The sequence below is a fragment of the Xyrauchen texanus genome, chromosome 41 (genome assembly GCF_025860055.1).
Source record: "Xyrauchen texanus isolate HMW12.3.18 chromosome 41, RBS_HiC_50CHRs, whole genome shotgun sequence".
Classification (NCBI taxonomy): Eukaryota; Metazoa; Chordata; class Actinopteri; order Cypriniformes; family Catostomidae; genus Xyrauchen; species Xyrauchen texanus.
In genome coordinates this window covers 29,958,837-30,103,015 of record NC_068316.1, presented here as the reverse complement: position 1 = coordinate 30,103,015, position 144,179 = coordinate 29,958,837, and the positions used below count along the sequence as shown (strand labels likewise).

The 144,179-nt window shown below is 39.6% G+C and overlaps 2 protein-coding genes across 4 annotated transcripts; both read left to right on the top strand.

Annotated features, from left to right (window-relative positions):
• The first annotated feature begins 6,645 nt into the window (after window positions 1-6,645).
• Window positions 6,646-24,586, top strand: LOC127634441 (phospholipid scramblase 1-like). Of its 2 annotated transcripts, XM_052114010.1 has the most exons (8): window positions 6,646-6,713; window positions 7,601-7,689; window positions 8,373-8,415; window positions 8,561-8,781; window positions 10,248-10,409; window positions 11,128-11,286; window positions 22,651-22,805; window positions 24,178-24,586. In XM_052114010.1, exons 2-7 carry the CDS (start codon window positions 7,612-7,614, stop codon window positions 22,777-22,779), a joined length of 792 nt encoding a protein of 263 aa, XP_051969970.1. In that variant the 5' UTR covers window positions 6,646-6,713; window positions 7,601-7,611; the 3' UTR covers window positions 22,780-22,805; window positions 24,178-24,586. The 2 variants fall into 2 exon arrangements, with proteins under 2 accessions (XP_051969970.1, XP_051969971.1); XM_052114011.1 differs by lacking the exons at window positions 22,651-22,805; window positions 24,178-24,586 and adding an exon at window positions 11,601-14,254.
• A 20,466-nt stretch (window positions 24,587-45,052) lies between these two features.
• On the top strand, window positions 45,053-142,116 carry LOC127634286 (procollagen-lysine,2-oxoglutarate 5-dioxygenase 2-like). Of its 2 annotated transcripts, XM_052113774.1 has the most exons (20): window positions 45,054-45,425; window positions 91,208-91,299; window positions 91,523-91,659; window positions 94,174-94,337; window positions 101,365-101,477; window positions 101,701-101,764; window positions 102,743-102,840; window positions 108,415-108,516; window positions 114,316-114,441; window positions 114,537-114,658; window positions 120,555-120,659; window positions 122,284-122,409; window positions 122,945-123,086; window positions 126,393-126,455; window positions 129,820-129,933; window positions 130,143-130,208; window positions 135,801-135,905; window positions 136,215-136,361; window positions 139,061-139,186; window positions 139,601-142,110. In XM_052113774.1, the coding sequence occupies exons 1-20, from the start codon at window positions 45,329-45,331 to the stop codon at window positions 139,754-139,756; spliced, it is 2,265 nt and encodes a 754-aa protein (XP_051969734.1). In that variant the 5' UTR covers window positions 45,054-45,328; the 3' UTR covers window positions 139,757-142,110. The 2 variants fall into 2 exon arrangements, with proteins under 2 accessions (XP_051969736.1, XP_051969734.1); XM_052113776.1 differs by lacking the exon at window positions 126,393-126,455 and having other exon boundaries at window positions 45,053-45,425; window positions 139,601-142,116.
• Window positions 142,117-144,179: the final 2,063 nt, after the last annotated feature.

Below are 144,179 nucleotides of genomic sequence, written 5' to 3'. Positions count from 1 at the left end.
AGACTAGGTGCAGATGACTAACTAAAATAATGTGAAATATTGTTATGCTTTTTTTATTATGTAACATACAGGAAATGTATTATCCAAAATACATATATATATATATATATATATATATATATATATATATATATATATATATATATATATTAAAGTTAGACAACTTGCAAACTCAAATAAAGGAATCTTTGGTTAATCTATTGATGTATAGCAATTGGTTGAAGAAATTTTATATATATATATTTTTTTTTTATGACCACGCAATGCATAGCACTACGTGCAACACACCTGCGCTGTGTCCTATCCAATTTTTATGAGATCGTTAATTTTAAGTGCAATTTTTGAACCAGTGCAACATGCAAGTGGCCTTGGAATGAGATTGTTTGTGATATCTGTGAGTGTATGCACGCAAACTGTCGGTGCATTGTATGTTAACGAAGTGCCGCAAATTGCAATTAGCTATTTTCCATGCATATATAAGAAGCTTGTTACTGTCATAGAAATATGCAAAGACGTGGGAAAGAGGATGCTGCGGGTGATGAAGCACCCCCTAGTATATGATCATAAGATTGAAGAGGGCCCTGACAGCCTTATCCTTGGTACACTACCTAAATGACCGAATTTACCTGGCGGAGAACCTCACCTGCAGAGTGCGAATTACCCCACCATAATTGGGGGGTACTGCTCCTTCCAGCCAGGTTTCTTAAGCAACCAAATTGGTCCGGTTGCTAGGGAGGGTACAGCCACATGGGGTAATCTCCTCGTGGTCACGATTAGTGGATCTCACTCTTTTGGGGCGAGTGGTAAATTGTGCATGGATCGCGGAGAATAGCATGAGCCTCCACATGCTGTGAGTCTCCGTGGTGTCATGCGCCTCACGGATTGAGGTGAGTAGCCTCGCCAACACGAGGACCTACTAAGTAGTGGGAACTGGGTATTCCAAATTGGTAGAAAAAGGGATAAAAAAAAAGTTATATAATAGGTGTGGGTGAGAGACAGATCAACATTTAAGCCCTTTTTTTACTATAAATCTCCACTTTCACTTTTTTCTTCTTTTGTTTTTGCCGATTCAAATTCTTCATGCATAATGACACCTACTGGCCAGGGAGGATATTTATAGTAAAAAGCAACTGCAATATTGATCTGTTTCTCACGTACACCTTTCATATCGTATGGATTACTATTATGCTACCTTTTTTGCTTTATTGAGCTTCAACTTTTTGGTACCAATTCATTTGCATTGTATGGACCTACAGAGCTGTGCATGTACATGACTTTCTTCTGTTGAGCTCAAATGAAGATTTTCCTTCAAAGTGAGTGAGTAAATGATGTGAGAATTGTAATTTTTGGGTGAACTATTCCTTTAAGCACATTTATATTTGCTCAGTCAACACATGGAGGTTATTCTTTACATGTTCTGTTTTAATATGGACAATGACCGAGGGTCTTATTCACGGTAACATTGTTATGAGTTTACCTCAATATGCCAGCCCTTACATTCCAACTGTTTTGTTATGTGCGCTTTGAGCATAAAAAAGGTCAAGAGAAATTTTTTTTGAGTGGAAACATACCTGAAGAGAGAAAACCACAACATAGTTCTCCACAATCAGATGATGCAAGCAGAAATATGGGCGATGACTCGTTTTGTTGTTGGGTGAGCAAAGTAAACTGTTGTTGTTTCCAGTAAGCTGTGTCACTAAAGGTTAAAAGCAGGGCATGTCAACAAGGCCGACGTGTAACCATATGTAGTCAATACATTTTATAGTGGTTTATAGTGAAACCGGTAATCGTCCCATCCCTACAGGTAAGTAGCCGGTAATTCAATGTATGAAGACGTGACATGAGCTATGAAAGAACAAAACACGTTAATAAATGAAGGTTGTAAAATCAACAAGCTAGACGTCAGCTAGCAACTTACAATTATCCATGCACGTCAGCAGCAAACCGTTCTCTATCTCCATTGCTTCTAGCCGCCACGGTGGTTAAAAATGGTACGGTCCACTATAGGGGTGTCTGAAATCGCTTTACATTAAAATGTTCCTACAGTGAAAATAGGAGTTGACTTATATTGTAACCGTAAATATATTTTTTCACAATATCAGAAAAATTATCTGACCCCCACAAAACTGATATTTCTGTCCCTTTGGGGGGTACTGGGTCTTCATTGGGGGGTATAGTACCCCCCAGTACCCCCTGTAATTCGAACTATGCTCACCTGGTCCCTCAACACCAGCTCTATCACCAAGAAAGCCCAGCAGCGTCTCTACTTTCTTCGAAGGCTGAGGAAAGCACATCTCCCAACCCCCATCCTCACTACATTCTATAGAGGGACTATTGAGAGCATCCTGAGCAGCTGCATCACTGCCTGGTTTGGGACTTGCACCGTTTCGGACCGCAAAGCCCTGCAGAGTATAGTGAGGACAGCTGAGAAGATCATTGGGGTCTCTCTTCCCTCCATCAAAGACGTTTACAAAAAACACTGTATCCGCAAAGCAACCAGCATTGTGGACGACCCCACACACCCCTCACACAAACTCTTTACCCTCCTCCCGTCTGGCAAGAGGTACCGAAGCATTCGGGCCCTCACGGCCAGACTGTGTAACAGCTTCTTCCCCCAAGCCATCAGACTTCTCAATACTCAGAGACTGGTTTGACACACATGTGTCCTGAGTTGCACTTTAATTACTGTCACTTTATAACTGTCTGCTACCTCAATAACTGCTATGTGCATAGAACATTATCTCATAGTATGTTATGTTTACATTTTTAGAAACTGTCATCTTTTTGCACTACTGTGTACTGGTCGGCGCTGCACTGTCTATTGTCCTGTTCATTGTCAGTAATTTGTTGTACTGTCCTGTACTTTTTGCACATGTTTGCACGTGCACTTTATATAGGTATATATAGGTAGTTTATATAGGTATTTTATTTCGTTGTGTAGTCTCATGTGGTCCTATGTTGGTCCTTTGTTGTTTTTATGTAGCACCATGATCCTGGAGGAACGTTGTCTCGTTTTGCTGTGTACTGTACTAACTGTATATGGTTGAAACGACAATAAAAACCACTTGACTTGACTTGACTAAGAAATAAAATACAGCAAATCACATTCAGAGTAATTAGAATTACATTCTTAAAGCAAAGACAAATCGGAGTCTCCATGAATGCAAGGATGGAGTGGAGAGAACTATATTAGATGTGATCATGGGGAGATCAATAACAAAAAGATTAAGAACCTAAAATATGAACATAGATGGGAACTGCTGAAAGATATAATGATATAATATTAAATTATATATTTTTTTCTCATTGATTTTTCAGGTTAATTGTTTAAATGGAAAAGTAATTAGCAATTATACTGGCCTACAAAGGCAAAATTGATTTGAATAAAATAAGGTCTTGAGTAAGGCTCATATGCTAAAATTTAGAGAAAACTTGATTTGAAAATGCAGTCACAACAAAATCGAAATAATTAACAGTTTCAGTGTTAACTGCATTTGGTCATTGTAGGATAGCATTTTAACCATTGAAACGAAACATGTGTAAAGTAATTTAGGTCATTATACTGGAATTTAGTTGGATGGATGGATTCAAAGTAATGCCATGTCAGCACCACGGGTTAAAACAGTAGTTTAAAGTGCAATGAAAAACAACAAACTACCACTGCACTGTAAAAAGGTAATTAAAAAAAGACGTGAGGTGAAGGCAGCATCTCTTAGTGACAGAGGCATTCCGCAAAACTATATTCAAGCCATGATCGCGAATGGTACCATCAGCTAATATTGGCTGGGATGGTGCTTTACAATTCAGGTCCACTATTTCGCTAACAACCGCACCGCAATTCTTGGCAGCTAAGGTGAGGGAGCTATTTAGTGAGCGACACTTAAAACCTATGCCTTGCACAAAAATATCTCTTACCTCACATGGCCGTCTTTGGTCCGTAGCAGAGGGAAGCCAGTTGCCTCTTAAATGCAAAAGTGACGGACAATAGAGAACTTTCTATTCTCCCTTTTTTCCTTTTATTTGCACAAAAGCAAAACAAAAAAGTGATCGTTAACAACGAAATTGTAATCTGACAATATATTACAATTAAATTGTGTTATTGTATCATTACTGCTGTTTAATGATACATATTGTAATGCGTGGACTAACGCATATTACCGTTTATATGAATAAAAACAAATGAATCAATCTTCAATATTAAGTTTTTTTTTCTTCAGGAGAATATTGTGCTCTACTCATGTGTAAGCTCATCCTTTGAAATTTTAATCATTTAGAGAGGAAAAAAAAACAGTACAGGTTAGCGCTTTAATGTTCTTGTGATCCGTCTCTCTGCGGAAGGTGCTAAAACCTCATCTTCTGGTGTTTGTTTGTGTTAAACATAAATTGCTTAGCTATTGAAAATCTCATGGAGACTTTTATTAGCAACACCCCTGAGCGCAAGGCCACATTTGAGGTCTTCAAGTAACAGTTAGGAGATATCTTAATATCTTAAAATGTTTGTAAATGCTTAAATATGTGGCCCCACAGCTTATACAAGGGCCTCTCAACAGGTCTTTTTGAATATTAGGCCCCCCCAGCCCTCTTATAGGATCCTGTTGCCTTCCTGTTTGTAATACAATTTTTCGAGCCACTCTTTAATCTTATAAAGCCACTCTAAAGGGATCAATGGAAAGGAGGAGGCGAGAACCTGCTTGATGATATAAATAATATTTTAATGAAAAACTTAAAAGACACAAAAACACACACATGACGGACATGTCCGTAAACAATCTCTCTCTCTCCCGCACGATCCTCTGCAGTCGACCTTTATCCCTCTCGGAGGCTTGATTAGCCTAATACGGGACCGGGTGTGCCACATTCCTCCCTCGTTCTCTCAGGCTGGGGAGCCCCCGGCCTGACGTACACACCCCCTTTCCCTGTGGGAGGGTGTGCTTTAAGCCTAGTCTGCCGGCAGGTCATCCCCATCTAACTGGACAAGGGAGGGAAACAGAAATAATTAAAATGGGGGGGGGGTAATTCCTGTAACAGTGTAGGAGCCCCCCCAAAAAAACTGTAACATTTAAACGAGAGGAAAAAGGCCAACGCAGAGCGGCAGTGAGAGAGGGAGAGGAGAGAGATTTGAAAAAAAAAAAAAACGGTTCTCCGATACACCGTCGCATGGTCCTCGAGCACTCCTCCACCCTCTCAGGCGGACGACAGCTGCTTCTCCCCGAGCGGACCGGAGTCAGACTCACGACCCCCGACGGTCAGAACGCCCCTCCGCGTTCTCAGCGACTCGTGGGGACACTCCTCCACATCTGGCAGCGGCCCTACCGCTCCAGGCGGTCGGGGAACACTTCCCTCCTCTCCTCGCAGACGGAGGTCTTGCTCTGACCCCTCCGCGTTTCTGGGGGATGGCAGGGCTCTCCTCTGCCCCTGGTAGCGGCTCCATCGCTCCAGGCGGTTGGGGAGTCCAGTCCCCACTCGCCTCGCAGACGGCGGCCGTTCACCGCGTCCGGGCGGTCGGTCTACTCCCTCCCCTGGTGGATGGCAGCTGCTATATATATATATATATATATATATATAGAACTTGAGTTCAAGCATGTACAAAATAGCTTTTTGTGCACTCAAACCAGAGCCGGCCCAAGGCATAAGCGAACTAAGCGGCTGCTTAGGGCCCCGTGGCCACTAGGAGGCCCACCAAGAGCATATGAAATGACAAATTGATTTTTTTATTTTGTGATATATCATATATATATATTATGTCAATGAACAATGGTAATTATACAAAAATGCAATATTAAACGCGATAGTAGGCCTATGTTAACGGCTGCAGGATGCAAGCATAGTTAGACAGTTAGTTGATTGAAAAGGCAGCAGCATTGCAGCCATTTCACAAAAAAGGACATATCCCGCTGGTGCAGAGAAAAGGAAAAAGAAGAAAACTGAGCAAGAGGAAAAAACAGCAAGCCTAGTCCGCCGGCAGGTCATCCACATCTACCTTTATGTGAAGTAGCTAGACTATATGTTGCAAGCTAATGTTAAAAATAAATATAAATGTACAAAACGGACAACACTAAAATACTTAAATAATGACATAAAGATCAGATGGATCTGTAACAGGATAACAAAAATATGTCTAAAACTAGCTAAGTAATATGCTGTATCATAATATATTAAGATGTCAAGGCTATTTACGGATGTTTAATCAAACGTGATCTTTCCTAATACAAGAAGATATTCTACTTAGGCTATGTTCTTGTTTTAGGAAAGATCACGTTTGATTAAACATCCGTAAATAGCCTTGACATCTTAATATATTATGATACAGCATATTACTTAGCTAGTTTTAGACATATTTTTGTTATCCTGTTACAGATCCATCTGATCTTTATGTCATTATTTAAGTATTTTAGTGTTGTCCGTTTTGTACATTTATATTTATTTTTTATATAAGAAGATACTGTTTATTTTAAGTTATTTTATTTGTATAAATATTCATTAGCCACGCCTTTACCAGCGTCTACTTAGGATTACAGGGCCAACGCAACGTTTTGAATATTAATTAGCCAAGATTTGTTCATTCGCTTCCGGGAAATCTTGACAAAAGCGTGATGACGTAAAAGCAGTCTTGGACCATGTGAGTAGCTTTTCAGCCAATGAGATGTGTTGTTTAGAATGGTGCCAAGACTCTGAAGTCAACCCGTTATACTCCTTATCATAACAAGACGCAGGTGAGTTTTTATCTTGTAAACAGATTTAGTGAGCTCGCGCCTGTTAAGCGTCATTATGTTTTTACACATGTGTTGGTCTTTATCTGTTTAGATGTTAAATCGATTGTTATTATGGACCGATCAGCTTTAAGCCCACTTGCTGGAAGAAATAAGCTGTTGTCTCTCTTCTGGTTCTGTTCAGTTTATCCTCTTAAAACGAGAACCGATTTATATCCAGATTTTTAGTTCCAATCTATTCATAACATTAATACATGAACTGCATATTGAGGTTTTTACAGTTTTATGTGTAAGCATAGTTCAGACTTCTATCATTCTCTGTGTATGAAGTACTGTAATAGCCTACAGTAATTCAGATCTGGTCAATAATACTCACCTGTGATTAAACATAAATAACCATATGATCATTGATGTTTGTTGAATAATTCATTTATTCAGGTTGTGCATTTAATCAATGATCTTTTATTAAACTGTAGGTCTGCGAGGGCAGTTTTAATCTCTATTATACAGACTCGGCACACATAAAAACACAACTTGAGTTCATTCAGAAAGACCAGTCTTGGTTTGATATTTTTGGACCTGGTGGTTTGACGTGGCTTGTCAAGCAGTGACAGCAGTCATAATTATAATACATGAAGGTTTAAATAAGCTCATATTAGATAAGAGAATGCATGTATTATTTATTTGTTACACCACTATTTAAGTGAACTGCAAAAAAGTAAAAATAAAAAACTTAAATGAAACAAGGATCACTTCCAGCATCTAAAATACAGCTTAAAATCTTACACCTAAAAAAGTCAATATCCATGTTATTTGTTAAAACCCCCCTGTAGTTGATGATAAAATCTCATTGACTCACATACACATAACTGTTCTCTTTCCCTCCACAGATAAGGTGAGCATGCAACATATGAATATGTATATGGTTCCCAATCAAGGTATACCAGGCTGTCCGCCTGGATTAGAGTACCTGACACAGGTGAGATGACCGCATCAATTTCGTGTTAAAGAAGTGAATTGTATGTACTGTATGGGTGTTTCTTCAACTTCAGGCAATTTCATGTTCCAGCGGTTGATTTTTATTAACCCTCCTATTGTTTTAAGAAACGGCAGTCTTCTTTTGTCCTTCGGGTCATTTTTGACCCATTTTAAATACCATTAAAAATGCATACATTATTGATTACAGTACAACGCCCCTAAAGACCCCCTTTAAATAAAATGTTTGTTTTGCCAAATTAATTTTGCCAAATTATGCAAAAAAATTAAAGTGTGAAAATATTATTTTGTGTGTATTTAGGATACATAAAATGTTAGCTATGAATTTACCCTTGGCAAGATAAAGGATTTGGCCATTTTATTTCAAAACCGTAAACAATATAACTTCCATCAGCGTCATTTCCACCACAGAATTCTATTAAACACAATGCAGAATATGAGATGTGCTGAAAATGACAATCTAGTGGGAATTTTCATGACTTAAATCTCCTGTGATGCATGTACATACACTGTTTTTTTAACAAGACTTTAATTTCAAGTTCACAATGCTAAAAATGGCTGAAGTTGAAGAAACACCCTCATGCAGTTTATCAGTAAACAATATCTTCGAATACCTCCATCCAAACAAATAGTTTATATTTTATTTATATATTTCTACTCTCGCAGATAGATCAACTTCTCATAAAACAGAAAGTTGAGATCATAGAAGGTATGTTACATAGACATGGACATATATTTGTCTGAATATTATGAATTAGGTCATTTAATAAAAAATAAAATAATTCATAATTAACTATAACTAATGAATAATTAAACAGTCCTGTGCCTGACCTTTTTTTTATGATTTTGTAAAGCCCTGGCAGGCTTTGAGAGCAACAACAAATATGAGATCCGTAACACGATCGGTCAGAATGTGTACTACGCAGTGGAGGAGAACGACTGTCTGACGCGCCAGTGCTGTGGCCCACTGCGATCTTTCACCATCCGCGTCCTCGATAACTTTGGACAGGAAATCATCACAGTCAACCGTCCACTCAAATGCATGTCCTGTTTCTTCCCATGTTGTCTGCAAGAGGTGATCTGCTTGGAGTTGTTTCTTGTTTCCTTTTTGTTGTAAAAGAGAACATTTACTTACACTATTGTGTATCAAAGAGCCACACTTTAATGAAGAACTTTTGCCAAAAATATTTATTTTTCCCTTATTTTTTTCTGATTTTTTATATCTCTCTGGGTGTAAATAAGGTGGCTTTGAAAAAAACTGCTTTTTTGTTCCCAATCATGTCACCTGTTACTGTTATTTTGTGTTGATACGACAAAGCAATCAAAAGTTATAGCATTACAAAAACAATTTATCCAAGTGTCCAAAAGCCTCTCCAAGCAAATAAAACCTAATAATTGGACTGATTACACATGCAAACACATAAATGACTAAAGGTTTGTAGAGCATGCAGACATGATTTTAGACATTTTACAGAATGAGTTTCATTCTGTGCCATTTGAGTCATCATTGAGTCTGTCATGTACTTGGTGCCATCTCTCTGACCAAATATGGATGATTTTTGCACCGATCTGAACCCAATCCGATCGGTTTTGCGTTCTATGATTCAACATAATTTCCGATGACGTCATCTAATCCAGGAAAGCTAACGTGTTTTCAGCCAGATTGCAAGATGCCAGATGGTGTGTGCACATTGTGCTCCGTGTGGATTATCTAATGATATATGCATCTGATTACCTTAAGTGTGGGCCTGTTTGAAAGACAATCACCTCATCTAAGTAATGGTATGTGATATTTTATGATATAAGTGAAAACATGGCATATAAGTAACCTGTTCACTTGAAACAAATGTTAAAGACATATGCTTGGCTATTACTCGCTATACATTCATCTGTGAGTAAAACAAGATGTTTTCTACTTCTAGAGCTTTCCAACAATAATATGCACAGTTCAAAACTTCTGATAAATTATCAAAACCAAACACTTCTGATTTGTTGGCAAATTTCAAAGAACTTGTTAAGTTTTGGTCATAATGCCTGCATACTTTGGAAAATAGAGCTTATAAGCTTTCAAATGATGCCTATTTTGTGTTGGACAAGTCTGTAGTTATTAATATTTTGACAATAAATTTTTCTTGCAGGTCAATCCACGCTTAAAGGGTTAAAGACCCCATAAAATGACTTGACGAGTGCAGTTTTATTTCTTGTGATGATGTATTTATTGAATCTGGATGTTGTGGCTACTCTTTTCAAATAGCCTTGGTCCTTCTCCAGAAACAGAAAGACTGTACGTTGGATGCAGTATGCATATATGTTCTTAAAGTTAATTTCGTTAACTTTTATGAGTTCACTAGCAAATACTGTAAATGGCTTCAAAGCTTACAGGACTAAAAGCCAAAAAACTAAATTTTGATTTCATGAGGTCTTTAAACCAAAAGTAACCGCATTGCTTTCTCTTGATGTTTCATGTTCAAACAAGACCTCATGTTTATTAGGATGTTTCTGAACCACATTTCTCCTTCTCATCCTCTCCTCCTGCTTCAGTTGGAGGTCCAGGCTCCTCCAGGGAACACAGTGGGATATATTCTACAGCAGTGGCACCCTTTCTTCCCCAAGTTCACCATTCAGAATGAACACAGACAGCCAGTTCTCAAGCTCCATGGCCCTTTCTGTGGCTGGAGCTGCCTGCCAGATGTGGATTTTGAGGTATCTTTGCCCAAACACCCTGTGATCAAACTTTATAAACGTAATGGGACATTAAACGAATGGTTCATCCAAAAATAAAGAATTCTATCATCAGTTACTCACCTCATATTGTTCCAAGTCTGAATGACTTTCTAATTAAATGGAACACAAAAGCAGATGTTGAACATAATGCTCACACAGCTCTTTCCCATGGATTTTGGATTGCTTTTATGCTGCCTTTATGAGTTTTTGGGGGTCTCAAAGTTTTGAATACCATTCACTTGCATTATATAGAACTACAGAGCTGAGATATTCTTCTAAAAATCTTAATTTGTGTTCTGCAGAAGAAAGAAAGTCATGCTCATCTCGAATGGCAGGAGGGTGAGTAAATCATGAGAGAATTTTCTTTTTGGGTGAACTATCTCATTAAATAAAAAAATGCAATAAAAGAGCATTTTCACTAGTGCTGTTAGCCTTTTGGACTCCACTGTAAATGTTCAAAAATATCTATATTACAGTATGTTACATTGCCGCTGCTATCTGTTTAGGCCTTGTCTATGAATGTCCTCTAGAGGGAAGTGTTATTCAGATTATGCAATATTCCAAGTACATGTGCATGCATATGGGTTATTATTTTAGCATTGGGAGATTTCAGTGATCTAGCAATGATTTTAAACTTGACATTTTTAAACATGATTTATCTGTTTTATCTTTTATCTGTGTGTATGTCTGTTGAAAGATTTTAACAATGGATGAAGTCCGTATCGGGAAGATCAGCAAGCAGTGGACCGGACTTCTCCGGGAGGCGTTCACTGATGCGGACAACTTTGGAATTCAGTTCCCAATGGATCTTGATGTGAGAATGAAGGCTGTGATGATCGGAGCCTGCTTTCTTATTGTGAGTATAAGAATACAACTATTTAAAACATCATTCTTAAAGGGATAGTTTACCCAAAAAGGACGATTTGGTCATCATTTACGCACCATCTTGCTGTTTCACGCCCATATATCTTTCTTTTCATGTTAAGCAATTAAGCAGAAAGTTAGCTTTAGTCACAATTCACTTTTAGTCCATGAAAAAAGTAATGAAAGTGAATGTGACTGAGACTAAACATCTGCCTAACATTGCTTTTGTACTCCACAGAAGAAAGTATGTGATACAGGTTTGGAGCAACCCTTTAAGTCTTTGTAATTATTTACCCCCCCCCACAGGATTTCATGTTTTTTGAAACGAATAACTAACTGCTATGCAGAGGCACGTGAGGTTGGCTCTGTGAAAACAGTTGAAAAAGAAGACTCGACATTTACCTTTGCACAACATACATCTGTGAATGCAAAATGAATGCTTGTGAATATGAATAGAAGAAGAAGAAGAATGAGCTTTTATAAATTTTGTGAAGTCGCTTCAGGTGTGTGATATAACTGCTTGTACTAACTAAAGTGTATTGTTTTATTTTTTTTTATACACAACAGATTATTGTGAATATTTGCTGCCATAGATAGCTTTTTAAAGATATAGTTCACACACAAAGGAAAATTCGGGCATCATTTACTCACCCACATGTCATTTCAAAACCGTATAACTTTTTTTCTTTCATGGAACACAAAAGGACCTGTTTAAAATATGTCCTTGCTGCTCTTTTCCATACTATGAAAGTGAATTGGGGACTGGGGTCTGTGGAGTTCCAAAAAATTATTAAAAATGGTTAATTGAAATAATGAACTATTATTCCAAAAAATTTAACTTAACATATAGTTAAATTTTTGTGTCCTGAACCAACAAAATATATACTATTATTAACATAAAAGTTGTTTTACTCTGTTTGAACTCTTCGTTTACTGATTAATAACCCAAAATATATATTTGCATGCAAACATGTATGGCAGGCTGTTGCAAGTGGTCAAAAACATCATTTTGTTGTGTCAATGAGTAGCAATTTCTTATTTATTGTATGATTTACTTAGTGTATATCCTTTTTGTTTTGTGTCAACATAAGCTATATTATAATTTGTGAAATGAAGGTAATTTTTAGAGGTACCCAGTGTTTCCACTAGATGGCAATGCTGATCTTTAAGCAAACATAACTACTTTGTTTTATGTTTAAGTTTTCTTGTCATTCAGTTAATGTGTATTTGCAAATGAAATGAAATATTATTAATGTTTGATATGACTCAGGTATGCTAACCATCAATGCTTTGTGAATCCCTATTAATGTATAGTTCACATTGTACTGTAACAGAATGTATTCTAAGCGAGGTACTGTTCTAGTTTGTGTAAACTACTTATTTTGGCACATTACTAATGTTGGAGTTTCAATAGTTCATCCAGTGGTAAACATCATTTTATAAATTACTGTCTTATTTAAGAATTTTGTGGTCTATTAACTTATTTCTGTCACTTTTAGTTGACACATTTCATTATATTTGTCTTGAAGGAAACTTTGTCTTTGAATGTTTAGTCAGACAAACACTTTGTCGAATGAAACTTTTAGGCATCAGCGTAATGAAAATCACATGAGGCGTTAAAGTCTGATCTGAGTTGCAATAAATGGTGAATTGTTTAGTAGAGGATGCAACTCTCATGGGCAATGCTATTCTGTCCGATCATTCGGTTTCATCTGTCCGGCAGATTTGCTATTATTAATACTTTGACTATCTTTAGTATTAAATTAGCCTTAATCCAGATTCACACACACTTAGTGAGCGAAGTGTGAGTGACGCATTGCATTTGGGCTTTCACATCGGCAAAGTCTCTATTCTAGGTTTCTACAGCAATGGCGAGCAGTCGCTTGCACATTTTTATCAGCGTACTTGGGCGTAATTGGTTAATATATCAAAACTCTTTCAAGACAAGTCAGTCCACTCTGGACTGACACATCTTTGGAACACTCTTGGGCAGGATGGACAGCTATTTTCTTTATAAGCAAGTGACATAAATGTACAGCTCTCATCTACTTGAATGGGGAAAGACTGACATTTCCAAAAAGGTTGGTCAAGATACAGACCTATACATTGTAGTGTATAGTAGGTTCGGTTTAAATATTGTTTATTTGCCGTTGCGTCTTTTCTATAATTTCCTGATTTTTTACCCAAAAATAGTGTAATTTTTTCACCCTGATCCGCTTAGTTCAACGTAAGCTGCATGGCAAAAATAGGCTCAATGCTGAAACTATCCACTCACTGGTATGTCTGGGATGCTTCACCTCACGACTCACACTTGCAATGTGAAGGGTGTAATCTGTTAATATGGGCGTTGAAACGAAAACACGCTGCTCGTGCGCCGCTCACAGAGGATATGTGAAACCAGAGTTACTGTCTCTTAGATGTTGGAAACTAAAAGGAATAAGGACTCTAAAGGAGCAAGCAAGCCAAGCATCAGAATAGAGCACAACACAAAAAAATAAAATAAGTTCCTCCATAGCTAGAATTGATTATTAACAAGCATTTATAAACCTTCAAAGAAAGACCGACAGAGGGAGCTCTGATGTTGTTAATTAACGAAATATGCTTCTGTTGAAGCCATCAGTCCATGTTATTTCAACTTCAATAAATAAAAAAAAAGTAATTCAATAAAAAAATGGTGAATAACTACACTACCCACGATCCAGCAGAGAACTTTCCATTATTCAACAAACAAGGCAAACAAAGGGCGGCAAAAGAGCTCTGCAGCGACCACCTGCTCACATATTACACTGTGAATGACGCAATCAAGTCTCCCTACACTCTTAACACTACTTATATATGTTTATACAGTATATCAAAGTGTTTTGCAATATGCTTTATTGATTTAAAGTTGTTGATTATAAGTGTAGAATCATTGTATTTAGTTTAAAATAGTTCAATAGTATAAAAATAAATAAAAAATGTTTCCCAATGTTTTTAATTCAATTTCATTATTTGCAGTGCTTCATAGGATTTCAGCTTATTCCCTCATTAAAGACGGTACAGTAAGTACACAGTCTTGTACTGTAATGGGTAAAGTGTCTGCTTAAGGAAGAGGCGGGAACCAGCTGAGCAGTCAACATAAACTTTTAATGGTATAGAAAACTGAAACAGAACATAAAACACAAAGACACATGCACACACACAGCAGCTGAGTGTATGTCTATCCCTCTGGCATCACCGGCTCTTCCTTTATCCCTCTCCCGCTGATTCAGTGACTCGGCGCAGGCCTTGCAACCTCACGGCCCCAGCCATGCCCTCCTCCTCGTCACATCACACTCCTCCACCGCCCGATTCATGCTGGGGAAACCTCTGGCTTGACATACTCCCCTCCCTTCCTGGAGGGGAGGTGTTGCCCTTCCGGTTGTCCTTCTGCCGCCAGGTCTTCCCCGACTCATTGGACCCTGAGAGAGACGAGGGGAGGGAGAGAGGAGAGGGAAAGAACGAGTTGGAGAGACAGAGAGTGGAGAGAGAGAGAAAAGCTGGCTTGCTGGTTGCGGACACGCCGTCCACTGGTCCTGAGCCGCTCCGTCCCCTGGTAGATGACAGCGGGTCATCCGCCCACTGGTGGACTGCAGCGGTTCCTCCACTTCCTGACAGACGGCAGCAGCTCCTCCGTCCCCTGGCGGACGGTAATGGCTCCTCCGCCCTCTGGCAGATGGCAGCGGCTCCTCCGTCTCCTGGTGGACAGCAGCAGCAAGTTCTTCCAGACAGCGTGCGCTTCCTCCTTCCTGGGTTTCGAAACCAATGTAACGGGCAAAGTCTCTGCTTAAGGGAAAGTAGGAAGGGGGAACCGGCTGAGCAGTCAACGTAAACTTTTAATGGTATAAAGAAACTGAAACATAACATAAAACACACAGAAATGCCAGCACACACATAGCGGCCGTGTGCGTCTCTCTCTCTCGCTCTGGCATCCCCGGCTCTTCCAGTATCCCTCTTCCACTGATTCGGTGACTCGTCGCCGGACGTGCAATCTCACGGTCCTGCCACGCCCTCCTCCTCTTCACATGTACTTTAGTCTTTTTGTCTGATTTTCCTATGTTAATTGAAATCAGATGAATTAAAATTAAAATTTTGAATGTTGTGATTCATATCAGAGCTGGTTGGTTTGGTATATGGCTTTTAGATCCCTTTATGAGGGATTTTATGAAATCCCTAGATAAGAACAAAATTTTTTCAGATTCAAGAAGCACCGTTGTGCTCTATTGGGCTTAGTATTGTTCATACTTAATGTTAGGCATCTGAATAAGCCCCTTACTTTATAAACTACTTTACTAAGCAATCAGACATTATATGTGGAAGAAGACAAAATAGTTTTATTAAAGAGATAGTTCACCCAAAAATTAAAATTCTCTTGTCATTTACTCACCCTCATGCCATCCCGTATGTGTAGGACCTTCGTCTGCTGAACACAAACAACACGGCACGATCATGATTTTAAGCTTGATTAACTTCGTAGTGCTTGACGTATGTGCAGAGTGCTACATGGTGCTAGGAAGTGTAATCAAGCTTGAAATCAAGATCACCAAGTAGACTGCTGATGTCAAGATTTATTGTGGAAAAGGAGTTATATTATGGCCTATTTTGATCTAACACCTATTGTATTGCTACAGAAGAAATGGATTAAACCATGGAGTCTTACTGTTTAATTTTTGTGCTTTTAAGTATTGGTCACCATTCACGAAATTCAAACATATAATTCCCGATGACTGTTCGATGCACAGGACATTGGGAGTTTATATCAATTTGCATGAACCACCAACAGAATGTGAGCAAAAAAAGAAAAAGACAAATTCAGCTGCCAAGCAGAATGCTGATTTGCTCTTGGATGCCCTGTGAATTATGGACAAAGCTCGGATTGTGTGCAGTCTATCTGGTTGCAAGGTTTGCAAAGAACAAATAATTCTTGAGGCCTCTAAATTGTATTTGAATCATTCAGGTGACATTACAGAACAGTTTTGCATTGCTTTACAACAAACTGCTATGACTAACAGAAAAGCTGAGGAGAGATTGATGCACACTATGTACTGTTTTAAGAGTCAGCCTTTCTTTCTGTAATGGGGCATTTACTTACTGGCTAAAGCATACGCAAAATAAAATGTCATGACCGGTATGTAATCATGTGCAATGACCCAGATTTCATGGTTTGAACATTTCTCTTTTTGTAATTATGAGTGTACTTGACTATGCTTCTGAAATTACAAAAATGTCCTTTTCAGGCCTGCAATGAACCTAAATGGTATATTCATTTCAAAGTACAATTGAAAACATTAGATTTTTCTGAAGAACCTCTCACCAAAATGTTAGGGTGTTCTGGATGGTTATCAGAGCATTGCTATGATTACTAGTGGGGTTGTGCGATGTGGCTACAAAAAATAAATTTTTCAGCTTATTGATGATATTCTATATATGTCTCGATAATTATATATTAGTTCTGAAATGCCATTACTAGTGTTTAAATCAGAGGAATCATAATTTCAACCAAACAGCCATTGTAACCAAGTATACTCAAAATGTTTAATGCATGAAATAAAAATCTAAAAATAATCAAGGCATGTTTTCCACAGTTTTTTCACTCAATTAACACAAGGAATAACAATTTCTTATAATTTTAATTAGATGCACCAATAAAAATATGGTATATATATTTATTTAAGGATTAAATTTGTTTTGTACAACATTAATATATTTTTGTCATATTTACTTCAATTAGAGCTTTTATTTTGGCAGAAATCTGAAAGTAGTTATTTACTTCAACTACAGTTTTTAGTTTGGCGGAAATCTGAAAGTACTTATTTACTTCACCTAGACCTTTTATTTTGGCAGAAATCTGAAAGTACTTATTTACTTCACCTAGAGCTTTTATTTTGGCAGAAATCTGAAAGTACTTATTTACTTCACCTAGAGCTTTTATTTTGGCAGAAATCTGAAAGTACTTATTTACTTCACCTAGAGCTTTTATTTTGGCAGAAATCTGAAAGTACTTATTTACTTCACCTAGAGCTTTTATTTTGGCAGAAATCTGAAAGTACTTATTTACTTCACCTAGAGCTTTATTTTGGCAGAAATCTGAAAGTACTTATTTACTTCACCTAGAGCTTTTATTTTGGCAGAAATCTGAAAGTACTTATTTACTTCACCTAGAGTTTTTATTTTGGCGGAAATCTGAAAGTACTTATTTACTTCACCTAGAGCTTTTATTTTGGCAGAAATCTGAAAGTACTTATTTACTTCACCTAGAGTTTTATTTTGGCGGAAATCTGAAAGTACTTATTTACTTCACCTAGAGCTTTTATTTTGGCAGAAATCTGAAAGTACTTATTTACTTCACCTAGAGCTTTTATTTTGGCAGAAATCTGAAAGTACTTATTTACTTCACCTAGAGCTTTTATTTTGGCAGAAAACTGAAAGTACTTATTTACTTCACCTAGAGCTTTTATTTTGGCAGAAATCTGAAAGTACTTATTTACTTCACCTAGAGCTTTTATTTTGGCAGAAATCTGAAAGTACTTATTTACTTCACCTAGAGCTTTTATTTTGGCGGAAATCTGAAAGTACTTTTTTACTTCACCTAGAGCTTTTATTTTGGCAGAAATCTGAAAGTACTTATTTTTACTTCACCTAGAGCTTTTATTTTGGCAGAAATCTGAAAGTACTTATTTACTTCACCTAGAGCTTTTATTTTGGCAGAAATCTGAAAGTACTTATTTACTTCACCTAGAGCTTTTATTTTGGCGGAAATCTGAAAGTACTCATTTACTTCACCTAGAGCTTTTATTTTGGCAGAAATCTGAAAGTACTTATTTACTTCACCTAGAGCTTTTATTTTGGCGGAAATCTGAAAGTACTTATTTACTTCACCTAGAGCTTTTATTTTGGCAAAAATAAGTGCATTGTGTATTTAACAGTTTGCAGTGTTGCTCGCTACGAATTTGGTGAAACAATGTAACATTTTCTGTGAAAATGTGCTCCATTTTTATATTTGTACAAAAACTTGTAGCAGTTAAAAATATTTGGAATTTTGTGAATGTGTGAACTTGCAGCACTTTGTTTCACAATATGCAAACTGCTCTATGACCGCTTAAAAAGTGTATCATGATCCCCATTCTCGCATAAACAGCCTGTTACCACACAGACCATGTATTCAATAATTAAAATCTCAGCCTTTGTGGCTTAATAATCACAAATAAAATACTGAGATTTTGATGTTATTTTATAATTGTGCAGCCCTGAAGAAATTAGTCTAATGACACGCTCTTTAGGAAATATTGTGGCCAAATAATAAGCACACTACAGTCATGATGATATATTTAACATTTTGCTTAATTTTAAATCGGCAACAAATAATCGCAATAATAGTGTGCATATTCAATAGGGGAAGTGACCCAATTGAGCCCACGTATCATATAAGCCCACATTTTATTTAGAAAAATAAAAAAGACAGAAAGCAAGAGAAAAAAAAATTGTTGCAGGGGAAATGCACACATTTGTTGGTATCGTTTGACTTTTTATTTGTAGCCAATCAAATGTTTAATTTGGTAACATGCTAGCACTGTTTGGTGGCCATTTTGGAATTGTTCCAAAACTACACTGTTTTAGATGACCTAAAAAAAAAAAAGCAATTCTTCTGGAGTCAGATGATCAAACCAGGCGGAATGATAAACAATTTGAAATTAAGAGATTAATAAATCAAATGGTACTTGATATTATTTATTTTCTTTGTATTTATCTGTAATACTTTGTATTTGAACAGATGGATTTCATGAGTTTCTGGAGCTAGTGCAGGACACTGCCTGAGTGATTCTTACATAGATGCAGTAAAAGAAAATAAATCACTAAAAACTGCTGATAAACACATTAAATTTTAATATTTAAGAAGCTTCTTATGCTCAAACTTATTGCTCTGTCTGTAATTATAATCCAGAAATATAACTTTGGTTTCAAGCAGGCTTATAAGGAACAGGGCCTTTGAAAACATGTTTCCTCAAAGCTTAAAAGCTGAATAATGGGGGATGGGTAGCTCAGCAAGTAAATATGCTGACTACCACCCCTGGAGTCCTGAGTTTGAATCCAGGGTGTGCTGAGTGACTCTAGCCAGGTCTCCTAAGCAACCAAATTGGCCCAGTTGCTGAGGAGGGTAGAGTCACATGGGGTAACATCCTCTTGGTTGCTATAATGTTGTTCGCTCTCAGTGGGGAGTGTGGTGAGTTGTGCGTGGATGCTATGTGTCCACAGTAACATGCTCTATGTTGTAAAATATAATGTTTTTTATTCATGAAAAAAATACTCAAAATGATTTAAGTTTATTTTCCACTGACCTCTATTGTTCCTTATAAGCCCACTGAGCAAATAACCTATTGAACCTCATATTAAACTGAATTCATTGTCATTTTTAAAAGCATTGTGTGCTTATTAAGAACACATTTAGGCTTAAATGGTACACATGTTCCTTATAAGCCCCACTCTGGACTTTTCACATTTGCAATAAAATAAAGTAAATTAATTTTGTCAGTTTATCACAAAACATAACATGAGTGTTTAGAAAAGCGATACTCTTAGATTTTTATTGATTCATTTTATTGGAAGGCTGTTAACATTTATTTAAGAAAACATGTAAAACTTAGATTTGGGTGGGCATAATTGGGTCACTTCCCCCTATATCTTCCAGCCCTAGTTGCTAGGGTGTTCTGGGTGGTTGCTAGGTGAAAGGTACTGGCTCAAGTCAAAAGAGCCAACCTCCAATTCCCTATGATATTCTGGTCTCTATATAGTTTTTATAGCTCAACTGGTAGAGCATGGTGCTAGCTACACCAAGGCCAGGGTTTGAACAGGAAGTCAACTTGCTACCAAATGTTCCTGTACCCCAAATCAACCCCATTTGCCTACTGCCAAGTACTATCTCCCCTAAGAAATTCTTGCATCAATTTAAATATGTTTAATTTCTCCTGTGGTGCTAATAGTGCATTGCGCTGGAACAGTCACATTTACTATTGCATGATGAAAGTCAGCAAGCGAAATACAGTCATCTCAGTGGGAATCTATGCGATCATATATCTTGCACAATGGACTTCCGGTGGTGAAGAGTTTCCTGATGGGAGAATGGTGTAAACAAACCATTCACAGAACAGGTCAAACTGAAATCAGGGATGGGTTGAAGCTGCTAAATGTTTATTTAAGCTGCTATCAGTGTGAGTAGAAGACTAGGACTGAACAGCTGGCTTGTGTCTCCATTTTTGTTTAATGACAGAAAAGGGGAATGTTTTTATTTATTTTTTTAAGTGTCAGAGCCTACATATACATTTACTCTCACCTAAAACAATTCAGTTCAAGAAATAGTTCAACCAAAAATTGTAATTCTTTCATGTCATTCCAAACCTGTTGTGATTTCCATTCTTCCGTGGAACACAATAAAGAGAAGTTTAGCACAATCTTCAAGAAAGTAATGAAATTATCTTAAAAGTAGCACATTCATGGTGGTCTGGGAAGCTGAGCAAGTATTGACGCTGACTACCTCCCCTGGAGTCGCGAGTTTGAATCCAGGGTGTGCTGAGGGACTCCAGCCAGGTCTCCTAATCAACCAAATTGGCCCGGTTGCTAGGGAGGGTAGAGTCACATGGGGTAAACTCCTTGTGGTCGCAATAATGTGAGGTTCTCACTCTTGGTGGGGCAATCTCCTAGTTACAGTAAGAATGTGCTTTATAGTATTAATAATTAATACTATTTAATAAAAGGCATGCTGTCTTTGTATTTCTTAACAGATCTGTTGATAATCCTTTGTCCCCAGTAAAGCAGAAGTAAATGTCCTCCCTTGCCTTGAACAGAGACAACAGAAAGCCTGGAGAAGAAAAGGACTGCTGTCTTGACTGAAGTGAAAAGAACCGTGAAAATGTAGTGAAAAAGTGGGAAAAGCATATTACCTATATAAGTGGTGATCCAGGACTCGCCAATGGTTTCAGAATTTCAAAACAGGTGGCTTGCCCTGTTCACAGTAAGTAAAGTAAAGGCCGAAATATACTTCATGCAAGTACGCAGACGCGAGCACTTCGCCAATGCGTGGACCCGGTGTACATACATTATGCTCTGGCATTGCGGTTACAAACCTCTGACCACAAGAGGGCAATAGATTTTCTAGGCGTGACCACAAAACCAGTACTGTGCCAGAAACCAGGACAATGCTGCCTTCGGAGGCTGTGTATATGGAGACAGGATGAAAATAAGGTGCTTTTCAAACTGCGGAGACTAGTTTCCTTAAGCGTACCATTCATTCAAAACAGCTGTCAGTTAAGCCATTAACTGATTAGGCAGCAAGCCAGCTGCTTACGTTTTCAGATGCAGCTCAGACGTGGTAGATGAGTCGATAGTTGAGGAGTGGGGAGAGACAGAGAAAAAGGTTTGTTTGAATGAACTAGGTCAACTCAAATTGCTGGCTGAGTCCGCCATGACAGTTGTTGATTAAAAGTTGAAAATCAGCACTAGCACCTCTTGCGGCAAAGCTGAGAATGCAGTGTGTACTTGTGTTGTGTTATGAATTGTGCATGGACACATTTCACAATGCAACGACATGTGAAATCGAGTTTCTTGCGGAACATAAAGGGATGTATTTCGTATACAGGGGGATTTATAAAGAATGATGCTATCACTGATTTCTAAGCAAGAGGAATAGCAACTTGCTTGGAATCTTAAATTAAATGAGCACCAAAAAGTGTCAAATGTAGTCCATAGGACTCTTGTGCCATATCACAAGTCTTCTTCCAGCATACGATCACTTTGTGTGATGAACAAAACAAAATTAGAGTTATCCACAAAATTAATTGATCAACTCGTGGACACAGAGCTCAAATCAAATACTGCAACAGGTCAACACCAATCCTCATTGGTTCTCGGGCATCTCATGACCAAACGTCATTACTTCCAAATAGGTTTGATGTAATTGACTGATTGCTGTACTTTTAAGTTATAAAGTGAGTCAATGTCATCTGCTATTTTATGTAAATCGGTAATCGTGACATTCTTCAAAACATCTCCTTTTAGTATTTTGTAGAATGGGTGTGTCAAATGGGTTTGAAAAAGTGTCAAATCGGATTGGAAAGACATGAAGTGGAGTAAATAATGGCGTGAGTTTTGGTCGGGACTGTATGATTAATTAATGGCAGACCGGGACAGTATTTGGGCAAGCCTTTTGAAAACAATGTTTATTTTTTCAATGTAATTTTGTAGCACAGAAATTACACATACAAAGATTTCAGTTTTAAGAACACCTGACAGAACAGTGTTGCATCTCTAACTCTAAAGCTTCCTTTTCTTGTTCTTTTCTTCTCAGATGCCTCCAAAATTCAAGTGGATAACGACTTTGCCCCTACAGTCTAAATTCTTGGTACAGCTGGACAGACAAACTGATAATCTAATAAAGGTTTCAAAAACAAAGGAGGTGCTACTGGACAGAATATAGCATGCATAATGGTGCATGTTGCCAAAGTGTGTGCTAATTTCTTTAGTATTGATTCTAATCTTTAACTAAAATCTAAGAGCTATAATGTAATTCTGACTCATAAACTGCAGAGAGAAAACATCAAGTGGGCCAAAGAGTACCAGATACCGTAATTTCCGGACTATAAGCCGCAACTTTTTTCCCACGCTTTGAACCTCGCGGCTTAAACAACGATGCGGCTAATATATGGATTTTTCCCGCTTTCAAATTTTATTTAAAAAAAAAATAAACATTCTGTGACGTGCTCAGTTTTTTGGCAGCGTGAAGCTTTCATTAGACCAATGAAATTGCCGAACGGGTTAAGGTCAAACAACTTTTTTGTTTACTGATTAGATTAATTCGAGCGCGCTCAAACTTCCCATCATTCTGATTACGGTAGTCATTTTGTCACCCTCAAGACACGGAGAAATGCATATGATGCAGCTTTCAAGTTGAAGGCGATTGAGCTGGCTGTTGGAAAAGGAAATAGAGCTGCTGCACGGGAGACATTGGAAACAGCAGCGTGATGAATTGACTCAGTGCAAAAAGACAACTAAAGCTGAGGCTATTCAACTCCGACACCGAAGGAGATGACTTCAGCGCTTTCATGTGCACAAGAGGAGGAAGATAGTGACCAATGACTTTCTTGCTAGGCTACTGTTTACTGCAAATTTTTTTATTTTTTGTTACAAGCCGTGTGTGGCAGCGGGGGCGTGGTAAGGGCGCTTACACCTGAGCTAATGTCTAACACCTGTCTCTAATTTCAGTAAGCGTGGGGAGAGCGGCATAAAAAGGCAGCAGAGAGAGAGAGTGAGTGAGTGAGTGAGTGACAGAGAGACACACACACGTCAGTCTAGTGTTTTCGCATAGAAGTCCAAGAATTGAGAAACTTTATAAAATTGATTGTAAACATTGCTGTGGCCATTAAAAGCCTTACCTGGAACGTCAAGTGCCCTGCTTCACGTGTCCTTCTTGGGAAAACTGTCACACTGGCACCAGTGTGACAGTTTTCAGCACTTGATGTAAGCGCCCTTACCGCTTTTCTCTCCCGGACGGGCGCTTGACCACGCCCCCGCTGCCACACCGTGTTTCGTTAAAGCCTATTTATTTTTGTTACAAGCCGTGTTTCGTTAAAGCCTGTGTAAAGGTCATTTGTTTCAATGTACCGGTAGGTATAGACAGGTGCGGCTTATTTATGTTCAAAATAATATTTTTTTTAAAATGTAGTGGGTGCGGCTTATATTCAGGTGCGCTCAATAGTCCGGAAATTACGGTAGTATCAATTTATAAGTATCATTTTAGTACTGACCTTTATGTTGCACATATTTCAGAAAACTTGGTAAAGGGTAATTTTTTGTTGTTGTTGTTTCTTGGCCTTAGAACTGCAACCATGGACAAGCTGAGAGGGAGATGGGCCAGACCACCTTGGGGCAATCCACAAAGAGCCGGAGGACTTTTAAGGGATGACTGATACTGTGGACTAAATAGCAACCTGTCTAGCATTTCCTTGGATGAGTACTGACTGATTTATACTCAACTCGAACTACCCTTGGAGTTTAAATTTTAAGGTACTGATGAACACAAATGAGCAGGATGTTCATTGTTCACGTATATTTACTGCTACTCATTGAATCTGTGTTGAAGATGTGGACCTCCTCTGTAAAAACGTATTTTTCCTGAGTGATAATAAGCTGGTAAAATATTTTTTGAGTGCATGTCAGGAAAGACAATATTGTGTTTTAGCTCTGGACAGTGCAGAAAATTAAGAAATAATAAAGGTTGGGTGCAATTTCCCTCCAATAACCAGGGTAAATGATGGCTTTGTGTGAAAGATGGTTTAAATTGTGCTGGTTTGCTTACAAACCAAACAATGATGTTATTGGCTACATATACAAGCTGTGAGAACTCCTGGAATCAACAAATGGAATTTCCTGTATGTGTGAAGACCACACATTTAAACAGAGGTCCTGCAAACATCTGTGCACACACTGCTGGGAGATACAGTCTACAGTGGGATGGGACATTGAGAACTGGCTCAGGAGACAGTGCGGCTGACAGTGCAGCTAACCATGCAATGCATGACTTGACCTTCCATTTCCTGTGTAACAAATTCAACCAGAATATGACACAATTTCAGACTCTTCTCTCACTGTGAATTCAGCTACAGGCCAGTGAAATGTGAAATTGAAAGTGAAATGTCCCCAGTTGTGCCAAAAGTGAGTTCTATTTTTAGTTGTAAATGCATAGATTCAAAAGGAATGCACATTTTATTAAATCTACCTAACCCAAACCTTAAACTTAACCATCATGTAATTTTAGAGCAAATATGCAACCTCCGAATCGTGCTCACCATCATTTATGTGAATGCGGCTACTTCCTCATTTCCATGGGATGAGAATGCACATCCCAGAGGCTGCTCGTGCAACATTCAATCAGTAGTGTTTAGCAGATAATGTTATGTTTAGCATATTACATTTGTAAAAAAATGGCAAAGAAAAAAAAAAAAAACACTCCATAGTGCCAATTCATGAATGCAGTTGTAAGCCTTACTTTGTGTTAATGTTTGCTTTAAGATGGCCCATCCTTCTCTGGCTTTGCAGCATGAACATATGCATATACTTTATTATTTATCTATGGTAGGCCTGTGTGTAAGCCATGTATTTAAAGTGATAGTTCACCCAAAAATGAATTTACTGACCCTCATGCCACCCAGATGTGTATGACTTTCTTTATTCTGCTGAACATAAATGGTTTTTAGAAGCATATTTCAGCTCTGTTGTTCCATACAACATAAAGGCAGCATAAAAGTAATCCATTAAACTCCAGTGGTTAAATCTATATCTTCAGAAGCGATATGATGGGGTGGGGTGGGTGAGAAACAGATAAATTATTAAGTAATTTGTACTATAAATTCTCCTCCCTGCTCAGAAGATGGTGATATGCACGAAGAATGTGAATCACCAAAAATGAAAGAAAAAGAATGTGAAAGTGAAGATATTGGCTGCATCTGGAACCAAAGGTGCCTTGTTGCCTCACTGACCTATCAGTCAATTATTTAACAGACAGCGTTTGTGTACGAAGGTACCTCTGGAAACTGGTTTCAGACAGGCTTCCTTTGCAGTGCTACATCACAGTTCAACTGAACCACAAAGGTCTAATAATCTAGACTTAATAAAAGAGTTGTGGTGATAACCAAGCATATATTTAATAACAATAATTAGGGGTGTAATGGTATTAAATGTTTATGGTGTGGTAACCTTCACAAAAAATACCACGGTATTCAGGTGCCTTGCTAAAATTATAAGCAGTTTAATATTTATTTATGAAATACTGTATTTTCCGGAGATAATGCTGCTCCTGGTCAAAATTGCATTGTTCAGAGAAAAAAAAAAACAGATAAGCCGCACTGACAGAAATTGTATAAGGCAGGCACAAGGACCCGAGTGCAGCCGCCTGTGTCCCGACTTCCATTTATCTGCTCAAAAGTCAGATGCGCTCCGTAATGAAGATTAAATTACCGTAGTAAATAAAGATCTCTATGCTTTGCAACTCTATGCTGAATACAAATAAACAGCTTTTAGTTTGTGACCTAAACAGTATGCCTGTTATATTCTATTAATTCATTAACGTTAGAGACTGTCTATCTGTGGATATTTCTGATATTTGAACCCTCTATGCTGTGCATTAATTATCCGGTTCAATGACTGAATGTTTAACTATGAGTGTAATGAAACATAGAGTTTGTTAGAAAAATAATGTTATGATGGACAGAATATTTAAACTGGTTGCATAAAGTACTTTGTAAAGGCAAAATATATTAAATTGGCCACTTTAAAACACATCTACCATCTATATTACTGATGTTTACAACCGTTTGAGTGTATGTACTTTGGTGGCCGTGTGTTTGAACGTCTGTGCAGTTCACGCATATGACTTTTAAAATTAAGTGATGGTTGAGTGAAGCATGAGGATGTCGCAAGAGATTTGCTTGATCAAGTTTATATGATGCTGTGTAAATGTAGCTGATTCTCTCTTAATTTAACGAATATTTACAATGGAAACTTTCATTCCTTTACTTGGATTTTAGAAAAAAAAAACAAGTAATACATGAATGCAACACCGTGAATTATAAATGTCAATGGTTTGATAACCGTCTCTTTTTTAAAACCCAGACATACGGGTATAAAAGGAGCTGGAATGCCCACTCCATTCAGGTTTTGTGGTGAGGAGCTGAGACAAGGTTCGGCCATTTAAGCGGCAAGTACAGTGTTGTGGCAAGAGGGACACAGCGTCTCATTCCCTCCATCGGGGAACGGAGGTTACGACAGTAACCATGACATTCCCCTTCTGTCACTCACTCAGCGTTGTGTCGATGTAGTGACACTAGGAGTCCCTATAGAAAAATGCCACAACAGCTGGTGCAGGTGCAAGTAAGCTGCAGCGTGCATAATAGCAGGAGCATCAGTCTGCACATAACCTCCCCCAATGCCCCAAAAGACGCCATGTAGTTCCCCACATCCCTGAGGGGGGGAAATTACATAACTAGAATGGGAGCAGGCCGCAGAAGGCCTTTTTCTCTCAATGTTTTTCTCTCCACAGAGTATTAGATTCAGATGGGGAATTCTAATGCTATCATACACATTGGGGAAGGTGTTATTTTCCTTTCCTATTCTTTCAGGGGGAAAATACCCAGCGTAGGTCCCGCCACGAAAGAGAGGGGAACTCTAGAAATACAGCAACCAAGGGTGTTCGCTGACAGGGAGACCGTACGCGGAATATTTATCACAGGGGTTACCGGAGTAATCGGCACCTGTGGAGCACCTATCCCAGTACAGGGCATATTAGACCCCATAGTGGGGCTGGCTGCGAACTCCTCCGCTGAATTTGCAAACCATAGGGCTAGGAATGACATCCAGGTCCACAACTTCGGAAGTGAGACAACCTGCCAGCTGTTCCGTATTACTGAACTCTACCTATTCTTACCTGAAAGAACATGGGATGAAACCGGCTCAACGCGGAGATCTCGCGAAGGTATTGGGTGTTGCCCAGCCTGCTGCTCTGCAGATGTCTGCAAAAGAGGTGCCATTGGCCAGTGCCCACGAGGACGCCACACTCCTTGTAGAGTGTACTCAAACCCGCAAGGGGGCGGGCACAGCCTGGGTCTGGTAGGCCAATGCAATGGCATCCACGTTCCAGTGGGCAAGCCTCTGTTTGGAGACAGCGTTCCCTTTCCGTTGTCCCCCAAAGCAGACAAAGAGCTGCTCAGAGAGTCAAAAGCTCTGCATGCGATCCAAATAGCTGCACAAAGCATGCACCGGACACAGCAACGACAGGGCTGGGTCTGCCTCCTCCCAGGGCAGCGCTTGCAGGCTCATCACCTGATTCCTGAAGGGGGTCGTGGGAACCTTGGGCACATAGCCCAGGATGGACATCTTCAAGGAGAGGGCTTTCAGCTCGTCTGACTCTAGTGGCTCAAAGGGGGCTCTCCAACGGCCCAGGAGGACTCTGTAGAGATCTCATGAGGGGAAGCTCAGGATTCAGCCTGATGATCAGGTCATGTTTCCCTAGGGACTTACTGTACACTGCGTCATGGTGGGCCACTAAAGTGGCTAAATATACCTTCAAGGAGGAGGGGACAACCGCCCCTCCAGCAGGAAGGAAAGCACTGACCCAACTGCGCATTTCTGGGGGTCTTCAGCTCAGGAAGAACACCAATTCACGAACAAACACCACTTCAGGGTATAAAGCTGCCTGGTAGAGAGAGCTCTGGCTGGAGTGATCGTGTCCACAGCTGCTGGTGGTAGCCCAATTAGATCTTCCACGTACCGTCCAAGGGCCAGACGTGGAGGTTCCAGAGATATGGGCATGGATGCCAGATGGTGCCCCATCCCTGAGAAAGAAGGTCTTTCCTCAGGGGAATCTGCCAGGGAGGTGCTGTCGCGAGGAGCGTGAGGTCTGAGAACCAACTCTGGGTGGGCCAATATGTGGTCCCGAGGGTGACTCGTTCCTCGTCCTCCCTGACTTTGCACAGGGTCTGTGCAAGTAGGCTCACTGGGGGTAATGCATATTTGTGCAGCCCTCGGGGCCGGCTTTGTGCCAGCGCACCTTTCCCAAGGTGGGCTCCCATCAGGGAATACCGGCGCAGGCAGTGGGATGATTCCCGGGAAGGGAAAGCGAACAGGTTTACCTTTGGTTTGCCGAATCGACTCCAAATCTCTCTCTTAGCTTAGCATTGCCTGCCTGGCATTGAGGCTGCCCGGGATATGTGTGACCCTCAGCGACCTAAGCAGCTGCTTACTCCAAAGTAGGAGATGGAGGGTGTGTTGCGACTTGCAACGAGAGCGTACGCCGACTTGCCGATTTATATATGCTCGCTGTGTTGTCGCACTGGACCAATACATGCTTGCCCTGGATCAACGGCAATAACCTCCGCAGGGTGAGTAGTACAGCCAGCAACTCTAGCCAGTTGATGTGCCAACCCAGTCACAGTCCTGACAAGGAACCTGTGGCTGCATGCCTGTTGACCCGTGACACATCTGGACACTTGCTGTAAGTTAACTCCTAGAAACTCAAGGTCTGTCCAAGGGTTGAATAAGTGGCAGCAGAGCAGCATCATAGCTACGGGATGTGTGCCGAAGCGCCATGCCCATCTTGGGACTCAAGTCTGAAGCCAGTGCTGAAGCTGTCTCATATGCATCAACCCGAGCAGCATGACTGCCGCTGAGGAAACTATATGCCCCAGGAGCCTCTGAAAGTGTTTCAGTGGAATCGCTGTCCTCCGCCTGAATGATAGCAACTGAGGAGAAGGACCTCTTGGGTCGGCCTCGAGACTCGATACAACCGGCTGGCCGTAGGTATGGTGCAGCCGAGCATGCGAAGACGGAAACGCTGGGCCCTGGCGGTGTGTGCTCGGTGTTTGGTCGATGTGACAATGGTGGTTGTGAACACCAATTATGTGACCCAAGAAGTGAGGAAACTGTTCTCTTTTTGACAATGTGGGTACCGCAACCCGTTCAGGGGTCATGAAAAAAAGAGAAAATTAAACAAAGGATTTACCTCCCAGCCCTCCTTCGAGGGATGGAGTGGTCTGTATACCAGCTAAGTAGCGGACATCTCGCTCCCTGGGTCGTCCATCTCAGGGGTGCTTAGGAGCCATCTGGGTCCTCGTATCAGCGTGAGATACGGGGGGCGTCAGCTTCCAGCGGTGGGCTCTGCGCTGGAGCCGAGAACTGGGCTCGAGTTGAGGCGGAGCCTCCTCGGCTTTCACCACCTCAGGGGGACGCCCTCGGCATGCATACAGGGTGCGGGATCTTGAGCCGCGCCAGGGCAAGATGTCCTACATGGCCTCCGTCTGCTTCTTCACCACCAAGAACTGCTGGGCGAAGTCCTCATCGGTGTCACCAAAAAGTCAGATTTGGGAGATGGTCATGTTGAGAATGCGGGCTTTGTCGGTGTCCCTCATCTCTAACAGATTCAGCCACAGGTGGCGCTCCTGGACCACCAAGGTGGACATCGCCTGGCCAAGTGCCTGTGACCTTCGTCACCTGGAGGGCGAGGTTGGTCGCCGAGTACAGCTCCTGCAGCACGTCGGGATCAGGACTACTTACGTGCAGTTCTTTGAGTGCCTTGGCCTGGTGTACCTGCAGGATGGCCATGGCATGCAGGGCAGAGGCGGCCTGTCCAGCGGCACTGTAGGCTTTGGTCACCAGTGACGACGTAGTCCTACAGGCTCTGGAGGGCACAGGTGCATCGCAACATCCTTATCCCCCTGAGGGACCTCTGTGTACCTGTGGACCGCCCCGCTGTTGAGGGTATGTAATCTGTTTCGAGCAGCAAAAGGCAAACTCCACAACCTCGTCAGTTTGTCGTGCACCTCCGGGAAGAAAGTGGCCGTGAGCGGCGCTCCGAACCCAGGAACCAATCATCAAGCCATGAGCGCTCAGTGGGTGGGTGGAGGGTTGCAGTCCAACCCGATGCTTGAACAGAAGGGCAAGACACTGCTACATCCCTAACTATGGGTACAATAATCCTTTCCTGCTAGAAATGGAATCAAAAGTTGGAAAAAGTGGGAGAAAAACGTTAATTTATACACAAACTGGCTATCAACTGCCTCTTTGGTAGCCATTTTCTTTCTTCAGTTCAACCACAATGGATCCGCACGCACAGGATTGTGGTATTTGATAGGCAGCGAAAAATACATCTATGCTGCTTCAAAAATCTATAATTTAATGGTATCTCAGTAGACAAGATGTGATGCGAACATTGGATTCAGACATGCCTTGGTCCCTTCCTACCTCCATATCCAGCCTCTGGTTTCGGATACAGTCCTTATCATATTGCTTCTGAAGACATAGATTAAAACACTGGAGTATTATGGATTACTTTTAAGCTGCATTTATGTGCTTTTTGGACCTTCAAAATGTATGTACCCATTCACTGTAGAAGTTGACCTGAACACATTTTTAAATGCTTGTTTTTTTGAGTTTGGAACGCTCGTATTGGTAGTTTTAACATTCCTTTTTTGGAGACCGGAAATAGAGAACAGTTAGTTAGAAAGCTGTGGATAGAATACCATTATGAAACTTTCCTCTTGGGTTTCATCCACAATCTCCCATGCTCCCTTGAGATTTCCCCAAATGTCCAGAGAGCTGACCATTAAAATCTTGCCTATAATGCACATTCCATGTGAGGTTGGCTCTTGCTCGTCTTCTTTTTTTTCTCCTGAAATTGGTGATGGTCAGGGTGTATCCGAGAATCTTATTTCAGGCAGGCATCTCTAATGATCATGTTTGGTATTACTCTAATGAGAGACTACTCATGAAACTCATCCTGTATAATTAAACTGAGAATGAAGAAATCTACCAAGAGGACAACTAAAGTGGCCACTGGAGCCCTACCTTTGAGCCACCTAAAATCTCATTGCATTATAGCTATCTCACTGGCTAAGCTTATGTGCTCTGTGGCAATGTCATCTACAGCAAGTGTCTTAAACAAATACCCAAATTCACCCAAAAACTCATTACCCATTTACTCACCCTCACGTCCCAAGGGTCAACAACTTTGGGGGTGTGTTGAAGCGGGTTTCGCCCTGGGCGCCAAACAAGATTGAACCGTTACTGGCTTTTTGTGTGGAAAATTTAAGTTGTTCTTTCTGGAAAATCTTTTCCCCAGACATCAAATCTCATTCACCATCTATGTACAGTACAGATATTCTGCATGAAGATTTTAATAGAGATTTTAATAGAACAATTTATCTAATAGAGATACATGTAATTAATGTAATTTTTGTCGATCAGTCTCGCTGCAATGTCTGTGACCAAATCTGTTATTCACCCTTTTTTCAGAGTTGCAATGGCACCTTTGCGGATGCATGGATTGCATGCTTTATTACCAATGAATATGATCTTGATAGATGTTTAGTGGAAGATGACAAATGTGTTTCTCCTAGTTGTCAAGTGCTCTTTGTGATTTTGTCTTAAGTTTAGGATTCTGCAATTCTCTGTCCTCCAAACCCATAATCTCACTCAAAACAAGGCACAGATGTGGAAATGAGTTGGTCTAGTCGAAAGCGGATAGTTTATCCTAGAGCCACTGGACCTCCTTAGATGCTAGCTTGTGATTAAAGCAAAGTGGCACGATCAAAGACAGGCATTAAACATTTTAAAAAGAAAGCTATTATTGGAAGTAATTACTGAAAAGACATCATCAGGTCTATGAGACCAATGCGTCTTTGACGAGTGACTCATCATTGTGAGCGAGAAACCATTTATCAGGCCTGCCTGTACCACAAGATGTCAAATATGGTATGTATTCTGGGTTTACTCCCTGTACTTTTGGAAAAACTAGGTGAGCTACATATTTAGATTGTCTTACTTTGTGATTCAAGACCAAATGTCCCAAGGCCTGTTAAAATGTTTAGTCTGGATCCATTTTTGGTTCTACCACTGCCCTGCTCTTTCCTCATCATCAAAATTCACTGTATTTAACATTTAAGATGAATGGAAATAAAAGGAGAGTTGGAAATGAAAGATGACTGGCTTTATTGCCTGCAGACATCCCAGTCTGTGTCCATACAGTAATGCGATTTCTTACAGATCGTATTAATGCATTGCTATGGGAGGGCAAGGGTGGGCACTTTCCACCTAAAATGGTCATCTTCCCACCCAACAGAAAGTTAGTTTAATTAAAGTTAAAGCTTGTTTAGATTTTTATGTTTTTCCCAAATTTAGTATTGGCTATTTAAGTGTCAAAAGTAGGGCTGACACGACAATTACATTATCGACTTTGTACGATACAAAATACTCCTATTTCACTGTAATTTAACGTTGGCGTAATGTCAAATGTTCTTGGTCGTTGTGAGTTCATACACGCAGTGTAAATCGAACACAGTTACAAAGTGGAGGAGATGACCACTTCATTTCTGTGGAGATTATTGTGGTGTTCATAGTTAACCACAAGGTGGCAGTGTAATGCTTAAGTGTTGAAGTTCAACTGAGAAAGAATAAGAATCAGTGGATGGAGTGTAATAAGACTTGTTGGATAAGTGTTGTTGAATAAAAGCCTCGAAGGAATTACCCTGGTTCTGTGCCTCATACTACAAAACACTACAAATTGGCGACGATGGTTTCTGTGCCTATGCCTGCATCTTTTCTGCCATGCAGTGGAGAGCCTGCGATTCCTTTTGCTACCTGGCGGAAAATGTTCGAAAATTACTTGCTTGCTATTAATGCTACAGGAGATGCATGGCCGGATGCTAGGAAACGTGCTATTCTACTACACAGCTTGGGTACTGAAGGCCAGAGGCTGTTTTACACGTTGCCTAATACTGGAACTACATTTGCAGAGGCTATGACAGCATTGGAGGATCATTTTGTTCCGAAGGTGAATGTTGTGGTCGCTCGACATCGCTTTCGCCAGCGTTCTCAATGTGCTGACGAGACCATTTCACAGTTACTGTCTGCTTTGCGGGAATTATCTTCATCATGTGCTTATGGTGATCTGGAGAGTGAAATGTTGCGCGATCAGCTGGTCGAACGATCGTATGCCCCAGCAGTGCGAGACAGACTCCTGCTGGAACCAACACTGACCCTGGACACAGCTATTGTTATTGCGTGTCAGGTGGAACAAGCGCTCTCGAATTCTCACATGCTCACGGCGCAAAGTTCAGTTCAGGCCGTGGCTTCTAAACCCTTTCATCGGAAGAAACGTGCTGAACTTTCTAACAGAGCAAAACCTGTGGCTGGTACTACACGGTGGGTGAGTCACGCGTGTTACCGTTGCGGAGCTACAAATCATCTTGCTAATGCTGCCGATTGCCCAGCCGCTCGAGCCAAATGCCGCACTTGTGGTAAGACCGGACATTTCTCTAAAGTTTGCCGTTCTTCTAAGGATGTTCGGGAAGTGGTCCCTGAAGTGGTCGTTCTTTTGACCGACACCGTGAATACTTCTACAGACAAACTTTTATGCAGTGTTCATGTTACGACGCCAAATGGTGCTTCCGTTCAGACTGAATTAGTCGTGGACATGGGCTCTTCGGTGACAGTCCTGCCTGCGGTCGTGTACAAACGACACTTTTCGGATTGTTCTCTTACTGCTCCTAACGTGAATCTGGTCACGTACTTGAAAGAAGACATTCCTGTGCTAGGATGCTTACATGCGGACGTCTCACTGAATAAAAAAGTAACCACTGCTTGTTTTTACGTTGTGAAAGGTGGCTCTGCTTTGATGGGCATGGACTTAATTCGGGCTTTGAACTGTTCATTTCATTTTGGTACTGTTACTGCGCCTGACGAACTACATGCAGTTGTTGGTGAAACTATTCCTGCTCCAGTTACTTCTGTGGGGAGCGTGAAAGAGTTTGTTCATAAGCCTACAGTTAAACCTGACGCTACTCCAGTTCGACAGAAGCTTCGTCGACTTCCATTCTCTGTGCGACAAGCTGTTTCTGCAGAACTGGACTCGTTATTGCAAAATGGCATAATTGAGAAAATCGATTCTTCCCCGTGGATTTCACCTATTGTTGTCACCACGAAGAAAGGGGGTAAAATACGTCTCTGTGTTGATCTGCGTGAGCCAAACAAGGCCCTGATTGTTGACAGCCATCCTCTGCCGCATATAGATGAACTGTTGAGTGAACTAAGCGGCTCATCAGTGTTCACTACAATTGATTTAGCGGCTGCTTACCATCAGCTTACCTTACATGAGGACTGCCGGGACATCACAGCTTTTATTACGCATGATGGTCTCTTCAGGTACTGCCGGGTTCCTTACGGCCTTGCTTCCGCGCCATCGGCGTTTCAAAAGATGATGGAAACTGTCCTGAAAGGCATTCATGGAGTAAGGAACTACCTGGATGATATCATAGTGTATGGTGCCACCCAGGAAAGCCACGATAGGACGCTGCGCTCAGTCATGCAGCGCTTGTCAGACGCAGGACTACAACTGAACCGGGACAAGTGTACGTTCAGCCAGTCATCCTTAAAGTTCCTTGGACACGTTGTTTCCAAACATGGAATTTTCCCAGATGAGGAACACAAGTCTGCGATCATTGAGGCTCCTGCGCTGCATGATGTTGCGTCCTTGCGCTCATTTCTGGGACTGATTTCATGGTACAGCAAGTTTTTGCCGAACTTTGCTTCTGTTGCTGAGCCGTTGCGTGCGCTACTGAGAGATACGTCAGATATTAAGTTTGCCTGGACTGTGTCTGCTGAACGCAGCTTCAAAGAGCTGAAAGACCTGCTTTCTGGAAGTCAAGTGCTTGCGTTGTTTGACCCGTCCCTTTCCACTATAGTGTCGACTGACGCTTCTGACTATGGCCTGGGTGGGGTTTTGACACAAATACACCCGGACCGTGTTGAAAGGACTGTAACGTTTGCTTCCAGAACCCTTACTGCAGCCGAAAGGAAATATTCTACGGTCGAGAAGGAGGCGTTGGCTTGTGTCTGGGCCGTAGAAAAGTGGCGGCCGTATCTGTGGGGTCGACACTTTACGCTTAGGACTGACCATTCTGCGCTCACTACACTGTTGGCAACCAAGGGAATTGGCCGGGCCGGGATGCGGGTCGCCTGGTGGTCGGCACGGTTGCTTTGTTACACATATGATGTCATCTACCGACCTGGACATCTTAATTGTGCTGCAGATTGTCTGTCCAGGCTGCCACTACCGACAGGGAATGATAGTGCTGTGGAACCAGAAATGGTTGCTTTCGTTACTGGGGTGCCTACATTGTCTACTGAGGATTTCGTAGCTGCTTCGGGAGCCTGTCCAGAGTTAACCCAGCTGTGTTTGCGAATCGGGCAGGGCTGGCCGAAGAAATCCTGTGACCTGGATCCTGTTCTGGTGCCCTTCTTTCGTATTCGTGATGAACTTTGTGTGGATGGTGTGCTAGTGAGGAGAGGCGAACATCGTGTTCTTGTTCCTTCTACATTGCGCTGTAAATTGATTAGCCTGGCACATGAGACACACCAAGGAATTGTTCAAACGAAACAGCGGTTGCGTGAATTATTCTGGTGGCCGCAGATGGATGCTCACGTGCAGTCGGCTGTTTCTTCCTGCTTAACATGCCAACTGAATGACAAATCAGCTAAAACAGCTCCGGCTCCTCTTCAGCCTGTCAGTCTGCCGTCTGGGCCATGGCAGAAACTAGCGATCAATACCGTTGGACCGTTTGAGAGAGGGCCTTCCGACTGTCGTTTTGCCATTTGTCTCGTGGACTATCATAGTAAGTGGCCTGAGGTAGCATTTTCTCCAAATGTCACTGCTGAGGTGGTCACATCATTCCTCCAATCAGTGTTCAGTAGAGAGGGAAATCCCCAGTGTGTTGTGACTGACAACGGGGGCCTCAATTCACCTCCAGTGTGTTTGCAGCTTTCTTAGAGGAGAGAGGAATAAGTCACATGTGTAGTAGCGTGTATTATCCACAAGGGAATGGTGCTGTGGAAAGGTGGAATAGAGTCCTGAAAGAATGCATCCTTTCTGCGGAACAGATGGGGAAACCATGGAAACATGCAGTGACTGAGTTCTTGCAAAGCTACAGAGCTACCCCACACTGTACTACAGCCGTTTCACCTTCTGAGCTTCTTCATCATCGCAAAATGCGTACAAAGCTGAATGTTTTTCCTGTTGGCCCCAAAAGTGACAAATGTGCTCAAGTGAAAGAGACTGTGAGTAACAAACAGCTCAAGACTAAAGAGTACACTGACAAAAGACGTGGTGCCAAGTACCACGCTTTCAAACCAGGAGACCAGGTGAGAGTGAAACAACCTGGGCATGTGAAAAAGGGTGTTTCTCAGTTTTCACCACCCCTGAGCATTGAGCAGCAAATCGGAAAGAGTACCTTTGTTTTGAGTGACAAAAAGAAATGGAATGTTTCTAAATTAACTCGCTTTACAGGTCCTGTTACCACTCAGAATGAGAGCTTGCAATCACCAGTGACATTTAATCTTAGGAAGAGTAGTAGAGTGTGTAGAATGCCAGCGTGGTTGAAGGAATATGACTTACAGTGAAGTGAAATTGTACATGTATAAAAGAACATGCATCTTGTTGTGGATATGTTGTGAACAGTTATAGTTACGTAAATACATAAAACTGTGCATTAGAATTAGTAAAACAATGTCAATTACATTGTTTAAGTTGATGTAAAGTTAATAACAGTACACAGTAAGGTTAGGTGATTTTGTTACTTAAACAAAAGATTTGGTTCTGAACACTCATCTGTCACATGAAGAATCTTTCAAGTAAGAGGGGAATGTGGTGTTCATAGTTAACCACAAGGTGGCAGTGTAATGCTTAAGTGTTGAAGTGCGACTGAGAAAGAATAAGAATCAGTGGATGGAGTGTAATAAGACTTGTTGGATAAGTGTTGTTGAATAAAAGCCTCGAAGGAATTACCCTGGTTCTGTGCCTCATACTACAAAACACTACAATTATAGAATGATAAAACAGATTTCTAACACAGAGGTGTGGATTCACTAAGAAAGAATTGCGCTATAAGCGCCCGTTTTTTGCACGCACTAACTGCGCTCATTTAGCACCCGATTCACGGTCTTGTCTAGAAGGGATCCCTCTCTCGTCAAGTTCTTGCTTGTGCGCATTCTGTTATGATGCTTTTGTCTGTGATTTTTACCAGACATGGGGACTTGTGACTTGGTGACTTGGACTCGAGTCGACTCGAGTCGCTATTTTTATGACTTGTGACTTGACTTGACAAAAAATAAAATACTTGAGACTTGACTCGGACTTGGAAGTTAAAGACTCGGGACTTGACTTGAGACACGAAGACTTGAATGACTTGAGTGTTAATCACATCATGTTTTCAGTTTGAATATAAAATATATAAATTATTTAAAAAAATAAAATTGATCCAGCTGGAGCGCAGGCTGAGAATAGTTTTGTCATGACTGGATCACGACACTATAGGCTATCATCAGCCATGCCCTCTCCTACCTTACGCACACCACGCCCACTTAGATCAGATAACACATCAGCATGTCAGCCGGAGGGGTAACGTTACCGAGGGTCATCGCTTTCGGCTTCAAAAATTATTATCAAGATGGCAAAAGACGAACAGCGCTTTGCAAGACATGCAACGTTAAGATCGCGGACAGCCAGACGACAACCTCCAATTTCGTCCGCCATTTGAAGAGCCATTCTGCCCAGTAAGTGCTTGTCAATTTTTTAATTTTATCTGGTTAGTTGGTAGTTAGCTAATGTAATAATAGCAGGGTTCCCACGGGTCCTTGAAATCCTTGAAAGTTTGTGAATCTGAAAAATAAAATTCAAGGCCCTGGAAAGTTCTTGAAAATAAACATACATACTGTAGATACAGGTCCTTGAAAGTGCTTGAATTTATTTTGTGCAAGAAGTTTTCTTGAAAAAAAAAATCTGTCCATTAATTTTTTATTTCGCCAACACTTCGTGGCTTATGCTGCATACTAGCCTGCTTGATTTACGTTAGTTACGCGCATTTACGTTAAGTGTTTCCCGCGTGAGGTACTTTGTTTTGTACGTTGCCATGACGTTCACGCGCGCTGGTACCTCAACGTTTCCCACTCACAGACATTGCAAAAATAGGCTTATGGATCTGTGTGAGTGAGTGAGTGAGTGTGGGTGTGGGAGTGTGAGAGCGCGAGAGTGAGTGTGTGTGTGTGAGCGCGAGAGTGAGTGAGTGAGTGAGTGAGTGAGTGTGGGAGAGAGAGTGTGTGTGTGAGAGAGAGTGTGTGTTAGAGAGAGTGTGTGAGAGAGAGAGTGTGTGTGTGAGAGAGTGTGTGTGAGAGAGAGAGGAGAAATGTAACAAAGTTTAATGTACGTAACTGTGTTTGAGAGAGTCTGTTGGATGTTAAGCTGTTATTTGTTTTATGGACTCAATGTTGAAAATTTAAAACATTTCAAACACTGTTGACAGAAGTGAAAAATAAATAATTTTATGAAGTTACAATTTTGTTTGATTCCATGATGTATTTTACTGAACATGAGTATTGTAATTTACTGACAGTTACTTATATCTTGTCTTTTCACTTTATTATGATCAGATTCTGCAGGTAAAATTACAATAATAAGGTGACTTGACTTGGACTTGACATAGCCTGTGACTTGACTTGACTTGACTTGCCCAAGAAAAAAATACTTGGGACTTACTTGAGACTTGAAGGTTAAGACTTGAGACTTACTTGAGACTTGCACATGTGTGACTTGGTCCCATCTCTGATTTTTACGCACACATATCATCATATTAATGATGGAGTATATTAAAAATGTCATTCATATCAATAAAATAACATTATTATTATCATGGAGTGTCTATTTGCACTAAGTGTAAATACCTGCCACACAGTGCGGCTACTAGCACTCCTTGAGTGTTTCTCTAGTGGCTTAGTGTGATAAGCATAGTTCTAAGTGTGGTTTTTCTATGCAGATGACCTGGGTTCTAATCCTCCTTTTGACCCAGATTTCCTCATCCTGTTTCGTGTAATATTTTTCTTTAATACTACTTATAATAAGAAATAAAATGAATGTAAAGGTTGATTTCCTCACAGTGATAGGTTGGTGTCTTTGGGACTCTAAATAAACCCTGCAGTGAAGCCCTGTTAGTATTTAATTAGGGGTGCAACTAATATCTGTCTAACACTATTTACACTTAGAGCAAATTGCCTCTGTCTTATTATTATTATTATTATTATTAATAATAAAAATATGTTGTCTTCTTGAAATCTCATGTAGTGTCTCATGTTTCTAGGATTCAGTAATATTTTGGCAGAAGTTAATGTTATTAAGGCACATATTACTTTAAATCTTAGATTCTGTTATCAGAAATTATTTATTTGACATAATAGTAATTTATGAACTAAAAGGTGTTTGTGTTGGAAAAATAAAGCAAACAAATGTGTTTCCACTTCAGATACTGTATACTTCCACTGAGGTGCGGATTCAATATTTGTTTATTAAAATATAAAGTTGCATTAGAACCTGGGACTTCTTATACAAGTTGCAAATTAATTACCACTAAAACACACAGTCAGACTCTTTATATTTGAGCTGATTGGAGATAATTATGATGGGATTTGTGGACAGGTGATAGCCTGGTTTATATCCTTCCTGTAAACTGCTATAACTTTGTTTGTGTAAATGAAGATCTGTCAAAATGACTCATGTGAATTATGGAGTCCCACAAGGCCCTGTATTAGGTCCTCTGTCATTCTTCTACGTGTTCCCTGGTAATTAGCTTAATTATATTATACCGATACTCAGCTTTACAGTTCTCTCTGAAATATTTTATTCTGATTGGTCAGTTGTGACATATACAGTAAGACATTTTTATATAATGACTGCTAAATTATTTATTTGACCATTGTTCTTTCCAGTTTCCTACACTATGTTAGTCCATGCCTCTTAAAGTACTCCATAGTCTCTTTATTCTCACATTAAAATGATTTAAAAACAAATCAATATTTCATGTCCATTAATGTATTTATTTCTTTATTTGGTAGGCATGTAAACAGCTAGATAATGTGCAGACTGTCTGTCATTATTACAAAATAAATGCCTTATCACCATGTCTAGTACATTCTTCCTAACTTAAATATCATTTCAATGTTTCCTTCCTCATCTGCCTAAACATCATTGGACGTTTCTTCCTTGCCACTGTCTTTCTTGGCTTGCTAATTGGAAGGATTTGTAAGGCACTGTAAGGCACTCTATTCTGTTAAGCTGCTTTAAATCAATATATTGAGAAAAGCGCAATCCAAATACAATTGGTATGACTTTACTTAATAATTGTAAATTGACTTGTTCATTTTCATTTTTCAAAGGAGCACAGTGTTATTTTTTTCTGATTTATTAACAGTATGTTCTGCTGCTTCAAGCAATCAATATTTGTAAACCAACTCTGCTTCTTCACTCTAAAGTCTTTGATCTCTTAATAATGCTGTAAACCACTCTCATATATTTCACTGCCCACAGACAATGCCTGCAATTTGCACATGCATGCTCACATCTATACTGTCTCTCACCTGACTAACCAAGAACAGATGTACCAGATGAATGCAAGGCTAATTGTCTCACAGTATAATACACAAGTGATTTCAGCTGTCAGCCTCTGAAAGTTTCCATCCCCCACAACACAACAAACAAAGCTGACTGTCTAACAAAGTTGTGACATGTAATTGGATGTATTGAGAAGACATTTCTACCATAATTTATCATTTAGACCATTATTTATCTTTAAGACTGAAACATTTTCCATCTGTGACAAAGTATGTAATGATACATAGTTAATGGCCCACTGAGAACTGTGAACCTTTGTTGACCCTGTGTTTTGAGGGTTAGTATTGCTCATAACTATATGCATGAGTGAGACTTAGAATCTTGTAAAAAAGAATGAATGGGAATAAGTTGTCCACAGTGACATCAAACAGTGGCTATTAAGAGTTATGGATTTAAACCAAATTACCTCATTATAAAGCTGGGTGAAATAACACCATATGCCACAATACAATGCATATAGAATGGTTAAGGTCCAACTATACAGGTTTATGAGTTTATGTATGGCACAGGATGATTACTATTTTTCATGTATTGTAAAGTTTTGTGCTAAATCCTTGTGGTGTAGTAAACGAAGCTCAGTTTATGTGTTTGAAGGGTGAAGAATGAAATTATTAAGTATAGCAATAATTAAGTGGTTAATGCATGTGTATGCCAGTGCAAATTAAGATAATTAGTATTTCTATAGACTTATCATAACCATAAACTACAACTTTACAATAAATTACAATAAAAAAATGGAAATGAGGAGGCGAGAACTGGCCTTTATCCCTCACTCGCCTCATCAGGCCGATTGGGTTCCAAGCATTCCGCCCGGCCCCACCCTCCTCCGTGCTACATATATATATATATATATATATATATATATATATATATATATATATATATATATATACCGTAATGACCCTACTACTAACAAAACCCAACCTAAACCCTAGACATAAAATCTCTTTATCGATTATCTGTCAAGCTTAGCAGTTATTTCTAACTGTGGGTGTAAATGAATATAATATAAGATAATATGGTAAAAAAAGTCCTAAATTCTCCACTTTTAAACGTCAGTTTAAGGATCTCTAATTAAAACCAGTTGCGCCACTTTTGCAAATGTATTTCATTGTAAATTCTAGCGTCTTACTAACCATCCACAATCACATATCTGTTCATGAGTCTACTATATGGAAAAAATGAAACAGGCATGGTGTCCATGGCAGGACACCACGAAGGAAGCCACTGCTTCCCAACAAAAAAATTCTGCATGCCTGAAGTTTGCCAAAGACCACCATAACACTCCATGGCAGCACTACGTACAGTAAATAAAAAAATAAATTGATCAATTGTCACACATTATACATACATTTCTGCATATACATGGTGAAATTATTTATTTTTCACATATCCCAGGTAAGCTGGGGTCAGAGTGCAGGGTCAGCCATGATACAGTGCCCCTGGAGCAGATAGGTTCTGCTGCTTTGGGGCCTGGACCTCTTGCCCATCATTGAGGGTAAAATTAATTCCAAAGTTTCTCAAGATATCCTACAGGATAATGTCAGAGTGGCTGTGTGCCAGCTGAAGCTCAGTAGAAGTTGGGTGATGCAGCAAGACAATTACCCAAAATTTTGAAGTAAACCCACTACAGAACGGCTTCAAAAAAGAAAATTCTTCTTTTGGAGTGGCCCAGTCAGAGCCCAGACCTTAACCCAATAGAGATGTTGTGGAGTGACCTCACATAACACGTCACATTCACACCAGACATCCTAAGAGTATGGCTAAGCTGAAGGAAGAATGGTCCAAAATTCCTTCTGAACATTGTGCAGGTCTAATCTGCAGCTACCAGAAATGCTTGGTTGAGGTGATTGCTGCCAAAGGAGGATCGGCCAGTTATTAAATCCAAGGGTTCACATACTTTTTCTAAAGCACAGTGAATGTTTATTGAGATGTGTTCAATAAACACATGAAAGATTATAACTGTTTGTGTGTTGTTAGCTTAAGCACATTGTGTTTGTCTATTCATTGTGTTTGGCTTCTTGGTTCAGTGTCCTGTCAACAGAGATGGACAGTAACAAAATACATTTACTTGAGTACTGTACTTAAGAACACTTTTTGATTATCTGTACTTTACTTGAGTATTATTTTTTTTGGAAACTTGTGACTTTAACTTCACTACATTTGAAAGCCAAATATCGTACTTTTCACTCCAATACATTTCTATCAAGGTCCTCGAGGAGAGAGTCGTTACTATGTAGCAGCTTTGAAAATCAGTGGAAGATTTTTTTTCTTCTCTAAAATGTGATTGTTTTTTTGCAGGTGACAATAATCACTCTTGTAGGGTCACGTGTAGTAAAGTTCAATGATTTCCCAACATTTTTTGAACACTGATCAGTTGGCAAAATGGAAGATGGCAGTTCCTTGGCGCAGTGTGCACACCCATGGCCATTCTTAGAAAATATGTTCTAGTTTTCTGAAAATGTTAAAGATTTGTTTTGTTTGAAATGTTTGCATTGTTCGCCTAAAACAAACCATATCACAGCCTTCAAAAACTCGCTGTCCAAACTGTGGAAGCATATTGAGGTATGTAAACGTTTAATTTCTTGTGAAAGCTTGAAATTATCTGTGCTTTAGAGCTAAAGTTTCAGTATGAAGTATGGTTGGACAAATAATTTTTTATGGATTTGCCTGCGAAGTTGCCATAGCCTTGTGGATACACCGCTAACGCATAAGGTTCGACAATGACATTAGTTAGCATGCAAAAGCGTGAATTCAAATGTAAATTAGCTTAAGAGTTAAATAAGTTAATATCTTTTAACTTTTATCATTTTTTAGTTGTTTGTTTGTTTGTTTTTGTTACCTTGCATAATTACTATAGTTACAAACACCCACACGGTCTAAATGATAACGATTTGCCTATCTATTAAACCTTTAACAAAATCATAACGGAACATTAACATCTGCATTGGTGCTGCCGCTGAGCCAGAGAGAGCCGTTATCATGAGGTATGAAACGCTTCATAAACAGTCTTTTCTAGTCCTAGTGGTCATGGCTGTATTTACAGCAATGTCACTGTCCACTTGATTCAAATGTGGATGAATGTACACACATAGATGTGCACACTGCCATATCTGTGTAAGAACACTACCATGCTGCTTTTGTGGGGGTTGGTAGGAGTGTTAAATGAAAAATTAAGATGCTTATTGTCTTTTTTGCCAATTCAGTTGTTTCATTTCTGTAGGTTTTGTAACAATTCCTAAAGCTGTAGGTAGCTTCAGAGGCATAAGTTATTGTATTACATACAACAATGCATCAATAATTAAACAATGTGTTGACATAAGTATCAAAAGTAAATTGTGAGGGAGTAATATTCGACCAGAAGTATCTGTACTTTCTCTAAAGTAATGGATTTGTGGACTTTGTCAACCTTTGCCTGTCAATGTAGATTTTTAGGGTTTTACTATCTTTGTGTTGAGACTTTTGTTTAGTGCATTATTCCACAATTTGTTAATTTGGAACATTAGAAACACAATTATATTCATATTTTTTTTTCTTAATGGCAAGCTGAGCAATTAGTTTCTATGGGTGTAAATGTACAGGGTACATTATTTGAGCTCATATACATCTGGAGAAAAGACAGCTGAGGGGTGCGCTCAAACACAGCTGCACTTGTTAAATCACACGTGTGACACACACACACACACACACACACGCACGCACGCACACACACGCGTACGCACGCACACACACACGCACGCACACTTACTTATGTTACTCCTGTCTGGGGTAGATCGAGGGCACCATCAGCAGTCAGCTTGTTCTTGGGGGAATACCGACCACGTCACAACTAATATCTAGGAGACCTTACCTAATTGATCCACGACTTTCTACCGTGTGTATTTTTTGTTTGTTTTTTTAATAACGGACTCACCGCGCGCTGACCAGTAGAGCTACAAAAACTTCGAATTCTTGGTTCACGCGGTCTCAAAGGATTTCAGCGGGAGCAGCGATGGAGCGCCCGCAGTGCTGTTATTTTCTCTCTTTGATGCTGATGTTCATTGTTCATTATTCCCAGAGCATGGAGAGAAAAAAGGATATTCTAGCAGGTAAAGAATCCGTTAGACTGGAAATGTGCGCTCTGCTGTCTAGCATTTACATTGATCTGGCATTATTGCAAGTTGAACACTTGTAATAATCCAAACTCTCTAAGCGCGCGAATGTAATGACATCACAAAATATTTTCCTCACACTATAGATGTGAGTCAGTAGACGGAAAGTCTATACAGTCTTCCAAAATTATGTTTTGAGAGCTGTGAACTCGTGTGATCTAACATTAATAAAAAGTATTGAAAAGCTATTTTTTCCTTGGATCTTGTGCATTGAAATATCTATAGCCTATTTATGAAATATTATAAGTGAATGTTCATGATATTTCTATATGAATGAACATCAGTTATGATAATGAAAGTCATTCATTAAATCAAGTGTTTCCATATGGTGAATTAAAATACCTTGCTTTTTGCTGGGATGTGAGGGACGGCAGGTAGACCTTTTTTCCCACCCAGACGTGTTATGTGGGAATATTTGTCTTTGGAATACAGTGAGGACCAAAAGTCAGAGCACAGAGAATATTAGGGATGCTTTTCCTGTTTAAGCCTGGCAACAGATTTAGGATAAAGTTGTAGAATTTAAACAAAACGATACTAAATGTTTAAATTTCTGCACTATTCTCTAGGTCACTAAAATCCATACAGACACTGGATATGGAAATATAGGCAGAACACATATATGAAATATACTGTATGTTCATTCTCGTGCCACCAAAACAGCGCCATCCCGCCTCTCAGAACAGCATTCTGAATATGTTATTCTGCTCATTACAATTGTACAGAGCAGTGATCTGACTTTGTCAGTCATTCTGGCCATTCTCTGTTGTCCTCTCTCATCAACAAGGCATTTCCATCCACAGAACTGCCCCTCACTTTTTGTTTTTGGCACCATTCTGAGTAAATTCTAGAGACTGTTGTGTGTGAAAATCCCAGGAGATCAGCTGTTACAGAAATACTCAAACCAGCCCGTTTGACCTCAACAAGCATGCCATGGTCCAAATCACTGAGATAATTTTTTTTCCCCATTTTGATGGTTGATGTGAACATTAACTGAAGCTCTTGACCCGTATCTGCATGATTTTATGCAATGCACTGCTCAGAATGGTGCGAAAAACAAAAAACATAGAGTGAGTGGCAGTTCTGCAGATGGAAATGTCTTGTTGATGAGAGAGATCAACAGAGAATGGCCAGACTCGTTTGAACTGTCAAAGTCTACAGTAACTCAGATAACCACTCTTTACAATTGTGGTGAGAAGAATGCTTTTCTGAGATGAAGGCTGGTGCTGTTTGCATGGCATGAGGGGGACCTACTCAATATTAGGCAGGTGGTTTTAAAGTTTGCTGTTATTTTCTGAGTTCCATTTGGTCATGCTATAATTAGATTGTGATGGTAAACATTTAAATTCATTCAAATATTTTGCAAACAGTTGACTGTGCCCATTTTTGTTACTGTACAGCAATATAGCCTACAGTTACTCTGTTAAGTGCTCAAGAAGCCTATTCAGAGGGAAAAAATATGACCCTAACAGTTTCATTTCCAAGCAACATGACTGCGGCAATCTTTATTCTTGACAGTTGTAGAGCTACATTTACATATACAAGGCAACTAAACAAAGGCATTTATCAACCCAGTTCTGGGACAGAGTGATGCAATTTATTCCTTGGAAAAATGTAAAGTATTTTAAAAACAATCCTGTGTAACGTGGATCATCTGGGAAAAAAGTTAAGCAATCTTAATTTTGTCTGTAGATAAAATCCAAGGACATTCTGTGAGAATATAGAATTAAATTTGGTTCCAACTGCAGAAAAAAATACTCACAAAACTTTATAAGTTTCACTAAATAGAATTCTCATCTAAAAAGGATCTTCTTAGAAAGGTCACTGGTTAAAACATGTCAAACCCAAAACCTCTAAGTGCAGCCATATGCCACATGAGTATTCTTCGACTGCTACTTCACACAAATGTATGGCAAAGGTGCACATTTCGTGTGAATATGTATATCTCCCGAGGTAGTAATGTTTATAACATCTGGAGTTCTGTATAAACACAGCTGAAGTGGTGTTTTTTAAGGAGTCAATCTACTGTTTCACACTTAAAGACTTTGTAAAGAGTTTCAGTTATGTGAAGCAATGAGCCTTGTCACCTTCCAAAAGTGATCTTTCCTTATACCTTGTCATTGTACAAAAAAAAAAGAGTAGCCAGGGATGTTCTTCTTTTCCCTACTCTTGCTTTCTAGCAAAACGTTTTGCCGCCTTCAGTACTTTCTTGATTTGAACTATTCCTCTGTTACTAAATGTTCCTGTTCTTTTGGTATTTCACTGTTCTGTCATCCTTTACTCAACTTTATGTTATTTGAAACCCATATGACTTTCTTTCTTCTGGGGAAAAACATATTTTGAAGAATGTTTACCATGCTACTTCCCATACAATGAAATAATTCAGTGACCAAGGGCTGTCAACTTCAATAAAGGCCAACAAAGCACTATAAAAGTAGTCCATAAGATTTGTGGAACGCTTAAGTGCTTTGACGTCAAACCATGTGGTCCCCCTCAAACCTTGGAGCTGGGTGGTGTCCCCCTTGAGCATTTTGCAGCTTCAATATAAGACATGATGCCTTAAATACAGGATGTTTCTCTGTCCAACCGCTTAAATACAGGATAATAGGCGTCCCTTACGGAATGTCTTCATTTTAGCCAAAATAAGGAGTGTCAAGGCTAATACAGGACAGCTGGCAACCCTAATTTTGGTTGAAATATTCCTTTTAAGATCTTTGATAATCAAGTAGTGGGTGACCTGGCATAAGACCTATTTTATAAATACAGACTTTGCATTATTCAGTTGTGGACAAAGCGCACACATCCTGGGTGCTGACTAGGGCGATGACGTCGACGCAAAAAATACGTCGACGCAAAATATGCGCGTCGATTCGTCGGACCCAAAACAAAGATGGCGGCGCCGGCGAGTAGTAGTAACACGAGTGGCTCCTCAGAGTATCAGAAGTGCAAGGCGGCATGCACTCGTTCCTCTAAAGTATGGGAATTCTTTAATTTAAAAGGAAACAATTCCGTGATATGTCGTCTTTGCAAAATGGAGATGGCCTTCCATTCTAGCACCACGACAGTGCACCAGCAGCTGCAGATGACAGAGCACCGTAAGTTTTTTTTCAACTCCCCACTTTGCACTCGATGTTGGAGTAGGCTATAATACGCTGTCGACACCTAAAGTTTTCGCTTATAGCTATTAATAATGCGCTTATAGCTATGAATGTCGTGAAAAATACATAGAGGTCACTGACAACGCGCTGACAGACAGGACCAAGCAGGTAACATTTAATAAAGTCTCAACTTTCAAATTTGGTCATTCAAAGAAAATGAAACCATAAATAGGCCTACTATTTTGTGGCTCTTTAATGTGTCGTGACAGATTGCCTCAGTTCAAGCTGCTCGTGAACCGATCATCTTTTCCTTGGTTAATTTATAGCATCAAATATGCTAAACATGAATGTAGCCTACATCAGAAGGACTGTTGTTTTAACCGCAGAAAGATGTCAGTACAGTAGCCTACAATCCATTATTCAAATTCAAATCCACCGACGTTAATCTTCTCTCTCCTGACTACTTTGTCGGACAAAAATGGCGTATTATGATTGATTGATCAGATCGCCAGTCAATCAAACTCCCGGCAATTTTTTTTAAACATTTTATACACCCCCACCCCCGATGAAACCGGTATTACCGGTGTTGTCACAAGTCGATTAATCGAATCGAAATCGAATCGGACTGGAAAAAATTAATCGTTAGATTAATCGATGCATCGAAAAAATAAATCGCTAGATTAATCATTTAAAAAATAATCGTTTATCCCAGCCCTAGTGCTGACACCATAAAACAGATTATTTGCTGCCTGATAATTCAACACAAAATGCCATTTGCAACCCATTTACTTCTATAATGTATAGATTAGAGCGAAATAGGATATTAAACGAGACTTGATTTTAACAATTGGAAATTGATTAGATCATAAAAAGTGGATGTTTCTTACTGGAATGGAGCTAGGTGGTTGGATGGGTATATACTTTGCAACGCAAGCCGAAAAGGAAGGTTGGTTCAGAAGCGTAACCAGGGATGCACCGATCCGATACCTGGATCGGTATCGGCTCCGATACTGAAGCTTTTAGCCAGATGGGGTATAGGTCCGATGAGCACCAACCAAATCCGATACTGTGTGTTAGTCATGTTCGTTACTGTCAAGCTCCAAAAATGACAATAAATAACCATTAAGACACAATTAAAGTAGTTCATATGACTCGTGCATTTCAAAGCCGCTTGAAGACGTGCAATAGCTCTGTGAATCGCAAAAGGCTGTGTTTAATAAGTAAATAATAAAATGCACACACAGCTCAGGCGTGTCAGTGAATGGCGCTGCACTGTTTACACACACACCCACAGCTATTTTTAGCCTTCACGCGGTGCGCAATATTTGAGCGCTACTCACGAACAACACCTCAGATGTAGATGCTCAATAGTTCGGTTCACTTATAATATGCATTTAGAACGGCACTGGAGGTGCATTTTAACAGAATTTGAATAAGAAGTGAATTAAACTACTGTGAACTTTCCTACAAACAGACACATGCAGGATGATTGAGATATATTACTATTATAGTATATTATTATCATTTGTTTACAAATGATAATAATATTTAAGTTGAATGGGTTCAAAAAAATAACTGTGTGAATGAAAAGTGAGCCGATATCTTACAACTAAAATGAACAAAAAAGAGATCTGAATCCTTTAAAGTCCAGTTACAATGTTTTGATTATTGTAACGGTAGCATTGCAGCATCCTATCAGTTTGTTTGCCATGAGACGTCTCTGATAATCAATGTACCCCTCAAAGACACAATTTAATCAAACTCAAAATTAAAAATAAGCTCCCTCTTTGACACGTTTGTGTTTAGTTATCAGGTATTTGTGACTGAATTTCGAATTAAGTGAAAAGTCACATCATTTGTGATCACTATCGATCAGCGTTTTCATGGTCGATCATTGCTGCCATGTCTTGAGTACCCGAGTCCTTGAGTTCTTTTGCCCATCCCTAACAGTAAGTCGATCGTAGAAACCATTGGCGCCAGTGCTCTCTATGATCAACTTAAGCTTGCGATGCTTTTGAGAAACGCAGCATCCATCTATTGATGGACTACACTCTTATAATGGAATACATAGACTATCAAATGCCAACAAAAGTCTTCATCAGCCAATTAACATGGACAATTGCATCTATGTGAACTTCTGCTGTTAATCCAGGATAGAATTCAAAGATATTGGTCATTAATCTTTGTTATGAACAATTAACGAGGCAGACAAGGAGATGCGGATCCAAACGCAGTTTGAGTTTATTAGAGCAGAAAACAACAAATGAACAACCCACGATGGGGAAAAGAAACATAAACCAAGTAAGCTGACCAGGGTAGACACGAACAGGGCACAAGGAAGAGAAGCACACGCCAGGACAACATCAAACAACGATCGACAAGGACTGAACAAAAAACCAGGGTTTAAATACACAAACATGGGAAAAGGGGCCAATGAAAGAACAGAACTCAAACAAGATAACAAGGTGATTAACAGAAACCAAAGGCAAATTAACAAGGGAATGAGGGACGCCTGGAAGAAATAATCAAGGGAACACCAATCATAATAACAAACTACAAAGGACTACCAAAAACCAAACAGGAAACAGGAACCAGGAAACAGGGGCTAAACTAAACTTCAACATAAGAGCACAACAACAAAGGAAACCAATGAACATGACAGAAACCAAACAGGAAACAAGGACTAAACTGAACTTCAAAATAAGAGCACGAAGACAAAAGACACCAATGAACATGACAGAACCCCCCCTCAAAGGATCGGATTCCAGACGATCCAAAACAAAAAAAACAGGAAGAACAACTGACAAATGACAGGGGGCACAAAGGGCAGACAGGCAGTCCAGGGGGCAACGAGAGGCAGACCGGCAGTCCGGGGGGCGACGAGGGGCAGGCAGGCAGTCCAGGGAGCAACGAGGGGCGGACAGGCAGGCCAAGGGGGGCACAAGGGACACGGAGAGAGACAAAGGAGGGCGAGAGGGCAGATTAGCAGTCTCTGGGGGTGTGTGCTGGGAACCAGGTCGGGTGGCCTGGGAAGCTTCCACCGGGTAGGGGCGGGTTTAGGTGGACTGGGAGATGGCTGCAGAGCAGGGGCCGGTTCGGGGGGCCTGGGAGGTGGCCACAGGACAGAGGCCGGTTTGGATGGCCTGGGAGCTGGCCACAAGGCAAGGGCCGGTTCAGGGGACCTGGGAGGTGGCCATCGGACAGGGACAGGTCCAGGAGGCCTGGGAGGCAACCTCAGGACAGGGGCAGGTCCCGGAGGCGGAGCTGAGAGGGGCTCTGGAGACGAAGCTGTGGGAGGTTCTGGAGGCTCAGGAGGCGGAGCCAAGGGGGGCGGACCCATGGAAAGCTCTGGAGGAGCAGGAGGCAGAGCTGGGGGAGGCTCTGGGAGCTCAGGAGGCGGAGCTGAGGGAGGCTCTGGGGGCTCAGGAGGCGGAGCTGAGGGAGGCTCAGGAGGCGGGGCTGAGGGAGGCTCTGGAGGCGGAGCTGAGGGAGGCCTAGGAGGTGGAGCCGAGGGCGGTGGCGCCGTAGGCAGTTCTAGAGGCGGAGGCCTGGAAGGCTCCGGGGACGGAGCTGAGGAAGGCTCAGGAGGCGGAGCCGCAGGAGGCTTTGGAGGCGGAGCCGCAGGGAGGCTCGGGAGAAGAGCCCTAGGAGGCTCGGGAAGCTCTGAGGGCGGAGCCGTCGAAGGCTTGAGTGGATCGAGAGGCGGAGCAATAGGAGGCTCTGGAGGCGGAGCCGTAGGAGGCTCTGGGGGCGGAGCCACAGGAGGCCCCGTAGGCGGAGCTGAAGGAGGCCCCGTAGGCGGAGCTGCAGGAGGCTCGAGAGGCTCTGGGGGCGGAGCCGTAGGAGACTCGGGGGGCGGAGTCCTGGAAGGCTCGAGAGGCGGAGCCCTGGAAGGCTCGAGAGGTTCGAGAGGCGGAGCCCTGGGAGGCTCGAGAGGCGGAGCCCTGGCAGGCTCGAGAGGCTTGAGGGGCAGAGCCCTGGCAGGCTTGAGGGGCGGAGCCCTGGAAGGCTTGAGAGGCGGAGCTCTGGGAAGCTCAGGGGCGGAGCTCTGGAAAGCTTGGGAGGTTTGAGAGACGGAGCCCTGGAAGACTCGAGAGACTTGAGGGGCGGAGCCCTGGAAGACTCGAGAGACTTGAGGGGCGGAGCCCTGGAAGACTCGAGAGACTTGAGGGGCGGAGCCCTGGAAGACTCGAGAGACTTGAGGGGCGGAGCCCTGGAAGACTCGAGAGACTTGAGGGGCGGAGCCCTGGAAGGCTCGAGGGTCTTGGGAGGCGGAGCTCTGGGAGGTTCGAGAGGCTTGAGAGGCGGAGCCCTGGGAGGCTTGAGAGGCTTGAGAGGCGGAGCTCTGGGAAGCTCGGAGGGCGGAGCTCTGGAAAGCTCGGGAGGCTTGAGAGACGGAGCCCTGGAAGACTCGAGAGACTTGAGAGGCGGAGCCCTGGGAGGCTCGAGAGGCTTGAGGGGCGGAGCCCTAGGAGGCTCGAGAGGCTTGAGGGGCGGAGCCCTAGGAGGCTCGGAGGGCGGAGCTCTGGAAAGCTCGGGAGGCGGAGCTCTGGAAAGCTCGGGAGGCGGAGCTCTGGAAAGCTCGGGAGGCGGAGCTCTGGAAAGCTCGGGAAACTCGGAAGGCGGAGCTCTGGAAAGCTCGGGAAACTCGGAAGGCGGAGCTCTGGAAAGCTCGGGAAACTCGGAAGGCGGAGCTCTGGAAAGCTCGGGAGGAGGAGCCCTAGAAGGCTCGAGAGACTTGGGAGGCGGAGCCCTGGAAGACTCGGGAGGAGGAGCCCTGGAAGGCTCGAGAGGTGCTGGCTCTAGGATGGGCACGACCACTGGCGCTGGCTCTTGGACGGTCACGGCTACTGGCGCTGGCTCTTGGACGGTCACGGCCACTGGCGCTGGCTCTTGGACGGTCACGGCTACTGGCGCTGGCTCTTGGACGGTCACGGCTACTGGCGCTGGCTCTTGGACGGTCGAGGCTTCAGGCGCTGGCTCAGGGACGGTCGAGGCTACAGGCGCTGGCTCAGGGACGGTCGAGGCTACAGGCGCTGGCTCAGGGACGGTCGAGGCTACAGGCGCTGGCTCAGGGACGGTCGAGGCTACAGGCGCTGGCTCAGGGACGGTCGAGGCTACAGGCGCTGGCTCAGGGACGGTCGAGGCTACAGGCGCTGGCTCAGGGACGGTCGAGGCTACAGGCGCTGGCTCATTGACGCTTGAGGCTACAGGCCCTGGCTCATTGACGCTTGAGGCTAACGGCACTGGCTCACTGACGCCTGAGGCTACAGGCACTGGCTCGGGGACGGTCGAGGGCTCAGGCTCGCTCACAGTGACATGCGTGGGCTTTAGCTCGCTCACCGTGATATGCGTGGGCTCTGGCTCGCGAGACCGGGCTGGCGCGGGCCGGGAGGCGGAAGCCCGTCTTCTCTCCCTCCTCCGGGCAGACGCAGTGGGCCGCGCTGGCTCTTGGAAGGCGACTGGCGTGGGGACGGGCTCGCTGACAGGTGGGGCTGGCGCGACAGGAAGCGCCAAGGACGACTGGGGAGTAACCACAGTGGGAGGAGAGGTGGAATCCTCCTCGGTGAAGACCACGGTGTAGGGTGAGCCGCAGACCAGTAAGGTCGCCTCCAGGAAGTCGTGGAGAGTCCAACCAAGCGTTGCCGGCGGCAAACGCTCCCTGAGCGAACCGTGTAAAGTGTCCCTGAAGAAGACCACCAGGGCTGAGTCCGGGAAGTCTGTGAATTTCGCCAGCGCGAGGAAGTCGCTGATGTGGTCTTCAACAGGGCGGCCCTCTTGTTTGAGGTTGAGCAACCGGCAGTTGGCCCGTATAACTGCTGGATCCATAGTTGGTCGATCGTTCTGTTATGAACAATTAACAAGGCAGACAAGGAGATGCGGATCCAAACGCAGTTTGAGTTTATTAGAGCACGAAAACAACAAATGAACAACCCACGATGGGGAAAAGAAACATAAACTAAGTAAGCTGACCAGGGTAGACACGAACAGGGCACAAGGAAGAGAAGCACACGCCAGGACAACATCAAACAACGATCGACAAGGACTGAACAAAAAACCAGGGTTTAAATACACAAACATGGGAAAAGGGGCCAATGAAAGAACAGAACTCAAACAAGATAACAAGGTGATTAACAGAAACCAAAGGCAAATTAACAAGGGAATGAGGGACGCCTGGAAGAAATAATCAAGGGAACACCAATCATAATAACGAACTACAAAGGACTACCAAAAACCAAACAGGAAACAGGAACCAGGAAACAGGGGCTAAAGTAAACTTCAACATAAGAGCACAACAACAAAGGAAACCAATGAACATGACAGAAACCAAACAGGAAACAGGAAACAAGGACTAAACTGAACTTCAAAATAAGAGCACGAAGACAAAAGACACCAATGAACATGACAATCTTACAGTTCATACAAAATATTTGTTTAATCACTGTCCCTTAACACATACTTGGTTTAATAATTTTAAACCATGACTTGAACTATACATAAGTAATATTGACATTATATTCCTGATGTTAGCCAGAGGGGAACTGGCCCCCACAGTGAGTCTGGTTTCTCCCAAGGTTATTTTTCTCCATTAATCAACATCTTATGGAGTTTTGTGTTCCTTGCCACAGTCGCCTTCAGCTTGCTCACTGGGTTATAAATACAATTATTATTTAATTACTTATTTTTAAACACAAATCACAATCTTATTTTATCTAATTACACTATGATGACTCATAGACATTATAGATTTATGTTCTGTTAATATCTGATCTTAAAGCTTCTTTGAAACGATGTGTTGTGAAAGGCGCTATACAAATAAAATTGACTTTATTTGACTGGCAGCCCAGGACAGTCTATTTGGAAAAAAATTGTGTCAAGTTTTGACTTTAAACTACCGACACATACCGTTCTCAAAAATTCCAAATTTAAGGAGTGCAGCATATTAGAATAGCTCTAAATGGATTTCTCAATCGCCAAATGCTGATTTAAGGTTTTGTGTACCTTTACACACAGTAAGTAAGCTACTGTCATTAACAGTTACTGGCAACTGATGACGCAGGCAACGGTTTCTGCTACATTTAACACAAGGGACAAAATATAAAGAAAAAAGAAAGAGAGACAGAAAGGCAAAGAGCAGCACAGGAAACTTCTGGCAGTTGTGGCATGACATCACCACAGTCTGTAAACCCGTCCTCCAGCCTGTGTATCCTAGAATGTTTTAAGACTGAATGTTCCAGACTGTGACTCTTTATGTCATCTCTACTGGAATGCCTGTGGGGGAACAATCACAATTCTCAATATCCACCCACGCTAGACCTCTAGTCCCATTCATGATGAAATATATAGGCTGGATGGCAGCATAAGATATATAACTTCCGAATCCAAGTAAATCATACATTATAAAACAGAACATACACTGGCGGCCAAAAGTTTGGAATAATGTACAGATTTTGCTCTTATGAAAAGAAGCTACTTTTATTCACCAAAGTTGCATTAAACTGAGCACAATGTATAGTCAGGACATTAATAACATGACAAACTACTATTACAATTTGGAAAAGAAATGTTCAGAACTTCTTAAACTACTTCAAAGAGTTCCCATCAAAAAATCCTCCACTGCAGCAATGACAGCTTTGCAGATCTTTGGCATTCTAGCTGTCAAGTTTGTCCAGATACTCAGGTGACATTTCACCCCACACTTCCTGTAGCACTTGCCATACTGCCGACTGTCTTGTCGGGCACTTCTCACGCACCTTACAGTCTAGCTGATCCCACAAAAGATCAATGGGATTAAGATCCATAACACTCTTTTCCTGTTATCTGTTGTCCAAAGTCTGTGTTTCTCTGCCCACTCTTTTCTATTTTTTTCTCTTTCAAAAGTGTTTTTCTTTGCAATTCTTCCCATAAGGCTGCACCCCTGTGTCTTCTCTTTACTGTTGTACATGAAACCGGTGTTGAGCGGGTATTATTCAATGAAGCTGTCAGCTGAGGACATGTGAGGCATCTATTTCTCAAACTAGAGACTCTGATGTTCCTATCCTCTTGTTTAGTTGTACATCTGGTCTTCCACATCTCTTTCTGTCCTTGTTAGAGCCAGTTGTCCTTTGTCTTTGAAGACTTTAGTGTACACCTTTATATGAAATCTTCAGTTTTTTTTTTTTTTGTGCAATTTCAAGCATTTTATAGCCTTCATTCCTCAAAACAATTATTGACTGATGAGTTTCTAGAGAAAGTTGTTTCTTTTTTGCCAATTTTGACCGAAAATTGATTACATCAGTAATGTCCTGACTGTACTTTGTGATCAGTTGAATGCCACTTTGGTGAATTAAAGTACCAATTTCCTTCCGAAACAGCTAAATCTGTACATTATTCCAAACATTTGTCCGTGTATATGCTTGTCTATACTGCTCACTGCTGGACTTGGCAGGTCTAGCCTGCAATTGGTCTTGTCCAACATGGTGTCACTCAACCACACACTTGATTAAAGATGTCTGGTTTGTATAGAGAGTTTTGTTGGATCATGGCTGTGTTTGTTAAATCATTGAATGATTGTCTGTGGTGCAATAAGCAGTTTGCTCATTTGCAAGTTTACCGAGCTGAAAGGATCATAAACAGAACTAAAACTGAATTGTTAAGTCCCAACTATGCACCTCAACCCTTCTAGCCTGGTCTTTGGTTACTTTTCTTGTTGACTGCTAAGATTTTTCAGGCAGCTGTTTCAGGCAGAATTTATCATTTCTGAACCTGTTGATTTTATTTGATGTTGACAATGAGCACTGAGGACAACTTCAGCATGATTGTTTCCTCAGAGAGCACATGAAGAGCATAATAAACACATCAGCTTTCGGTAGCATCGGCTTGAATGACTATAACAGTAAAATATATCATGAAAATTTTTTTATATTTAAATTTGGATATTTTTAAACTGACTACTGTATTAACAACTACAGAGGAAATCTTGTAGTGTATATTGGACATGGCAACGAAGCTAAATGGCAAACAGGCATTTCAAGTAGAGCTTAAGTTTTAACGGCACTCATCTCCAGCACACGTTGCAGCTTATAGAGGCCGTATTGGCAGTGTCTTCCCACCCAAGACTGCACCCAAATGCATTTGGCCCGTGTCTTTCACACCTCGGAACACAGAGTAGCAGCAACACTAACAGCAACACTCCCATACAGTATATCCATGTAGCGCATTTGGCAAACAACCACTAAAACATGGGTTCTAGTCCTGTGGGAACCAGAAAGTAATCACATTCACATAAACAATTGTGAGCTTGATTCAGAGTCTGCATTTTCATTCTAAAATGTAATATTTAGTTCATTGACGGTTAGGTTTAGGGTTGAGGTTTGGCTTAGAGGTTAGAGTTAATTATATATGCATTCCTGTTTACTGCATTGTATCATTTACAACTAAAAATACAATTTGCTTTTGGTACCTTCATGGATATTCCACCCGGAAAATGGAGCTTAGACATGCCCATACATTTAACAATTCTAGCTTCAACTGAAGGTCCAGTGCTTCTAATTTCGGTAGGCAAAGACCAATTTCAGCAGTAAAACATTTGACCTGCTGTGACCGAATTCAAGGTGTGATCAATCTGAATGTCCATGTTCTTAGTACTTCCCATACTCCCTTATAGGGACATGGCAGGTATAATTAGAGTTGTGAGGTACTAAAACTCGAGTTTATGAGGCTTTTCAGAACAGAACAAAAGCCGCCCACTTTTTGGCTTGTCTTATTGCTCCAGCCAATACAGCATTCCTGCTCCACAGCATTGCTTGACTCAATTCAGCATAGGAAGTGACCACAGTAATTGCCATCATTAGGCCCAGCAGGCCTGACGTCATCCAAATGACCTCCATTTTTACTCTGTTCATCATGCTTGTGATTGTTTTTCCAGTTAGGGAAAAATAAATAAAAGTTACTGGTACATTCGAGCCCTAACCCAACTCTTTTGGGCAAGCCAATGTTAAATCAGATGCTGATGATGTCATTCATATTCCATTCTGCAGATATTTATAGTTGAATTGAAGAGATGCAATTGAAGGAGCTGCCCCCTCTGACTATAACCCGAGAATATTTTAGTACACTGGTAGACGCGCATGTTTAAACAATCAAGGAAATGTCTGAAATGATGCCTGTCTAACAATTGCCCCACCAGCTTTTCTCCTGGTTTGTTCTGCGCCCAACCTTCAAATTAGGTTTCTGATCCATAAGTGAAAGCACGTTTGGCAGCCATCTGGCTACGGAGATTTAGAGTGTTATGGAATATCCACATGTATGTGTTTATATATAAGTATCATATCATAATTGTCATGTCCAAAGCAGCTACTTGTGATTACATAAAAATTCTGATGTTGGCTAGTTGTATTTCTCACATGAAACATGAGATTGATATCTGTGTGTGGCAATTGATTCTGGTAATTATGGTTGGGATTGTTTTTTACTTAATTTTTTCCATTTTGGAACGTGACAGTCCTAATTCATATTCACTTTAATAATATGGGCAAGAAGGCCTTTTGTGTTTCCACGGAAGAAAGAAATTTTAGCATTTAGTCATTTTGGAGTTTCACAGCCCCAATCCCCATTCACTTTTACTGTATGGAACAAAGTGGACAGGATATTCTACAAAAATGCACTCCATGGAAGGAAGAAAGTTGAATGGGTTTGAAAAAATGGGGGTTATGAATAATAACTGTATTTTTTGGTAAAATTATTTTGTGAAATTACTCCTTTAACATAGAAATGTTAAGCGGGCAGAAAACTCCCTAGACCAAATCGGATGTGCTGGTCTGCTGGAGAAACACAGTGACATACTGTTTGAATGCTTGGGTTCTGTGCATAGAGTCTGGCTGTTGAGGGCTCAGACCATTTTAAGGTCATTAATGAGACTCAGTAGAGTTTCTATTGGGGCTTTTCCACTGCATGGTTCAACTCGACTCTGCTCGCTTTTTTGGGGTTTTCCATTGTGGATACTACCTGATACTTGATACTTTTTTTAGCACCACCTGAGTCCAGGTTCCAAGTGAGCCGAGCGGATAGTAAATGTGGCATCAAAATCTTGCAGATTACTGATTGGTCAGTGAGAATCGTCACTACCAGCATCACTGGATTTCCGACATGCGACATCAACCCGCTAGTTTTAATGTTAGCAACAGCGATAACAGTATAATTTGTTCACGTGACTTTTGAATTGTGAAAAAAGAAATGGCTGTGTGCAAAGCCACACCGTGGTCAATAAACGAGGTGCAGACGGTCCACTCGTTAGCAATGAGCAAAAAAAAAGTCTCTCAAGAAGTGTATCAGCTGTTGGCCACACATGGCTACCACCGGACCTACTTAAAAAAAAAAAACTTAAAAGTGACTACAGAACCATCAAAGTGGAAGTGGTTCGACCAAATGGACGCTATCTAAACCGGCGAGCAATGGGAGGGAGAGTGCCCTGGACTGGTGTTGATCCACGATGGAGGATGGTATGTTTTGTTATGTTAACTCTATACTCTGCTTGAAAGCTTCACTTTATTTAGTTGACCAGCTACTGGAAGCTTATTTCTAAAACAACACATGTTACACTTGTGTAAAATCACCATGCAACAACTGCTTTATGCATCACAATGAGCAAGTAGCTAACAGCTAGCAGTCATGTTATTGTTTTGGTCAGTTTGGGTAGTGTTTAAGATGATATCACAGCGGTGCAACTGTGACGATCAGCCTATAATCCCACTTTGAGGTGACACTAAACTGCAATCGAAATGCAAGCTCAGAAACGTAAAGCGAGTAGAGTTGAGGCGAGTCAAACCGTAACATGCAGTGGAAAATTGCCATATGATTCCAAATATTTCATACAGTGAGATCACCAAACGTGGTAGGAACAGTCTTACCAGTTATCTGCACCAACACACTCACATGGAGAAATCAAACAGATTCAAATTTGGCTAAATCAGGGTTTCTCAACCACTGTCAATCATTGTCTGCTGGGTTGTAATGTGTTTTCTGAGTGCAAATGACCAATTAGAAAGATAGAACTGTACATTTGCAATGTTTGGGGCAACTGTCGAATCATTTTATTGCCACACGACAATAAGTCAGAGGATGCATTTCTCTGATGTTAATTTTTAGCTGTCCAAAAACAATAATACATAAATGCTACGAATCGTTCTGTTGGGACAAGGTCTCTTTACGTAGCGTATAGATATATATATATATATCGTGAACGAGGGAATAAAAATTTTTTTTTTCACATACATGATGTATTTTCCCGGATAACGAAATACCTGACTGGTAGAGAAAGCACGGATGAAGTTCTTTGCCAGAGAGATTTTAACAATTGTTGTAAAACCATCTTTCAAAAAGATGAACAAAACACATTTTAATTGCACTTATTTTTTTTCCAGTTTCATTTGAATTTTGAGTTAAAAATAAATAAAAAATAAAGTTCTAAGTTTGAAATCAAGGTGTTGTGCTTTATTGTGTAGGCTCAACCATAAACCTGCTTAACGAAAATATCCCATAGAACCACCTAGCGTCCAACCAGCGGTAATACTAGAGTTTAATAGAGTTTTTTCTGTGACCAACCGACCAATCAAAACTTTGTTGACCAAGACTCTTCTCATCGACTAACCTTTGGTCGACTATCAGGGGGCAGCCTTAATCTTTATTAATGACCTTTTAATGAACTGATGTTCTCAACAGTAATGTAAGTAGGTCATTAATTGAGATCTATTTACAGGCTACTGAAAGTCTACTGAATGTTTGTTAAAACACTGTTTACTAGCTATAGCAAATCAGTTGTGTTGATGTAGTGACACTAGGGGTTGCACTTGGGAGCCCCAAACACCTCTGATCTTTGAGGAAAGGCCAATGAATTTACATGCCACTCCCCCGGACATACGGGTATAAAAGGAGCTGGCTCGCAACCACTCATTCATATTTTTTCTTCGGAGCAGAGCAGGTGTGTTCAGCGAGCTGAAATCCTCCGTCGATCCATTCACCTCTGCATAAAGCTGTTGGATTTACGGCACATTACAGTGGCTTCTCCCCCTCGGGCACCAGTGGGTGACCCTGGGCGCTTCAGCAGTCTAAAAGAGTATATTTCCTTCTAAAAGAGTGGCACTCACGGAAAGCGTTTTTTTAAAGATGTTCGTTTGTTTATATTTCCTGGTTGCAGTCCTTACCTCTCCACTTCCGATGGCCATGATCGCTGCCTCACATGCTTGGGTGCTGCCCACGCAGAAACAGCGTTCGTGGATGGGTCATGTTTTCACTGTGAAGGCATGACTAATGCAACACTGTGGTCGTGACTTTCCTTCCTCAGAGGGAAAGCCACCCCAGCGGCTCCCTGCAGCGGTCCTTTTACCTACAGGTTTGAGGCGGCATCGGTTAGCACTGGGGTTGATTTGGGGATTCCAATACGAGCCGCTCCGCTGGGTAACCCCCCATGGACCTCCCATTCCCCAGCACGCTTTGCCCCGGTCGAGTTCCATGTTTTAAGAGATGGCTAAATGAGATGCTCTATATCGTTCAAATGGAAAGCTTTTCACTTTCAAGTATAAAACATTTGCTTACATTGCCCAAAAAATAATTTTGCCCCAAATTTCCCATTGGCAAATTGTGTCACTTGGTTGCATGTCTCTTGGTGTGAATAGGCCTTAACAGAAAAGAGCACAGTAAATTTTATCATTTATTCACCTGACGTATGTTGTCCCAGCAGAGACATGACAAAAAAAGTGTGAGAAGGCCATGTTATTGTAGGCTGAGAGCTTTCTTAAACATACTCATTCTCCGGGGCTCCAACTGTTTATTGGAAGATAAGCTGAAAAGGACCACAGAGAAAACAGGGTGTGTTCTTCTGTTTCCCTGATATATAGTTGAAAAAAAAAGAGACTCAGTTTAAGGAGCTGTCTTTTGTTATTTCTTGAAAATAGAGACCCGGTTTCTCCTACTGAGAGTTGTGTGTTCTTCGTGGTAGAAGTTTGGTTCGGAGTGTATCGTGGTGCTTGTCCAGTGCAGTGCGAAAGTTTACACAGATGGCCCTGGACTGTGTACGCAGGAACAGTTTAAAGCACTACTAGGTGAAAAGAAACAGCTTGCTTGTCTGACGCAGCATTCCTTTGGACCTCACCACCATTCACACATATCTGTCAAACACTGTCTACTCAGGTCAGCCCAGACTGTGTACTACATAAAAAAAAAAAACATCTTCTTAAAGTTCACACCACTTTTCCCGCAATATTTTGCTTCAGCTCCATCCTAGATGTGTTTAGACATTAGCGGTGGAAAACTTAATTCTTTGGAGTTTTGGACAGTGACACCTCTGTCTAGTGTATGTCTGCTTGCAGTACATCTGTCTGTGGACTCCATAAACACACATTATTGCCCTATAGGGGGATACTCCCATAATACTGAATGTTATAGTCATTTTTATGGATTTGCATCCACAAGAAACATGGAAAATACATCTAGCTCAACACAAGAGTGCATTATTTTTGTAATCACAGCTGATTAAAGTGATTACACATTATGTGATGGCTTGGTTTGAGAAACAACTTTAGAAGACATTTCATAACCACTAATTTCTTCCTGTGAAGATGTCTTTCTCCATATGGCAGACATGTCAAGATTAAAGACACACTACACGGAGATGCATGACTCATTAAAGACTCTGTACAATATGGATTTTTTGAAAGAAATAAGAGAAACAGCATTTTGATCATCTTAAAGTTGAAATAACATTTAGTAGCTAAGGCAATCATCACTATTACTAGTTCATAAAAAAAATGCAGTGTGATCTTAAAGAGCTATTTCTACCTGAACTGACCCTTAAAATTTGCTTTGTTGTAAGCTTCTATAATCAGATTGATTCTGTGATGTTAAAAAAATATTTATTTCAGTTCATTTAGATAATTCCACATGAAGCAAATTTTTTAGGTTAAAATTTTTATATTTTTTCAGTGTAATCAAATCGTGCATCTGTTTTAAGCAATCAAACTTATGGCATACTTTACTGGTAAATTGAAAAACCCTATACACTTACATTGAAGGAAAGACCCGAAACATATATAGGCACCAGAATTGCCTAGAGAATTGAGTGTGAGCTCTTCTGATCTAAACCTGTTATCAGCCACTAACCTACCACTCAGGGATGAATTTCCTGTAGAACTATGTAACTCACTGCGTAACCACCTTAGTACTATACAACATTGGAGCTGGTCAAGACTGTTTTCTGAAACTGTAGTAACTATGTCACAGATCATCATTCGAACCATATTGGTTCAACAACATAGAGCTGTCTTTAATGACATTACGCAGGGGTGGAGTAATAATTTCTGCTCAGATTGGATAAATGTCAAAGTATAATAGCTCATTTACACACTGTCCAGAAAGCTGTTTAATTTGCAAAAGCTGCTGAAGACACGAAAGCTGCATGCACTATGTAAAAGCGACGGATACATTGCACTGCAATAATGGGGTTTCCCTTTACCTCAGACTCTGGGGTTCCCCCGAAGCACTTGAGCACATTTGCCTTCCTCAAAAATCGATACAAAATTCACTTGTGCGTTAACATAGACATAAGCCATGTTCTCTGATAGAAGCCATACGAGTAATGATGGGACTTGCAACCATAGTTGGCTAACAATGCTTTTGGGAAACACAACCCAGAACATGATTGAAACCATTAAGCAACACCCAGAAAACCAGTTAGAACACATTATGGCCTCTCACATTTTTGTCAGAAAATGTAAAAGTCAAGTTAAATATAATTTGATAACATTAGGTATAGGAGGCTTAGAAGTGGTACTGAACAGAAGATGTTAGTCCACTTTAACATGAATTCTAACATAATTGCCTGACAACTCGTAATAATTTGTACGAGATGGCAAAATTGTGAAATAATATTTGAACAATATGACTTGGCTTTTACGAAAAGGTATGACTTTCATTCCCGTAGAGACCAACCAATCAACAAACATAATTACAAATCAGTATAATACAGGTATCACATTTCAGTTAGCCTCATACCTCGCACTTTTCCGTGAAGTTCTCTTGTAAACGTATACAGTACATTTTTTCTGATTGGATGGTTATTTCCTATTAATATCCGCTATCTGCTCATAATCTGCAGTTTAACCTCTTGTTTTAGCCCAGCGGTTGATTGACAAGTGAGGGGTGGTGCTTCACTGCTGTCCTGGATGCATTCAGGATGGATAGCATTTTACACATATAATGGGATGTGTTAACATACTTTTTTGACTACCTCTCTATGAGTTGATCACAAAAAATCTTTCACCCTATTTACACCTGTTTTTAATGCTGACCACTTGTGATTGGATCACCCAAAATGCACCTTAATACCAAGTTTAACAGGGTCTCTCAGTTAAGAGAACTGGACTTGTGATCTACCCTTTAATCTCATCAGCATGGCACAAAAGAAGAGTACCCTTAGTAGGCTGCCGTAAACGTTTGTTTTTGCTGTTGTCTTCAGGGATCAGGACAAGGTTAGGTGACTTGTGGGTCAAAGCAATTGGTTTATTTGCTTCCTTTAGTGACACACTACAGAGAGAGTATGTAGCCCCCCTCCCCAATCTCATCCATTATGCAAATATTTTAAGATGCCATGCTGGAAAATACCCTGTAAATTATGCAAATCTGACCCTTTTCTAGTGTGATTTACAGCCAGATTGATAGTGTATGTTAATTAATTTTTACTTTACTACGTGATGACTGTAGAAACCACTGTCCCAGTCGTGTAATGCATTCTAGATTGGCAGACCATGGTGTGTACATCACTGAAATAAATTGGCCTTTTCTAAAATTAGTGACATTTTCATGTTGATTCCCAAACAAGATGTAGCTCTGTATATCTTGGTTAAGCAGAACAGCAACAAGCAATCATTGATTTACCCTATCTGTGAAATGAGTTTATCCCTTCTGTTTTGCTTTAACATGACCCTTGTTTAAGGCTGACCATTATGACGGAATAAAAATGTAATCAAAAGTATCAGTCAAGACATATTCACTGTTATTGATTTCCCCTGCTGTTACCAGAAACCTTGACCCGACTCTACAGAAAGGTCTTTCTCAGACGCTGAGGCTCAGTGAGACCTTGATTATGGCATGGTTTTGGCATAATCATCACTAGCTGAGGTTTACATTCTGTTAGCTATTACATTACAGTCTCTACATCCAGATATACAGATAATGTATTACATTGAGCAGGAAGAAAGTAATACATGTGTGTGAAATCAGGGAATCATTTCAGTTCAAATTTAAAAGCAAAGCCTGCATGTGATTGTCTCTAAGGCAGCTTGGCTTTTCTCAATAAATTCTTATCCATTAACAAACTGAATAATGTGTTCTACAGAATGTTTTGGCTCTTTTTATATGCCTTGTGCTTGTGCAATTTTTTTTCCACATTTTGAGCACTCATGTGAGGGGCAAATGTGAAATACTGTGTAATTGATCGGAATATGGTAAGTATTAAAGTCAACATAAAAAAGGCATTCACAACCCATTTTACTATGGTAATATGTTATATTTCCATGTAAAACAGGATAAGTAAAACAAAATGTAGGGCAAAATTTACTTGATCCATTGGGAATTGATTGGACCATGAAAAGTGGTCTCAATATGACTTTGTAAATGGATTGATGGAAAGGAGGGGTCAAGAACCGGCTTGACGATATAAATAATAGTTCAATGAAGAACTAAACAAAAAGACAAACACACAAATCTCTCTCTCTCGCACTGCAGCTTCCAGTCAGTTTTTCCTTCTCTGAGGCTTGATTAGCCTGATTAGGAGCCGGGTGTGCATCATCACGATCCGGCCCCGCCCTTCCTCCGGCATAACGTACCTCCCCTCCCCTCATACCTGGGGAGGTGCGTGCCTTCCGCACCCTCTGACGGCAGGTCATCCTCAAGGGGATAAAGGGAGGGAAACCCAAAAAAAGTGTGGCACCTACACGGCGTAACGGCGATCATGCCAAATTAACAAAAACGTCGGAGGCAGACCTCCGGCCCCTGGCAGCAGTAACCGCTCTTTATTATTCATTTTATATAGAGGTATAAATCTTCACCTGCCTCACAATTCAATTTGATTATGATTCAGAGGGTAATGATTCGATTATAAACCGATTCTCAATGCATCACAATGCATCTTGTCCTCCCAATCCTTTTATTAATAATACACACACTTGAAACTCTTTTTCTTTTAGCCTTTTTATTAACCAGCTGTTTTCAAACAAAGGAACATTTCAAATTGCATGACAACCTGTCTATTTGTAAACAAAAAACACTTTTTTGTAGTGCACTTTAAATGTAATCAACAAAAATAAAGTTTGACATTTTAAACATAAAATTTTGAAGGAGCTTTATTACAGGTCTTATACATAAAATATAAAACTTCAAAGGCTGCCTTTTATGCCTTTTTAAATCTGTACCACAAGGTAGTATAACATTGTATTGTTTATGTGGAAAAAGAAAATTCTACAAAAATAAAGCTTTCTTACTTTTTAGTAGGATGTATCAAATGACAGTGCTCAGTTGCTGAAGTTTGGAATTTTTATGTTCTTACTCAAAAACACAAGTTGATCCACATGTTCAGGTTTCAGGCTGCTTCTTTTTGCACTAACTACATCGCCTGCTGTACAGAAAACTTCTTTGCAGAGATGCTGGTTCCTGGGATACTCAAATATTTCTGTGCTAGCTTGGCTAGGAGAGGGAAAATGGCCTTGTGAACACGCCACCAGTTCAGAGTGTCCTCAGTGAGAGACAGTGATGGTGCACTACAGTACCTTTTCATTTCATCCTCTGCCCTATCATAGGATGTCCTGGGCTGTACTTGACCATCAGGGAATGCATGGCCCAGCAGACTCACAAGGTCCTTTTTTGGGGGCAGATAGGAATTGCTCCTCAGTCTGAGACATTTCTTCACTTGTAACCAAGTTTCTTCCAGAGTCTTCACTGCCTTCTGCACTCACATTCTGTGGTTGAACACGAGAGAGAATAAAATAAACAACCAGTTAAGCAGTAAGCACACTTTCATTAATCTACCAAACCTCCTTAAACAGTCATATATTAACTTACACAACATTTTAATGATATCTATTTTAAATAAGAATTAAAATGAAACATGGAGCAATCACCTGTAGTAATGTAGCCTCAGAAGATACTTGTCTGTATGTCTCCAGTCTCTGATCTTCTGTGAGGAAAGGAAGTCCCTTAAACCGAGGATCAAGTGCAGAGGCTATATAAAGAATGTTCATTTCGTCTTCACTTGTGTACCTCCATACCTCTATATCGTAGCTCTTCGTGTACCACTTTGATGGCATGCTTAATGTGTTGGATCACTGGCGAGTCTCCGGTGCTGTCCGTCATGTTCTGGAGGAGTTGTGTAATCAAAGGAGCAATAAGACTCACAGTTGGTTGCTTTCCTCAGACATCAAAGTTGTGGCTTCTTTCATTGGCTTTAATGCCTCCACAGCATCTTCAGCATTGGGCACATCTGTTTCACGGAGAGTGCAGATGTAACTCTCTGCTCTTCTCACCTCGTGATATAGCAAGGCGGCACAGACAGCCGGCTGTTGCTCTAATTATCTTTCCATCATTTCATATGCACTATTCTACCTAGTACAAACATCAGTTTTCAGCTTATGACAAGGCCAAACAAAAAGTTTCTGCTTCTCCTGAAAATGGTGCCTAGCAGATGTGCTCCGGTGGAAAAATTAAGAGATTTGCCAGATTCTAGCTTGTAGCCTTGACACAGCAGGATGTTTCAGCACACTGAGAGGCCAGATTCAATGTGTGTGCGAAGCATCGCATGTGTAGGAACTTGCCCACTTGAGCAGCAACCACCATATTTGCAGTGTTGTCTGTAACTAAGGCTATTTCATTGTTTGTGAGCTGCCACTCTACAGTAACATTTTGCAAAAACTCTGCCAAATGGGCACCCGTGTGGCTTTCATAAAAGGCTCTCGTTTGTAGCACATGTGAGTTCAGCTGCCAGTCATCGCATATATAATGAGCAGTTAACGTTACAGATTAATCTGTGGTGATGGATGTCCATGAATCGCAGGTGATGGGCACTTGGCTGGTGTTACGCATGGACTCCATCACTCTGGATTTTGTGTCACTGTACAGAACAGGTATAGCGGTGGCTGTGAAAAAAATCTGTGAAGGGATTCTGTATCTTGTCTCCAGGGTATGGAGGAGGAGTGTTTTCTATGACCGTGTAAGGGCAGAGATCCTTTGCTATAAATGTGGCAATGGACTGTGTGATCTTCTTTGCCCTTTCGGAGATCTGAGTAAAAGTTGATAGCATCGATTGTTGTATTGTAGGTTGATTAGCTGTGTTTTGGGTGGAAACGGGACATGTGATTCCTCATATTTGTAGTGTTGCCAAAGTATTTAATCTTGGCTCGACATGTCTTGCACACTGCATCATTTTTATCAAGCAAATTTTTCTTATCTTCGTAAAAACCGAAATGTGCTTGGTGCATATATTAGCATCGGCTGCTGCTCTCCCTCCACCATTTATCCTATCTACGATACATCAGACAGGCGCACGTGCGTTACTTCTGAAAGGCAACTTTTTTTTTATTAAAATGTATTTAAAAAGTGTACTTTATTTACAATAAAAACAGTATTGTGATTCTTTTTTTATGCATCATGGCAGAATCGTTCACGTCAGCATCACCCCCTGTTCACCTCCTGTGAAACCCTTTATTAATGACACCTGTGGCCGTTAAGTGAACTGCAGCTACCTGTTGCTCGTGCTCATGCACACACTCCATAGGGATGCGAGCATTGGCCAAAACAATGACGTAACATACAAAGAGACTGAACATGATTCACCAGCATCATGCTGACACATGAGGGACCATAATTAAAATTACACAGTTATGATTGTTTTACTACAAATAGTAAATATATTATATTTGACTATCCAGTGCTGAAACAGAGCTAAACAAATTGTGGATATAGATCTGACTATGTGAGACTGTAGTTTGAAGTAATCACTTTTCTTTGCATTGACTGCATTTATACGATAGCCTATGTCAGCTGTATGTTTAGCTGTTGTAACTTTGGTGGATGATGACAGTAGCTGTTTATAAAATAGACTGTACAATGTAAATATGTTGACACAATTCAGTATTGATGTGATTCACAACTGTCATTTTGATATATCAATGCGCTATTGTTTTATAATAATAGATTGTATGCATGTTCTGTATAACCAAGTTACGTTTTTTTGCTTGATCTTGAACATTGTCTAGAATTAATTTAATGTGTTACTTTGCTGTATAATTAAAGATTAACATTATTTATGACAGTTACTGTGCAGAAAAGATCAAATTAGCTAAAATGACACCGATCAATCCTTATGGCACTATATTTCACATGCTTTGCCGTTATGCAAGCTTACCTGTCCAATAAGAAGAACGCCAATTCAGGGTTCATTTTGATCATCATAACAGAACAAAAGTCCCTCCAGTAATCAAATGCACTGCCAATATTCACTCTGGTTTTCGCCCAACCACGTTTCTGCAGATAGATTCAATAATTTTTTTATTATTATTTATTTATTTTTAAATTGTTTGAGTTTGTGTTGGAGTCGGTGTTGTGCTGGGAGCTGGATGTTTGCTGGATTCAGTCTCTAAGATAACTTTACCTAGTGTTGCAGTTTGTTGTCGCTGTTGAATAGCGGAAGAGAAGCTATTACTGTCTGAGGCAAGGCTCTCGGGAGCATGCATAAACGTCACATCCTTTGGATTTTCCCGGCAATATAAATATTAGTAATTGAAAAACTTGAAATCATTGTTAATCTGAATATAGTTAAATTCAGAAGTATTTTGATTACTGAAGAGATTACTTTGCATTTTATAGTAATTTGTTTAAATTTATATTTAGTTTATTCAGTTGGAAAACATTTATCCATATAAATCATGCTATCCGAGGAGTGTTTGAACAGCATTGAAACACTTTCTTATAATGTGTTACATTCTTACAAGTTCATAATGTTGTGAGGGAAATGGTGGATATGACATCATTGAGGAACTTTCCCTTGGGAGCTTTTAATATAGGAGCTGCATATTGTTTCTACAGCTTCACAAAAAACAGTTTGAAACGCTTTGACAGATGAAACATAAATGCAATAAATACACGATTACATGCCTTGTCAATGTTTTTATGCGGTTAGGGAATTTTTAGAAGAAATGCTAACCACTGTAGCCTTTAACATTGTATAGACAGCTACAAATAATATATGTTCTGCCTTATTATGTGAACAGAATCCACATACAATCAGAGAAGGATGTTGTTGTGTACACTGTTGGGTTTTAAAGTTTGGAGCAGCAAAAATAATTAGCCTTATGTAAATTGTCATGTGAACATTTAGCTTTATGCTAAGCTAAGCTAAAATGCTATTTCTTGCCTTTACATAGATTTGTCACCTGACGTGAATATATATAATGAATTCTATAAAGAAAATTCACGTCACTCTTTTTTCTCTAGTAAGACCTTTGATATTATAGCAAATATTGTCTGCAAAAATGTTATTCTTAATATTCTTAAAATGTAATTTTTGTGTAAAAATATCTAAAAATCCTTAAAACAAGATATATTTACTTGAGTAGCAAAACTGCACAAGATATTTAGGCTTTTTATTTTCAGAGTATTTTTTTTTTATATAAACAAGTGCATTTTATTGCTTTATTTACTTGTTTATTGTCAAAACAAGTGAAAAAGTTTGCCAGTGCTGAAGTAATCCAAATTATTTAGATTACGTTACTGATCTTGACGAATCTTATGGAATACATTACAAATTACATTTTACAGCATGTTCCCTTTACAAAAAGCTTCACTTTGATGCTGCGCTGCTAAGCGCTACGGGGGAACAACTCTAGCTGTGAACCGAGCTGAAATAGTGTGTGTAACACGTCAATGAACATTGACCGGAATTTATAGCTTCGGCTGATGTAATCATTAGATGCACCTGCGGCCAGGCTATAAATGGATACGTCACCAGGTGTCGTCAGAAACTCTTTTTTCAGAGCGATTCTGTTTCTGTGTGTTTCACAAACCCTGTCAAAACTTTCATTCCTCTGTTAGAAGTTAGAATCAGTTAGGCAGTGTGCAGTGAACGTTGTTCTCTTATTCTCTTCTGTTTAGAATATATTATATATATATATATATATATATATATATATATATATATATATATATATATATATATATATATATATAAAAAGAAGAAAGAAAAAAAAGAGAGAATGACTGAAAGCCGCAAAACGGTGCGTGCTCCCCTCTTCTTGCTCTATAGCTGAAGAGGACACACATCAGTTTTTGCTCTGTTTGTTTGGGGGTAAGAGCACACTGCTCTCGCGTTGCAGCAGGGCGGGTGTGAGCACTGCGATTTGCTTTAACAGGCAGAGTGCTTCGTGCTCGCCTCGCTTGCTTCCGGGAGTCAGCACTCACGAAAAAGAAAAAAATGAAGATCATTCGTGGGGCTCGTGCATGGATTTGGCTGAGGAGCAAGAGACTGGTTGATCCCTTTCTCTCGCTCTCTCCCCAAACCCAGCTGGTCCTTCACATGATCTCGAAGCGCGTTCCGACGCTTCTTCGGATCATGAGGAGGATCGCGATTCTCTTCCTGCCTCCGAGCTTTCCGTCCGCGATAAAAAAATCTACGGAGGAATTGCTCGATGTTGTTACTCAAGCGGTTGCCAGATTGGACTGGCCACGTGAAAAAGAGACACCAAACCCTCCAAATTAGGGGATAGATTTTATCTATCCCCTAATATATATATATATACAGTGAGGAAAATAAGTATTTGAACACCCTGCTATTTTGCAAGTTCTCCCACTTAGAAATCATGGAGGGGTCTGAAATTGTCATCGTAGGTGCATGTCCACTGTGAGAGACATAATCTAAAAAAAACATCCAGAAATCACAATGTATGATTTTTTAACTATTTATTTGTATGATACAGCTGCAAATAAGTATTTGAACACCTGAGAAAATCAATGTTAATATTTGGTACAGTAGCCTTTGTTTGCAATTACAGAGGTCAAACGTTTCCTGTAGTTTTTCACCAGGTTTGCACACACTGCAGGAGGGATTTTGGCCCACTCCTCCACACAGATCTTCTCTAGATCAGTCAGGTTTCTGGGCTGTCGCTGAGAAACACGGAGTTTGAGCTCCCTCCAAAGATTCTCTATTGGGTTTAGGTCTGGAGACTGGCTAGGCCACGCCAGAACCTTGATATGCTTCTTACAGAGCCACTCCTTGGTTATCCTGGCTGTGTGCTTCGGGTCATTGTCATGTTGGAAGACCCAGCCTCGACCCATCTTCAATGCTCTAACTGAGGGAAGGAGGTTGTTCCCCAAAATCTCGCAATACATGGCCCCGGTCATCCTCTCCTTAATACAGTGCAGTCGCCCTGTCCCATGTGCAGAAAAACACCCCCAAAGCATGATGCTACCGCCCCCATGCTTCACAGTAGGGATGGTGTTCTTGGGATGGTACTCATCATTCTTCTTCCTCCAAACACGGTTAGTGGAATTATGACCAAAAAGTTCTATTTTGGTCTCATCTGACCACATGACTTTCTCCCATGACTCCTCTGGATCATCCAAATGGTCATTGGCAAACTTAAGACGGGCCTTGACATGTGCTGGTTTAAGCAGGGGAACCTTCCGTGCCATGCATGATTTCAAACCATGACGTCTTAGTGTATTACCAACAGTAACCTTGGAAACGGTGGTCCCAGCTCTTTTCAGGTCATTGACCAGCCCCTCCTGTGTAGTTCTGGGCTGATTTCTCACCTTTCTTAGGATCATTGAGACCCCACGAGGTGAGATCTTGCATGGAGCCCCAGTCCGAGGGAGATTGACAGTCATGTTTAGCTTCTTCCATTTTCTAATGATTGCTCCAACAGTGGACTTTTTTTCACCAAGCTGCTTGGCAATTTCCCCATAGCCCTTTCCAGCCTTGTGGAGGTGTACAATTTTGTCTCTAGTGTTTTTGGACAGCTCTTTGGTCTTGGTCATGTTAGTAGTTGGATTCTTACTGATTGTATGGGGTGGACAGGTGTCTTTATGCACCTAATGACCTCAAATAGGTGCATCTAATTTAGGATAATAAATTGAGTGGAGGTTGACATTTTAAAGGCAGACTAACAGGTCTTTGAGGGTCAGAATTCTAGCTGATAGACAGGTGTTCAAATACTTATTTGCAGCTGTATCATACAAATAAATAGTTAAAAAATCATACATTGTGATTTCTGGATTTTTTTTTTAGATTATGTCTCTCACAGTGGACATGCACCTACGATGACAATTTCAGACCCCTCCATGTTTTCTAAGTGGGAGAACTTGCAAAATAGCAGGGTGTTCAAATACTTATTTTCCTCACTGTATATATATATATTTTCTTCCCGTGTTCACATACCCTCGACGTCATTATATTCGACCATCGTGGGTGCTGAGGCACGGGGGTATTCAGTGATGCCGCCGGTCAAAGAGACGCTTGCGGGCTATCTCTCGCCGGGCTCGGCATCGTCACTTACGAAGCCCTCTCTCCCCTCAAAGCCTTGTAGGACAACCTCCACTTTAGTGGGAAGGGCTTATCAAGCAGCAGGTCAGGCTGGTGGTGCTCTGCACACTATGCTGTTTTACAGGCGTACCAGAATGACCCCCCGGACGTCCTGAGTGTGGGTTCTGCGCTTGACGAGCAAGCCTCAGACCCGCCTCAGTCCTGTCTGAACGGAGGCTCAAAAGCAAAGCGTGGCGAGTCGTGGTCCTCCTCCCAGGGATTGGGGACAGTCTCGCCTCCCTCGCCAGCCCCCGAAGCAAGACCTCAGGGCTATCATTTCTAGTAAGAGAAAACCCTGACGGTCTTGCGCCTAGATTAGGGGGTAGCTCCCCTCGGGACGGGGCGCGTGCTTCACTTCACCCCTCCCGGTACCCCCTCGAAGCCCCTCCAGTCCCGCCACCTCTTGGTGTATCGGGTTGCAGAGGCTTCCGTCAAAATTGGGTGTTTTCGCTGTTCCTGCATTTTATTCAGGATGCGAAACACTCGACAACCCCTCAACAGGAAGTGTTCAAATATAATACCCATCTCAGAGATCCTGAAAAAATTTCCAGTCCATTCGAACAGGAGCTTTTCGAACTAGATTAGTTCTCCGTAAGACAGGCATGTCAGTCTTTGGTACAGGTAAATCAAGTTCAGGAATTTGTTCTGGAGAGTAAAGCATACCTGGAGATAGCATTTCATGATGTTGCAGATCAACAGAGGGCATTTCACAAGACTGCATTTCTACAGACAAGGTTGGCTCATCCAAAGGAGGACATTGCTCTGCAGTCTTAAGCAAGCTCTGTCGATTTCTCCGCAATGTCTGGCCATCTTCAGTTTGAACCAGATATGATCTTGGGTTTACCTCTTTTAGAACTGTAGCTTTCTTTCTCCATCCAGTAGGCTCCTCAACTCTAACTGTATCTCGTTCAGAAAGAGGTTTCAAATGTCGAGCTCCCTTGTCATAATATTCTTTCTGCTTCTCTTTAAGATGTTGCATCTTTTTCAATGAAAGGCTGTTGTTTTCTGTTTTCAGGGAGAATTTTGGCAGTGTGTCACGCAGTTTTCGGTTCATCAATAACTCACAAGGAGATAATCCACAACTGAGTGGAGAAGAACGGTAACTCAGAAGAGACAGATTTACATCAGACATGCTTGCGGCGGCTTTTTTCAATAGCCTTTTTACAATTTGAACCCCTTTTTCTGCTTTACCATTTGCCTTTGGATAAAGGGGGCTTGAAGTAGTATGCTTAAAGCCATACTGTTCTGCAAACAGCCTGAATTCACAACTATTATACTGAGGACCATTGTCACTTTGCACAATATGAGGAATTCCATGCCTTGCAAACATGCTTTTCATGCCTGGAATCATATCATTCGATGTTGTATGACGGAGCTGTTCAACTTCAGGATAATTGGAATAATAATCGATAACCACCAGATAATCCTTACCATTCAACTGGAAAAGATCAGTTCCTACTTTTTGCCACGGTTCAGTAGGATAAGCAGCTATCATTATAGGTTCTTTAGCCAGTTTATAATGATGACTCAGACAAGTGTCACACTGACTGATGTATTTCTCAATGTGCAGATTAATTCCAGGCCAAAAAACAGCTTGTCTAGCTCTTCTCTTGCATTTTTCAATACCAAGATGTCCCTCATGAATTCGACGAAGCATGCCTTGGCGCATTGACACTGGAATGACAATTCTGTTTTTTCTCAACAGCATGCCCTCAACCATACTCAGTTCAGCCCTTAATGGAAAGTAATGTGGACACTTGCCTTTGATCCATCCATGATGAAGATGTTCAATAACCCTCTGCAGTTCAGCATCCTTTGCAGTTTCCTCTGCGATCAGTTTTAACATCTTATCTGAAACTGGTAGAGCTGAATACACCATACTCACATGTCTTTCAACTTCGTCCATATTACTGATCTCCGAAGCTATTGGTGCTCGAGACAGTCATCAGCCACAATTATATACTTTCCTGGTGTATACACAAGATTCAGATCATATCTTTGTAATTTCATCATCATACGTTGAATGCGAGGTGTCATATCATTTAAGTTCTATTGAATGATAGATATTAATGGTTTATGATCTGTTTCTACTGTAAAAGTAGGTAATCCGTATATATTTCCATGAAATTTATCACAGCCAAATACTAAACCCAAGGTCTCCTTTTCTATTTGAGAATAGCGTCTTTCAGTCTCTGTCATAGATCGCAAAGCATATGCCACAGGTCTCCAGGAATCCTCAAAGGCCTGAAGAAGCACCGCCCCCAATCCATCCTGAGAGGCGTCTGTAGAGATCTTAGTTGATCGTGTGTGATAAAAAAAAACAAGGACAGGTTCAGTAGTAAGAATCTCCTTTAACTGCTTCCATTCTTGATCATGTACTGAAGTCCACACAAACTCTTGATTATTTTGTAACAACTTTCTCATATGGGTAGTTTTGGCGGAAAGATTTGACAGAAATTTTCCTAGGAAGTTCACCATTCCCATGGCACGCAGAATTCCCTTCTTGTCAGTAGGTGGAAGCATATCAAGGAGGGCTTGCACTTTTGCTGGGTGTGGCTCCACACCTTTCCCAGACAGCTTGTCACCTAAGAATGTTATCTCGGTGACTCCAAATTGACACTTTTTCTGATTAAGCTTTAAATCATGTGCTCGAACTCTTTCCATCACTTTTACTAGTCGCTGATTATGTTGTTGAAGGGTGGACCCCCACACCACAATATCATCAATATATACACGAACACCCTCTAAACCTTCAATTAGGGTTTCCATGGCTCGATGAAAAATCTCGGGAGCTGACTTGATTCCAAAAGGAAGTCGAAGAAAACAATATCTTCCAAAGGGAGTATTAAATGTGGGTATCTGGTAATGTTCTCTTTTGATGCTATCTTTGAGGTCTTTAGGATCTAAGCACACTCTTAAGTCACCATTAGGCTTCTTCACACAAGTTATAGAATTTACCCAATCTGTAGGTTGTTCAATCCGTTGTATAACTCCTGTTTGGGTCATGCGATCCAATTCCTGTTTCAAGGGCTCACGCAGAGGTGCAGGGACCCTTCGAGGAGCATGTATGATGGGAGAAGCATCATCCTTCAGTTTTATTTTATAGGTAAAAGTAGGGCTGGGGCGGTATGGATTTTTTCTAACCGCAGTTGAAAAGCAAGATATTCCCGCGGTATAGCGGTAAACCACATTAAATACATTACATTGGATCAGAGAAGTCCCCCCCCCCCCCCAACAGACTTTGGCGCACACATCAGAAGTCGCTTTTGATAGACATACTTTAAATATTGTCACCTACATCCGAAGAAAAAAAAACGAGCACAATTTTAAATAGTCAAATTTTCATCAAGCAGTAATTTGGCATGAACTAATCACTGTATAGATTTCCTTATTTAAGATTATTCTCAGATACATTCGCATTGAAGATGGGTCAGACATGATTTTGACCACTTTATTAAGTTTTGTTTTGTAGAAAGCCTTTCTTTAACTTAAAATTTCGTTTTGTATAAATTGTATCTTAATTTTAATCACTGTTTCATTAACTAATTGCCTGGAATTAATAAATAAGAAGCAAATATAGCAGACATATAATCAGCAGCAGGACGTGGAAGCGCCGATGCGATCTCTTGCGTGTGAGCTCTCTCATAAATGAACCGAAACTTCGTGCTAGGCCTACTGCCTCACAGACATGAGAAATAAATAGAAATCTTAAAATGCCTTTTAAACAAAATTCAAAACAAAATGATAAAATTTTAGGCTACAGTAGCCTAGTAGTCAGGTTTGCCGATGTGCGTTACTATTTATTTATTTATTTTTATCCCTGTGCACCAATCGGAAACGGACTTCACTGCTGATATTCTGGGGATACAACATAGCCAATAGGCTATAGCCTACTAGGGACTTTAGCCTTTAAAATATCTTTGCTGCATTGGATCAGTCTCCTTTCTAGAACAGCCAAGAGCTTTCTAGCCTCACGGCAGCAGCGCCTTGCATCGCTCAGACCTTAAAACAGTCAGCGCCATGGATGCAGTTTTGAAAATTTATCAAAAAACGTTGGTGCGGACAGATGAGTTTTGTGATGCGGTTGTGGATTAAATAATAATAGCCCATCCGCGCATCTCTAATACAAATGGAATGTTATTATGTGTCATGGAACATTGCGCTCCCCAACTCGCGAAAGGTCGGATTTGCTCCATGTTTTGATAAGTTTTGTTTAGAAAACCTTGAATCCATGTAGGCTAATATCATTAGACATAATCCATATCATTAGAATCAATGAATCCATGTCATTAGACACAACGAATCCATGTCATTAGACACAACGTGCACACATGTGCAGGCCAATGTTTTTTTTGTTTTTGTTTTTTTGCGGTGACGACGGTGACAAGCTCAGACCCGCGGTTGGAGTCACGTGACCGCGGTATTGCGGTAATGCGGTAACCGTCCCAGCCCTAGGTAAAAGGCAATGTGCCTTGTTAGGGGTATAACAGTTGTGACCCGGACCAGATATGGAGAAAGAAGACCAGGAGTCGAGAAGTTCAATTAAAGAATCAAAAATTTACTGAAGTATAGTCTGCAGTGAAATTGGTAGAGCCAGCGGCAAAGTCTCACGAGGAGATCGAAAGCCAACTCGTACCTTACACAAAATCTTACATCAATTATACCATTTGCAAGGACGTACATTCCAGTATTTTACTCCTGATTGGCTAAAAGACCATAAAGTCACAACATATAGACAGCTATGCGGCCTATCAACATTAATCAGCGCACTTGTCGTCCGAGCCCGAGATTTACATCTGAAGTGACCTCGCAGATGGTCGCGGGGCGTCTTCGAGTCGGCCTGGTGTGCATCCCTGGGTTCAAAACCTGGGTAGAAAGTCAAACACACACACAAAACACTGACGAACGACAGTTCTTCTCTGGGCACAAGAGAGCCAGAGCACCACGTTATCAGGCCATTTAAACCAAAACAGAGAGATAAAATATTCACTCCTCGGGCAGAGGAGAGGGGTAGAAATAACATACATTTCTTCCCTAAAGAAATAATAAGAGAAAATCACACTTCTACTATTCAGGTATTATTACATAGGACTTTAAACCATATAATTAGTCATGGAAAGGTAACAATCAAACACAGAATACATCTGGAACCTATGTTTAACGCATTCTCCCTGCCCCGAAGAGACTGGAGCCTCACAGATAAGCTTATCCCCAAAAGACCTTCAGCCTACGTGCAGGACAGAGAGAAAGTCTCTGGAATGTTCCTAAAAGAGACTAGTTAGCATTCAACACACATATGATTCAAAGTATATTTCAGTTATGCATAAGAAAATAGAATTGATTATGTGATCATGCATATTGTTAATTCATCACTTTATTAAAGAATTTAAGCAACAGAATACATCCATCCATCCATCGTCAACCGCTTATCCTGTGTACAGGGTCGCGGGGGGCTGGAGCCTATCCCAGCTAACATTGGGCGAAAGGCGGGGGACACCCTGGACAGGTCGCCAGTCAACAGAATACAGATAGATATTAATATAAAAGGATATATATATATATATATATATATATATATATATATATATATATATATATATATATACAGGGTTCGAATTATGATTTCATCTTTGTGGGAGTCTCTTAAAAAAAAAAAAAGTAGCCTATAAGCAGGCGTGGTGTGTGTGATAAATAATTGCTTAACACTGCACTTGATTCTTTTGATTTCAATGTTTATTAATACAGGAGTAGAGAAACGAGTAGACTGTCCTCTGATGATGTTTTTTGTTTTTTTAAATAAACCCGAATTTTGCCAAAGTTGTACCTGATGTTGGTAGCAGTCTTTTTATTTTTGGTGGCATGGTTGCTGGTTCTGAACTTTACACTATTTCTAAAATATTCTAACTGATCCCCCAGCGTGAGTTATTCTAGGTGACCGTTATTTAGAACCTGTCACTTTAATGTTTCCATGGTGACGCATCATTGCTTGTCACGTTACACAGCGCAACCACAACACAGCGCTGAATGAGTGATGATATGCTTTTATGTCATTTTTCCTTTTTATACAAAATATTCACAAATGTATTAGCTATAACATGAAACACTGATATTCCGATTGTCAAATATGTGCAAGTGGATGTGTTTTGTTGTTAGTTGAGCTGTATGTGCGATGGGCGGCCATGTTATTTTACAACACGTCAATTCCTCAACTTCTCACGAAATACATGAAAGTAAGTGGCCGGTGAACTGGGAGAAGAATAGAGTAAAATGTAAAGCTACTTACACAATGTGTATCTGATATGAAAACGTGTCTTATTGTAACGTAACGTTAATGGAAAGGATATTATTGCCACTTCCCTAGACATCAGTGTGTATTTTACAAACTCAGAATATTTTTTTGCTAGTACTTATGTGTATTTAAATGTCTGAAACCTAAAATAAACTTTATGTGGTTGAAAACACAGAACAGTTGATCTGTCTATGGTTGTGATACATGACAGCAGCACTGAGCGCGTCTGTCTCTGGCTCAGCGCCAGCCAAAGCACGAAAGTACGTTTGAATTTAGCAGTTGATCACGTGATGCACTGACCGTTCTAATCACACCGGTGTTGATCGATCATACGTGCAAAAGGGTTAACATAAACATTGAAGGAATATATTGAAGGAAAAAATGCTTTATTTGTAATTTAAAATAATGGTGCTGATGATTTTTAGAGACCCCCACAGGTGTATGATTTTACTGCTTTCATGGGAGCTCATCCTCTCTCTATGGGAGCTCAGCTCCCACTGGCTCCCACGTAATTCAAACCATGTATATATATATATATATATATATATATATATATATATATATATATATATATATATATGTATATACATATATGTATATGTATTGATATATCTGAAGAGACAAGGGATTTTGACCCTCACCCTTCAGCCTTGACCTTCAAAAACATCTGAAAATTGTTTGACAATGTCAGTTATATTTTCACAGATAGTCTGTAAAACTACAGCTTCCTTGTTGACTCGATACACTCTTTTAACCAACTGAAGGTCTTCACACGCTTTATCTCCTAACAGAGATTCATGACCATTGGGAACTACAACAAACATCAAATTTTTATCTTTCCTTTTACTTGTATTTTTAAACTGCATACTCCTCGTGTTTCAATTGGTTGTCCATTATAGGCTTTGAGGGGAACGGTACGTTTTTTAATTAGAGGTTTTTCTTTCAATGCTTTCACATCTCTGATGTTAATTAAATTAACTTTTGCACCTTTATCTAATTTAAAAGGCACTACGGTCCCATTAGCCACAAGAGGAACAATCCACATCGAAGACTTGACTGAATCCTCACTTGATACACATGTTGCAGCATCCTGATTTACTTTCTCTTCAGAAATCATGTTCACATAAAATGAGTCACTCAAATCACTGTCATCTGCCTCCTCCACTACATGCACTTTATTTTCCCGCTTCATGTCTTTTGAAAAACACATTTTTGCAAAGTGGTTGGGGCCATTACTCTGAGAACATCTTTTACCGAAAGCTGGACACTGTCTGAACTTATGTTTGGTCCCACAGCGCTTGCATGAGAATGTTTCATAGTCATTTTCTCTGAAACTTCTAGAGTTACCTCTTCTCTTGCCTCTGAATGAAATGGCATCAATTTCTGCACTCAGAAATGACATAGTAGCGGCATTAGTCCCATCAAACTGCTTCATTTGCTGTCTCGCTACTTCACTGGACTGGCACAATTTGACAGCTTAATCCAAGGTGAGTTCTGATTCTCGTAACAATCTTTCTCTCAGTTTCTTCTCATAGATACCAAAACAATCTGATCACGAATCATTGAATCTCTTAATTCATTAAAATTACAAGTCTTTGCCTTTATCTTGAGATCGGTCAGAAAGTAATCAAAAGCCTCTCCTTCATGCTGCACGCGTGTTCTGAATACATATCGTTCATATGTCTCGTCCTTCCTTGACAAACAATGAGCATCAAATTTTTTCAGTACCTTATCCAGTTTCTTCTTGTCTGCCTCTTCATCAAAATTAAATGTGTTATAGACCTCCACGGCATCAGCTCCAGCAATGGTAAGTAACAGGGCAATCTTTCTTTCATCCACAGCCGCTGTTTGTCCGATAGCAACAACATAAAACTCGAACTGCTGTTTGAAAGTCCTCCAATGTGCATCAACATTTCCACTCAACTTCAATGAAGTTGTTCATGGCATCCATTGAGCATTTCTGACCCCACTCCTGGTACCATGTATTGTTCCAGAGACAACAAATAAAGATACAAAGAAGGGCTGGTACTGGCGTCTTTATTCCATGTGGAACACCAAGCATGTCTCCATTACCACCACTTCCTTGGGTCTGGACGTTAAGACACATACATGACCCAGAATGCGTCTGTATGCTTTTCTTTCCCCGGTGTCTCTGCTCCCGGGAGTCTTAGCAATGTTCACCAGCAAGGGTCTTGCCTCCTATTAATGGCTGCGCTGGCCGAACAGGATATGTTTCATGGAGTTAATTCCTCTCCTCGACGGCTCGCCTTGGGTGATTCCGAACAGGGAGGACCTTCTCATCCTTGGCCCGAATTGTGAAACCTTTCATGTCTGACCCCTAAGGGTACCAAATGAGGTTCACAGGGTTTTCTCTTGAGGTTATCGAGACCATTTCAAGTGCTATTGCTCCCTCCACTTGCAACTGATCTGGGTAGATTTTACAGGGCAGAAGAGGACCTCTTCGCCTCTGTTGATAGCGCAATGTCTCCTCTACTTCTCCCCGAGTCGCCCAGTCCCCCCCCCCCCTCCCCCTCGGGAGGGGCTGAACGTAGTAACGCAAATGCGCCTGCATGCGTTTCCTTCTACTAAAGTTCTTATTACAGAACCAGCTAACTGCCAGTTTGCTTGAGTTCTGGATTTTCTGTAGAAAGAACTGTCAGCAGGCACTTGCCTCGCCACTGCCAGGTTCTATGTGGCCACTGCGGTTTGCTACGGCTTGGTGGGCGGGGTGCCCTCAAAGAGGCATCCTCATTATTGCCCGGGCCTGAAAAAAAGCGGAACGAGATGCTGCGCTGCTGTGCCGCACTGGGACGTCCCAGGATTGCTCTTCAAAAAGAAGTATCTGACGACACCTGGTGACGTATCCATTTATAGCCTGGCCGCAGGTGCATCTAATGATTACATCAGCCGAGGCTATAAATTCCGGTCAATGTTCATTGACGTGTTACACACACTATTTCAGCTCGGTTCACAGCTAGAGTTGTTCCCCCGTAGCGCTTAGCAGCGCAGCATCTCGTTCCACTTTTTTCAGGGAACAAGGGTTACACATGTAACCCGAGACGTTTTCTGTAATCTGTTTTAAATACTTTTAAATACTTTTTAAAAATAAACTTCCCAACTCTGTAAATTTACTAATGTTAATGTACAGAGTTGGGGCAGCTGTGGCTCAGGTGGTAGAGCAGTTCGGCTGCCAATCGCAGGCTTCCCGGCCCACATGACTCCACATACCGAAGTGTAAGACCCTGATCCCAAGTTGCTCCCAATGGCAGGCTAGTACCTTGCATGGCAGCTCTGCCGCCATTGGTGTATGAGTGAATGGGTGATTGGGACACAGTGAAGAGCGCTTTGGTAACCTCTAAGGTTAAAAAAGCACTATATAAGTGCAGACCATTTAATGTTAACAAATTCAACCTTATTATAAAGTGTTAATCTGTATTATTATACTTGCAGTTTACATGACCTAATATATATTAATTGAGACTCAATTTTATTTTGTACTTCCAGAAAAAACTAATAACTGAAAGGTGATAAAAAAAAACTTGAAATGGTGAAGTAATACCCAAAATACACACTTACCCTTTTACATTAATGAACATTTTTACCAAACGTTAACATCGTCTACAAAGCTATAGCTATTATTTTTTCAGTGATTTATCTTAAACAAACTACTCATCACATTTGCAGTGGTTCTATGGATTCTGAAAATTTTAAAATAATTGTGCCTTATAAACTCCCAATAAGTAAGTCAAAGGCAACAATGGCAAGGACAAACTCCCTGTAAGATTATTTGGTAGGATGTGGAATAAACCTTGGGAGGAACCAGGACAACTTTGCATTTTTGTCCCATAAGTGTTGCTGTACAACTTCAAAAGATTGCTTTTAACAACTTTGAAAGCTAAAGACCTGACATACTTTAGATTTATACTAAGAGATAATCTAAACTTGTATATTCTTAATCAAAACTGACCCCATTTACATTCTTAACACACACATTCCTGGTCTAATAATACACAAGCTTCAGTGCATGTTAAAGTGCCACTGCTTTCGCAAACTCACCTTCATGTCTGGCTCCATGTTGTTATGAAACACCTACTTTTCAAGATCCAATCAATTCCTGATCATTAAAATCCAGTTCTGCTTTACCATTATTTCCTTTTTCATTGAATGTCTTATTTCACTTGGAAGTAAAATGTGTTAAGAATGCTGTTGCATGTTGACTTTAAGCTTGACAATCCCTGGGTTTAATCATTTGCAAACGTCCATAAATCAAATTGTAGTTAGGATTTTGTCAAGTATATGTTTGTTCACACTACATTTTTATGTCTGGCTCAGCACATATGGAGGTCTAGAATTCTCTGCTGAACTGGCACAGTTGAGCCATTTCATAAGCTGAGAAATCCGGTTGCTCTTGCCATAACTCCTAGTTTCAGAGCTGAGAGTGAAATCATGTGTTCCGTCCCGTAATGAACGAGGCAAAGATGTTGACCTATTGTGACTTCCCATCACTTCAACTTAAGTAATTTTCCCACTTTAAAAAAGTTTAACTCCTAAAGACATGAATTGTAATTTGCAATATATGTAGGAAACCATGATCACTCACATTAAATGAAGACTCCAGTCATATCAGTAACCTTATAGAAGCTGCTTTTGTTCTACATGGAGAGGGTCCACACATGGGGGCGGCCATGTTAGAATCACATGACCAGCTGAATACTACTCTCTTAATCTCAATAACCGTCCTGTTATTTGACACTTTCATTCATTGATTAAAGTAATCATGACTGACTTTGAATACTACATTTCCACAATGGCATCTGAAACTGAAATAGTTTTTATTTTAAGATGACACAAAGACAAAAGTTACTGATTGTACATTTAATGTGTGGAAACAACTATAATCAAGCCATTCTTAAGTTGATTTTTAGAATACCTGAATTTGCAGAATTGTAGTTGATTTGAGCCATGGATGTGACCTGGAGAGAGCTATGCATTTGCATTACTCATAATCACATTTGCAGTTGCTCAGACGTTAAAGGGATAGTTCACCCAAAAATAAAAATTCTCTCATTATTGACTCATGCTGGCCCAAACTCATGAATTTCTTCTACAGAACACAAAGATATTTTGAAGTATGTACAAGGTGTTTTTGTCCATAAGTCAATGGGGTTTGTGAATAAATGAAAGTAATCCATGTGACTCAACTGGTTTAATTCATGTCTTCTGAAGCGATGCAATCGCTTTTGGTGAGAAACAGATCACAATTTAAGTTTTTCCCCTCGAATCTATAATTTTAACTCGTATCTGCATTGTTAGATATAATATAGATTTAATAGTCCAACTGTTCGTGTCAGCACATGCTTCAAGTGCGAGGAAGTGTAAACAAGCTTCACTCAAGGAGACTGCGAAAGTAAAGATTTATTGTGAATAAGGATTTAGGTTTTGGTTGTTTTTACAGCTAAAAGTTTGTCTTCCACCGAAGAAAGAAAGTCATATGAGTTTGAGATGGCACAAGTCACCATACATGATAAAAAAAAAAAAACGTTTAATTTATCAATTTCTCATTTTTGGACAAAACAGACGGTTTCATACCATTGACTTTTACTTAATGATGGTATTGTGTGAAAAAATGATATATATATATTTAAATGTAAAAAATCCCAAGTAAATTAATTATATTTCCATTTACTAATGGTTCATTTAATAGTAATAAAAAGATGAAGAAAGATGAGAAAGTCGCATTCAGCACGTTATGTCAATCTGTCAGACCAACAGACAGCAGCAGATGAGGAGCCTCTTTTCCCCCCACCTCAGCGGTTAAAGTCCGCTGTGTGGGAGTATTTTGATTATTTTGGTTACATCAGTGTTGACGAACACCCTATTTGCAAAATGTGTCAGAGAAATGTGTCGGCTCAGTCGGGAAACACTTCAAACGTGAAGCAACATCTCCGAGAGCACCATTCCACAGAATTTGTGGACATGAATTTAAGCGAATATAAGCTGATGCAATGCACGTTTACAAGACTAGTTAACCATTATTTGGAATTGGTTCATAATTTTACGTTATGTTAGTGCTTCTGCTTTCTAAGCGCTTATCTGTAACCTTTTCAAAGACTAAGCAATGATGTATTTGCAATAAACCCACAGAAAGTCAAATTTACTGTGGTAAAACATTAATATACAGTATTACCTACAAATGTGACCTGATCCATCATTTTCACCCTAAAATGCATTTTGAATGAAGGAGAAAAGTCTCAGCCATCAATAACAGATTAAGAAAAAATATATATTTCACATATACAAATGAATGCACACATGTAATATTATATTTAACATTTTGGCAATATTCTCCTCTCACATTTATTGGTCTAGTCAAATAATGAACTACGGGCATTAGATGAGGTAAATGTTGCACATTAGATGACAAGCCGAGTCCCCATGGTTGAAACACAGATTAAACATTTTAGTAACGTATACTGTATCCTTTAAAATCTCTGATATTTTCCATTTTGTACTACTTAGTAATAAAGTACATACAATGATACACCCGCAGGCCTCGAGTGTTGCTCAGTGATGCTGCTCGAACTCAAGGCAAAAACACTGATTGGTGGCAAAGACTGTCAAAATAAAATTTATTTTGTGAATTTCATGATTTTAATTTTTTTTTTTTAATTGAAATCCTTATGTCTCATTTTGTTGGAGCAGGTCACAAATGTATCTTGTTTGGCTCAGTTTGATTTCATAAACTTTATTTTTTTTTCTTTTCAAAAATATATATATGTTTTGCTTGTTTTATGCTTAAACCTCACTGAATTTGTATAATTTCCACTATACAATAATGTGACAATTTCCATTTTTTGCACTAATACAAAAATAATACTGAACATGTTTTTTTTTTGTCTCAATTTAGCAGATTTGTCTCATTTCAAATGTATTTATAACCTTCAGAAAAATGCCTCATCACAGCCGGGCAATCATCTGGTCAGACTCAGATTGCAGAGTCTTTTGCCAAAGGTGTAAAATTTGCCCCAACATCAAAACAAGCAAAAGAGCTAAATGAGGCTGTGGCATACTTTATTGCAAAAGACATGATGCCATTTCAAATAGTGGAAAAGCCTGGTTTTCTCAATCTTAAGAAAAAGCCAGCCCTGCTGCACAGTGTTCCATCCAGTCCATACTTCTCCACCAAATAAATTCCTAAAATGTATGAAGAAGTGCAATCTTCTGTTGCAAAGAAGCTCTCTGATATGGTTTGCAGCTACCACTGACCTCTGGACCAGTTGCAGTGGTGGACGGGAACCTTACATAACTTTCACAGTGCAATATATTACCTCTGATTGGCAACTGAACTCCCACTGCCTGGAAACACTGTATTTTCCAGAAGACCACACTGCAAGGCACATCATTGAAATGGTGGAAAATGTTCTGCAGGCATGGCACATCCACAAAGAAAATGTGTCCGCCATTACGACTGATAATGCCACAAACATGAAGAAGGCCTTTGCACAATTTCCCTGTGTCTGGTTTGGATGTTTTGGCCATAACCTCAACTTGGCCTAAGGCTCTAAACATCCAAAGGTGCAAATTGTTGTAAGAGCCTGCAGGCATTTTCACATAGCTCGAAAAAGAAGAGAGAGTTCAAGAAAGCACAAAAAGATCAGAATATTCCAGAACATGCCCTCATTCATGATGTGGTTCAACCTACTCAATGATCAGCCACTTCCAAGAGCACCAACAAGCCATCTGTGCTGTTTTTGCTCCTGACAGAAATTATTGACACCTTATGCTTAAAAGTACAGATATAAGTGTCCTTGAATATGCTTGTCAAATTCTTGGGCCTCTTCATGTGTTCACCGATGCCATGGGCTCAGAGAAGAGAGTGACTCTGTCCTCTCTAAATCCTGTCATGGACCATATCTTTCAAGAAGTGCTCACTGATGCAGATGAAGACTCCAGTGTCATCAAAGAGATGAAGCATGCCATCAGAGAAGATCTGACACAGAGGTATTCAGAGGAGATGAAGAAAGTGTTGAATATTGAATGTTTTCTTGATCCAAGATTTAAGGGCAACTTCAATACAAGTCTGGAAGACACCAAGAAAGCATGTTCTGATGAGGCCACATGGCTTCAAATCATACAACCTACCACAATGATAGAATATATCACCTCAACAAAGACAAAACGGGGACAGGGAACCTCCACCACCACCACGGAAAAGTTTCCTGAAGAAAAAAACAAGTTGGAGCTTCAAGTGTACACATCCTTGCCCAGTATCCCTGCTGATGATAATCCACTTGCTTGGTTACTCACATGCCACAAAAATGCCACTTCTGTCTACAATATCCCAAAAGTATTTGTGCATCCTAGCCACATCTGAGCGAATTTTCAGTTAAAGTGGCCACATTTTGTCCCCACAATGCTCCCGCTCAGATAACATGAATATCCTTACTTTTTTGCATCACAAACTACCCTGACTTGATATAGAGCATGACTCTGATTTGACATATATTTGACATTTTCAATTATATTAAAAACCATTTGACTTATTGTAAACATTTTTGTTTACTTTTTAAACTTGTTTTATGATTATCTTATGTTTATGTTTATATAATTTGATTAAGAAAATGTTCCAAAGAAATAAAAAATAAGTTAATTAACTTGTTATAACTAAAAAACAAATCAGGTTTATAAGATAAGGTATTTTTTGTGATGGTTTTCATACTGTGAATATTTCATACCGTTACATCGCTAGTAGAGACCTTCAGACTGTTATGACTCAGGTTATTATGAAATATATCTACCCTCAAACTTAAATCTATTAAACTAACTTTCATACAAGGTTTTGTTAAGCTAACATTAACCTTCTGAGACCCCCGCATGACTGCTGTGTGCCTTTTCCGTTTCCCTTTCTGATTTGTAAGCAAGCAACAAAAAAATTTAAAATTCTAGAGCAAATAGTTTTCCTAAAAATTTATGTCTGGACAGCGAGACAATGTAGAAATGTTTTTTTTTTCCATAATTTTTTTTCTTATGTTTCAGGAGTGTGGTTATTTGTGTTTTTAAAACGTTACAGACATTACAGCTGATTTTCTGTAAAGCGGAATAAATAATTATAATTAGAAGCATCATCCAATCACTGCAAACCATGTTAAAATAACATGTTGCATGATAAAATTCTGAATCTATGTACTGATTATCATTGTCCCATTTCATCAAACATGTTGAGTGGTCCAAACATCATCTGCAGCCTGAAACTGAACGTTTGGTCAGATTTTAGGATTGAATGCACTTAACTGTAGAGAAAGCTATAGGATGCTCCCTTGCTCACTATTTAGTGAATGACTTAACCTCCAGTGTGCTGTCTGTCTCCACTGAGTTGAAATGCACCTTAATTTCATCCGAAATCCATATAAAGCCTCTGAAAGCAAAATTTTTCAGCTTTTGGAAGAACCCATTTATTCTCAATGTGAAAATGCATTGTAAATACTTGTATATAGGAATGCATTAACTAATGTTATTGAATATAATTACACAGAGATAATAAAATAAAACAAAACAAAATGTAGCTAAAAATGAAGCTAAATGACCCACAGATGTGTTCGAGTTGAAAGTTTTGTTCACTTAGCAATTGCAGTGCCAGTGTCCACAGATGTGACATCATGTTTATCAGGACGCTGACACGCGTGAAATCATCAGATTATTTAAAGCGGGATATCCAACGAAACTAGAGACTCTACTCTTGACAACCAAGTTGTTGTGTCACAAGATTCGGTGCGGTAGAAGTTAACCCTTTAAATGGGGTCACATGGGGTTGCACAAGTTTGTCTTGACAAACTTTACCTATTTAGTTTTATTTTCAATTCTGTAGTGGTGCAAAAATGACAAATTTCACATTTAAATCAATCAGTCATAATATATATATATTATATATTAGATTTAAAAATAAATCAAAAGGACTGAAACATGTTTGTAAAGGTCACACCAAGGTGTGAAACAACCACTGTGGTTTAATTGTCCAGATGTGTCAATCTGTCCTGTTGTAAAACCTACACTACTCCTGCAGTGGTACATATGGCAAACACACGTCCTGTGATGTTGATGATTTTTTTGTCCAAAGTTTTCTTAAGATTTCTCTGGGGCTGTTCACCATACCCCAGAGATGACTGACGATTGAAGTTCCCCAGCCTTTCAAACCCAAGTGTGGAATTTATTTTCAGACTTTGCTCTACTAAAGGGTCTGCCCCTGCCCCATGGCACGTCCAGTGGAAATGTAGCAGGTTCTTGAGAAGACCCTTCTCTGCTAGCTAACTATCAGCACCACTGCTACCACAACCATATGTAACACTATTACGTATTATACATGGTGTTTTGCCAAAAACATTTTGGTTCATTTTAACATTGCTTTACATTTATCCTCACAAGAAGTCTTGGGAGTGTTGACATGGGTTTGAGGTTTGGTTGTAGTTTGGTTTGGAGTAACTAGATACCTCCTAATTCCTACTGTAGGCAAAGAACAACATATATATTTTGCCAAAGAGGCTCTTTAGCAAACGGCAGGGTTTTTTGGAAAGTTTTAAGATTCTAAAGAATATAGCCTTCAATTTCAGTAATGTTTATAATCCACACCACGCCACAGTATGAAAACTGTCATGTTATTTTACTCTACAAATATGTTATGTTTGACTTTTCCTCTCTTACTCTCATATTTACTCTCATTAAATTTATTTTCTTCTTTCGGCAGAAAAACTACTTGTACTTACTGTTGCCACACAAGAAACGGATGGCTTCCTTCGCTTCATGCAATCAGCAAACTACTTCAACTATACTGTGAAGGTAATGCCTATTTTTACACGTTAAACAATCACACAACACCAGGTCATGAATTCCCTCAACCAACCATGCTAGTATGTACAGGACCATTGGTTCTCACCTGATCTGTACTTCATTTAACTCCATCATAACTGTGGATACTAGTATCTGTGATAGTAGTGATTTGAGAAAGACAAGTGCCCATATGCCCTAAGAACATGAGAACACATGTTTTTTCCTTTTTCAGGTGCTGGGGATGGGCGAGGAGTGGAAGGGAGGTGATGTGGGTCGGTCCATCGGTGGAGGCCAGAAGGTTCGACTACTGAAGGAGGCCATGAAGGGACTGGCTGACCAAGAAGACCTGGTGGTCCTTTCTGTCGACAGGTACGTTTGTCATTGTGTGGATGAGGAGGTAAGGTTCCTTTATTACAAGGAGAAAAACTAAATTGTTCAACTGGGGCATTTGGTTAAAGGAATAGCTCTGCAAAAATAAAAATTTATGATTTTAATTTTATTTTGTGAAACACAAATGAAGTTTAGTAGAATGTCTGTGCTGCTCATTTCTTTACTATGAAAGTGGATGGCAGAAGGATACTGTCAAAAATTCCAAATCCACTGACAAAAGTACTGTCCAGATGGCATGACCCGACCCGAACGGTATCGGCAAAATTTAAGTCTGAACCTGAAATAGCGTACTCTTTATAATTTCTCTTCTAAGCAAGTGTTTTATTTAAGCATCGTAGGCAATATTCGTAACAGTATAGTAACAGTGAACATACAGCGATTTAACAAGGCACGGCAGCTCGACGGCACACCAAAGCAGAAGGGAAAAACATTGGCTTATCGTTTATCAAGCGCTGCACTCAACACCTGCACTAAAAAAGCTTAACTTTTATTACCAAATAAAACTTGAGATGGTCTCTAAAATATGTGGTGGTCCACTATGAGATGCTGAAAAAACGGTGAGACACAAAGGTCAAAAGCGTCCATGCAGCGCTTTTTTTACAATGAAAAACTATTGAAAAGCAGCACAAACAAACGCAAAAACACATTTGGTGTGAACAGCCCCTAATTTTTCTGTTTTGTTCCTGTTGTCTTTCATTAATCACAAACCCAACCTGAACGTGAAGTTATAATTAAAAAACTAACCCAAACATGCCCCAAAACCTGATGGTTTACTTGGCCCCACCAGATCGGGTAGCAGACATCTAAATGCGATATGAAAAGTAGTTCATATCACATGCGTGCTACATTTCAAGTCTTTTCAAGTGTGAGAAACAGAACTAAGTTTAAGTCATTAGTAAATGTTTTCCACTTCGCCATACCTCCGAAATCTCATTATCGCTTGTGTAAAATAAAAAAAAAGGTGACTGTTGAGTAGGGTTGTCAACTGTCCCATATTAGCTGGGACATTCTCACTCAAAATTCTTGAAAGTTGGCAACACTAATTTAGACACAAAAAGCCAGTTTTGATGTCATTGACAGCAAACGCTGTTAGTTCTTGCATGACACATGACATATTGTGGTGCGGAAAATTTAAAACAAAATTACAAATAAGATATGAGTGGTACATCAGAGGGGAAGACTATCAGTGGTTAAAACATTTTACAAAATATCCCTTGATACTTGAACCCAGGGTTAAAAACAAACCTGAGTTAACAATTTCAAGTTTGAAAAAGTGACAACAGGTGTATTATAAGCAAAAATACCGGTCGATAAGATGACCCTTGAATGTACTTAATTTGTCACCGAATACTTTTCCAAAGGATTACATTTAGTAATTACCTATAAGTGAATGTAAATTATTCTCAGCAAAGGATCTATGTTAACTGGCTAAAGGCATGCATTAGCTTCTCAATCGTCTATAACTAATGTGCCTTAAGTGTAAATGGATATCCATTTATAATTGCCTCAGTGGGAGAAATACTGCAATGTTTTACCAACCTAATGGAAAACAGCAAGATTTTCCGTGAAGGCAAATCGGTTGGGCATTGGTTCAACAATTACAAAGCCTACCTCAGGCTCTTAGCGAAATGGTGGCTTTTCGCTTGATTTATGTTAATCAGCCATAATAAATAGCCTGTGCATGCAGGTCTGGGTGTGTTCTGTAGAAATGAGCAATTATTATGATCACAGAGCAAAAAAAAGGCCCAGTGTTTGAAGTGAACTTCGCACTAACCTTTTGTGCGCAGTGATTTTGTTTATCAAGGTTTTATTTATATAAAACACCCTACCTCAAATCAAATCAAGTCCTTATTACAGGCTTCTCTGAAGTTTTAAGCTATTTATACAAGCCCATATCTGGAATTAAAGTTATTTCTAGGTCTCCAAACAGTTTAAGGGTTCAGAGGAGTTTAGAATAACAACAACATTAAGGGCTTTACTTCAGTGAATAGCTAGCCTTGTGTACAACCAAAATGATTTGTTAAATGCTGCTAACAAATCAAAGCTCAGGATCCTCTTTTCTCTGAAATGTCTTCCATTGTAATATTTCCTTTTGAGGTACAGTTGAGACCATTTATTCCATAGAAGCATTTTGAAAATCATGATGAGAAAAGGGAAATGATTTGTGTGCACAGGTGTTGCCCAGATGAGAGGAAACCTTGGTTCCTCACCCACAGTTAACTTCTTTGATGACATTTATAGTTTCTCCTGTTACCAGGCAGATTAATAGTGTCTGAAATGCAAGACCTATATGCATGCAAAATGACTCCATTCCAGCATGACAATGAAAATAAACACAGCTTATTAAATAACCCAGTGGTGAATTAGCAAATGTTTTACGTTCAACTGTTTTATAACTTCTTACATGTGAACATGTGGCTAATTTCTGATCATTTGATGGATTGGTAAGTGCTGTGAACAGGATAACAAAATTTCTTTCTTTCTTTCCCTCAGTTATGACCTCATTTTTGCTGGTGGACCTGAGGAGATTCTAAGAAAGTTCCACCAGATGAACCATAAGGTGGTGTTTGCTGCAGATGGCATTATCTGGCCAGATACGCAACTGGAAGAGAAGTACCCCACCATCCGCAATGGGAAACGTTTCCTTAACTCTGGAGGTGTGTAAAAAGTGTTAACCTGTGGGAATTTATTGGAAATTTAACCATTCTGTTTTTATTGTAAAGATTGGCCCAAAGGCATTGCACTTGTCAGAGTCAATCTGATTACCACAGCACAACATATAGTTTTCAAAGCAACATTGAGATACCAAGACTTGGAACTGAAACATACTCAAGTATAAGAACAGAAATCATTCTAGCTACACAAGCATGGTTTCATTTGTCATTGCAATTCATGAAGCAATGCAAGAACTTGTTGCATTCTCAAGGGGAGCAAGAGCGTCCATTAGCATAAACTGCCGCCTTCTATGGTCAGTTTTCAACTTCTGTCATGGCAGAGCAAAAGTTTGAAGATAATCTTTATGAGTGTAACAACTGCCAGATGGTAGACAGCTGTGCAGTGTGTAAACCTCAAGTGTCATAAAAGGACAGCTCCTATCTTCTTGAATGTGGAAAGACTGAAATTTCCAAAACAGCTGGTCAAGATTACTTTCAAATAACATATATGTAAAATCAGTATTATAGTATCATAAATTGTGTTGCTTTACATCAGTTTATGCTAAAAAAAAAAACAGGTGATGTCTTTATCTAAAAGGTGATTGGCTCTTTTACCTTTAAGGCGGGCATTCCAGTTACTCACATTAATTTGAATACCAGTGGTCTGTGTCTTTTAAACTGTCTCTGTATATAAAACACACGGGAAAAATGTTACAGCCTTATTCCAAAATGGATTAAATTAATTATTTTTTAATTCTTTGATTACATCACCTCACAACTCACGCATGTAGTGAGAATGGGGTAATCTGTTAACATGGGCGCTGAAACAAAAACCCGCTGCTCATGCCCCGCTCACACCCTGCTCATGGAGGATATGTGAAATTGGCTTTAGGGGCTGTTAACACCATTCTCATTTTATGTCTAATCGTTTTCATGTGTAAATTTGTGCTAGACAGTTTTTGTGCCAGGTCTCTGTGTTTTTACAATGTCTCGTGGAGAAGCGCCATGTTTTTAGATGCTTTCAGAGGTTTCGCTAAATATAATCCATAATTTTGACAAAATTTGAAGTTTAAAGTACTAAAATCATGGATGACAACCATGAGTTCAGAGAAACAGAAAAGTTATATTAATAAATTTTGTCAATAAATTCGATTTGAAAAGTCAAAAGTTTAAATGAATGCATCTATAACAAACTTCACTCTTATTGTTCAATGCAATTTTAGCATCAATCTAATTTACTCCAATTTTAAAGGACTTTTTAGTCGATTTATTTAATATTTTTTCAAAATTTCCTGCTGGGAATTTTTTTTAATAATTATCGATGTTTTATATAGTGAATAAATATTATAGGCCTACTATAACACAATATCTGAAGTTTTATGTTAACAAAATATTCTGAATTGGCCCGCATGCCCTGTAATTTTTTTTTTTTCCATCTGGCCCACTTGTCTATGAAGTTGTCCCTGGTTTACAACATGCCATGTTATGTGTACACATGTTCTCAGGTTGTCTTCCTGCATTTGGGAGGTCAGGCTATTTCTGAAGGTAAAATAGTGCCTAAATGATTTGCAAGCGCAGTGTAATATTTGTAAAAGCGTAAATTAAGTTACAAGCATGATAGAAAACTTTTAATGCGCAGAGTAAAATTTGTGAAAGTGGCAATTAAATTGCAAGCATAAAAATGTATTGCATGCGCACAGAAGGTTTTGTAAAGGCGGAAATCATGTTTCAAGCATAAGAACAAAATATTAGTAAGACTTTAATGCTTTCTTAAGTGTAATTCATGTGTTGTGAATTTGCAATTTCATATATTCACAAAGCAAATTTGGTGTGTATTCTTTTGACTTTTTTCGCTCATACACTTTTGGCACTGTTACAATTGGCACTGTTGCAAACCTACAATCAATGATATGCAAGCAAAGAAAGGGTGTCATGAACAGCAAAATAAAAGTTCATGTGTAAAATAAACTGCAGCAAACGTGTAAATGACTCGTGTTTGTACCATAGGCCTAAATATTTTCCTGAAATAATCCGATATACACTGTTCCGTCTTGCCTTTTGTTGCTATCACACTTTTGGCACAAATTTCTCACTGAAAAGAATTTTGCAAGTGTGAGAGGAAGGCAGGTCTACCTGCTTCTAGTAACCAATCAAATGAGGGTTTCCTTGACCAGTTTACTCTGAACTGATTGGTTTAATAGCACAACAGACAGCTTCTTCTTCATAAGGCTCAGCATCGTTCCTCTGGGTATCTGTAAGGTAGACCTGCCTTCTCTCTCGTGCTTACAAAACCCTTTTCAGAAAAATGAACAATTTGTGCCAAATATGTGAGCGCAAAAGGGAAGACTTGTAAACAGTGTATATTGGATTATTTCGGTAAAATATTTCAAGTCATTTATATGTTTGCAGAGTTTATTTTACACATACAGACTGATTCTATGCGGTCAATCTGATTTTCTGTTCATGACTCCCTTTCTTTGCTTGCATATCGCTGATTGTAGGTTTGCAATGTTTTTGGACGTGTTTAGGTGTAAAACAGTGCCAAAAGTTTGCTAGCGCAAAAAAAAGGAAGTCTGTAGAATACAGACCACATTTTCTTTGTGTTAATGTGAAAGTACAGATTCACAACACATGAATTACACTTACGCAAAGCATTAAAGTATTGCTAATGTTTTTTCTTACACTTGCAACTTGATTTACACCTTTACAAAATGTTCTGTGCACATGCAAAACAAATTTTGCGTGCAATAGGATTTACGCTTTCACGAGTCTCACTCTGTGCATGCAAATCATTTAGGCGCTGTTTTACCTTCATAGCTTTAAGCTATAACTCAGGCAGCATATCACTTGAAGACATTCTGCACACAAGGTCATGGATGGCAGCCATTTGAGTCGTATCGTCTTAACAGTTTGCCTTGCCTTTGCTGTGTGGGTTTGTTTGTTCTGGAAGGATTTCGAACAATTCAAGCAGAGGGACTATAAAGAGCAAAGAAAAACAGCAATGTAATTATCGCTAGAATACGATAGGGAACGTGTTTTCTGTGTAAACCACCTGGTAGTGGCCAGTCACCTTGTGGAATTTCCTGCAGGCCACCAAGAATAGTGTGCTATTCATGCATGGGTCAGTGTGAATGGTGCATTCATCTGAGAGAGTGTATGTGTGTGTCCGTCAGTGTCAGAAATGTACTTTTTTGGGGCTGTAGAATGTGCCCTCTGGAATACAATTTCAGGGCAGTTTTTACCTTTATGGAAGCATTTTTCTTACACACAGTGTGCCATATATTTAAGTCTTCAAATACTTCAATCAAATCTACTATATGAAATACATTCTCAGATCAGATCAATTATTGTGGAAATGTTTCTTTGTGATCTCATAAGTATTCAGACTGGTCTCACCGTGAAATCGGAAACAGCAGGCTGACTTTTGTTTAGCCAAAATCAGTCTGTACTTACTGAAATTTGAAACACTGCTCCCAGTGGTCGAAGCGGTAAGTGTTGTTGGGAATGTAAGCATGCGTGATCTCCCTTTTGCAGGTGTAAAGTCCATGGACGGGTGCCAAAAGTGAGTTGAGAATAGTTATTTTCATCTGTGCAGGATGTAATACAATTAAGAGGGATGCATATTTTATAAACTTAATTACCCAACCCAACCCAAACCTAAATCTAACCATCAGTGGAGTAAAATTGTAATGTTAGAGGGAAACATTCTACCTCCGAATTGCTCATCACTGATAGTGCAAATGCATTTATGGGGATCCAAACCCAGGTCTCCCACGTTGCTGGCTCAAAGGCCTTCCAATCGTACCACAAGGGAATGTGAACATACTTGCCACTTGTCATTGAGTTGGAATAATCTGGCCGATCCAAGGGTACTGGAACTCTTGTAAACAACATGCCGAGTAATTATTTAGGAATTATTTCATAAAGTGTAGTTCTAGCACATGCACATACAATACGTGCTTAAGTTAGCATAGACACAAAAATATACTGTACGATATTGATCGATTGACAGCATCTAAAAAATATAAACAACTTTAGAGATGTACAAAAGTTTACAAGTCCTTATTGAAGTAATGAATTTGGATTTCATGGAATTAATTGGTTGATATTATTGCATATTGAAATCTTCAGAAGCCACATGACTGATTGCACCATATTCTGGCATGTATTTGTTTGAATGAGATATGAGAAGATTTTCAGCCATTAACAACAGGAATTCTCATGTATGCCTTCGGAGAGAATTTTGAATGCAGCACAGCCTAAACAAATACCTATGAATAATAATGAGATCAGGCTGATTTTCTATCCCCACATTTGAAATATTTTTGAGACATTTTTTAATTTTTATTTGGCATTTTTTGTTCCTAGGTTCCTGACCCTGGTGTTTGTCTAACTTACATCACCTCCTCTGTACCCATAAACCCAGAGTTTGTTGCTCTTCTAAATGCTTTATTCCTGTTCCCGGCTATTTTAAACTGGTGAATTACTGCTTTGACTATGGTGGTCACTTCGTCTTATGTTGTGTCCTGTCAGGGCGTTGAGTGTGTGACACTAACAGGACAAGTTTGTTTGAGTTGGACTTCCTGTTCGATACCATGTTCATTCCAAATTGATGGTTGGTTTTATCCCGTAGACTGCCCACGAGATTGCGGTAGCTACTGTTTTGTTTCAGTTGGACCAGAAATCTAAGGATTCCCGTGGCTCCGGCAAGAATGATTGAAACGACAAAGACTGTGTGACACAGCACATCTCATTTGGATCATCCCTTACATTGCCCAAATGCAGGGTTGTCAAAGGTAGCAATGTTTTCTTCGATGGGAAACAACGATTTGGTTCAAAGATTAAAACCACATGTCATAATCCCTTACATCTGGCTTCAGCTACAGGTTTCAAACCTTGGCATTATGTCAAGAGTTTTACTTTATTTCACTGTAATGAAACAAGATTTAAGTTACCACATCTGAGCTGACTTATTTTAGGCTTCGAAGATCTGTTAATGTAGCAAATGAATTGACATGTAAATCATACTTGCCTGAAAACTTAAAACGATTATTGATTTTTGGCTTTCCTTGAATTGAAAAGTAATTGACATAAAATATCTTAAGGTCTACATTTCTACAAAATAATTTGAGATATGAAGTTTCTTCTCAAGACCTTTTGTCATTTCAACTAAAGCTGCAATGGGCTTTGTATGAAATGCATGGTTTTTGGATTGAGGTATGCATGTAGCCTATATGTAAAATCCTGTAAAGTTGAAAGTTTAATAGTCAAGGGTGGGAGCATAAGCACAGTTCATGATTCCAGTCAAATAATGGTATCTAAAACTGCTCAAAGACCCATGTGAGAACCAAACCCTACAATTGTCAGCTGTGGTCAGTGAGCTTTAGGAAAACGATGAGAAATCTGGACACATCTGCTATGGAAACATGAAGAGCCAACACACAACTGAGGCCCTACCAGTCACTATACTTAAAACATTTACAAAGTCAGCCACATCTCTACATTAGGGGCAAGTGGGGCTAAGCCCCACTAGAGTTGGCACTGTTGTGCAAATTGCATGGCATCATCATACATTTATTTTTAAAAATAATATATTTTCCGCAACATTTTTGTCCATTATACAAGAAAAAAGTATATATGCTTTTGAGAAATTATATCATTATTAAGGTATATTGCGTAAAAGCCATTTAATCGTTCTCATTTGCTATGCGTGGGGCTAGCCCTTCATACTCCTATCATGTTAATCAAACAGAGATCTGGAGAACGTTGTGCGCATGTGCAACGAGCATTCAACAATGGCCTGAGGGGCTAATTTGCCTTTTACCCTGAGCCAATTAAAAGCATCCATCATTTTAATGTCAGATGTTGACATGAGTATCGGAAGTTACCACTCTTGGCTGCAGACCTACGTAATGAACTTAATTGGTAAATTTTAAAAGCTTTTTTTTTTTCTAATGTGCTGTTGGTTAGATTAATTAAACACTGTTAATCATTTCATTGATTGTATGCCATTGCGTTGAGGTGTTGTGTTGTTAATGCATTGGTTTGTATTAGATATTAATGACTGCTAAATATTGGGAGTCTGTTTAGATTAGTTTTGTTATGCTGTTCATTTGAGTTAGTGAGATCATATGCACACCCTTTGACGATTTGTGGTTTACTTTCACAGTCAATTGAGCTTGTTGACGTGGATGTGCACGTTTTAGTGTTGTTTTGTGCTTGGATTAAATTATTGGCGATGTTTGTGTGGCATCATGTTCAGAGGTTGCCCAAAACAAATCCTTTATTCGTCACTCTCTGTAAGATTTTTGTCATGGTCTATTTTTATCAGTCATACTTGTTTTCATTTTATAAGTACTAGGGCATTGTGGGATGTAGCATCTATTATAATGGCACATACATGACAGTAGATAGGCTTTTATGATAGATTTTTTGACTCCCCTTGTTTGAGTCCAGTGAAACCCATGAGATCTAGAGTGAAACTTCTACCTGTCAATCAACCGATGCACTAAAACAAGGTTTTAAACTTTTTCACAGAACTTCATTGTCCTGGATGTGAACATAAAGTGTAACAAAAGAAGCACATCTGTGAAGCTGAGTTAACAAAGATACTCTACACTAAAATAACGGACAATTCTGCACAGCAGGAATGTGAGGTTCAAAGAGTCAAAACTGACACAGTAGGTTAAAAATGTATTATTAAAAGAAAATTTGTTTCTTTTTTATCTGTCAAAATGACAGACAGAATTTGGAATTATTCGTCAATGTTTCAAAGATTGGTCAAATAATTGATTAAGTGATAATGATGCTGAGACACCACTGGATGAGGTTTTACTTTCTGCTGGACTTCCCAATATTTTGAGGGTTTAAAGGAACCACACCAGAACTGGAAAGAAGATTTTGGCTTCTTAGAGTAGATGTAATTGAAATTGGAATCATCTAGGCATTCATCTAGGCATCCTATAATGTTACCCTTCACTATTTTTTACAACATACACTATGTAAAAATCCATTGTGATGTCTTCAACAGGCTTTATTGGCAATGCTCCATACATACACACGATTGTGAACCAGTGGGACCTTCATGACAATGACGACGATCAACTATTCTACACAAAGATCTACTTGGATCCACTTCAAAGGGTCAGTGTACAATTTTAAAGATGTAAGGCGAGAGCCACTGAGAATATAAAAACGTGCTTGTAACTTGAACACATGTTCTAATAAAACGCTTGAAAACGCATCCATACCACTCAAAAGCAAACAAACTGCTTAAAAATACTCTCAGTTTACACTGGACAAAGGTCACATGGCCACTTTTTCATATGCTGTATCTTGTTCTCTTGGTTTTTTTGTATTATTTTAGGAAAGGCTTAATATGACCTTGGACCACAAATGTGAGATTTTCCAAAATTTGAATGGAGCAGTAGGTAAGTGAATGCAACATTGTTTCAAAACTTGCTGATGGGTCATTCCCTGTCAACTCTGCAGCTCAAAATTTTATATATATATATATATATATATATATATATATATATATATATATATATATAAAAAACATAAACATAAATGATGATAAATGCCTGAAGTACAAATAATGCTGAAACTTTATTTATTCACCACAGTATTCAAAATCTTGATTTCCGAGAGTCCAAAAATACACTATTATTAAGAATAAGCTACACATATGGCATGTGTTCCTTTTTAGTTTTAACATCATTTGTACTTAAGACCGTTTTTCTGGACAAGAAAATCTACATTTGGTTTTCTCCATTGAAAATGGGTAAAATTTAACCATTTACGGATGGAGCCGCATTGGGAACTGGGTTGCAGTTCTCGGTCAAAATATAAAACAATATTAAGCTTTCTTGAAGAAAAATAATATTAAATATAATAAAAATAAAGTTATTTTTGACCTGAAAATTATAATTTTGGCCCTCCTATATAATGGATAATTTTGTCAATATTGATCCATGGCATTTAATAGTTTGGCTTTTATCTGCATTTATGTTTATCTTTCTTTAGAAAAAGTATTAACAAAATCACAAGTTTCAGCTGGGGAAGTTTCTGAAATTCTTTTAACTTGACATGGAATAACACAATTCAAATTTCTGTTTTGAAATAATTGAGCTTTCAGTGTTCTGCTTGACATTTTGCACCATAACAATTTAGGCCTTTTGACCTATTTAGATAATGAATGATACAACAAATTGTACAGCTTGTTAAGTATTGACTTAGACTAACAAGAGTCCTAGCAACCACCTAACAACGCCCTGGCATCCACCTACAAGAATCCAAGTCATAAAAATTGACTGAACACCTTAGCAATCACATTGGAAGGTACATTACCAAACATCTTTCCCATTTTCCATTGAAAATGTAAATATCAATTTGTTTTTTGCATTTAGATGAAGTTCTTCTGAAGTTTGGGACAGAGCAGGTGCGAGTGAGGAACACAGTCTTCAACAGTCTTCCGGCGGTAATCCACGGAAACGTGAACACCAAGGTTACAATCTTCTTTCGTCTTCTTACATCAATGAACAATGCAGTGAGTTTGCCAAATGAAACAAAATAGCGTTTCCATTTCCAATGCGCTGACTTCCAAACATTCTTCAGGCACAGACAATCATGCAAACTTATCTACCCAGCAGATATTAGGGTCACTGAACTCATCAGAACCTCCTAGGGGATTTCAGTGTTAAGTCAGTGATTAATACTAGAAGGTCTTTTGGCCAACATATCAGTCATTGCAACACTCTAACTGCCCATATGTCGAGTTTGACATTTTAGCAGGATCCTGGTTGATAGTGTAATCTCTCAACCCACAGAATGAGCTGAGCTGTGAAAGATTAAATAAACATTTTACTATGTTGAGTCATGTTCTCCTAATCCTCAACCATCTGCACAGTTTCTTATGAATGATCATCCATCTAAAGCCACAGGACAAGATCCATAGAGGGGCGGCTGGACGACCGTCCACAATGAAAGCACAATTGCTGAGCATTGCAACAAAATCATATGTAGTGCCCTTGTCAACTGTTTAGAGCAAAATGTAACCAAAATAGAAGAGGATTTTGTTGCTTGTCAATTTGTCATGCCATGCCTGGTTAAGACACTGTTTTATGATTTATAATTCAGACAAGCTGCCCTGTATTAGTCTCTGAAGACATGCGGACAAGCTCGGGAGGATCTCCAGGCTATTCAACATGCCTTGGGGAATGCAGATGTTTTATCTGCTCGTAAAATAACACTCACACTAGGACCAATAAATGTAACAAGGCTGAAAACTAGCCATATTGTTTTAGTGAATAAGAAAGACTGCATCTGGAGACCATCTGTAATGCAGTCAAGGCTGGATTGAATTGAAGATCACCTCCTTGGTTTTACATTCTGACTTCTTGTAATCAAAATCAGCATGACAAGCGTGTGTTCGGCTGTTCTACCAGAATCCCCATCCAACAGTCTATGCACGAATTAAGTGGGAATACCGGCTTCACTTCCAAGGAACAAAAGCTCAAAGCTGGTTGTCTCTCAACCAAGTTCAGCCAATGGATAGACTGTTTGATAGACTGTAGCTCACGGATATATATATATATATATATATATATATATATATATATATATATATATATATATATAATTTCACTATTACATGTAATTACATTGCAACTAATCCAAAGCTATACAGAGACACAACTATTTACCATTATTTTTCCTTTTCTCTTATCTCTACTTTTCCACAATTGCACTTGTGCTCTAACTTCTGCTCTAACTCTAGTTTGCCCTTGACATTCGGTATTGTGATGCTGCTAACATTGTTGGTTCCCTTTCAAAAAGCTACACTTTGATGCTGTGCTGATTTTAGCGCTTTGGGAACAGCTTTAGGTGTGACAAGCTGTGACTATGTGTGCAACACGTCAATGAAATTGACTAGAATTTATAGCCTCTGCTGGTGACATCAATTGGATGCACCTGTAGCAGGACTATAAATAGATGCGTCACAGGTGCATCGTCAGACCTTTGTCTTCAGAACACTCAGTGTGTGTTGTGTTTCTCAAGCTGTCAGAACTTTATTTCCTCTGTTAGGAGTTAAAATTTGTTAGGCAGTGCACAGAAAACATTTTCTAGTTTTCCAAGATTGAGTGTGAAGCAAAGCAAGCAGTGTGTGTTCCCATGTTTACGCTCTATGGCTGAAACGGACATGCACCAGTTTTGTTTTGTGTGTTTGGGGAAGAGCATGCTGCTCTTGTGTTGGGGCGGGGCAGGTGCGAGCATTGCGATCTGTTTACAGTCAAAATGCATTGCCCTCGTCTCGCTTACTTCCAAGAGCCAGCATCCACTCTTTCATCATGGGACCCTCACATTGATCTGGCTGAGGAGCGAGAGATAGGACCGTGCCTATCACTCGCTCTCTCCCCAGATCCAGCTGATCCAGCTTTCTCGTTCATAGAGGAATCTTTATACTTCTTGTGTCTTCGTGCCCTCGACGTCGACATATTCGACTATCCTTGGTGCTGAGACACAGGGGTATTCGGTGATGCCGCCGGTAGAAGAGAGACTTGCGGGTTATCTCTCGCCTGGCTTGGCATCATCGCTAAAGAGACCCACTCTCCCCACAAAGCCTTGTAGGACCACCTCCTCGCTTGTGGGGAAGGCTTATCAGGCAGCAGGTCAGGCTGGTGCTGCCCTGTACACTATGGCAGAGATACAGATGTACCAGGCTGATCTGTTGAAGGACCTGAGTGCGGGCTACATGGTCGATGAAGAGGTTTTCTCTGAGCTTCGTCGAGCCACGGATCTGTCTCTCCGCGCGACCAAGCAGATGGCTCGCGCCATTGGCCGGTCTATGTCTGTTTTAGTCGGCACGAAGAGACACTTATGGCTCAATCTGTCGGTGCATCAGAGATAAGGACAAAGGTTTCCGTCTCGATGCCCCAGTTTTGCCTTCTGGCTTATTTGTTGACGCTATAAATGTAGTTATCACCAGGTTCCAGGAGGCAAAAATCCACTAGGAAGCCTTCGGACAATTCCTTCCTCGCCGCACTCAGGGGGAGTGGCACCCAGCCCCGCCCGGTCCTTCTAGATGGGAGGCTCAAAAACAATGCATGGCGAATCGTGCTCCCCCTCGTAAAGACTGGGGGCCGGTTCATCGCCCTTAGCAGCCCCCAAAGCAGTTATTTCTAAAAAGGAAAAAAACCTGGCAGTTTTGCGCCCAGCCTTGTGGGGGTAGCCCCCCCTTGGGACGGGTCATGTGAAACATCCACCTGTACCCTCCCAATACCCCCAAAAAACCGCTCCATTCCCGCCGCCTCTGGTGTTTCGGGAGTTAACTGTTTCCAGCTAAATGTTGGGTGTTCCGTTGCTTCCTGCAGTAGTCCAGGACACGGGACACTCAACAAGTGTCAGAATTGACACCCATCTCATAGAACCTGGCAGCGTGGAAACTACTGCCAGGTGTTGCTATGTGGGTCCTAAGAACAGTAGAAAAAGGCTACAGAATTGAATTTGTTTGTCATCCTCCGCGTTTCAACGGCGTGGTTCCCACAACTGTGAAACCGGAGCAAGCATGTTTACTGTGGAAAGAACTGCAAAATCTCTTCGTCAAAGGGGCCATAGAACATGTTCCCCTTCCAGAGAGAGAGTCAGGTTACTACAGCAGATACTTTCTGGTTCCCAAGAAGGATGGGGGGTTGCGTCCAATTTTAGAACTTCGAGGCTTGAATGGCTCCAAGGGCATTCAATTTGCTAACCGTCAAGACGGTTGTGTCTCAAATCCAACATCGTGATTGGTTGGTCACGATCGATCTCATGGACGTGTACTTTCATATAGAAAGTCTGCCACAATTCAGAAAATTCCTGAAGTTTGCTTTCGGGGGCGAAGTTTTCCAACATCGGGTTCTTCCATTCGGTCTAGCCTTATCACCCCGCACATTCACGGAATGCATGGATGCTGCATTGGCTCCTTTGCAACACATTCATAAAATGTTATAGTTTGGATGTTCATGCCACTCTGAGCTCTTATGCCCTTGAGTAAACATCACAAGCTTATGTCTGAGACCTCAGGATCTACGCAACCGTGAGGGGTCCGGACATCCACAGTGCAGCGGCATGTGTATTTTCGTTCCCAAAGCGCTGAAATCAGCGCAGCATCAAAGTGTAGCTTTTTGACAGGGAACGTCTCGGGTTACTTAACTGTAACCCCTGTTCCCTGTTAAAAGTGGAATGAGATGCTGCGCTTCATTGCCACACTGAGATGCCCCAGGACTGCTCTTCTGACAAAATACCTGACGATGCACCTGTGACGCATCTATTTATAGCCCTGCTACAGGTGCATCCAATTGATGTCTCCAGGAGAGGCTATAAAGTCTAGTCAATGTCATTGACGTGTTGCACACATATTCACAGCTGGTCACACCTAAAGCTGTACCCAAACTCTAAAATCAGCGCAGCATCTCGTTCCGCTTTTATCAGGGAACAGGGGTTACAGTTAAGTAACCCGAGACAATCTTTTATGATACTGTATATGCTTAAATATGTTTTTTTTTTGTCTCTCACTCATTTGGAAATTGCTTTGGATAGAAGCATCTATTAAATTATTAAATGTAAATATAACCATCAACAAAAGTCATTCTTATGGGTTAGATTGAGAAATGCATCATGTCCCCCCCTCCCCCTTTTTTATTGCACATTTACATTGCAAGATAGGTAACATTCAAACTTCATAATTCCTACACTACATCTCACATTAATATCATTGTAAGATAATTAATGCCCGTCAGCATCTACTAAATCTTTCATTAAATAATAATGATAAAAATAAAAATGCCCTTGTCATACCAAAGACTTTCTCTTAATAACTATAGCCCTATTGTTCCAAAGAGTGGAATTGTGAAGGGTTATGGGTAAATATAATTTTCCAAAAAGCAGTACTTGTTTATACAAACTAGATATTTTCAAAGGTATTACATAGAGATTATGATCATATTTAAAGACAAACTCAAAACCACCAATAGTTATATTTATGTCATAGTAGAAATATGGTACTTGACTATGACTAAGCACTCTTTCAGCCACTTAATCCTGAATGTACCAAGAAGAGATTCAAAATCAATGGCTTTTACATGGATACTTAAGGTAACAATTTCAGGTTACTGTTTTTTTTTTTCAATGTGGCTTTCTATATAGCTACTGGGAGAAAGAAAATATTAGTTAACAGAGGTGTAATTTACAGGTGGGACATGTCCCTACCACTTTTTCATTTTACCAATTTTGTTCACACCACTTTTTGAAATAGCTTTCATAAGTTAAGTGTCTAATGCAGAAGAAACATCTCCAGTTCTTGAGCAAGGGTTTCCATTTCATTTGTATATGTTATATGTGGTGATCCGGTGTTAATGTTATGATTTGTGCTTGTTGTGGCTGTTATTAGTAACGTTGAGTGACAGCGGGCGGCAGTGTTCACTCGCATCCAGAAACGTACTCTTCTTGTGCCACAGTTGCGCAGCTTCCGCTCTGTCCCCACTACTTTTTAAACAAATTGACACCCATGTTATTTAACATGAATACTATTTAATCTTGTATCCCTTAGGTTACACAAAGGGTTGGGCTTTGGAAAGCATGGACAACGTTATCGCACAAATCAGCCACCACAAATGATAAATAATTAATGTTTACTGCTTCAGCAAACTTTGAGGCAACCTGTTTATAGAAACAATTAAAATTGTCTCAAACTCCCGATCTAAGATAAACCCAGATGTTTCCCCAATTTCTAAACACTGTTCTGCTGCAACCACAAGAAAAAACAATATAATTTGTTCTGCTTCGACCAAAACTGGATTTAATTATCATAGGCTGGGCCGAAGCAGGTGTGGACATTCCCCAACCTTACTGTAGCATAAATCAGCTTGTCCACCTAGAATAAAATGGGTTTTTCTTAACATTAAATTATGTGGTGGAAATGGCATTTTAAATATGGCATTGTCTTTGAAAGGCTCATTTCATAACAAGCATTTTACTAAATGAAAAATAAATAAATGTTACCTTATCTACCCAAAATCACTAAATTATCTCTTTTTTTCAGATATACTTGAATTACTTGGCCAACTACATTCCCAATGCGTGGAACTATGAGCGTGGCTGTCTCATCTGTGACCAAGACATGGTGGATTTGTCTCAGCTTAAAGTGAGTCATCCAATGAAAGCCACAGTGGCTTTTTTAATTATTTTTCCTCTCGGAACCGGAAAGTTATATCCCAAAACTCACCATTAAAACAATGAAACTTTTCCAGTTCTATTAATACATGATTGTATATGTTAAGTGAAAAACTGAATGTTCTGTTTAAGTTCTCACTTTGAAATAATCCAAGAGAAGTGAAGCTTGGGAGTTATGTGTATTGAATCCAACAATAGCAAGCTTCTTGCCCTGTGTCCCTAAGACACCCATTTAAACAGTATAAATGCCCATGAGGAACCACTTTAGGAAAAGGAAGTTGTGCATAACTATGGTACAGGAAATGGCTTTTGGTTTTTAGACAGCTTCACTTACTGGGATGTTGCTGTCAACCAGACCTGTCTTTAGTGGGCATGTTAATATGGGTTTGATCCACAAGGTAACTTACAGTGGTTGCCCTGAACATTTGTCACAGGTTCAGCTGAGGCTGGTAAAATGACTATTGGCTGTACAGTCCTCTTGTTTAGTGATTGAGCAATATTTTGGAAAGGGTGATAAATCAGACTGATCACAATGTAAATTCGGCATCAGGAGGTCGAAAGTTATGCTGTTGAAATCGGTCTGTGCTTACCGAAAATCAAACCACTGCCCCCTGTGGCCAAATTGGAAGTGTTGTTGAGGTGAAATGTCCACTGGGTTCACCAAAAGTAAGTTGTGTTTTTAGTTGTAAATAATGTAATACAGTCAGCAGGAATGCATATTTTATTAACCCTACTCTCTAACCAAAACCCCAACCATAAACCTAGCTGTCAGTAGAGTTAAAATGTGCATTTTAAAGTTAAAATACAACCTTCGAATCACACTCACCATTGGTTATGTGAACGCGATTACTTCCTGCTTTCCACAGGACTAGAATCAATTTCTCTGAGATTTTACATGCAACATGCTATCAGTTATGCCACATGGAATGGTAAACATGTATTATTTTGCAAAAATGTCTGATGGGGCATGGTGCATTTCAGTAATTCAGCAGTATGGGGTTAATTTCAGGGTACATGAACATTCAGAAGCAGCGTGTTTGTTTCTTGTGTGATCATGTTGAATAAATTGGCCGATATTTGGCCATTTTGACAATATAATATCAGCCGATAACATGCCCACTTGGCCAATTAACTCTAGGCTTGCATGTGGATTTCCTTTCCTTTCACTCAAAATTGGACACGCACTCTCAAATATCCCTGTTGTCCTTCAGAGAGTGAGTGTGCCACTCAAATCATGTGTACTTGCAAATGTATTATAACGCAAAATAACTCTGCCTCTGTTTATTCATACAAATATTCTGCCTCTGTAGATGTGGTATAGCGAGAGAGATTATCTGAGTTTGTAGAGCTGAATGTTTTGACTCGATGATCATGCGCTATGTGGACGGGTTTAGCTGTTGTTCACCCTCTCTATGTTTACGTCAGAATCTCCAGCAGGACGCGTTTACATACGTCCTCCATAAAAAATACTGCAACTGGGCCCCCCCAGTGTTTGGGGCCTCTCTGTTGCCCCCTGGGCTTAATGCCAGGTAAGCCCATGCATTAATGCTGCCCTAATTAATTAATTAGTTTTGTTAATTAATTAGGTTAATTTGTTTTGGTTATTAATTTAGTTTTAGGTGTGAAAAGCCCTAAGGCACATTTACTCTTCCTGTGGCTGTCGAAACAATTAGCTTTGCATGGTAAATTCACCTGTTGAACCTTATTGAATCTCATGACTGGTCAAATTGATGATTGATGATACAAGCAGGGCCAGCCCAGTTCCTAAAATCTGTTGTTTGTCAGGGCGAGGCTGAAGCTGGGTCATACATCTCTCATCTGCTTGGCGAATTTGGGCTGATTGTTGAAGAGCGGACAAGGAACCATATTCTCACACTGCTTACACTAGGTTAAAAGGGCTTTGTTAAAGGTAACTGTCCCGGTCTGGACTCCACAGAATCCCCAGTGTCTCCTGTTTAGTCCCTGCTCCTTTGCCGGTAACCATTTACAGTTCTCTGGCTGAATCCAAGAACACTCCCTTCAGGAACCAAGAGCCAAGGTCGGAACTGAGAAATTATATGGTGCCACAGAGATCCTGTTTCATCTAGTGAGCTGTGTTGACTGGTAAAAAACCACAAAAGTAGTGCTGACAGATCCTTGCAATCTTAGGCTCAGTATCATGGGAAAGAAGTGCCTACTTTCTCTAAGACCTCCTGCAGAGCTCATTGCTGTGTGGAAACTATAGGGCTAGACCATCATCAGAATCAGAATCAGCATTATTGCCAAGTATGCTTACACATACAAGGAATTTGTCTTGGTGACAGGAGCTTCCAGTGCACAACAATACAAAAACTATACAAAAACAGCAGCAAAGAATAATACAAATAAATAATTATACATACGTACATACACTCAGACACACACCTTCATACGTACATACATACACACACGTAGTGCAAATCTAATACAAATCCGTTATAAAGAACAAAAATACAGTCTATTATGTACAGTGCAATGTATGTAATGGCAGAAATGGATATGTTGGATAATATAAATAGACTTAACTGTAACCAATAATCCTCTCAGCAGTCAGAACTGTCCTCTGTCGTCTTCTGATGTCTGATTTTGTAGCTGCACCAAACCAGACAGTTATTGAAGTGCAGAGGGCAGACTCAATGACTGCTGAATAGAACTGTATCAGCAGCACCTGTGGCAGGTTGAACTTCCTCAGCTGGCGAAGGAAGTACAACTTCTGCTGGGCCTTTTGTCATGCATGTCAATGTGAGTCTCCCACTTCAGATCCTGTGAGATGGTAGTGCCCAGGAACCTGAATGACTCCACTGGTGCCACAGTGCTGTTTAGAATGGTGCGGGGGGGACAATGTTGGGGTGTTCCTCCTCAAGTCCACAATCATCTCCACCATTTTGAGCATGTTCAACTCCAGGTTGTTTTGACTGCACCAGTGAACCAGAAGTTCATCATCATCTCGGATGAGGCTGATGACAGTGGTGTCGTCTGCAAACTTCAGGAGCTTGACAGAGGGATCCTTGGTGGTGCAGTCATTGGTGTAGAGGGAGAAGAGTAGTGGGGAGAGCACACATCCCTGGGGGGCACCAGTGCTGATTGTACAGGTGCTGGAAGTGAATTTTCCCTGTCTCACAAGCTGCTGCCTGTCCGTCAGAAAGCTGGTAATCCACTGACAGATAGACATGGGAACAGGGAGTTGGTTTAACTTAGTCTGGAGAATAGCTGGGATTGATGGTGTTGAAAGCCGAACTGAAGTCCACAAAAAGGATCCTTGCTTATGTCCCCGGTCTGTCCAGATGTTACAGGACATGATGCAATCCCATGTTGACTGCATCATCCACAGACATGTTTGCTCTAAGCAAATTGAAGGGGATCTAGAAAGAATCCAGTAATGTCCTTCAGGTGGGCCAACACCAGTCTGTCAAATGACTTCATGACAACAGATGTCAGGTCTGTAGTCATTAAGTCCTGTGATTTCTTAGGGACAGGGATATTAATTGAGCATTTGAAGCAGCATGGGAATTCACACTGCTCCAGTGATCTATTGAAGATCTGTGTGAAGATGGGGGCCAGTTGGTTAGTACAGGATTGAAGGCGCGCTGGTGTGATGCCATCTGGGCCTGAAACCTTTCTTGACCTTTGCTTCCGAAAGACACGGCACATATCATCTTCACAGATCATGAGTAGGAGCTTGGGTAGGAGGGGGGAGGAGGGGGGGTTGCAGAAGGTGTTAATGTTTGTGTGAAGTGAAGGTCCGAGTGCATGTGGGGCGTGAAATTGGGCCTTTAGAATCTGCAGTAGAACACATTCAGGTCGTCAGCCAGTTGTTGGTCCACCACAGGGTTGGGGGTCGAATTCCTGTAATTAGTAAGTTGTTTTAGGCCACTCCACACTGATGCAGGGTTGTTAGCTGAAAACTTGTTTCTCAGCTTCTCAGAGTAACTTCTTATAGCCACTCTGATTTCCTTATTCAGTGTGTTCATGGCCTGATTGTACAATACTTTATCCCCACCCCTGTAAGCATCCTCTTTGGCATGACGAAGCTGTCTGAGTTTTCCTGTGAACCATGGTTTATCATTGTTGAATGATAAAAATTTCCTCGCAGGGCTGCACATGTCCTCACAGAAACTGATGTATGATGTGACAGTATCTCTGAGCTCATCCAGGTCTGTAGCTGCAGCTTCAAAAACACTCCAATCAGTGCAATCGAAGCACCATGCAAGCCGTGGCCCAAATGAAAGCAACCACCTCAGCATAAGCCTTGCAAAGACAGGAAACTTCCCCAAGCAGCAAAGCACTCCTGACACACAATATTGTTACACTCTTCCCCAATGCTGTTTATCAGAAAAGGAATATTTTTGTAAAAATGTTGTTCAATATGTTGTTTTCTGTGTCTCACATTAATCAAATGCAATAAAGTTTGCACATTATGCACAATTGCTTCCCAATGGTGAGCGGTGCATTATATCATGTATGAACATACAAAGATTGCAAAAAGAGTACAGCACTCAAGACGCTCACACTTTTTCAATAAGAGCTTTCCCACTTCAAAGCCCACATATTTTGCACAACCGCTTCCTAATGGTGAGCGACGCATTATATCATGTTATGAACATAGCACGCGGGCATGACAGAACTGCCGTTTACAACAATCGAGCACAATCTGTGGTCTGACCACACAATATGCCGGTGTTGCATGCACAAACTGCAACACACACATCGGGATTTACAGTCGTTAATTCATTGTTCTAGAGAAGGAGGGCAGGCTTCGGCCCATTCTTGTTCTGAGGCGCTTGAATCACGCGCTTGCAACATGCCCATTCAAAATGTGAACTCAGAAACAGTTCTTATCTGACTGATTTGTGTCAATAGATCTGAAGGATGCGTACTTCATGTACCAATCTCACCGTGTTATAGGCGGCTTTTTAGATTTGCATTTGAGGGAACTGCATATCAATTTAAAGTCCTTCATTTCAGTCTGTATCTGCCTCCCTGCACGTTCGCCCCATTGAAAATGAACGGTGTGTGTGTTTTGAATTACCTCAGCGATTGGTTATTACTAGCCAATCAGAGGCACTGCTGAGCTAACACAGAGACTTGCTGCTTTGCCATATGGAAAATCTGCTCTTATGTCTACTGGCGAAAAGCACACTTTTCCCAAGCGAGTAAACCTCCTTTTTAGGAGTTCATGCGTGTGCTCCTCATGAACGAGCTCGTACAGACCATTATGCTGTGTCTGTTTCAGTTCAAACACGCATTACAGCATTACAGTAACTCACCACTCGATTTGAATGCCCCACAGGAAGTTGAATTGCAATTTAAATTGGAAGAATAGGAAAGTGGAATTGTATTTCAAACAGATTCAACAGTCACACAACACAATTTTTTAATTTTTTTACTTTCAGCAGGTTTTTACTTTTGAAATAGTATTTTAACGTTCAAACATTGGCCCCAATTCACTTCCATTTTAAATGCCTCACTGATTTGTGCTTTTAAAAAAAAAAAAAGGATGGGCATGTCCAAATACATTTTTGTGGGAATCAGTATTATCCCACAAATGCTGTCGAAGGAGCTTAACTTGTATTGAAACTGGAATATTCTTTTAAGGGTACCATCCTTGTACCTTGTACGGTCCTTGTACCTCAAACGTTCCCTTTTTTCAGAGAGTGAGCCGCAAACCCCTTGAGAAAACTTTGTGAATCACTCAGTTACATGATGCATTATGCATTAATGCTTGACCTGAGTTTTCTCTTTATCTAAACAGGAATATCCACGAGTGACTGTTGGTGTATATATCGAGCAGCCGACCCCATTCCTGCCTGAGTTCCTCGAGCGGCTTCAGACTCTAGATTATCCCAAAGATAAACTGGCCATCTTTGTTCATAACAGTGTGAGTGTCTGGCTGAGAAAGCAATGAGAAACATTTTACCATTTGGATTTCAGAGGCTGTTCATGAACATTCTTGTTCCATGTATTATTCTCCAGGAGGTTTACCATGAGAAGCACATCCAGAAGTTCTGGGAAGAGAACAAGGATGTATTCCACAGTTTTAAGGTTGTTGGCCCAGAAGAGAATTTGAATCAAAGAGAAGCACGTAACATGGGCATGTAAGCATCCTCTTAATTTCACATTAACACTCGAAAATATGCAAATAATGAATTAAATTACAATGCGAAATTGACTAAGTTGTGATCAAATATAAATGCAAACCTTGTCAGCACACTATTCAGCCTATAAACAAATAAAAAACATGAGAACAACATCCGACTCACCACAAGGCCATAAATCTGCCCCTCCTATCACACTGTACCAATAAAATGCAGAAGACGCTCTTATGAACCCTTCCATTTGTGCTCAGTTTAGCACGTTTAAAAACACTACTGTCTCCAAGACTCCCAGTCAAGCCCTAAAACTGCTTTAATATGTTCTTACATGTCTGCTTTCATACTATGTGTTTGGACTCTTAAAGGGATAGTTCACCAAAAAAAAAGAATATTCTCTCATCATTTACTCACCCTTATGCCATCCAAGATGTGTATGAATTTCTCTCTTTAGCAGAATAAAAACAAAGATTTTTAGAAGAATTTCTCAGCTCTGTAGGTCCAAGTGAATTGTGATCATAATATGAAGGTCCAAAAATCAACCTTTTTTACTATAAATTCTTCCTCCCTGCCCAGTAGGTGGTGATATGCACAAAGAATGCGAATGGCACAAAAACACAAGAAAAATGTGTAAGTGAAGATTTATAGTAAAAAAGAACAGCAGTTGTGGCATAATGTTATTACCAAAATAATGTGTTTAGACTCGTCCCGCCTTTTCTTTAAAAAAGCAAAAATCTGTGTTTCATCGAGGCACTTACAATGAAAGTGAATGGGGACAATAAAAGTAAATCAGGCAAATTTTTGGAGGGTTTGAAGGAAGAAATGTGAAGTTATAATTTTATAGAAGCACTTGCAATAATTTTTATGAGTTGTAAAGTTGTTTAAATCGTAAAGTTGTTCTAGGGTTTTAGGGTTTGTTGACATGACATCGTCATGGTAACGAAGTTGTAAATTTGTCAATAATGTTACACACAAAAAGATAGTATGCAATTTTATTACACTAAAATAATATCCGCATATCCTTTATATCTTGTGGCTAAACCTTTGAAACAGTGAGTATTCTTTAAATATTTATCACCCACACATATCGCATCTGAAGGTATAGATTTAATTATTTGAGTCTAATGAATTACTTTTATGATGCCTTTTTGTGCTTTTTGGACTTTACTTTTTCTGGCCACATTCACTTGCATTGTGAGGACCTACAGAGCTGAGATATGCTTCTAAAAATCCTAATTTGTGTTCTGCAGAAGAAAGAAAGTCATGCACATCTGGGATGGCAAGAGAGTAGGTAAATTATGAGAGAATTTGCATTTATGGGTTAACTATCCCTTTAAGTCACACTTGAAAGACCTAACAGAAGACCTAGCTTTTTCACAGCTATCTTTACTTTTATTATTATTTATACTTAATTATTTTTGTTCTAATAAAAATGTATGTACTTTTTTAATATTTGTGCTAGGGACATGAGCAATAACTCAAATTGTGTGGCTTGTTGAGGTGAGGTGTGCAATTGTGCAAAAAAATCCCATAGATTTACACTTAAATTAAAAGTTCACCTAAAATTTGGATGGAAGCAGAGACTTTGGGTGGACTATTGGGCCAACCACATAGCAACCACCCTGGACACTCAGCACCACTCATATTTTCTTCATAAAATATAATAGTCTAGTTTTTAGTGGATGTGTGAAGTAAGTAACCTTCACATGCTATTTAGCGACACTCTATGTAATTTGCAGGGCCATAAGAATAAACATTTTGATTCTCCTAACTGCTGGTACTAGTATATTAACATTTGTCTGTGTTTGGATTGGATCGCTGTTGTCATGGTGATATCATTCATTTGTTTATCTTAATTACAAGGCCTAAAAAATGTGGGTTTACATAAGTTGACAAATCAGACAGTATCCTGTTTACTTCAAACACATGTTAAAGTGTTTCACAGTTAGGTATTCTAAGAATATTTAGATACCGTGCAAATTTGTTTAGCATGATTTACAGAGTCTGATATTTCATAGCTCATATATTGGAGTTTTTAGTTATGTTTTAGATGTTTCTACTAAAATAATTTTTGGAGAAATAACAATAGACACAAATGAGTCAAATGTTGATGTTTAGTAACCATATAGAGCTATAAATGTATTTGGAGATCATCACTGAGATAATTAGGTCTTGGAAGAATATTATTAGAAATGTTGTGTTCATATTGAAATCTCTGATTTTGATCACCAACTTTGGTATCTTGGAAATTCTGAGTATATGTGAAAATACTTTTTTTCTGAGGACAAAAATCTGTGAAGCAGGAGACCTAAGCTTGCTATTCATTCTGATCTCATAAAAATTGCAGGAATGTAGTACTGTATATACAGGGCTCCAGACTAAAAACATTACGAATGGCTGTTTTTAGTAGCCAAATCACAGATTTTCTCAGTTTAGATTGCTGTTCAGAAACAAGATAAAAAGCCAAAGAAAAGGAAATCAGCTGATAAACCATTAATTGAGGTTTAATAAACAATATATATAGTTGAGAAGATAATTTTGCTTTCCCTATTGTCTCATGAATGTTCATACCCTTTTCATAATTTATACAAGTATAAGAAATAAAATATTTTTTTACTTAATACTGCTCTTTACACATACATATTGTATGCATATAGTCATGTCAAGTAATTTTTATTTGAATAGCGCCTTTCACAAGACACATCATTTCAAAGCAGCTTTACAGAAAATCATGCATTAACAGAAATTGAAAACTGTAATATCTATAATATCCTTGAGTCATCATTGTGAAGTTTGATAAAATAAGATTGTGAATTGTGTTTAAAAGTAATTAAATAATAATTGTATTTAGAAATTCAGTGAGCAAGCTGAAGGTGACTGTGTCAAGGAACAAAAACTCCATAAGATAGAAGTTAATGGAGAAAAATAACCTTGGGAGAAACCAGGCTCACAGTGGGGGCCAGTTCCCCTCTGGCTAACATCATGAATATAATGCCAATATTACTTAATTATGTATAGTGCAAGTCATGGTTTAAAATTATTAAACAAAGTGTTCAGTGTTTAAACAAAGATTTTGTAAGAATTATAAGATTAATGAATATGATTTCTTTGAAGTTCATCCTGGATTAAATGCAAAGTTCACATATGCATTTTCCTTTGTTAGTTGGCTGATGAAGGTTTTTTTGGCAAATAATTGATAGTCTATGTATTCCATTTTTAGAGTGTAGTCCACCATTAGACCAAAGTGATGTAGGCAGAGATCAGTGAGGTGCATTGCAGTTCAACCCACTGGTAATTTCTGTGAGGTCTATCCTAAATCCAAGGTTCAGGCAATGGCATATGATGTATCCCGTGTCTTATGGTTGGAGTTGGTATCAGTTCATCCATTGAAGTCCATCGTAATATGAATAATATGACTCCATTGAGAGTCAAATTATATTTTAGTGGCTTGCTTTTAGAGTTTGTTGGTCCAATAATTAGTACCTCTGTTTTGTCGGAATCGAGTAGAAGGAAATTTCTGGCCATCCAATCTTTGATTTCATTGATACACTGCTAATTTGGGAATTGTGAAATTTCACAAGTTTTGAAGAAATATAAAGTTGGGTATCGTTGGCATAACAGTGGAAATTTATTCCACGATTTCTGATAATATCTCCAAGGGGAATCATATACAAGGAGAATAGCAGAGGCACTAAAACTGCGGCACTCCATACTTAACTTTAGTTTGGTTTGACAATTGCTAATTTATATAGACAAAGTGGTAGCGGTCTGCTAAATAGGACCTAAACCATGCTAATGCAAGTCCATAAATGCCAACATCATTCTCTAGCCTATTCAAGAGAATGTCATGATCTATTGTGTCAAAGGCAGCACAAAGATCTAAAAACACTTGAAGTGAAATGCAGCCATGATCAGATGATAAGAGCAAGTCATTTGAAACTCTGAAAGTGCAGTCTCTGTCCTGTGATGAGGCCTAAATCTTGACTAAAATTGTTCATATATACTATTTCTCTGTAGAAATTAACATAGTTGGGAGGACTACCTTTCCTAGCATTTTTGACATAAACAGAAGATTTGAAATCAGTCTATAACTAGCGAGTTCTCCAGGATCAAGTTGTGGCTTTTATTAACTCTTTCCCCGCCAGCGTTTTTAAAAAAAAGTTGCCAGCCACCGCCAGGGTTTTTGACTATTTTCGCTAAACTTTAATGGCCCGCAGAATATTTTCTTCCATGAATATATGAAGATGCTATATATCAAAATAAAGATCTGAGCCTCTCTTTTTGGCAAAAAAAAACGATTTTATTTTATCTTCATTTGTTCTTTTTTATTGCCACTTGAACAGAGGTCGGTTTTGTCAAAAACAACATTTCAGACAAAAAGCTGAGAAAAAGGCATGTTTATGTCTGATATTTTGAGCTTCTCAATACTCCACTTCTTCATGTGTGAGACGATCGCAGTCTGTTTCTTTGATCAAAGAGTTGCGTACTCTTTCAAAACATGCGGAGGGGTCTTCCTTACCGTATAACACCTAAAACACGGAAACCGGAAAATTCCGTGTTTGGCGGGGAAGCGTTTTTTCATAAAACACGGAAAATTCCGTGTTTGGCGGGGAAAGAGTTAAGCAGTTTGATAACTGCCATTTTATAGTTTCTTGGGACATGTCTTAAGGATAGCGATGAGTCAGTAATATTAAGAAGAGTTTCTGAGATTAAAAGGAATACCTCTTTTAAGAGCTTAATTTGGGGTATTGGGTCTAACATATATGTTGTGGCTTTTGATGTTTTGATAAGTTTTGTTAGCTCATATATAGTAATGTGTTGACATCTTGAGCATCAGTGAATGTTTGCACCTTGTGTAAAAGATGTGCACAAGTCCCTCAATTGTCCTAAGTGTCAAAAGCTTGATATATATATATATATATATATATATATATTAAATATTTTTCAAATATTGCCTTAGTCTTTCTTTACTGTTACCGGATGGCTCAGACACAGAGACTACAGTACAAGAGTGCAAATTGAATGAAATCCCAGATGCTGTTTATTGTGCTACTCCAATCCCTATCAATAATTACTAGAAGAAAAAAAAGTTGTACACAATACAGAAATTTTTATAATAAAGAAGCCCAAAATACACGTTACACTTATTTAGAAATGTTTGTGCTCCCAGTTGTGAGCTCACTGATGGCTGATTCGCTGAGAAAGTTAATCTGTTTCAATCTACTAACCTGAGCTCCTGAGTTCAAACCCTCAGTTCTTTTCGGGTTATTCATGAAAAAGATCCAGTTGAAAAGAATCATCTGTTCACGACTCTCTCACGCTTGTTTTGTTGTTGTGTGCAATGCAGCGAGCTCATCAGAAACAGAATGCATGAAAATCGGCACAAGACACACTGGTGGTACACATTCTAAAATATATATTCGATTACTCACAATATGATATTTGATGAAACCGCATATGAACGCACACAACCTGACTGTCGCAGTGACGACTAGATTTTAAATTATTGTCGCAATCAATTATTTTTGGTTGCATTTGCAACCATTTTAGTCACAGTCTGGAGTCATGATATACTATATAAAAAATGATATTCATATCATTAAAACAATATTATAATTCAACATATCATATCATTGGGGCAGAGGAGATAATACAATATGAAAAGTGGATGTAGAATCTAATGTATTGTTTATTTGAATATTATTGAACATAAGCTAATCATTGGCCTAAAGTTCACAGCAAACCATTTAGCAATTTTTGCAATTTAATTTGTCAATCAGTCTGAGATTTATTATATTGGTCTAAGGACCCATCAATGTACACATGCGTCAGATGGATGTTTTTAAAGATTTAATTTGTTATTTTCTTTATTATGACATCCCACCTCATCATTTTCCTACAGGGATTTGTGTCGGAAGGATCTTTCATGTGAGTATTACTTCAGCATTGATGCAGACGTTATGCTCACTAATCGACAGACCCTGAAACTCCTCATCGAGCAAAACAGGTAATTTCACTTCGATGCCGATCATTCCACTACTCTGGAATCCTCCACAGTGTCTGACTGAGGGGATGGACTTGTATCCCTCAAGTGCTTTAACCACAGGAACATTACAGCTGCCTGAATGCAAATCCTTCACGGTATAAAAATAAGCACGGATGGCTTCCTGTTTTCCCATGGTGCCTGAAAACAGAGCAGTGTTGTCACATGAACTCTTAAAAGTCACTTGAGTTTAAACAATAAACAAGCTTGAACTACCATGTGAAAATGCTAAGCACTCTTTTGTATGACTATGATGGAAGCCCTCCACGGATATTTAAAGAAGTCTTGGAAGTTTTCTCTACTGACCTCTGGGCTGTGGTGTGAAATCGTAACTCGTAACCGTAGAAATGCAGAATTTTACTTTCTTACTTGCACATTGTTGACCAACTCTATAATTTTCCACTAATGTATTTTGAATAACATGTTTAACTCTGTAAGTGATATTCTGTATGCTTCAGATCACAACAGAGGTGAAGTGCTTGAGAACACGCTTCTGTTTCCATGTTAATGCACAATTAGTGTTTTTGGCTGCGTTTCTAAGTAGGATAAAGCAGCCTCCGAAGGGTACTTAAAAGGGAGAACAATCATAATAGGTTCAATATGCTGTAAAATAGCTTCAAATTGAATTTTCAGTAAAAAAAATGGCTTATAATGTCAGTTCCAAATTACTGTAATTTTGGACCCCCACATTTTTCAGCCCTCCACTGCTCTCGTAGTGGAAGGTAAAGACTTTGAAGGGAATATCGAATAGAGGAAGATCAATTTTAGAGTGCGTATGTGCTCAGGAACATTAGGAGAACCCTGATGTCTGATGAAGAGGGAAGCTCCACTTTTGCAGAGCATCTGTCAAGGTGCAACAAGGTGCACGCTGATTTCGTGTCTTCAGCAGCTTTCTCATATTAAACACCATTCTGGTGTATATGTAAATGTGCTATTATAATTAAATTTTTTCAAAGAAGTTAATACTTCACCACCTGTGTAACGTCATTAACGACAGCTCTATGTTGTTGAACGAACGTGGTTCAAATGATGGATGTGTGACATAGTTACTGTGGTATCGGGAAACAGTCGTGACTAGCTAGTTCATTTCTACAATGATGCATCGTTCTATGGTAGTTAAGCAGTGAGTTACATTGTTGTATGGGAGACAAACCTCTGATTGGGAGATCAGACTAAACCAACTAAGACAAAACAGCTTATGTTGCTTGTAAGTGAAAATTAAAAGATACGTTAGGTACCCTTTGGGCTCTGACAAACTGCCAGAACCATCTGAAGAATCTTAAATAGTTGAAGGCTTATGTGCTTCATAGAACACATGCGTTCCTTCAAGAATGCTAAGGACTGTCAATGGTTCCTCAAGTTGCTACAGTACACAATAAAATATTTTTAGGCACCTTTAGTTTTTGCTGTATACTGTAGCCTACTTTTAAGGATTCATGTGCTGTCAAGATCAGCAATATCAATTATTAATTTATTTTGAAAACTTGCAGACTATTTTGGTACATTTATTGGATTGACAGTTTGAAGAGTGAAATGGTATCTGTTTTTCATGTCATTGAATTTTTCCTCTATCCTTTCTTCTCCTCAGAAAAATTATTGCCCCTCTGGTCACCCGTCATGGAAAACTGTGGTCAAACTTTTGGGGAGCCCTGAGTCTGGATGGTTATTACGCGAGATCTGAGGACTACATCGACATTGTGCAGGGGAAGCGAGTGTGAGTATTTGGGATTCAGGAACCCAATCTCAGTATCCAGGAATACTTGAATCAATTTAATCTAAATCAGTACCAATAATAATATTGGAATTAGGTAAGAAAATCATGTGCAATTGTAAAATATATGTAAAAAATAAGTAAAAAAACATTGCCGTTGGTGGAATGGATGAATGTTCCTGTGATTCAAATGGTAAATAATGATGCTTGCAGTGCTCATGTCATTAATTTGATTTCCAGGGAACTCATATACTGGTAAAATGCATAACTTGAATGCACTGTAATTTGCTTTGGATAAAAAAATGTCTGCCAAATGAACAATAATAGAAATTATGTGAGAAAACCATGCTTCCGACCAAAGAGGCAAAGTAGATAATATCTGTCAGCAATTCTCTGCAAGATTTCTAAGTATTAGACATTTTACAAAGTGTATCCCTTCTTTGGTCACAGCTGACAACATGAGTGTAAACTGTCCTTTCTAGCAAACTTAAATAATTGTATATGTACTTATCTAAACTTTAATTTCCTGTATAAATAGTGGCGTGTGGAATATCCCCTTCATGGCCCACATCTACCTGATCAAGGGCCAGGCTCTGAGAAATGAACTGAGAGAGAGGAATGTCTTTGTCTTGGAGAAGCTTGACCCTGACATGGCCATGTGCAGGAATGCCAGAGAGCTGGTATGACCACTGGAATAAAAAGCTGCTACATATACAGCACAGATTTGATCTAGATCAGCATAAAAATTATTAGGATTTTTATTTACAACACCAGTCAAAAGTTTGGACACCTACTTTACTCATTCTTTATTGTTACAGTTTCACATTTTTGAGTATTAGTGAACTTATCAAAACTATGAAAAAACACAAATGGAAGTTTGATTATTATGTAGTGATTAAATCAAAACTATCTTTTTTTTAGCTTCTTCAAAGTAACCACACTTTGTCTAGGTTACAAATCTGCACTAGGGGTGTAGTGGTACGAATTTCTCACTGTTGGGTTTATATCACGGTTTTAGTGTCACGGTTTTGGAATGGTTCTGTATTTACTTTGTTCAGAAAAAAAATATTGCTTTCAAATCCAAAGAGTACTTAATAAAAGTCATGGTTTTACAACAGTAACCTTAGTTTAACCATGTTATTTGTAGTAAAATCATAGAAACCACAAAATCAACATGGTTACAGTCATGATTACTATATGGAAACTTAAGTATTACTGTTATAAAACCATGGTTAATTGTATCAAAACCATGATTTTTGCTTAGAAAACCATGGTGACAGCAGTCATGGTTACTAAAATATTACTATAGTAAAACCATGGTTTATTTTTATCAGGGTCCTTGACTAAAAAAACAAACATTTTCTCTAATTACTAAATTAACATTTTAACTTAATACCTGGGCTATTACACAACATGCATCAACATAAAGTGCCTTTAAAACTCATCTCAACATATATTCAATATTCGGAAGCTGTACATCACTATAAAAGGAATAACCTTGCTGTTAAAATGCAAACAAGAAGGATGTTGTGATAATGCAGCTCAAGTATTTTAATCATATGTGGAAATCCCACACGAACACCACAAATGCTTAAGTTATTGTTTCATGTCTGTCCGAATTAGCACTGAGTGCTTGCTTATTAATAGAAGGTAGTGTGTGCAGTTTTGGCTCACCTGCGGCTCTTTCCCTGGGTGATGTCAACATAAATTATTATAAATGATGTATCAATGTATTATTATAAAGGCATTTTAATGCCATTAATCAAAGTGCATTATTGACACTCGCGATAGATAACAGCCGCACAGGGAAACAGGAAGAACTTGTGTGCACGTTCTAAACTCTTGCACACATTATTGACATATATTACCAGTATACAGCACTCGCACCAAGCGAGTTTCAAGGCAGTGTGTCCATCTACAGAGCCATAGTGGTGCATTAGCGGAGGTTGTAACTGTGCCTGTCTGTTTGAAGCTTTGCTTTCTTCACCAAACCTTGTGCTCCAGATGCGTCTTTAAACTTGGGGTGAACCGCTGTGCCAATGCTTACCGAATCGTGTGTGCGAATGCCCCCCATCAAACGTTGATTCTGCATACATCTCTCTAAATAGGTAGCTGCGCCCCAGTATACTGAATACTTGTTGGCGGTTTTTCATTCACAATCTGGTCTAACTCATCCATTTAAAACAAAACAGAACAAAAACAAAACAAAACAGAACAAAAAAAATTATATAAAAACAAAACAGAAAAGAACAAAAAAGAAAAGAAAAAAAAGAAAAGAAAAGAACTGTGGCCTGTTTCACAAAGTTAGTTGAACAAACCGGTTTAGAATGCTCGGTACAAACATTCTCCGTCAACTCAGAGTTTAATGCCAAGTTTGTGGCCAAACCTGAAGCTCGTGCACATGAATGATTGACGTTTGCCAAGAACAGCCAATGCGTGAATCTTGGAGAGAGTTGGCATGATTTACTTCTCCACTGAAGATCAAGAGATCATTATAAAAATATGAAGAATTTTAACATTTACACAGCATAAAGAAACACCCCTACTGCTGCGAAAGAAAAGACTAAAATAATTGAATATTCTCAGCATTTCCCACTGCATACAGGTACAGTGTGTAAAGAAATGAAAAGAAACTCAACACATTTTAATCTGCTGCTCAAAAGATAACATGTTTCACGAACTCTCAAATAAACCATCTTATAATATCTTATTAGTAGGCATAATATATTCAATTGTAATATATAAATCTAAATGTATTTAATATATCCATTTTCCTGTGAAGTGCAATTTAATTTGGAGTGGGCGATGGGGTGACTTTATTGCATCAGAGATGTCACTTTACTCACAGCAGATTGGTTCAGCTTCAGTTTGTGATCTGCAATCGAGAATAAAACCTGCTCAGGAGCAGGTTAGCTGTGTGGCATAAGTTGCTATGGCGATTAAAGCCAATAAAAACTGACCCCCATTCTTTTCTCAAACTAAACTCAAACTTACCTGGTTAGCAACTGAAACCAGCTCCGTGCAAAAGGCCACAGAAAAGAAAAGAAAGCAAAACAAAACAAAGAGCAGATCAAAGCAGAGCAGAGATGAGACAAGACAACACAAGAAAAGCAATTGAACTGAAAATAACATCTACATTTTAGAAATTCATTTATTCGTAGGTTCAATTTATATTCTATGCACTTTTAAACGTCATTTAAACATTTAAAGCCTTTAGATCATAATATTTTAAGATAAGAAACAAATTTCAACCAAATTGGTCTAATCTTTTGACTGGTAGTGTAAGTGTAAAGGGTTTCAATTATTAATAAGTAATGTCAAATAAAATACAAATCTGTGCATTTCTACCTATATATGTGTGTGTTTAATTGAAGAATTTAGGGGTTTTAGAGGTAACAGTATGCAATTTTTCTCCTCAATTAAAAACACACATACTGTTTTTCTGATGAAAGCCATTTGTCTGTGACATGCAATGTTATTTTATTAGTGCCTGATTTCCTTATGCTTTTAAACATCTACTGCTGCTCAGTGACCAAGATGTAACTGGCAAGTATTCAAAGTATGTAAATGTGCTATACGACCTCTCTGTCTGTCTATGTGCTCTGAGTTGCATTCACAGATTTCTCTGCTCCAGTAATGTCCTATCATCATCATCTTCCTCTACCCCTTTTACATCCACCACGAGACCTTGAACCAATAGGACTGGGAATGTCTGGCTGGCTGCTATGTATTCTCATTTTAACAACAAACCCCATTAATGGCCAACTATGCCTTTTTTTAATACTAAAATGCTTCATGTCTGATGCTTAGGACAACCTAAAGCTATGCATAAGCTCTTTTCTGCCATCTTAAAAACTCAATAAGGGATTTTTGCTTCTCAGACATCTCACAAGCACTATCCTGAGTGTTCATATCTTCCTTCTCTTTCTGTTTTACTTTGTTTTGTCTCATTATATAATTTACATGGTGCTTTTCCTTCATTTTAGACAGTACAAAGAGAAAGAGAATCTCCCTCACCGGAATCATTCCATATGCTCAGACCTCCAAAGGTTTAATCTTATTTTGATTATTCTGTTATGTTTATCTTTTAAAATTCTAATATATGTCTTAAAGCAAGGTGTCCCTTCTACAAATGGTTAGCAAGTGATAATCCAACCATACTAAATTACTAAATGTAGCAATAAATATACATTTTGTACAAATGTACAGTGGCCCACTCATATGTAATATTTGCACGCTTAAAGTTCATGCAATATGTGTTTGATAATCTATACTTAAAAAATAAAAAATATGTTTTTGATATAAATTACTATACTTGTCAAACAATCATACATTCCCATTTAAAGTTCACTGTGGTCAAATCATAAATTAATTCATTTAATTGCCTTTTCTTATAGGCCTTTGAACAAACTTAGAAGTTTTGTTCATCTCGGAATGCATCTTTCCAAGACAGATGTGTTTAAGAAATTAGCCAAACCCTTTGTGAAGGTGATGCCATTGTTTTGAGTTTGATAATCTACATCTGCTTTTTGATGGAGTTCACTTGAAGAGAAAGCACCAGATATTATATGCAGAACCATAAAGTCCTACTTGTGGTAAGGCTTATGAATGCAGAAATAAAGCTCTCCTGCATTAAAGTGTTCCCTCCATTAGCATCAATATCCAAGAAAAATCCCCTCCAAAGCACACCAGTAACATGAAGCTTACCCTCACCAGCTCCTTGACTTATCTCAGTCTAGGTACTTAAAAAGTAACTTGAACCATTGAATTGAATTCATATTGATATTTGAAATTGTTTGTAGAAGACCTCTATTTTCCCAATCTTTGGTGCATGTTTTGTAAAAGCCTAGACTTAGATTAAGTCTGGATCTTCACCAACTCTGATGTTACAAATCTTGTCCTTGCTTCTAGAGTAGTAAACAGGAATGTTGGTTCCTATAGTTGCTCTGTTCCCAGCAATTCCCTGTATTCCCGTTCCCTCCCTTCTCACAGCCATTCCCAATATCTGCTCTCCATTATAAAGCACAACAGTGTCTGACCGTTTTTTCAACTGCCTTGGTTCCAAAAATATAGTCCATTGGGAATTCATAAAATCTTTCATAAAATAGTTCTAAGCCATGAACTAAAGCTACCAGCTCTGAGGTGAATCACAACACTACAAACCAACCTGGTCTCATAGTGAAAACATCACTCTACATAAATTTTTGCAAAACTTGTTATATGTGTCGCCAGGTACAAATCCCTGCTGTTTCCAGGTGAAATGAACACAAGAGGTGCTACAACAACTTTGTGTTTTAGTCACTTTCAATCAAATCATGACTTCAGTGGATTTTTCTCTCCATTACTCAGACCCTGCTATGTTATGATATCAACACACTTTTACTCTAACGCATCTTTTGACAAATTATTTATTTTAACGTTTGTATTACAGGCCCACCTAGATATATATACTTATTCTAATATGACTAGCTTGCGTGATAGTGCACCTCATAGTTTGTTGTACCTTGGACTCGGAGGACTGCGTTTCAAAACCAGACAAGAACTCAAGCTGACACGTGACAAGACAGAGTTATAGAAGTGACAAGAATCGATGTGGTTGCTTCAGAAAATGAGCTTTTCATTTTGCTTCTGCATTTTAAAACACTATTGGTCAAGGTTAGTTGTTTGTTAAAGTGCCCTAAGCCCCGTCTGATGGCAGGTCATCCCTGTCTACTTGGATGAGGGAGGGGACAAGGGGAGGGAAACAGAAATATAAAAAATGGGGGGGTACTTCCTGTAACAGTGTAGTACCCCCCCAAAAAACACTGTAAAATTTAAACGAGAGGGAAAAGGCCAACGCGGATCAGCAGTGAGAGAGGAGAGAGAGATGGAAAAAAACACTTACACGCCAGTTCACCAATACGAAGTAGCTTGTTCCTCGGCGACCCCTCCACCCTCTAACAGATGACAGCCACGCCTCTCCGGGTGGATCGGAGGCAGTCCTCCAGCCCCTGGCGGACAGAACGCCCCGCCGCATTCTCGGGGAACAGAAGGGTTCTCCCCCACCCTGGCAGCGGTTCTCCCACTCCAGGCGGTCGGCAGCGAGCCCCTCCCCACTCACTTCAGCGGCCGGTAGGGGACTCCTCCGCTCCTGGCAGCGGTCCTGACTGTTCCAGGCGGTGGGTTAGGAGCCCCTTCTCCCCTCGCGGTCGGCGGCCGTGGCTGCTCCGTTGGGGTGGATGGTAGTGGTTGAACTCTACTACGGCGTATCCCTCCTCCTTCTCGGGTTTCGGCACCAGTGTAAAGTAGTTAATGGACAAGGAGGAGGCAAGAACCGGCTTGTCAATATAAATAATATTTTAATGATAAACTTAAACAAAAGACAAAACACACACATGACGGACATGTCCTTAAACGATCTCTCTCTCGTCGCACCACCGTCCGCAATCTGCCTTTATCCCTCTCGGAGGCTTAATTAGCCTGATAAGGGACCGGGTGTGTATAATCACGACCCGGCCCCACCCTCTGCCCTGTCACATTCACCTTAAAAACTTTGTATGATTGCAAACTAATTTTGCTCGGTTTTGGCACCCCCTGCTGGACATTTCACTTGAAAAGTGCAGCCAAATGTGTTATGAAGCACGTAATTTCAGTTTTGCAAAAATTTTGCAATGCTGACGTAAATTTCATGAGACCAGGCTGCTACAAACTTTGATTTGAAACAAAAAAGTACTTAAAAATCAGACAAAAAGACAAGAAGATGGTTTACTTAATGTCTTTCATTAGGGCATGAACTACAATCCCATTAAGCAAATTGGCTGCAGAGGTAATCAATGGTTTTAAAAATGTTGACTGTCAGTATAGAAACAATGTATTTTAATTTTATTTAAAATATACATGTACTTTGACTTCATTCACATTGTTATGGGAGTGGGCGGTCGTTGCAGAGCTATTTTAGCGCTTTGTATGCCATGATTCTCTGATTGTTGGATCTTTCTCTTCAAGATCATGGATAGTGTAGTTCTTCACCAGGAATTCCACTTTTAAAAATAATGTTTAAATAATGAAGTTGAGATAATGTGGACTGATGGCTTTAACAGAAGCATATGCCATTGATTGACATCCTCGGAGCTCACGGTAGGTCTGTCTTGGAAGGTTATTGTTAAAAATCTATTTGTCTATGGAGAAAAATGAATGGGATTTTAACTTGCGGAAGCCGACTGTTGCACTCTATTAAAAGTCACACAATTTTTTTACAATAAATCACAAATTATTTGCTAATTGGTGATTTATTCTAATCATTGACTTTGGATTATGCTGGGTGTTTTATTTTTTCTTGTTTTACATTGTGTAACATTAATGTTGTTAATGTTGGATATTTTCCTTTCTAAATAGAATTTGTTGGATCTAATGTTATTTTCTTGTCCACCACAGGGAGTTTTCATGTACATAACAAATCGCCATGAATTTGGAAGGCTAATATCGACGGCCAACTATAACACTTCTCATTATAACAATGACCTTTGGCAAATATTTGTAAATCCTCTGGTGAGTAACTAGATAAACAAATGTTTTAGAATCCAGACGTATTCATTTACTGGTACATTTGTCATAAATACTGAAGTGGAATGCTGAAAGATAAACATAATTCTGTGCTGACCTCCAGCTGTACTGGACTTAATGAAGGAGCTTAGCACTGTTTGGTATGCAAGTCAGTGAACAAATACAGTTAAGAATTAATCCTTTCATTTTCATAGGACTGGAAAGAGAAATACATCCACCCAAACTACACACGGATTTTCACAGAAAACCTCTTAGAGCAGGTATAAACAAACATTTATATTTTTAATTTATTCATTTAGAAGACAGTGTTTGGTGTATGGATAAGAATATCATTCCATAATTTAGTTATAGTGTCAGTGAAATTTCGGGAAGGGATTTTGTTACACACTATTTGTGTTGTTGTTTTTTATAAATTTTGTATGCGATATGAGCTAAAGAAGCACAATTTATGACACGATTGTTGAAATATGTTATTTGCTCGTAATCTTGACCAACCATTTTAGAAACATCTCTACATGTATCCTATATAGAGACAGAAAATAGCTGCCCAAAAGTGCTATGAAGATGTCTGCAGTGTAACCTGATTTGCTTTAAAGTTACTTTGATGCGACTCACTTTCCAAACCCATACTAATTGTCCATGCAGAAAGACATGCTAGAAGTTACACATTGAAGTATTTTCTTCTAAAGATGACATGAATCTAGACAAGGACTAGTTGCCAATGAAGAAAGACAGTAGTTCTTTAGAAATGGCACGGACCTGGATGAGGACTAATTGCCCATGCAGGGAGGCAGGCTAAAAGTTAAACCCTACAGTAGTCCATTCTTAAGACCACAATAACCTGGACAAAGACTAATTGCCCATGTATGAAGGCAGGCTATAAATTAGACTTTGTAGTAGTCCAGTGTTTCTCAATCCTTCCTGGAGTACCACTAACATTTTGGATCTCTTCCTTATTTGACAAGCTTAATTCAGATCATGGAGCATTCTACTAATTAGCAAATCAGAAGAATCGGGTGTGTTAGAGACATCCACAATGTGAAGTGTTAGTGATACTCCAGGAAAGAATTGAGAAACACTGTATAAGTTAATTCTAGAGATGGCAAGAACCTGGACAAGGAGTTGTGTAACATGATCAGAATGTAAGGTCTGATGTTCTTGGTGTAGTTAATGTGCTCATGGTTGTGACGTTACAATGACATCTTTCAGAATGACCTGTATGTGTAGATTAGTTTCATAGATAAATAAGATGGCACCGCGGATGGCAGTTTCGGTGTAGAGCTCTCGAGCATTTTTGTTACTTTTGTTTGCTTGTCATGTTTTTTTGTCACTCATTCCTGATCAGTTTCACCAGGGATGAACTGCTAAATATTCGGCAGAGCATACCTGATCATTTTCTTCCGGTGTTTGATTATTCTGATGTTTTATTAGACAGCTTATTTGGAGGCACAGCGGTGTTCTACAAGTGCTTCAAGAGATGCAAGTGAGGAAAGCGTGCCAGCGCGCATGTGAATCTTCGTCAACGTGACATTAGCCCGCCGCTGCCGAGTGTTCATCTGGCGAATGTCCACTCCCTCACCAAAACAGACTAACTGCTTCCGCTCACTCAAACAAATGGGACCGCGTGTGTGAAACCCCGGCTAAAGTTGCATAATCTAATTATGAGGTTAAGAGTGTCAAAGTAGTCATAGCCATATAAATGGCGAAAATAGGTAATGTGTGTTTATTGCTGTAAATTATATATTATACCAAGGGATTTGAGATACAATACTCAAATTTTCATTTATAACATGATAAATACTGAAATGAATGATTTTATGCCAAAAAATCCCAGACGTGGGCTTCCTAAGCATTGATTTCAATTGTCTCTGTGTTTATTTCGGCACAAAAACACCTGCTGATTCTTGTATCATTCGGTTTTAATATAGACCTCAAATATCAATCCGCACGAGCGACAATCAGGACAACACCAGTTAAGGCAAATAAATGCGACTTAACCCAGGTTTCGATGTCTGCGGAGATTTTTCCGTGTCATCGCAGATATTTTAAGAACAGTTTATTTATATGTAGCTCAACATTCTGTCAGTAATAATCAGCTTAGACATTTTTAAGGACTGCTACGTGTCAAAATAATGGGTTTTCTGGATGCTAATACGTTGGGTTGATTAATTAACTATCTGACATGGCACCTATGAAGCGCAAACAGGAACAGAAAATAGCTGAGTGCTTAAACAGCTTGTATGATATTAATCTCAGTGGAATTGCCCCAAATTATTAACTGGATTTTTTAATTTGAATTCTAATTTTAGATTTTTAATACCAAAATTGACATACTTTTGTGAATAGAATCCCTGAAATTATCAAATATTTTGCTTTAGAATGTGTGGTTCTGTGAATACAAAGTTTGAGACTGGGGGATAGTTCACCCAAAAATGAAAATTCTGTCATCATTAACTCACCCTCATGTTGTTCCAGACCTGTATGAGTTTCTTTCATCTATTGAACACAAAAGAAGATATTTTCAAGAATGTTGGTAACCAGACAGTTGACGGTAACCATTGATTTCCATAGTGTTTTTTCCCCCTACTATGTCAGTCAATGGCTACCTTCAACTGTTTGTTGCCTGTCAAAAAGCTACACTTTGATGCTGCGCTGAATTAGCGCTTTGGGAACGACTTTAGGTGTCAATGAAATTGACCAGAATTTATAGCCTCTGCTGGTGACATCATTGGATGCACCTGTAGCAGGGCTATAAATAGATGTGCCACAGGTGCATCGTCAGATCTTTTGTCTTCAGATCACTCTGTGTGTGTGTGTGTGCGTGTGTGTGTGTGTGTGCGCGCGCCTCATGAGCCTGTCAGAAATGTTCTACTTTCCTCTGTTAGGGGTTAGATTTTGTTAGGCAGTGCGCAGAAACCTTTCTCTTTTCTCTAAAGAAAAAGAAAATGACTGAAAGACAGAGCAAGCGGTGTGTGTTCCCTTGTTTACACTCTATGGCTGAGAGGGACACGCATCTGTTTTGTTTTGTATTTTGGGGGAAGAGCATGCTGCTCTTGCGTTGGGGCGGAGCGGGGCAGGTGCGAGCATTGCGATCTGTTCTCAGTCAAAAATGCTTCGCACTCATCTCGCTTATGGTAACATAGTCAGGATAATTATGGTTCAAATGTGTTGCAGTTTTAAAAATAAGCTTGTTTTTACGTAAACATGATTTTCTGAGCCCAAAATTCAGCAAACCTTTGACATAGCCTTACTCAGTCAATATTAAAGTTATCAAGGTTTTATTTTCACAGAATGTCCTTTACATTATGTAGGATGATTTTATAGAAAACAGTGAATCACAAATAAATTACTTTAGCAAGGTTTTCACAGACCGGGTCACAAATAAGGACTTTTCTAATTCCGCTGCTCTGTATTTCACGGAAACCTGGCTGAATGAATCTATCCCTGACAGTGCGTTACATCTGCCGGACTTTGTGTTGTTCAGAGCGGATCACATTGTGAAATCTTTGGGGAAAACGAGAGGCGGTGGAACATGTTATTCAAAATAAACACTGTTTAGTTAGTTAATTCTCTTTATTTATTCCACAGGTTGGTTTCACTTAACCACCATCAACGTTTTTCTCACTTCACTACATTCGGCACGACGCGCAGTATTCAATAGTGTATAAGCACCGTATTCAATAGTGTATAAGCACCTTGTGCCGAGGTGAACAGTGTAGAGGAGAAATAACATGTTAACAGAACATGCATTTACATCAATGAAAGATGCTGGACAGATGTAACACCGTTGAAGAAGATGTGATGTCCTAATTTAGAAGCGCTCGTCATCAACTGTAAGCCTTTCTATTCATCCCAGGAGTTTTCTTCGTTTGTTCTGGTGAGTGTGTACATCCCACCACAAGCATGTGTGAATGCAGCATTGCAGCAGCTAGCTAATCCCATCACAGACATGGAGCAACAAAACATGGACTCTCTTATCATTATTCTGGGAGATTTTATTAAAGCTAGCCTCACCCATGAACAGCCAAAACACAAACAACACATCACATGCCCCACCAGAGACAGAAATACTGTATACTGGACCACTGCTACACCACTGTAAAGGATGCATATTACATTGTCCCTTGAGCAGATTTGGAACTCTCTGATCACTGTCTGGTTCATCATCTCCTGACCTACAAGCAGAAACTAAAATCATCTAAGCCTGTAGTAAGGACTGTAAAGAGGTAGACCAGATGGTGTTTCACCTGCCTGCCTGAAAGTCTGCGCTGACCAACTGTCACCCATCTTCACACAGATCTTCAATAGATCACTGGAGCAGTGTGTGTAGTTCCCTGCTGCTTCAAATGCTCCAGCATGTCACAGGACTTAATGACTACAGACCTGTTGGTCTCACATCTGTGGCCATGAAGTCTTTTGAGGGACTGGTTTTGGCCTGCCAGTCTTTGTTCGTTTACCGAGAAAACAGGTCTGTGGATGATGCTGTCAACATGGGACTGCAATAAATCCTGCAACACCTCGACAGACCTGAGACTTATGAAAGGATCCTATTTGTGGACTTCAGTTCAGCCTTCAATACCATCATGCCTGATCTTCTCTCAACCAAACTGGCCCAGCTTTCTGTGCCCACCCAAATCTGTTGATGGATCATCAGCTTTCTGACAGATAGGCAGCAGCTAGTGAGACTGGGGAAACTCACATCTGGGACTCTCGCTATTAGCACTGGTGCTCCTCAGGGACACGTTCCTTCTCCACTCCTCTTCTCCCTGTACATGAATGACTGCACTGCAAAGGACCCCTCTGTCAAGCTCCTGAAGTTGGCAGATGACACCACGGTCATTTGCCTCATCCACGATGGTGACGAATCTGCCTACATACAGGAGGTTGAACAGCTGGCGGTCTGGTGCGTTCACAACAACCTTGAGTTGAACACACTCAAAACAGTGGAGATGATTGTGAACTTCAGGAGAAATCCCCCCGCACTTCTCCCCTTACCATCCAACAGCACTGTGGCAGCAGTGGAGTCATTCATGTTTCTGGGCTCTACCATTTCTCAGTACCTGAAGTGGGACACCCACATAGACTCCATTGTGAAGAAGGCTCAGCAGTGGTTGTACTTTCTTCACTAGCTGAGGAGGTTAAACCTGCCACAGGAGGTGCTGACACAGTTCTACTCGGCCGTCATTGAGTTTCTCCTGTGTACATCTATAACTGTCAGGTTTGGTTCAGCCACCAAATCAGACAGAAGGAAACTATAATGGACAGTAAGGACTGCTGAGAGGATTACTGTTGCCCCCTCCCCACCCTCCAAGTCCTGTACATCTCCAGAGTGTGGAAATGTGCAGGCAGAATCACTCTGTATCCCACACACCCTGCCCACTCCCTCTTACCACTTGCTCATGTGCATACACCATTCTATGTTATATGTCCTGTAATTTATATGTCTATTTATAATCTTATATTGTTTTATATTATGTGTCTCACTGTAATTTTCTGTGTGCACTTGTTTCTCCTATCACCAAAAAAAAAATGTGGTGTGTATGTGAGAACACTTGGCAATAAAGCTCATTCTGATTCTGATAAATGGACTATTTGGACTGGAGATGGTGCTTTGCTTTGTGAACATACGAGTATGTCTGCATATTATATTGAACTGTTTTATTTCAATAGAGCAAGGATAAATTGCCCTTTGACAAAATACCATTTGTCTTTGCATGACAATCCCACTGTAAAGTTTGATGTAGGTTTTTCCGAGAGTAAGCATTTGTTATGCAGGAACAACTGTGCCTCTGCTGTGTGCTCTGGGCGAGCATTGAAAGGATGATACTAAGCACCTGTTTATGTTTCTGCAGCCATGCACAGATGTTTTCTGGTTCCCTGTGTTTTCGGAAAAAGCCTGTGATGAGTTGGTGGAGGAGATGGAAAACTATGGGACATGGTCTGGTGGAAGTCACGAGGTCAGTCAAACCTACTGGCTTTAAAACAGTCTCACACATTTACACATTGCACAGGATTGCCCAAAAGTAAGACTTACAATAAAAAGGATTACATGTATTATTCTTAAAAGAATATTCAATAATGCACACATTTAATTCCTATTTCGTGGAACATTAAAGACGTGAAGGGTGTTTAAAAACAGTCTGGGCTTTGTTCAGTGGAAATCACTTTTCCTTTTGTTAGACATTACACAGATGGACAATTACTAACTGAGCACATTTAAGGCTTGTCATGAACTCATGCCCATTTATTTTGTTTTCTACCCTCAGGACAGGCGTATCACTGGAGGGTATGAGAGTGTCCCGACAGATGACATTCATATGAAACAGATCGATTATGATAAGGAATGGCTGCACTTTATCAGAGAATTCATCTCCCCTGTCACTCTCAAGGTCTTCTCTGGCTATTACACCAAAGTGAGTCAGTCTGTCTGGGTCAGGGATGAGCCATAATCGGGTGTTAAATCAGAAATGTGTTAAGGAATGTCTGCTCCATCTTTTTTCCCTATACCTCTCTCTATGTCTATTGTTTTCTATGACACGTTGTCCTATGCTGTTTGCTAGATGAGCAATGTTAATGCGAACTGGGTTAAGGTGTCTAGATAATACCAGGTCATTTTTCACCTCAATATGCTTCAGATTTAACACCATTAAGACTAAAGTACCATGAAGATTGTTTTGCATTTTGAATTTATGACAATGAAGCACATTTCCCCTCAAATTCTCATTAATGATTCTGGATGTTATATTTTATACTTTGTTTGTAATTAGGGGCTAGCCCATATTGTTTTAGATCGCAAACATGTTTCTTCCCCAAAGGGAGTCTATGGCAGCCCTTTAAGCCATGCATAGGAAAATTATGAAATTTGGCACACTGACTGGAATAGGCATCAATAGCCACATGACCAACTTTATGTTTTTTGCCAAACCCTCTAGCATCACACACTTTTCTTCTGATTTTAATTTTTTAAAACTCATGTGGTCAAGAAACAAATACTTGCTTCCTCATAATACTCTCCTCGTGGTGATTGGAACTTACCCCTTACATTAAAACCTTTGAAAAAAAAAAATATTTTTTCATTTTGGAATGAAAACTGATTTTGTCATGATTGGCCATATTACCTGTCTGACATTTTATATTTTAGAATAATTTTGGTCTCTTTTTTGGTAACTTTGATGCATTGGAAAGAAACTTTGTAGGCATCATTTGCACCTGAACGAAACTTGGTAGGCATCATTTGCACCATGTCCTGAAGGTACATGAGCAATTTTATAATAGTTCCACCTTGTGATCAAAATAAATAGAAATGTAATATACATGTGTAACAGTATAAGGTCAGGCAAGGATGAGGCGGAAACCAGCTGAACAGTCAACATAAAGGTTTATGATATAAATTAACTTAAAACAACATAAAACATAACGAACACAGACACACATGCGGACGTCAACTCGCTCCACCCCCAGCGGATGGGAGCGAGCCTTCCGGACCTTATGGACGGAACCGCTCCTCCCCTTCTTCGGTGGCCGTGAGTGACCCCTCCGTCCCCAGGCATCCTGATGGATGGCAGCAGCAAGGAATCCGTGACAGCGCATACCTCCTCCCTCCTGGATTTTGGCACCACTTTAACAGTTCATGGATGAGCAAGGAGGAGGTGGGAACAACTGAAACAGTTAAAGAATGGGCAAGGAGAAGGCGGGAATTGGCAGAACAGTAAGGTTTAATGAGATAACTCAAAACAACCTAAAACATAATGACACAAATGCGGCCACATGCGTCTCTCTCCCCTGAACTGGTGTCTCCGGCTCCCCTTTATTTCACCCTCACACTGATTCAGCACTGGCCGTGCACCCTCATGGCCCGGCTATGCCCTCCTCCTCATCACAACATGTTTATGCATTTCATTACTTCAGTAACTTTTGAATGATTGGGCTTAAAGTCATTCCTGTGGTCTCTTATTATTATTTGGGTCATGCAAATAATATTACTTTAGTTAAAAAAAAATACAAAACAATCTTCTTATATAAAATTCTCCCAGTCAACCACAATTGTCTAAAACAAATTCCAAAACAAAAAGCTGTCGTCCTAGTGGATACTTTTCTCGATAACACCACAATTGTCGACTGTGCCAACACCAATTTGGAGATGTGGCTGTATCTTCGCAACGCTTGATTGTATTGAATCGGAACTTGGTAAAGCTCATTAGCATCATACCCTGAGTGAACCTGACTAGGTTAAGGACATCACCACCCAGTGGTGTATTATGCCAATACAAAGTAAACCACTGCATCAATGTGCTTGGTTGTGCTAACTTTTAGTTTGGTTTATTTCTTTGTTAACTGTCCAACTTGTATGAAGGTAAATCTGTTGCAAAACACGAGAGCTTGTAGATTTGAATTTCAAAACTTGAAATGCTGCAATCTGCACTCACAGACAATAATCTAAAACCAGTGTTTTGAATTTAAAGTTGCAGACAAATAGTGTAAAATGTGTAAAATGATGTTTATATAAAAACAATGATAGACACAATCTTGTATAACACCATTTCCTCAAACGCACCCAATTTGATTGTTCGCCATTTAGAATTATTTTAGTCAGACTCATGAAACGTACGACAAATGCAACATTTGCCCTTGCATCTTAGCTGTAAATAGGGAATAATCCTACTCATATTCTACATCTATTTTTTACACCCACATTTTATGTACATTACACATCAGCATGATTTCAGAAGCCTTATTCTAGCAGCCAACTTAAACACTTCCACAGCCTGCTAATAGAGTTTTGTTAGCTCTTTGGTTGACTTGACTCATGGAGTTTGTCAAGTGATCTCTCTCTCTCTCTCTCTCTCTCTCTCTCTCTCTCTCTCTCTCTCTCTCTCTCTCACACTGTTCTTTTGGAATGCTCTTTGTCCACTGCTCACTTTTAGGTCTCTGGTTTATTTGACTCATGAAATATGAACTAGCACTGTGAGTCTGAGATCTTTTGGGGTCATTCATTAAAAGAGCAAGTAAATAATAGAATAGTATTCCATAAAGCAGTCCAAACAGCAGTCTGTTAAAGTGCTGTTCATATACCATGTTAGGTTTTGATTGTTTATCCCATTTTTTCTTTCAGGGCTATGCGGTTATGAACTTTGTGGTGAAGTACACCCCAGGCCGACAAGCCTATTTACGACCACATCACGATTCCTCAACATTTACCATTAATATTGCCCTCAACAACAAGGGCATGGACTTCCAGGCAAGCTTGTGTTATATTGGCCTATTTCCTAAAATGGTTTTCAAAAGTGGAGGTTAAAAAGTGTGAAAATCTGAGATTTTATTTTAATTTCATTTCATTTTAATTTTATTTAGTTTTATTTTATTGTATTACTTAAATAAACAGAAGGTTTTACTCACCAAATACTGTAGCATTCTAGAATCTAGATACATTTTTTTAGAATCTTTAAAAAAAAAAATTCTAATTCAACTCTTCACTCAAATTGTTATGCTGATGATATAATTTAAAAATAAACATTTTGTATTAAATTAGAAAACAATGCAATGTAGAAGAATTTTCACCAGTTATCTCCCGCCATCATATTTCTTTTTGCATTTTTTATTTGAAAAAGCTTCACGTGTGGTCATACCTCATGACATTTCCCCTCTATTCCAGGGTGGAGGGTGTCGATTCCACAGATATAACTGTTCCATAGAGTCTCCTAGAAAAGGCTGGAGCTTCATGCATCCAGGTAGACTCACCCACCTTCATGAAGGACTACCTACCACCAGCGGCACACGCTACATAGCAGTGTCCTTCATAGATCCATAGATGCTTCCGACAGTTCTTGGAACTCTAGATGAGGAATTTACGTTTATGTTTGAGTGGTCTAATTTGTTTGGTTGTCCGTTTGTTTTTGCTGACTTATTCTTGGTTCATGTGTTGTGTGACTGTTTGTGTTTGCTCTAAACATTTACTACTGTCGAGAAAGAAGAAAAAATGCTGTTCAACACAAGTGTAATAAAGGTTTCTAAGTTGTGAGCGTGCACACACAAATACAAACACACACACACACACACACACAAAGACTTTTACACATATTGTTTTAGTTTCAACATTACATAACAAGAGAGATTTGACTGTATTTTTTTCTACTGCAGTATTGGTAACACATCAGGTGATGTCAGTAACTCTTTATTTTAACAGGTTTGGTTCAGGTTGTTTAGCGTTAGGGTATAAGTATAATTTTACTTGGTTACTTTCATTTTAGATTGTGTGCTCAGGTGAGCTTAATGTGTACTGTACAAGAGGTCTGCAACTAATGATTATTTTGATAATCAATAAATCTAACAATTATTAGAACAATTATTCAACTATTCGCGATTATTGCAACGATTAATCATTAGCTCTTAACTGATTATTCAGCTTTTGTCCTGGCTTAAAAGGTTGTATTAAACGTGCTTACTAACAATAAAGAGGACAAAATCATCTTTTAAAAATACCTATAAATGACATTCACTGAATTAAAGGGATAAAAAAACGTTTAATTCAGTAAATAAATTCACTAAAAAATCATTTTGTTATCAAGTGTTTTTGTTTTCCATTTAAAATTGTCTAAAAATCCTTAAAACAAGATACATTTACGTGTGAAGCAACATATAAGATATTTAGACTTGCTTTAAAAGAATGTATCTTAAATATAAGTGTATTTTGATACGTGTATTTTTTCACTTGTTCATACTTCTGCCAGTGCAGTAAAGCCAAAATATACTTATATTCAAGATCTATTGCTCTAAAAGCAAGTCTAAATATCATATATGCTGCTTCTCAGGTGAATGCATCTTTTTTAAAGAATTTTTAGATATTTTAAAATATTTGCATTTGTAATATTATATTCAACTTTTATATATAGAGTTTAATATATTTAAATTGGAAAACAAGCCAAAACAAAAACAAACAATAAACTTATTTTGTTGCAGTGTATAATGGGGCGAAGACCCATCTTTAACTCACAAAAAATAAACTCTCTCGTATTAATAAAGCTGCGTATTGCCAGTTTTATTCACGATAAGAAATGCACAGTGACATATTATGATTCAATAAGTCGCAAACCATCACATTATAATCTAGCTGCAGTAAGCGTGCACTCTTTTGTCCCCGCAACAAAGTGCGCACCAGCCGGGTGCAGTTTCAGTCTGTCCCCTTTTGATCGGGACATTCACACAACTCATAGAAGAGGCGCTGACCGCACAGAGAAATGAGAGTTTGTAGTTATTTACATGATCTGCTTCCTTGTTTTTTTAACTTTAATAAAACTGTAACGCATAAAATATAACTGTATTTGAGATGTAATGCTGAGGTGTTTCCTTTAAAAAAAACTCTGGCTCTGCTTATTCCACTACGAGAGTGCATCTGTATTTATTTATTTGGTATTTTTGCATTATAATTCCCTCATACTTTGCGATCTACATCACCTGAAGCTGTTTGGAAAGTTTAGAGTGCATCTGAACTGTGTGAGCTGTGTAATTCTTCTTCTTCGCAGTCGGGCATGAGCTGCTGTGCTCCTCTCGTGTGTCATCATTAGAGTTAAATGTGATCTCATATCATGAGCTCAAACGACTATTCGAGAATGAACATCTTTGTCGACATGTTTATATTGTCGATAACGTCGACTAATAGTTTCAGCCCTACTGTACAATTATCTGGATTTGTTCAAATTGAAGATGTAATACAATAACATGTAGTAACTGACCATGTGTTTACTGACCAAATGGTTATTACCAAGGGGTTACACAACTTTTCCAGCATCTATGGATCATGGATATACTGTCAAAATGTTTGACCATCTTCAATAAATATAGATATAATACTGTATCTTTGCACAAAAGGAATTAAAATTAATTCTGGTTGAAGTTTATTTGTAAACAATGTTTTGCTGAAGGAAGATGTTTTACTGTAAAATACAAAGTAAAATATGCCTTATTTCTTGAACTGAAAATGTCTCAGAGATATTAAATGTTTTACTTTCTCTGAAAGTTTTCCTTATAAATGTCTCAGCCAGGTCAATCTCTTAACTTATTTTGAAATTGTTGAAGTAATAAAATGTGTTTTTAAAAAGAAAAAGCTTTGTGTTGAAAGCTGTTAAGGACAAAATGATACATTTTGCATTAAAAATAGCCAGTGATTCAGTAGACATTTCCCAGCACAGGTTATTGTGGTTAAACTGATGTGAGATGTAACAATTTCCATACTACCATTATGAAATCATTAAGCACATTTAGCTGAGCAGTCATGCTGCCCTACAGCAAATTCTAAACTGTATTTTTAATAGGAAAGGTGCCAGAATACCTTAATCCGGCCCTGGAAGTCAGTAGACATATGGCCTATAGAACAGTATTAAAGCCGTGCTTCAATGGGAGAATATGGCAAATAGTTGTACCGTTACATTTCAGTGAAGTATAGATCAATTTTGATTGGACGAGAAGCTTCAGTGGTTCTCTGGGAGTCTAAAGAAGCTTTATGACCACTACTTGCATTGGAAAAATCAATTGTTTATTGCTTATCGGGCATTCGATCAATATATATGTCCATTTTTGAATCTATATGATTGGTCAAGCTCTCAAATGGGCATAACTGCGACAAATGGACAATAACTGAAACTGTGATGTACATGACAAACAGCGTTTAAAATGTAAAACCTTCCCACAGTTGAATGCAGACAGTGTTCGGCTTGTCAGAGAATCAGATAAAGGCGCAGTTATTTGCTATCTGTGGTAACACATTTATTTTAGCTGTAATTTGCCTAGTTGCCATTTTGTTTTATTTAAACACACAGTCCTGAGCTAAATATTTTCTTTCAGTAATTTCACTGTTTGAGTTAATTTCACACCCAAAAAATATCAACATCACTGAATTGCCTTTGTTTTCCCACTCTTAAAAAAGGGACATGAGAAGTTACGACTGGCGATTTTAACATTATGCAAATGAGCAGTGATGCAATGCAGCTCATATGATCTTCTTAGTGATACAGTTTGAAACTCTTTAGTATGAACACCTGCTATCATCCAATAATACAGCGACCTCCAACAATTGAATTGCTGTCAGTGTGCATGTACATAAACATTGCAAGTTGGCAGCACATCTAGGGTTGGTAACCAAGAACCAGTTCTAAGGCCACATCCACACTAATCCATTTTTGTTTGAAATCATATCGATTTTGCTACATTTACGCCTCACCCATACTGTAACAGCATTTTCATCCATCGAAAATGCCCTCCATGAATGCATATTTTGAAAAAATATGACGTTAGGAAATTGAAAAGGGAGGTTTAACACTTAAACTGATTAATGTGGATGTGTCCTTATTTGAAACCAGTTATATTCCATATTCAATAGCAGAATCAAAACTTTTCTAATGTTCTTAGACATGCATTTTTAAGCAGTTGCAGAAGTAACACTGTACTAACCAACTCACTCTTACAGAGAAATAGTGCATACGCTATATAGTATGAGTTGGGTCGAACAAATTCATACTACTTTTGCAACAGCCAATCAGGCGACTCTCCTTCACCTACTTCTAAAACTCTACAATTACTTTCTTCCGTCAAACAAAACATACTCTTTACGGTTCAAATCATCCTTACAGACTCTACTCTATGGTTAGGTTTAGATATGGGGTTTGGGTTAGGGCATACAATTAATAAGCATGAACACAACGTCTGACATGTGGAACTTTTATTACTTCCGCATTATATTTGCATTTATTTATTTAGCAGACTCTTTTATCCAAAGTGACTTGCAAATGAGGAGTACAAAAGAAGCAATTCAGCCTAATGCGGCAGTAAGAGAAATGCTGTAATACAAAGTTGCAAATTGCTTAGAGAAGCACAAGTCCAACACGAAATGACTGCGAGGCAGGCTGAGATTTGTACAGCAACCGTAGGATCATCAGGCTGGAATGAGAGGTAGAGTTGTGAGTCATTGGCATTGCAATGATGGGAAAAGTTCCTTAATGACAGATCCCAGCATTACATATCCGGGTATTTGCACGTCTAGAATTCATACAAATGTATACAAACATACTTGTACGATTTCATACTATTTCGCCGACTCATATGACTTCTTTTGAGATTGTGTTAGTAATAACGTTCTCTTACAGTGTTTCTTGCAGCGCTATATATCGACTGTGCTACCTTTCTATTGAAGCTATAGTTCAAAACTCCCAAACGAATTACTCTGAGCCAGTTCTTTTGAG

Coding starts and splice junctions, on each gene's coding strand:
- LOC127634441 (XM_052114010.1), top strand. CDS start 7,612: ATGCAACATATGAATATGTATATGGTTCCCAATCAAGGTATACCAGGC. Junction 8,782..10,247: donor TCCCATGTTGTCTGCAAGAG/GTGATCTGCTTG, acceptor CTCCTGCTTCAG/TTGGAGGTCCAGGCTCCTCC. Junction 11,287..22,650: donor TCGGAGCCTGCTTTCTTATT/GTGAGTATAAGA, acceptor TTTTCTTCTCAG/ATGCCTCCAAAATTCAAGTG.
- LOC127634286 (XM_052113774.1), top strand. CDS start 45,329: ATGGAGCGCCCGCAGTGCTGTTATTTTCTCTCTTTGATGCTGATGTTC. Junction 122,410..122,944: donor ATTGTGCAGGGGAAGCGAGT/GTGAGTATTTGG, acceptor CTGTATAAATAG/TGGCGTGTGGAATATCCCCT. Junction 139,187..139,600: donor ACAAGGGCATGGACTTCCAG/GCAAGCTTGTGT, acceptor CCTCTATTCCAG/GGTGGAGGGTGTCGATTCCA.